The sequence below is a fragment of the Eumetopias jubatus genome, unplaced genomic scaffold (genome assembly GCF_037043125.1).
Source record: "Eumetopias jubatus isolate StellerSeaLion01/CBP00866 unplaced genomic scaffold, mEumJub1_p1.0 scaffold_10, whole genome shotgun sequence".
NCBI lineage: Eukaryota > Metazoa > Chordata > Mammalia > Carnivora > Otariidae > Eumetopias > Eumetopias jubatus.
In genome coordinates, this window is record NW_028274816.1 from 99527067 (window position 1) to 99667765 (window position 140699).

Here is a 140699-nt window from a genome sequence, read left to right on the forward strand (position 1 = left end):
GTCTTTTGCCTACATTATTATTGAATTTGGAGAGTTCTTTATATATTCTGGAAAGAAGTCCTCTATCAAATATGTAATTTACTAAGTATTTCCTCCCATTTTGTAGCTCGTATTTTCATTCTCTTAAGGGTGTCTTTGGCAAGATAGAAATTCTTAATTTTGATGGTGTCCAATTTATCCATCTTTTTTTGTAGGCTATGCTTATGGTGTCATATCTAAGAAATCTTGCCCAACACAAGGTCTCCTGTGTTTTCTTTGAGACGTTTATAGTTTTCGGTTTTATATTTAGATCTTTGAACCAATTTGAGTTCATTTCTATATATGGTTTGGATTGATGTTTGCTTTTTTGCATATGGATATCCAGTAGTTCCAGCACCATTTGTTGGAAAGACTATCCTTTCTCCACTCAACTGCCTTGGAACCTGAAAATAAGTTATCCATATCTCTTTCCTTCTGGACTTTCTATTCTGTTTCTTTGATCTGTTTGTCTAAATTTATACTAATATCACAAAGTCTTGAAAGTGTAGCTTCATAAGTCTTGTAATCTGGTAGCGTTAGTCCTCCAATTTTGTCTTCTTTTTCAAAGTTGTTTTGGCTATTCTAGGAGCTTTACATTTCCATATGAATTTTAGCATTAGCTTGCCAATTTCTACAGACAAGTCTGGTGGGATTTTTATCTGTAAATCAATTTGGGGAGAATTGACATGTTAACAATACTGAATCTTCTGATCCATGAACACTTTATGTCTCTTCATTTATTTAGGTCTTCTTTAATTTTTCCCCGGAATATTTTATAGTTTTCAGTGTGTAAGCCTTTTACATCTTTTCAGACTTTTCTAAGTATTTTATACTTTGGATGCTATTTTTTAATGATGAAATTTTTTAAAATTTCAATTTCTAATTGTTTATTGCTAGGTATTAGAGATAAATTAATTTTTTGTATATTGATCTTTTATCCTACAAACTTGATAAATTCATTTATTAGTTCTAGTATCCTTTTTATAGAGTCCATCAGGTTTTCCCCATAGATAATCATTTTATCTGCCCATAAAGATAGTTTTGCTTCTTCCTTTCCATTTTGAATACCTTTTATTTCTTTTTCTTGCTGTATTGCACTGACTGGAACCTTCAGTGTACTATCAAATAGAAGTCATGAGAGAAGACTTCCTTGCCTTTGTCCTGATCTTGGAGAGAAAGCATTTGTCTTTCACTATTAAATATGATGTTCGGGTTTTTTCTGTAGAAGTCTCTTATCAAGATGAAGTTTCCTTCCATTCCTAGTTTGCCAAGGGCTTTTTTTTTTAATTTGTAATCACGAATGGATGTTAGATTTGTCAGATACTTTTTCTCCATCTATTACAATGATTGTATAATTTTTTTAGCTTATTAACTTGGGTAAATTACATTGATTTTCAAATATTAAACCAATCTTGCAATCCTGAGATAAACCCCACTTCGTAATGTAGCATCTTTTCATATATTGTTGGATGTGATATAGTAAAATTTTGTTTAGAATTTTGTATCTGTGCTCATGAGAGATATTGGTCTGTTGTTTTCTTTTCTTGTAATATCTTTGTCTAGTTTTGATAAAACAAAAGTTGGCCTTAAAAATGAGTTGGGAAGTTTTCCCTTCTCTTCAATTCTCTGGTAGAGTTTGTGTAGAATTGGCATTATTTCTTCCTTAAATGTTTGGTAGAATTCACCAGTGAAGCATGTGGGTTTGAAGCTTCTATGTGAGAAGGTTGTAAAGTACACATTCTATTTCTTTAGTAGTGCTATTTAACTTACATCTTTATTTTTGAGTAGTTTATGTCTTTAAGGACTCTCTCCATTTCATTTTGAATTTATTGATATGAATTAGTTTATAATATTCCCTTATTATCCTTTTAATATATATAGAATTTGTATTGATGTCACCCCTCTCGTTTCTGTTGTTGAAAATTTGTGTCTTCTCTTGTCTTTTCTTGATCAATATGGCTAGAGGTATATCAGTTTTATTTATCTTCTCCAAAAACTGTCTTTTCATTTCACTGACCTCTCCATTTTTCTGTTTTCCATTTTATTTCTGCCTTGATCTTTATTATGCTATTTCTTCTCCTTACTCAGTGATTAATTTTCTTTTTCTAGTTTCTTAAAAGTGGACGCTGAGGAAGCTGAACACTGTGTTAGCAACATCCCACATGTTGACATGTTTTCAGTTTCAGTCAGTAAAAAGAAATAGTTCTTAATTTCCCTTTTGCTTTCTTTTACCCACAGGGTTACTGAGAAATGTATTGTTTAGTTTCCAAATATTTGGAGATTTTTCAAATCTGTTAATTTCTAATTTAATTCTATTGTGGTCACAGAACATATGTTGAGTAACTGAAATCCTTTTAAATTTATTGAGTCTTGTTTTATATCCATGTATTCTGGTAATAGATGAGAATATGGTCTATTTTGGTAAATATTATGTGTCTACTTGAAAAAAATGTGTATTCTGATGTTGGGTGGAGTGATCTATAAATGTCAATTAGATCAAGTAGGTTGATAGTGTTCAAGTCTGCTATATCTTTACTGATTTTTTATATTTTTTTCTGTCAATTATTGAGAGAGGGGTATTGAAATCTCCAACTATAATTGTGTATTTATTTGTTTCTCTTTGCCATTCTCCTTAATATATTTTGAAGTTCTTTTATCAGATGCATAAATATTTAGGTTATGTCTTTTTTATTAGTTGCCATTTCTATCATGATGGAATAACCTCCTTTATCCTGGTAATATTCTTTGCTGAAATTGACTTTGTCTTATAGTAATATAACCACTCAAGGTTTCTTTTGATTTGTGTTAGCATAGCATAATTTTTTCCGTACTTTTAACCTACTTGTATCTTTCTATTGAAGATCATTCTTGTAGACAGCATGTAGTTTTGGCTTGCGCTTTTTTTATCTGGTGTGACAACTCTATCTTTTAATTAGGGTGATTATACCATTTATATTTAATGTAATTATTTATATGATTACATTTAAAGCTACTGTCGAATATTTCCTATGTGTCCCACCTGTTCTTTGTTTCATTTTGTTTCTCTTTTTCTTCCTGCTTTTGCATTGACCGAGTACATTTTTTTATTTTATTTGTTGACTAATTAGCTACAACTCAGGTTTTGTTATTTTAGTAGTTGCTTAATGGTTTGTAGTGTTCATCTTTAACTTACCACAGTCTATCTTCAAATGATATTATATGATTTTGTGATTGGTATAAGAACCTTACAATACATAGCATACTTCCATTTTTCCCCTCCTGGCCTTTGTGCTATTGTTTTCATACATTTTACTTTTACATCACACCATATTATTTTTTTTGTTTAACCAATAAGTTAACTCTTTTATTGAAGTATAGTTGATGTAATATTAAATTAGTTTCAGATGTACAACATAGTGGTTCAACAATTATATACATTATGAAATGCTCACCACAATAAGTGTATTACAGTATTATTGACTGTATTCCCTACATTGTACTTTTCATCCAGTGACTTATTTATTTTATAACTGGAAGTTTGTACCTCTTAATCCTTTTCACCTATTTTGACCTTATCCCCACCCTCTCTACTTTAGCAACCAGTTTGTTCTCCATATTTTAGAGTGTGTTTCTCTATTTTTTTGTTGTTTGTTCATTTGTTGTTTTTTTTAATTCTACATATAAGTGAAATCACATTGTATTTGGATATTTAAATAGTAAGAAAAGCCTTATATATTTACCTATGTAGTTACCAGTTCTAATGTTCCTCATTCTTTTGTGTGGATCCACGTTTCCATCTGGTATCATTTTCCTTCCACTTAAAAATATTTCCTTTAGCACTTCTACAGTGTAAGTCTACTAGCGATGAATTCTTTCAGTTTTTGCATGTCTCAGATAGTCTTTGTTTTGCTTTTGTTTTTGAAAGATCTGAATATAGAATATTAGCTTGATAGTTGTTGGGTCCCCTCTCTTCACTGCTTTAAAGACATTGCTCTACTGAGTTCCATTATTTCCAACAAGAAATATGTTGTCATTATTATCTTTGTTTCTCTATACGTTGTGTGTGTGTTTTCTTCCTTTGGCTGCTTTTAAGATGTTCTCTTTATTGATGGTTTTGAGTAGTTTGATTATGATGTGCCTTCATGTAGTTTTGTCCATGTTTCTTGTGCTTAGAGTTTATTGACCTTCTCGGATTTGTGGGTTTATTGGGTTTGCCTGTTTGGAAAATTTTAGGCTATTATTTTTTCAAAATTTCTTATATTTCCTCTCCTTCATTCACTCTAAGTACACATATATTAGGCCACTTGAAGTTGTTGCACAACTCACTGAGTTCAGTAGAGGCATGGGTTTTTTAGTCTGGGTTTTTTTAACATATGAAACACAGTTATAACTTTTTTAAAAAAATTCATTTATTTGAGAGAGAGAGAGCATGAGTGGGTGGGGCAGAGGGAGAGGGAGAGATAATCTCAAGCAGACTTCACGCTGAGCTAGGAGCCCAATGTGGGGCTTGATCTCATGACCCTGAGATCGTGACCTGAGCTGAAACCAAGAGTCAGATGTTTAACTGACCGCACCACCCACGCACCCCAGTTACAACAACTTTTTAAATGTCGTTGTCTGCTAATTGTAACATCTGTGTAGATTATGGGTTAGTTTTGATTGATTGCTTTCTATCTTCAGTATGGGTCATATTTTAGACTTATTCAGACTCTTGTTAGAAATCTACCCTCTTCCTGTGTGCTCTCAAGCCAAAGGGAGACTTTTGGGTTGGAAGGAGATACTTCTGAATTCAACTACAGATCAGTGCCACCCAGTTCTCATCTCTATCTTATTCTAGGCATACCATACCCCCTACCATCCTTACCTTTCTGTGGACACCTCTGTCCTTCTATTTATTTACAATATTCAAGAGCAGCAATGGGCCAACTGGTCCCTACCCAAACATCCAGGCCACATGCCTCAAGAATTCCTTTTTGCACAGCCTGTGATGCCCTTGGCCTGCCTACTCAAGTAACTCCTTTACCACTAATTTAATTCTCTGTGTTTCCATGTATAGGATTTTACCTAGCCGTATGGCCTGCTGTCTCTGCCAATTCAAAAATAATATTGAGGTTGTCTTCAAGACAGTCAAGCTGCATTGTGACAGTGAATGTCTGACAAATGCCACACATTGTGGTGAGTCTGAATTGCCTCATGGTAAATTTTTAAATTTTTATTTTATTTATGTTTTTTTTATTTTTAATCAACCATGATAAAATTTTTAACTAATGATGTCATTGCATTATTTTTATTCATTCAGAGTCAAATCCCTAAATCTCTCTTTTGTTAAGAAAGATTTATTTATTTATTTGAGAGAGAGAGAGCACGCGAGTCGAGGGAGGGGCAGAGGGAGAGAATCTCAAGCAGACTCCCCGCTGAGTGCGGAGCCCAGCGCGGGGCTCGATCCCATGACCTTGAGATCATGACCTGAGCCAAAACCAATAGTCGTATGCTTGAGCCACCCAAGCACACCTCAAATCTCTAAATTTCTAAGAACTATTCCTTTGTTAAAAGTCAGATTCTCAGTTATGTTATTAAATTAATTACCCCCAACTGAAAAGTTGTTGATAGAGTGCCTCACAGTTTGTAAACTGATTTTATATGCATTAGATCTCAGGTGCCCTTTGTCTTATAGGACAGGTGAAGATACATTTTTATTTTGTTTATTTTTACAAGTAATATACTATAAGAGTAAAAGTGGTGCTGATTTATAAAAAAGTGTTATTCAGAGCCTGAGACTTTCTGTTCCCTAACCAGAAGCTGCTACCTTCTAATGGATAGAGAGGGCTCATCAAAAGGAATGAGATCTTGCCATTTGCAACGATGTGGATGGAACTGGAGGGTGTTATGCTGAGTGAAATAAGTCAATCAGAGAAAGACATGTATCATATGACCTCACTGATATGAGGAATTCTTAATCTCAGGAACAAACTGAGGGTTGCTGGAGTGGTGGGGGGTGGGAGGGAGGGGGTGGCTGGGTGATAGACGTTGGGGAGGGTATGTGCTATGGTGAGCGCAGTGAATTGTACAAGACTGTTGAATCACAGATCTGTACCTCTGAAAGAAATTATGCAATATATGTTAAGAAAAAAAAAAAAAAAAGAAAGGGCGCCTGGGTGGCTCAGTTGGTTAGGCAACTGCCTTCGGCTCAGGTCATGATCCCGGAGTCCTGGGATCGAGTCCCACATCGGGCTCCTGGCTCAGCGGGGAGCCTGCTTCTCCCTCTGACCCTCTCCCCTCTCATGCTGTCTTTCTCTCTCTCTCTCTCTCTCTCAAATAAATAAATAAAAAAATCAAAAAAAAAAAAAAAAAAAAAAAAAGAAAAAAAAAAGAAGAAGAAGATAGCAGGAGGGGAAGAATGAAGGGGAGTAAGTTGGAGGGGGAGACGAACCATGAGAGACGATGAACTCGAAAAAACAAACTGAGGGTTCTAGAGGGGAGGGGAGTGGGGGGATGGGTTAGCCTGGTGATGGGTATTAAAGAGGGCACATTCTGCCTGGAGCACTGGGTGTTATGCACAAACAATGAATCATGGAACACTACATCAAAAGCTAATGATGTAATGTATGGTGATTAACATAACAATGAAAATTTAAAAAAAAGATAGAGAGGGCTCTTCTATTCTTGGATTGTCCAACTCTGAACTTGTTCTGAATCTTAAGCTTTTCTGTCTAAAAACACTCAGGTGCTTTTAAGTGTTTTTCTGTATACTATGTTTTATTGGCACTAACTTGATGACTTCCAAAATGTGCTTTTGCACTTGGATAGCTGGAATACAGGTCCTTATCAATGATCTAGGGTACATCAGAAATAATACTAAAAAAAAAAAAAAGAAATAATACTTTGCTACTTCTGTAAGTAAGTACAGTGTTGCTTATTTTTCAAAACAATTTTTTTACCAATTATATTACTCCCTTCTCCCTTAGAGGTGGGTAGAATAGGCATGTTTAATCTCCGTTTACAGGTGAGGAAAACTGTGATCAGAGGTGTTAAGTGCTGTAGCCTAGCACTCAAGTGTCTCATTTTGCACTCTCGGCAAGCCTGTTGCTCCTCCTTTCTCGTGACCCTTATTACCTCCTCCTCTGACCCTCACCACCACCACTAAAAATACTTCCAGAGCTTCTGGAAAAGAAACCCAGCAGCACAATGCTGTGCCGTCTATACAAGCTGTGCACCTGACCTTCAGATAGTTGGAAGCTCTGAACAGTTCCCTAAATAAAGCAAGAAATATTAGAAATGAGAGTGAAGTAGGCATCTGGCAAAAGATTCTTTATCCCTTCTGCATGTTAAAACCTCAAGTATCATTCCATTGATTTATTGAACATTCCACATTGACATATTTCTCACACCTGGGAAATATCTTAACCTAGACCCCAGATCCCTGCCCAAATTTAAGCAAAGAGCCAGGGTGGACATAGTGGGTTTTTTTCTGTTTAGAGCTTATGTTATGTGAGCTGCAATATATGGGAGCAGAGACCAAGCAAAGGAATTGGTGGGTAGGTAGAGAGGGCATGTCCAGATGAGGACCTGCTAACAGTGGGTGTTGTCATGGGCATCTGTGATGGCAGCAAGAACACAAGCATGCTGAAGAGTGGAAGGAGGAAGCATCTGAAGCAGAACAGGATGGGGTATATGAATGCCAGGAGTCACATTAGATCTGCACACAGTTTAGCTGAGTGTCTTCCAGCCTTGACTTTTTTTGAGTACTGCACAATCGAGCCTTTGGGGACCCATGGAATAATCCCAAATACAGTTATTCACACTATGGATGGTTCTGAGTAAATAGCTGCTTTTTCAAAAAATACCCTTTTCTCCTTTTGTTGTTGCCAATCAGAGATTCAAGTTTGAGTTTGTCTCCTCTCTAAATGGTACTCAAATATTTGTCGATTCTTAATTTATTTGGGATGTATGACTGTGGACTGACAAAAAGCTATACTATCAGTCTTTCATTATCAAAACTAGTCTCTTCTTTGTTGACAGATGAAGAATTATCTGTAAGGAACGCAGAAGGATCATTCATGAAGGTATTGAAATCCCGGAAGAAGAGCACCAGTACTGAGCTGACGATTGAGCCAGAGAAGGCATCCTCAGACAAAAATGGCGTCAGTTTAGCCTTTCTGAATGAGCAGCTAGACTTTAATGATGAAAGTGATGTTATTAGTGCGCTGAATTACATATTGCCTTATTTCTCAGAGGGAAATCTAGAAGATGTAGAATCAACGTTATTACCATGCATTAAACTTCTGTTTTCAAATGTGCAAGATGGAGACAAGCCCATGGGTCCCTTGACAAACAACACAGGGAACACTTCTCTTAAACCTGGACCCAACAATTCAACTTACAAAAATAAACTGAGGAAACTCTATTCTCTAGAAAATTTGTTAGATGCAGAAATTCAAGAAAAAATTGATGAGGTGAAAAAGAAAGAAAAAACTGCCATGCTTATACATTCTGGCCTTTTCGGTCCCAAATTCAAATGCCAAATCTTTCCAAAGAAATTGGAAACTACCCAAGCACAGGAAAAGAGCCTCGCCAAGGCTGAGAGTGTAGGGAAAAAGATGCTGAGAGTAAAAAAGGTTATCAAGGGCCCAAAGGGCCTAAAGAGAAGGCACTTCAAACAAGTGGGCAATCAGAGAAACTGGCGGCAACAGAATGCCCAGCCATTTGTGGAGAATAGGGCCAAAGAAAGAAGGGTCAGTAGACCGTCCCCAAGGGAGCTGGAGCAGCTTCACATGGCGCAGAGGCCCAGGAAATTAGTGGGAGACTCCTTCAATACGGAGCCTTCATTCATAAAGGAGCACAATGCAGCAGTCTCTTCTTTCGTGAAACAATACTCCTTGGGCAGGCCTTCTGCCTCCACTGCTCCAAAATCCCTACCTGAGGTGAAAAACAAATCAAAAGACTTAACCTACACCATTTTTGTTTTAGAGGATGCAAATGCTAGAGTTAGGAATATGAAGGCTTCTAAACCAGTCTCACATTCCAGAAAAAAGTACCTCTTTCATAAAACTCGCTCACGTGTGGTCCACAGAGCACCCAAGGCCAAGCTGAGTCGAAAATTCAGAAAGAAAAGTCCTCTCAGTAATAGGCTGATGCTTGCAAAGAGGCCTCCATTCTCTGCCATCAGGAGCCTCATAAATTCCCCTTCACGGGAGGCTTTTTCATCTTCAGGAGAACTAAGTTCTCAGGAAAATCCCTTTCCAGAATTATTTACTCCTTCAGAGCCTTTTAGACAAAACACTACTGTAGAAAACAGTACTGCACAGAATGTTTTTGAGAACCCTATTTCTACAAGAAACATGACTGTGCCAGAACAAACCCTCTTTGAATTCAGGAACCATAAGAATCTTTCCAGTGCATATTCTGCAGCCACCACAGACAACTTTATGCCAACTGTTAAACAAACCAATGAAACACGATGGATATACCACAGCACGGGCACTGAATTGCCCCCGAAGCCCACAGGCTTCACTGTGTTGAAGCTTTCAGCCCCAGGTGACCTATTTGAAATTCAGCTAAACCAGCAGCTACGGTCCCTCATCCCGAACAACAACGTGAGAAGGCTCATTTCTCACGTTATCCGGACTTTGAAAATGGACTGCTCGGAGACCCATGTGCAACTGGCCTGTGCCAAGCTCATCTCCAGAACAGGCCTCCTGATGAAGCTTCTCAGTGAGCAGCAAGAAGTAAAGGTGTCCAAGGCAGAGTGGGATACGGACCAATGGAAGACTGAGAACTACATCAATGAGAGCACAGAAGTCCAGAGCAAACGGAAAGGGCAGGAGTCCAGTGAGGTAAGGAAAACTCCTACAACATGGGATCTGGACTTTGAGTCAGTTTAGGACATGCCATGAAAACGCCCAAGGACAAAGGCCAGGGGGCTCCTAGTCTGGGTCTTGTCTTAGCCAGGTCACATTGGCTAAGACAGTGATCTGCCACTCTGCTCATTTAGACAAGAGTGCCACTATCCCCAGGGTAGACGAGAAGGGACCTAACATACCAGATAAACGAAATTTTGAAGAAAAGGCTAATGATAAGATTACATAACACATTAGATTTGGTGTGTTCCTTAAGAACCTGTAAGCCACTCATCTGAAAGAATGGGGTCTATTTTAGAGGAGCTGAAGAATAGTTAGCTTTCATCTTGTGCCTTTGTTTTCTAAAAAAATGATTATTTTTTTAGCTCACAAAAGAAGTTCCAGGTTATGGCTATAACAACAAACTCATCTTGGCAATATCTGTGACTGTAGTAGTGATGATTTTGATTATAGTTTTCTGTCTCATTGAGGTAAGGACAACTGTTAATTCAGATTTTATCTTTATAATAGATTCAGAACCCACAAACTGAAAATCAAAGCCACTTTCCCACCTACTACTACTTGATGTTCCTCTTCAGTCTGGAGGACTGAGATATGCTTTGTTCTCTTTTGCAAAGTATATTCCAGGGAATTTTAAAGGAACCCCACTGACAGGAGATCTGTGGATTGTAACCAACGCGACAAGCCATCAGACTGTTCTGAGACATTAAGTTTAAGCAGGCCAGAGTTGACATGATAGTAACATTTCTTCAACTCCAAATTATGTTGATTAGATGTACTCACCAGTCACTCTCAGACTACCACTGATTTCTTTCCTTGGCTGAAATGATGAGAGAGATAGTCTCCACCCTCCTGGAGCTATCGGTCATCCTAGAAAAAAGGACATGGCTTACAGATAAAAATGTCATCTTGTTGATTAATTAGATTACTTAGCAGCTTTCTCCTCCACCGTGTAAGGTGTTATGTAACTAGGTTCAGTTAAAATACTGCAGCTAAAATCCTGCATCAGACTCTTCCAAAGCATGTCCTATTTATAGTCGCCTGTTGCTGGAGCTTGCCTGTTTACCTTTTCTCCAATCCTATAATGACTCCTTACTTTTCCCAACAGGCAGGTGCTAAGGTTTTTAAAAGAATGATTTAACAAGTTGACAGTCTTGACTCTATCCTACCAATCCAACCTAATTTACCTTATCTACATTTTCTACTGTTGTGGCAGGCCTCCATTCCAACCAAAGCAGCCCCTCACCACACCCCAGTCACCCCATGCCCATTCCTGTTTCTGTCGGTGACTTTGCCCATCTGAAATTCCCTTAATTTGCTCTGCCTGTGGAAGTACCGTGAATCTCTCAAAAGCCAACTGAAGTTCATCTTTCTCCATAAAGCCTTCCCTGAATACTCCGGCGCTCCTGGTCCTAGTCCTTCTGTGAGATTTGTCACCATTTCTGAGGGCCTACAGTGATGCATTCCCCTCCCCTGATAACAAAAATAAGGTAAACAATTTTTTAAAAGGCAGCTCCCCAAGAGAGAAACACCAAGGTCAACACATGGAGCAGAGCAGAGCAGAGATATGTAAGGATCAAGTGGCTTCCTGGTTTATCAGACCTGCGTAAAACCTGACTGGATATATTAACTGCTAAAGAGAAACGTGTCTGTCTTCAGGAAGGTTGGTCGGTAGTAAAAACATAGAAATGGTGAAGAAGAGCCCAACATGGGCAGTGCCCATCCTAGGCTTGCCCAAGAGTAGGGACGGCACCTCAGGCAGCAGATGAAAGTCAGGCCCACTAGTGAGGCTGTGCCTGGCGGGGAGACGGATGGATCTGGCTACTTCAGTCCTTTCTGTTAAACACTGGATTCAGCTGGTTACTTTCCTTCTAATTCTCTTCTCACCAAATAGCCTTCTGATTGTGCTTCAGTGTGCCACGGAGGCCTGTGTCCATGGGAGGTAATTCCCAACCATGTAGACACAGATGCCCTATCTGTGGAACAGATATGTTTCTCATTGTCAAGTCCTAACCTGGCATTCTGATTTTGATCAATCCTGGGGCATTGATAAAGTGAGATTGCCTCTATAGGAAGAAGTGAGTTCGCTTTTGATGAGGACAGAGTCTGATTTCTGAGCCCAGGAGGCTAGGAACTGGCGTGGAGTCAGCTTACCAAGGTCTCTGGGAAGATAAAGCATTGGCCATTGTCCAGATAGTACCCTCTGCATCTCCAGGTGGCACGTGGCCTTTGGTTTTTAGGGAAGTTCTATAAATTCCTATTGCTGTTTTTAATTTCTTAACCTTGTGTTTGTATTTATGTGGTTTCATCATTTTGCCTCCCTACTTTGATGATAAGCTTTTCGACGACAGAGACCATGCAGTGTTTTTCGTTTAAGACAATAGTAGTGTTCATAGGAAGAGAGATGAGACATTATGTCAACTTCACAACGAGGAATAAGGCAGCCTAATATTTATTTGAAGTAGCATACAGAGTCCAGCAATAGACAGACCCATGTATTACTAGGACTTCTGAAATGTTACCTTTTAGTATTCAAACCAGCGGAAGAAAATAAATAAATGGTAATAGAACAACTGCTTCATTATTGGGGAGGAAAATAACAGCAGATACCCATTCCTCACCTTAAAACAAACATATTTCAGTAAATGTAAAAAAAAGAACACAACCCATAAAACCATTAGAAGAAAACAGAAGCAATATTTTTATCATCTGGTGGTGGAAAAGAGCTTTCTGACCCAACACCACAGGCAGAAACCTTTGATAGATTTGATCATCCTGTCTGTGACACCATTAGCAAACGTGGCACTGGTTTATGTCAAGCCTAGGAAGAAGAATTTTCCATATCTGATTTAATCCCCACAATCCTGTGATGACAATATTACCATCCCTCTTTGATAACTGAAAGAGGATGAGCTTAAGGGATGGCAAAACCCAAAGCAGAACCCCGTTCCGCCTGACTGCAGACCCCGTGCTCCGGTTCCACGTGTTCTGTCTCCTTAAAGATGAAAACACTGGCAAATATTTGAAACATTGAAATTCAATGAAAGCTCCCGAAAAGATTAATATATTTACTATAAAGAGAGTTTTATAAATCAATAGGAAGACCAGCAATCCAGGGAGGGTGAAGGGGGCAAGGACTATGAATGATGGGCAAGGACCTATCTGCCAGTCCTCTCCTCACGCCTTCTGGGATGTGGGTCTTGTTAACGAGGCCTCTGTTGCCTCTATGCTGGTTTCTTCTATGCTCTCCTAACATTTGTTGTCATTTATATTTTTTAATATGGATAGAATCCGTTTTGTTTTTTGGTATGGTTGAGGTGAGGGATCTAACTTTTTTCTTCTCCCTACCTAAAGATCCAGTCACTTTAAAATCTTTTATTGAATGGTTCATTCATTCTTCACTGATCTAAAATACTATTTTTATCTGGACTCTTATCAATCCAGTTTTCTTTCCCTGTACCAGTATCACACTATGTACTTAATTCCGGTTGCCTTATAATAACATATTTTGATGTCTGCTACGGTAAGCTCCTGCTCTTTGGTCTTCTTTTTCATACATTTCATACCTAGGCTTGCATATTTTCTCCACCAAATGTCAGCTGGCCAGTTTTTGTTAAAAAACAAAACAACTATCTTGAGATTTGAATAGGATTGTTTTGAATTTGTAGGTTAATTCGAGAACTGCCATCTTTGCAACATTCTAGGAACATGGTATCTCACATCATGTACTCATTTCTTCTTAATGTCCTTCAGAAGAGTTTTAATATTTTCATCTCATAAGCCTTACCCATTCTTTGCTATAAGTTCATTCCTAGGTACTTTATGCCTTTTATTGATATTGTAAACGAGATCATTCTTCCATTTGTTGACTAGTTATTTGTGGGATGTAGGAGAGCTATTGTGGTTTGCATGTTGAGCTCTTGACTTTGTATCTAGCCATCTTAGTGACTTCTCATACTTCAGTAAAATTGTAGTTGATTCTCTTGGGCCTTTTAGGTTGTCCATAATTTCATATGCAAATATGTTTTGTTTCTTCCTTTCCAATACTTCATTTTTCCTATTGCATTGATTAGGACCTCGTCAACAATGATGAATAGTAGCAGGAATAATAGGCATCCCACTCTTGTCTTTGACTTTGAAACAATGCTGCTGCTTAGCTTTCTGGTAGATGCTTTTCTTTTCTTTTCCTACCTCTAAGAGTTTTTATTAGAAATTACTTGTTGAATGTCATCTAAAACCGTCAATAAGACGTATTGCCAGCTACACACAAGATCCCAAGTTAGGTACAGTGGAAGAGTCATAGGACTATTAAGCAAACCGAATTCCTGTCCTCAAAAAAGTTACCATCTCACTGGCTAGGTAAGACTTAAAATACAAAGGAATGAATAAAGATTTGGAGGCAGTGGTCATCAAGATGGGTAACTGTGATCACGTTTCCTTCCAAAACAGATTTATTCTCACAGAGCAGCATCCGAGGAAGGTAAAGAAGGAAGGTCAAGGTAAATATGAGTCTGGCAATTGTTAAAGTAGAATTTTAGAACTAGATTTTAGAACTCTTCTCTATTTCAATCCCCTTGTTTTACGCCCAGGACACCACCAAAGGCAGAAAGAATACTTATTTGGCCTAATGCTTTGCCTGGATCCAGCAAAATTAGCTCCCCAGCCAAACCTGAGTTAGAATGAGACTGGCAGAGAGCATCTGCTGTCACCAGTCCTGTAAAGAAAGAGGGTGGAGGTGGGGAGGTGTTGGTTCCTGCTGGTAGTGAGCATCAGGCCTGGCCGGAGGCCTTCTCGGAGGCTCTGGGGAAAGGATAGGGAGGGCCACAAAGTCTTAGGCTAAGAGGGCTAGTCTTCAAGGCTGATGGAAGGCAAGATATATGGCTCCTTCCTGTAAAGTGGCAGGAAAACTTTTTCTTCCTCCTCCTCCTGGTTTTCGAGCCCCCACTCTCCATTCCCTTTGTGCAGACCCCATAGAATTGTAACGGGGAGAGGCCTTAGATAATAGTTTGTCTCTTCCTTTTATAATAAGGAAATGGAGAAGAAGAAAAGGAAGGTAAATTGCCCCGTGGTCATACAGCTAGTGAGTGTCAGAAGATGGTTGCTTTCCAGTTGGGCACTCCTCCTCTGATTACGCTGTTCTTGGGCTGCAAGCTACATTTTATGTCACAATTCAGTACACACATACCGTAGAGACGTAAGCAGTTTCTAAGACAAACTTACTATACACTCTTTCTCTATAATGTTTGTATTCAAAAAGAATATTTTGTGTTTTAGTGGTAGTTGTGACCTTTAAGCTGATTTCACGACATACTCACCAGTGACAGCCTGCAGTGTGAAAGTCAGGGAGCTAGGTATCTTTGCTGGTTGGACTCAGGCATTTTCTTGGTGCGATTCAACTTGCAGGATAAAGCAGCTAGGGAAATAGAAGCACCTCTCCTGCCCCCTCCCCAGGAAATGATGTCTATGAGACTAAGTGCATAGGAGACCAATGTAAAATACCTCCGGAGAGTAAGGTGCTTCTGCCGTGCGACTGCACGGTTTGTTCACTGCACGAGGGCACTTGGCCAAGGGCCCAGGTGAGCGGGATGAAACTCCTGCCTATACTCCATGCCGAGCCACATACAAACATCTCCGACATTGTGGGGCCATTACAGACAGACATGGGAAAATTCTGGAAGCCCAGCATGCATGGGATTATTTTCAAGATCCCAGGCCTGTGGTGATTTTGCTTCCTGTGATTATGGACAGAGGTGTCCTAATAAGACCAGAGATGCACATTGTGAGAGGCATGGGAAATGGTATGAATCACTAATTGTCTGCGTGTGTGTTTCCTCCAAGGGGCTTCTTTCAATCCCTGCTGCGGAAGAGATGCTCAACAGAAAGTGAGAGTCAGGTAAATCTGAGCAGGGTAAAGTCCTGTGGCTGGAGAGTGCAGGGGAAATGCAGAATTAACATCGTCCTTTCTGTTTTCTAGGAGGGCTTTTTCTGGAGAAGGCGGCCACTTTGGCTTTGGGACATGTACAGACCTCTTAATGCCACACGCAAGAAAAACATGGCACAGAAGCTGCATGACAGGGATTCTTCTGATGAGGATGAGATTTTCAACAAGGAACCGGGGTACCTGATTTGCAATTCTTACCTCAAATGAGTAAATTATGAAAAGTTGAATTGTTCCTCTGCAGAGTAAAAGCCTTTGGTATTCTTTTCGCAGAGAGAAAAGTGAAGCCCCAGCAGAGAAGGCTCAGGCCACAGATTCCACCACTGAAGAGCTGGGTGACGAGAGCGAGACCCTCACCGAGATTGTCATCGAGTGAGCCCGTCCTGCCTCAGGTCGCCTACAAAGCTTATGTTCTGATATTGGCTTCTCAGCATTGCTTGTAAAATACTTATTTTTCTCCTATTAAAATGTATGAATTCATAACCAATTCTAGCCATGTGGTAAGGAATTAAAATGGAACTAGTTAAACATGTCCATCCAGGGAACAGCGGCCACAGGCGTGAGGAGCAGGACTGAAGCTAGAATCCGTCATGGGAGCCAGTGTACTTCCACAAGAGCAGTGCGGGCAAAGGAGGATGAGTAGGGGCGTCGTTCCCTCGTTTCCCTGATCAAATCAGTCTCTGGAAACTGGAAAACATATATTCAGGGAATGTAGACTCTTAAATCAGTTAGCAGTTTATTCTGGTGCTCTCTCCCCTGGCTATTCACAACACGCTTGACCTCCTGCCCAGAGAGGACCATCTATTTCTGGCCCCTCTCATAAGGTCTTCGGCGTTGCCAGAATATTTGGATCACTGAGACTAGCTCCACTGCAGGGCTAAGCCCTGTCTTTCTTCCCAAGTACTCAAACTCATGCACCAAATGTGTGCCCTGTCTTGGCAAGTAGAGGGTTCTTCAGCCTTACAAGCCTGTGGATAATTCACATTGGGGTGTTTGGGGTTTGTTTTCTTAAAAAGAAAAAAAAAGAAGAAGAAGAATGTGTGAGAGCATTAATTACCCAATCTGCGGAAAAGGCAAAAATTCCTCCACTCCTGCGCACCCGGGTGGTTCAGTTGGTGAAAACATTAAACTCTTGGTTTCAGCTCAGGTCATTATGGATGTCCATACACGTAATTGGTGCTCATCACTGGGGGGCTAGTGGTGGTGAACATTGGGGGCCGGGGGAATCGCATCACTAGCTTTCAGGTTACAGCTGCTTTCCATAGATTCAAAGCTGCTGCTGCCACTCAACAGACTGCTGAGGTCACCACAACCCGCACAGTCCCAAGCCCGGTGACGAGTGGGGGAATATGGAGTCCAACGTGCACCCTGCACGTCTGCTACTGCAGAGGAGGAGACAGTGGCTTCCACCTTTTCACCTTCCAGATTTCACACAGGTACATTTTATTGGCAGAACCCTGCTGTCAAGGGAATCTGTGAAATGTGGTTTGTGGGCTTCCAGCACCTGCAAAGAAAGGGATAGAAGTGGGTGTCAAGAGCCAACCAACACAATCCAACAAATGGGAGTGTGTTCAAGTCTTTCTAAAAGGGAGGTGGAGTCTACAAGGAGTAAGACGGTGGAGAGCTAGCTATGTCAGAAACCTAGAAAGGTGTCATTCTAGCTAGGCAACAGGTGAGGTACCAGATACTAGATACTGATACATGCAGTCATCCCCAGAGCTGACTGGAGAAGCACCTGGAGTGGATGATTAGTTTGGTCTCTGGAATGTTCTCATTGGAATGAGAGCTGGAAAGACTATAGGCAATGAGGTATCTGAGGAAACACAGTCCTCAATCAAAAAGGCTGCCAGAGAAAAGGTATCCATAGGGAAACACAAATTCTCAAAATATAGTCTTTAAACATCTAACTCAAACATCCTTGAGATGCTTCTTTAAAAGACTGATCCTGAAAAATTAACAGATTAATTAAATTTAAAGGCTGATCCTGTGCATCTCCCCTGTTGGAAATAAACCAAACCAGAAACTACTTAATTAGTCCAGACAGATCTCAATTAGTAATATAATACTGCAGCAGTAGAGGGAATATAGGACTGTTGTAGTACAGGGGATATGGGACTGTAATAGTACAGGGAATATGGGACTGCTGTAGCACAGGGAATATGGGACTGTTGTAGTACAGGGAATATGGGACTGCTGTAGTACAGGGAATATGGGACTGCTGCAGTACAGGGAATATGGGACTGCTGTAGTACAGGGAATATGGGACTGCTGTAGCACAGGGAATATGGGACTGTTGTAGTACAGGGAATATGGGACTGCTGTAGCACAGGGAATATGGGACTGTTGTAGTACAGGGAATATGGGACTGCTGTAGCACAGGGAATATGGGACTGTTGTAGTACAGGGAATATGGGACTGCTGTAGTACAGGGAATATGGGACTGTTGTAGTACAGGGAATATGGGACTGCTGTAGCACAGGGAATATGGGACTGCTGTAGTACAGGGAATATGGGACTGCTGTAGCACAGGGAATATGGGACTGCTGTAGTACAGGGAATATGGGACTGTTGTAGTACAGGGAATATGGGACTGCTGTAGTACAGGGAATATGGGACTGCTGTAGCACAGGGAATATGGGACTGCTGTAGTACAGGGAATATGGGACTGCTGTAGTACAGGGAATATGGGACTGCTGTAGTACAGGGAATATGGGACTGCTGTAGTACAGGGAATATGGGACTGCTGTAGCACAGGGAATATGGGACTGTTGTAGTACAGGGAATATGGGACTGCTGTAGTACAGGGAATATGGGACTGCTGTAGTACAGGGAATATGGGACTGCTGTAGTACAGGGAATATGGGACTGCTGTAGCACAGGGAATATGGGACTGCTGCAGTAGAGGGAATATGGGACTGCTGTAGTACAGGGAATATGGGACTGCTGTAGTACAGGGAATATGGGACTGCTGTAGTACAGGGAATATGGGACTGCTGTAGTACAGGGAATATGGGACTGCTGTAGTACAGGGAATATGGGACTGCTGTAGCACAGGGAATATGGGACTGTTGTAGTACAGGGAATATGGGACTGCTGTAGTACAGGGAATATGGGACTGCTGTAGTACAGGGAATATGGGACTGCTGTAGTACAGGGAATATGGGACTGCTGTAGCACAGGGAATATGGGACTGCTGTAGTACAGGGAATATGGGACTGCTGTAGCACAGGGAATATGGGACTGCTGCAGTAGAGGGAATATGGGACTGTTGTAGTACAGGGAATATGGGACTGCTGTAGTACAGGGAATATGGGACTGCTGTAGTACAGGGAATATGGGACTGCTGTAGTACAGGGAATATGGGACTGCTGTAGCACAGGGAATATGGGACTGTTGTAGTACAGGGAATATGGGACTGCTGTAGTACAGGGAATATGGGACTGCTGTAGTACAGGGAATATGGGACTGCTGTAGTACAGGGAATATGGGACTGCTGTAGCACAGGGAATATGGGACTGCTGTAGTACAGGGAATATGGGACTGCTGTAGTACAGGGAATATGGGACTGCTGTAGTACAGGGAATATGGGACTGCTGTAGTACAGGGAATATGGGACTGCTGTAGTACAGGGAATATGGGACTGCTGTAGTACAGGGAATATGGGACTGCTGTAGCACAGGGAATATGGGACTGTTGTAGTACAGGGAATATGGGACTGCTGTAGTACAGGGAATATGGGACTGCTGTAGTACAGGGAATATGGGACTGCTGTAGTACAGGGAATATGGGACTGCTGTAGTACAGGGAATATGGGACTGCTGTAGTACAGGGAATATGGGACTGCTGTAGTACAGGGAATATGGGACTGCTGTAGTACAGGGAATATGGGACTGCTGTAGTACAGGGAATATGGGACTGCTGTAGCACAGGGAATATGGGACTGCTGTAGTACAGGGAATATGGGACTGCTGTAGCACAGGGAATATGGGACTGCTGTAGTAGAGGGAATATGGCTCATTGTGACCGGAACTCAATTGGGGCTAGTACAGAGGTGACGGGGTTTTTCACAGCGAGACTGAGGGAAATGGGAAGGGAATGATTGGGAACTTTGTTGTCACAAGTGAAAAACTATAAAAAGAGTAAGCTGTGTCAGCCAATATGAACCAAATGGGCTTGGTAACTGGCGCTTATCCAAGTTAGGACCTAACCTCTCCCAGAAGCTGGGATACAAGGGCCCTCTCAGGTGTTGGCTGGAATAAGCAGCAAATTCTTCAGACAGCCTTGAGCTTTCGAAGGCAGGCACTTTAAGGGAGGTTTCAGTTCTACTAGGGATGCATGCATGAGCTGTTCGAAACTATGTTAGTGTTTGTTCCAGTCTTCAAGGGCCAAGCAAGGTGAATGAAGAAGAGGGCTCAGAGGAGACTGGCTAGCATTTAGAGAAAGAGAGAATCTGTCGCCCTGGAAACCCACATGCCCACCCCTCATGAGCTGGTCTCTGAAACAGAGGGACCATTCTAACAACGCTTTTTTTTTTTTTAGCATTATTTGTTTGTTTGTTTGTTTGTTTGAGAGAGAGAGAGCATGAGAAGGGGGGAGGGTCAGAGGGAGAAGCAGACTCCCTGCCGAGCAGGGAGCCAGATGCGGGACTCGATCCTGGGACTCCAGGATCATGACCTGAGCCAAAGGCAGTCGCTTAACCAACTGTGCCACCCAGGCACCCCTCTAACAAGCCTTTTTATGCTCACCAAACTACTACAAAGTAGGGCAAAGAGAGCCGGGAGGCGGCGGGAGCAGAGGTTCTCTGGCTTCAACAGGGATTGGAGGGTGGGAGAGGCATTGCAGAGCCGACTGAAGATGACCAGAAGGCACCACTGGATTCTTACCCCTGGAGTCCTGAAGGCTCACGCCGGCTGGCTGCCACCCCCATGGAAGTCAGGGCCTCTCAGTCCTGGGGAGCGCCAGGCACAACCAGCTCTGGCTCCTGAGGTCCTAGTGGGGGGGAGATGTTGTTGAGACCTGGGGGGTGGGGGGGGAGCACACCCATTCAAGAGTTAAAGTCCTAGAGGCCTGAAGCAGAAGCAAGAATGGCGCTTCAAGGTGAAGCTTTCTGTGTTCAAGGGTAGTGTTGGAGAGGGTTTGGCGCCATGCTGTGGAGGGTTCCAGCTTGCAGGGCCAAGGGAAATTAAGACCTGAATCTGTGAACAGCATAAAGACCTCACGTGGATGAGGGCGACACCCCAGAATGGTGGAACCGTCAAATAGAACGCCTTCTGGCTCCCTGACACGTGAACCACCAAACCAGCCCTGGACTACAGTCCTTAACCAGATGACTGTATCAGAGATCAATAAGCTTCTTTTTTATCTACCACACTGTTGTGTTGGGTCTCTACTGCGGCCGAACCTATAGCCTAATGAAGGAGTAACATGCACTGGTTATCCTTCGCTACAACAATGCTAACTGATAAACCATCCCCAAACTCAGCGGACTGGAACACCACTTCTTGCAGGATGGCCGGTACAGCTGTACTCAAAGGCTCTGCCGGCTGGGTCAGCGCCGCTTCTCACTGCTGGTCTGCAGATTGGTGGGGCTAGCTCTTTTCTACCTGTGTTGGTACTGGGGCCCCGGCTGAAGAGGCTACCAGAAGGAAGTGTAATAAGAGGCCAAGCAGAAACTTCATCGGGCCTCTTCAAGCCCAGACACAGAACGATGACACTTTCATTTCTGCCCGTTCCTTGGGCCAAAGCAAGTCACATGGCCAAGCCCCAAGCCAGGGGACAGGAAGTACACTCTGCCCATAGGGAGACATAGCAAGAGTGTGGATGCAGGGAGAGCCAATAATCCTCTCTATCCCGGGATGGGACCGAGCCCTGGTTTAGAGGTTATGTACAAGGCCCCACTCTTTTAGGTGTCCCCTGTAAATGGAGCAGAGGGAAAGATAGTCCATCAATGTGAAAGCCCCACCACAGTTCTCTGTTAGGGCAGGAACCCTGACAAGGAAGAATCACATCTCCTTCCTCTCCCCAATGCCTAGTACCAGACCCTGCCCACAGCGATGACTCAGGAATCTTATTGGGTGGATTTTAAACCATTTCTTCATTCTCCACATAGGATTTCATTTTGAAATACAGACTGACCTCCTAAAGGTCAGCATATAGTGCTATGAGTTTGCCCCCGAAGCTGCAAAGGGACTATGCCATTAGGAGCTGGGATTTGTACCTAGATCTGTCTACACTGAATCCTGTATCCACTGCGTCCCATAGGAACCTCCAGAAGAAAGGGCTTCTACAAGTTAAACATCAAACCAGGGTAGTGAGGGGCGCCTGGGTGGCTCAGCTGGTTGCGTGACCCACTCTTGGTTTTGGCTCAGGTCATGATCTCAAGGTCCTGGGATCAGCCTGTGTGGGGTTCCACACTCAGCGGGGAATCTGCTTGAGGATTCTCTCTCTCCCTCTGCCCCTGCCCTGCCCAAATAAATAAATGAATCTTAAAAAAAAAAAAAAAAAAAGGTAGTGAAATTTCTTTCTCTTGAGGCCTTTTGAAACTAGAAAGATTCTCATCGCCTGAAATGTCCTAAGAGGGAGGCTGTCTAAAGGCACGACCCTAGTCAGGGATCTGCCTGGACTTTGGACCATTTGAAGAACAGTGAGATTCACCATCAGAGCCCCCAATGCTCCACAAGGCCTCCGGCGCCTGTCATCATCTCTTTTGCCAGCTCTCAGGGCAAAAGCAGAACTGGCCCCAGATGCTCTACCTTAATTGCTGCCTTTCCCCACATACTTTGCACTCCAAAGGAGTACCACTTGAAGAGAGCCAGGATTAACCCTAGAGAATGCCACCATCACCACCGAATTCCAGGCACGGGGCATGTGGGTGGAAAGTATATTTTAGGGCAGTGACTCATGGTAATTGCTTCCTCCAGTCCCTAAATGGGACTATTCAATGTCAAGCTATCTCAGGCTCGGGCTGACAAAAGCAGAGGGATAGGGAATCTAGTGTTGCTGTAAGCTGTTGGTCAGGATACATGAATATATACACTGCTTGAATAACTTGACCAAGGTCACAAAGACAAATATATCAGTCGCTGTTCTTTATGCTCCAAGTGAAAGAAATCCAACTAAAATATGCTTGAACCAAAAATGTCATACAGTGGATCAGCTCATATACCCGGGAAGCCTAAGTGCTTAAAGCTGGCTGCATCTAGGGCTCAAAAAGCGTCATCCTTTCCCCATCTGTTCCTCAACTGTGCTTTCCTCTGGCTTCAGGCTCTGAAGGATGCAAGCCCCAGGGCTGCAAAGATAGTCTTTAGTAATTCTAACTCTACACCCATGTAGAGGAAAACCCATCCTCAAAATGCCTCTGGTTGGTCTGCTTGGACGCTACCTCTGGGAAGAGATTTCTGATTGGCCAGCCATGGTCACGTGCACATGCAAGGTCGGGTCTTACACCAGTACTTAAGTTCGGTTAAAGCACAGGGACTGAGTTGAAAGTTAAGAGGGAGGTTGTCTTACCGCAAGATAAGGACGTGAGGTAGCAAATAGAGGATGAAAGATTGAAGCTAGATTGAACAAACCCTTAAGCCTAAACTTGGAACAGGCTTTCACACATTCATAGATGCTATTGTGGTTAAGTAAAACACAAACTCACTTAGGAGCAGGAGTGCCTTCATGATAATTTTGGGTCCTTGTGTATTTTTTTTTCCCAATTCGTAGCTACTAAAGGTATAACCACTATCATGAGCCGATCCAAAGACCGTTCTGTTCTTTGATATTCGATAGGGATTCTTAACTGCAGATGAGCTCCAGCAGAGAGAGAGAGTAAAGAAAGCAGGAAGAGAAGGGAGCCAAGAAAAGGCCAACCCAGGAAGCAGTGAGGGAAGGTTCCAGGGTGGCAGCTGTGGGACAGGTGGATGAGGTAGCTGGAGGGTACGGGAAGGCTAAGTACCGGCCACGAGAGCACTGGAGGGGACCAGAGGAGCGCTAACGGCAGGTAGCACAGGAGGAGGAGAAGAACGAAAACATTCCGGGGTCAGGGATGGAAACAATCACAGAGTACATGAGGAAGCTCGGCAGTGAACAGTCACAATTCTGTAAACACTATCAGTTATCTTGAAAGAGTGACCTAACTAAACCCCAAGAATGGACTGGGTTGTTAAAGAATTAACTCCTTGGCTGTGGTACTAGGAAGTCCTTAGACAGTGTCTAAAATGGATAAATCAAGAGCTAGAAGCGCAAGATAGGTGGAGACAAGCATGAGAAGATTCAGCTATTCAGCTAGAAGTAACCAGCCCCAGTGAGCTGGCTCAGGAGGGTGGGGATGGGGGGGGGGCGGCAAGAAACTGCTGTGATCATTAGGTTTCCTCACCACTTCATTTCATACTATTTAAACTGTAAACTATGTGTATAACAACATTTGGGGGTTTTAAAAATTCATTATTTTGTCAAAGCTTTATTTTTGCCCAGCTTTATTGAGGTATAATTGACAAATCAATAATTAAAAACCCTTTAAATCCATTTTTTAAAAAGAGAGTGGGGAGAACCAGCGTTCCTATAACAGAACCCAGGAGAACATTAGCTATTCCAGTTTTGAGAAAGGGTTGCATTAGTATTAGTTTGATGATTTCAGTCAGCTGCCAATTAGGGATACATCTGGGGTTCAAACAAGAAAGGCTCTCAAAAAAAAAAAAAGAAAAGAAAAAGGAAAGGCCCTCACTCCAGTGCTCAGAGAGAAGTTAAAAACGGGGATCTGACTGGATTGGAAGGGGAGAATTAGCCCAAACTATAATAATAATATAGCCAGTCATCTTTTTTTTCCTTTTTTTTTTTTTTAAAGATTTTATTCATCCAGGGGCGCCTGGGTGGCTCAGTCAGTTAAGCACCTGCCCTTTGGCTCAGGTCATGATCTCAGGGTCCTGGAATCAAGCCCTGAATCCACCCCCTGTTCAGCGGGGAGCCTGCTTCTCCCTCTCCCTCTGCCCCTCCCCCTGCTCATGCTCTCTCTCTCTAAAATAAATAAATAAAATCTTTTAAATAAACAAATAAAATTTTTTAAAAAGAAGGGAAAAAAGATTTTATTCATCCCTTTGAGAGAGGAGCAAGAGCATGAGCTAGGGGAAGGGACAGAGGGAGGGGCCAAGCTGATGCACCGCTGAGCAGGGAGCCCATTGTGGGCTGGACCCCAGGAACCTGGGATCATGACCTGAACCGAAGGCAGACGCTTAACCAACTGAGCCACCCAGGTGCCCTATAGCTAGTCATTTTCAAGTGCTTACTGCAGCCAGAAACCATCCTAAGGATATTATCTTATTTAATCCTCACATTAACTGATATTTTCCCCAATCTACAGATGAGGAACTGAGGCTCAGATAGTTTTGGGAACTTACCTGAAGTCACACACCCTGGCCCCTCTGCCTGGGGCTAATGGGCCTTAGGGTGTTCTGACTTCTCTTTTTTTCTAATCATCAATCAAACTTAGAAGATTCTATCTTCAGTACTATCTCAAGGGGCCTGTGAAAACCACTGACTGTGGCAGTGGTCTTAGCCCCACACTTGCTGGGTTGTCTTGGGCCCCCACACAATTGTAGGGAAGGCCCAGTAACAGTATGAGCTGGTGTTCAAACCTAAGGATTCCTGGCTCCAAACCCCACTTGCTCCACCACCGAACTATGCCAGCCCTCCAACTAGAATGAGTGCTGGGTGAGAGTCCTCCCTCTACCATTTATTAGTTGTGTGGCCAAGTTACTCAACTTCTCTCTTAAGCCTCTTTTCTTATCTGTGCTTTGGAGATAACAATGGCAACCTACCTTCCCAATGGTTGATTAAGGACAAATCACAATTCCTACCTGGCAAACAGCAGAAGCATTTGCACAAATGTTACCCCTCAGCTCCTAGGTTAAGACAGAGATTCTTACATTTTCTTATGCTTCAGATCCACTGGCGGTGAGAGCAGGGCTGAGGAGAGGTGGTCAAGCCGAAATTCTTGGACCCCATCCCAAAGTGACTCTCCAGGGTAGGGGTGGGGTTCAGGAATCTACACGCTGGACGTGTCCCCAGGGAATTCAGACACCCACAGTTCTCCTACCTGACTTTTTGCATAACTCTGCATAGTGCTTGAAATCTAAGCTGACAGACCAGTGGCCTGTGAGGGGTCTTTGGGAATGTTTCAGCCCTTCCTGCACTGGCCTCCAACTGTGTCTGTGCATCCTCCCTTTTCCCCTCACCCTATCTGTCTTTATCACCCCTCCCATCCCAACCCCCCCCCTCTGTTCTTGCCTCCTAGCTTCCTCTCCACCTCTCGCTGCACCCTCCCCTGAGCTCAGCCTGCATTCCTACTCACCAGCCATTTCTCTTCAGTCTCTTCACCTGCAATGCTCTTTCCTCTATCCACCTAGAAGGCTCAGATACAAGTTGCCTCCTCCAGGATAACCTTCAAGCCCTCTTCTCTGGCACCATGGCACTTGGCATGTGCCTTTATTACTGTTCAAATGACATGGTAGTGTGAGATTTTTTTTCTGCCTGGAGACTACCTGGTGGACTCACGGCCCATGAATGGTGGAAGTGTGCACCAGAGCAAGATGAAGAGAGGAAGACAAGCCCATAGACTTTGCAGAGGGGCCAAGAGGCATGGGAAGGAAGAGAAGATCAGGAGATGGGACCTCCTGAAAAGGCAGACAAGAGATTACTATGTGGGGGTTCCCACAGCTTTTGCAGATAGAGGCTGTGCAAAACTTCATTGGAAGAACTGAGGAATGTTGCTTGCTCCATTTAAGGGAGGGCATGCTTGTGTCAAGACACTGATGCTCTTGCTGTGCTAATTATAACGAGAAACACTATCCTTTTGCCCAAGAAATGGGATTTCCCTAATATAGCCCTTACTTTCCACCTTGTTTAACACCAAGAGAATACTTTGCCTCTATGTCTTTATTTCTAACTTCCTCCTCAATGATTAACCATACTGAATGCATTCAGGCTCATCTAGTCTAAAACCAGGAAGAGGTGGTTCTCACTCCTGGAGAGAGAATTACTGAAGGGGCAGCCCCCAGGCACTCAAGTGCCACATCTCCAACAGCTGGTTTTATAAATGGAAATAGGCACTGGGACCTGGACCTTCCCAGAAAGGCCAATGAAGCCCCTGACCCAGATCAGTGGAGCTTGCTTCCAAGAACTGTTCCTAGACCAGCCCTGTAGATACTCCCTAAGTTCCCCTGGACCTGCAGGCAGCAGTACCTCTCCACTCCAGCACTCACCCCACACTCAGGCCCTAAGCTCCCATTTGACCAAAGCCTTCAGGTGTGAAATATCGGAAGCAAAGACATCCCCCTCAAACACACACTTCTGACCTTTTGTTCTGGGTTCATCTGAAAGAGAAATATCAACTCTACCAAGGAAAGCAAACAAACAACTACCTGGCTGGATGAGAATAACCGGACCCTTGATCTTCGCGCCTCCAGGCTGATGGGCAGGTTACGGGAGAAAGGCCAGGGGACCTAAAGGCGCTCCCCTGGTGTAAGGTGTGGTCAAAACACGTATGCTTTTCCCCAAAGCCGCAAGGCGGGAAGCACCACCTGCGCTGATGCCCTCAGGGAGGCAAAAATAGGGTAGGCTATTGGTCCGATTTTACAAGTGGGAGCCTTCCCCGCAGGAGGCCAAGAGACGGTCCCAATGTTACACAGGCGGTGCTGTGGCCAGGCGAGGTCATGAACCCAAACGCCAGGATCTAGTCTGACACAGACACCGCTAGAGGCGGACAGGACATGTTCCGCCCGACGCTGATGGCCTTGCCTAGTGACCTCACCTCTTCGCGCTCATCTCGGGGGGTGGAGTCGGGAGCCTGCCAGTTCACTCACCTGTTAACGGTTTGGCAGTTTGGGCGTGCGGAAGCGTTGGCCCCGCCCCACGGCTCCTCCAGCCCTGCGAGTGGCTCCGGGGACCGGGGGCGGGGCCGGGCGCCGAACCGACGTGATGGCGTCAGACGCCGCTAGCGCCGTTTCCTGTTGTCAGTGGCTGAGAGGTCGCAGCGTCGGGTCGGAGTATTAGAGGCTGCCGCGGCCAGGAGTGTCCCCCGCCCCGGCCCCGCTCCCTCTGGTGAGTTAGGGGTCGGGGGCGAGGAGGGCGAGAAGGGGCGGCGGGGCCGAGACGCGAACGGGCGGTGGGCCACCAGCCCTGTCCGTGCTCCCAAACCCCTGGTTGCCTTGACACTGTCCTGCTTTAGAGCCCTTTCCCTTCCCCACCTAAGCCCCGCACCCCACCCCACCCGGACCCGGGCCTTCAGCCCGCACAGCCACTGCTGACCCGTCCCCTCCATCTTCTCCCGCCCGGGACCCGAGCCAAGCCCCTACCCCCCACCCCCTCACCACTGGTGTTGCGTAAATGCAGCCACAATTTTGACCCCAGGGGTAGCCCAGTTCCATCCCCCAGCGCAGCCACATCCCTCCGCCTCCCTCTAACGCATCTCCTCCTCACCCCTCAATCCCTTTGGCAACTCCAATGTTCCACGCCAAACTCCTCTGATCCCCACCATTCTGGTTTTCCCCTATTCTGGCTCAACTTTCTTATCCTAGCCCCCCAGCCCTCACGGTCTGCCCAGCCGTAACACCCCACCTCCACCCAGCCTCATTTAATACCTACCACCAAAGCAGACGCTCTGTTGCGCTCACCCCCTCTTCTTAATAACTCTGATCTCAGCCCTATCCTAAGTCTTATATGTATCTTCTTGTCCTCACAGACTCAACCCCTAACTTCTGAGCCCACCACATACTTTCTTATCACCTCCAGCCATCCCGAGGACACTTCATCCCTAAGTCTTTGCTAAACTGCCCCCAACTCTTGCTGCCCCAGTTCCTACCACCCCTCCCCGGTCTTATTAAAATGAGGTCTCCACATCCCCATTTCTTCACCCCAACTCTGCACCCATTCTTCCCTTGACGTCCCCATTTGATCTGAGAACTTAGTGCAGTCCCCCACCAACCCCACCTGCTTCCCCTCAACAGCCAAGTCAAGGTGCTTCCTCAGAGCCAGGCAGTTCCTGAGCAGCTCGATGGGTGCAGGGCCTCAGATGGTAAATAAGTGTGGAGGAGTACAGCTCCACCTCCTGTGGTTCAAGGGCTTTTCCTGGATGTCTGGTCCCCTGTACCTGTTGTCCTCAAGGATTGTTTCTAGCATTCCTATTACATTACTTGTGTTGACTGCTGGAATGGTAGGTATCATCCAAATACCTGGACCTGGGACAGTGGAAACTTATCACTTCCTTTTGGATGGTAATCTGTAGAAGCTCAGAGGGTCCTACCATGTGGGGTTGGCTGTGGTCACAGAGCCATGTCCAAAAGTGTTGTCCTGGCACTTAGAAAGGACCCTCACCCAGTGCTCCCCCCAGCCAGAGCTGATTGCAGATTAGTCCCAATACTGAACACAGGGAAACACAGTACCAGAGGTGATGTTACATGTTGTGAAGAGTATAGGTGAGTGGTCCTGGGGAAGCTGAGGCCTAGGTGGATTCAGAGGCTGTTGAATTGCTTCCTCTTTTTGCAGGTACTGGATCATTGAGTTTTGACCATTTTGATGACCCATGAACTCAGAGAGCCAAGTTATCTCAGAGTAGCTAGACCTTCTTGAGGCACCTAGGCCCCATTGTTAATATTTATAATCTCCTGGGTGTTTTGGGTGCACATCCCCTCTTAGTTCTGGTGACCAGGCTCCAAAGGATTGGCCATTTCACAGCAATTGTAAAGGGCCCCAAAGAGGACCCATTGTTTTTGCTTGCCATTTATAGTCTCACTTCTTTGAAAATTGAATGCTCTTCTACCTTCAGTATTCCCCTCTCCCCCCCACCCCACTAAGTTGTGATATATCTAAAGGGTTTTCAGCCCGTTGGCAGCTTGGTGTAATGGAAGGAATTCCACAGTGACCCTGCCACTGAAAAGTTGTATACCTCAAGTTCTCCCTGAGCCTTTTTATTTTACTCATCTGTTCATTCAGCAAGTATATTTTGAGCACCATCGTGTGCCATGCAGTGTTCTAGGCCCTAGAAATGCAATGGTGAATGAATTGGGCAAAGTTTCTGCTTTCATTCCTTCAGAGTTTGGTCCTTGCTGGAATCCTAAGGGATGTGGGACAAGAGTGTGGGGGAGATGCAGGGCACCTGGGTGGCTCAGTCAGTTGAGTGTCTGACTCTTGGTTTCAGCTCAGGACATGATCTCATGGGTTGTGAGATCGAGCCCCGCGTTGGGCTCCATGCTGGCCATGGAGCCTGCTTAAGATTCTCTCTCTCTCTCTCTCTCTCTCTCCTGCCCCTCCTCCCACTCATGTGCATTCTCTCTCTCTCAAAAATAAATAAATCTTAAAAAAAAAATGTGGGGGAGATGTGTTGTTGGGTAGGAGGAGGGAGGGAGTAAAGAAAGATACCCAATGTTCATAGACTTCACATTTCTGGCCTCACCCACTAGCCTTTAGACTGAGAATCACAAGCTAGAAGTTTCTTGCCCTCCAGCTGGGATTCAGTTGCTTCAAAGGCCTAGTTGCCTTCACCCCCATACACACACACACAGCCATCCCACCCTTCACAGGACCCTTGTCCAGAACTCCAACTTTCTTCAGGTAGAAGGAGGTGCTGTTTACTCACTCAGCACTCACATGTCTGAAGGATCAGCTGCCTTTCTGAATCAGAAGATAACTTTGTCATTTGTTTCCAACTGAAAACCCTGACTCATCACCTGGTACAGCAGCTGGAGGGCTTAAACACCGGCCTGTTGTTCTGTGTAGCCAGGTGCAGGATCGAATTCAGGCTGAGGAGACTGAGGCTGTCACGGATGGCGGGGAAGTCTCCAAGAAGAGAAGGTTGCTGTTTACTGATGAATGGAGTGTTTCGAAAGCGGTGAAGCCAGGTCATCCATTTCTTCTTTTAATGTAAGTCTCATCGGGGCCTTTCTCCTCTCTTCATTCTTCCTTAGTCTCTGGAGGAAGTATATAGAAGGGCGTATAATAAAGAAAATCAACCAGAATGTTTCCTTCCTGTGTGTAGGAACATTTAAGAAAGGACAGTTCTGAAACCTAGCTACCATGGAAAGAATCTGTGCTCCAGGGGGACTTTGGGAGTATCTACAGGGCTAGCCTGGGAACAGGACAGTTCTTGAAAGCAAGCTCCACTGATCTGGGCCAGGGGCTCCATTGGCCTTCCTGGGAAGGTCGGGGTCCCAGTGCCTGTTTCCATTTATAAAACCAGCTGTTGGAGATGGGGCACCTGAGTGTGTGGGGCCTGCCCCTTTGTTATGCTACAGATCTGATGGGCAAGATTGTTTCTTGTTGGTTTTAGGCCTTCTTTGATAAAATGAAGCTTCTGAGCTTCTGCCCCTAAACAGTCTCTGAGTAATAAGTTTGCCTGCAGCTCTTTGAACCAAGGACCTGAGACAGTTTGATCTGGTGAAAGGCACAGGACTTGGAATGAGGAAACCAGAGCATTCTGTCCCTTACCTGAGGCCTGTTTCTACTGAGCCTCAGTTTTCTCCTCTCTGAAATGGGAGATAATCATCCTCCTTTCACAGGATTGTTTTAAGAATTAAATGAGATTAGAGAATGAGATCCTGTGCCAGGGTGAATCAATACTGAGGGACAGAAGTAGACTTAGGATGGGTTGGAGTTTCCTAAAGGCAGACGCCACTCACCTTTTCTGCTCAACTGCGCTTGTGATGTTTGAAGCTCTCTATTGGCTCTCCTCAGCCCGGGTCTCCCGAAGAGACACCCCTCTTTGGTTTGGTTCTTGGTGTCAGTGAAGACTGTTCTGAGGATAGGGAGTGAAGCCAGTCCCATAGGACGGTAGATTGGGGGTCTGGGCCCCCCAGGAGCCCTGCTGACCTAGCAGTCAGGAGACCCAGACCCCAGAGATCTCATAGACTCTTACGTTCCTGCCTCTGAGCCGGTTCTTGCCTCCCTGAGGTGTTAGGGAGCAGACAGGCCTCGGTAGGGTGCTCTGGCTTCTTGCAAAGAAAGGTGTTCCCTTAACTTTGGCCTGACCCCAAAGTCTCATCATTTTGTGAATTGTCAAGTAGCTCTTCTGGATTTCTCTGCACTGTTGTCATTTTGTGGCTTTTCTGACGCTTCACTTTGTTTTAGGCCACAGTTGTCTCCTCCCTGGCCCTGCTCTGATCTCTCAGTGTCCGTTGACTTTGTTTTTTTAGCAGACCCTGACTTGGCCAGGGCACCCACTCACTGATAAGCCTCCCTCCCTCCAGTGAATACTCTATTATTTTCGGTTAATTAATTAATGAGACCTTAATGGACCTACTATTCAAATTGTTGAGGTCCAAGTCATAAGGCTGCCTGAGGGAAGGGCAGTTTTGGAGCTCGAGGTCTGTCGAGAAGGACAGGCCTGAAGGGAGGCCTTAGGCCTCTGGAACTGCTGAAAGGGATTGGATGCCAGGGTCCTGGAGCCAGAGAACCTGGACCTGACCTGCAGGGCTGTATAGGGTAACCTTGAAGGAACCTCGCTTTCAGGATCAGGCACAATTTCAGGAGGGACTCTCACTGCAGCCTTTTCCAGTCACCCTGGTGGCCAGAGCATGGAGTTGGTCTGCAGAGGAGGGTCCTGAGAACTCCAGGCAGGTAGGAGCCAGGAACATGGTGAGGGAGAGGCAGTCAGACAGGGGCTGTAGCCAGGGGCCGGCGCTCTTCCTGCCAGTCTGTCATGGGCTGACCAGAGCTGGTGCTGCAGGGGCCATTCCCCACACACACCTACCTCCCTCTGCATGCCCTTCCTTAGGAAGGTTGGCTCTGGGTCCTGTTTACCCTTGGCCAGCTCCAGAGGCCAGGGCTTGAATCAGAGCATCTAACGTCATTTAGGGCCACCCTGCTGTTCTCCATGCTCCACTGTTCTCTGTAAATCTTTCCCACCAGACTGACCTTGATGTTCCCTTGCACCCCCTCACCTGGGTCCCCAGCTGAAGAGCCCTCCTCCTAGACCCCCCTACTCCCTCCCTACCCACCCCTTAGCCCTAGCTCACATTCGCCTCTTCCAGAAGGGTTGACATCGTCCTAGAGGGAGGTAGTGGAGTCTGCCACTTATCAGCCCTGGAATCTTGGGAAGTTCCTTGACCTGGGTCAGCTTCTATTTCTTATCTGTTAAATCAGGATAATAAAACAGCCCTCCTAGGGTGACTGGGAGGAATGCAAGAAGCAATATATGTAAAGAGTACAAAATCCATTTAGCATGCCTTGGCTTTATTAACTTCTTTGGACAATGACCTATTTTTTGGTATCTCCTCCTGCTTAGGCTATGTGGTCACTAGAAATCTGTTTAGTTGGGAAGGTGCCTGCCCCATCCTGTCCATCCAAGTGGCTGGGGTGGGGCCAGGCCAGCCAGCAGCCCCCACTCAGGCTCAGGTTGAAGCCCTCCCACCTCAGCCACCCCCCAGGAGGAAGCCAGTGCCCTGAGGGAGTTACTTCAGCTGCTTGTGCATGTGCTTTCATGCCCTGGCAATCTTTGCCTATAGGTTTGGATGGCCACAAACACTAGGGTTGTAGGTGCCATTTCTCCTTAGTACCTTCAGGCCCTGTGCTAGGCATTTTCCACATTGATGTCTCCATCTGAGAGGTCTGATAAGGTGCCCCAGCATGCGTAGCTGGTTAGTGGCAAATCAAGAGTCGGACCCGTTTCCCTTTAGACATGTCCCTGTGCTGCTCCAGCTTAGACCGTCGCGCCTGAAGGAGAAGCAGATGTGTGGCCAGAGAGCCCTCCCTTTGGAAGCTGTTGCAGTTGTCCCTGTCACCGCTGAGCTGGCAGACACCAGACTGGGACAGGAGTCAGAGGGGGTAGTTGCAGGGCCCAGGCCCGAATGTGAATTATGAGCCCCTGCTTCCTGGTCCATGTGGGCCCTTGGCACCTTCAGCTGCAGCATCCCCCTTGCACCCTTAGCTCCGTGTCTAAATCAGCCTTCACGCCCTGCTTTTTGTGCCCGCACTGGGTGTGGAATCCAGAGCTCTTTCCAAGCACTGCTTGGGCTGGACCCACCCATGGCGCACAGGACTCCTCACCTCCTGAGATCAGAGCCCTCAGATTTGTTTTCCTTCCTCAGCTTCCTTCCTTAAAATCCACTCTTAGCTTTTACTTTTGTATTCAAACGCCCTTCCATTGCAGTTTAAGGAAGATGGGCTGACCTCCTGCTGCCTGTGGGGGAGTGGGAGGGGGAGGGGGAGAATTGGCTGGGGATGGTGAGCTGGAACTTGCTCATCTGGCCACCATCTGTCTCTGCAGGTGTCATGTGATTCTCCGAGGGCGCTGCTGTGTGAGTGGAAATGCTCTCAGTGGCGGAGAATGGACTGGACCCCCGGGCTGCCATCCCGGTAGGCAGCAAGGGAGGCTCAAGGGTGGGGAAGGGTGCACAGGACAGCCATTTCATTGATTTTTCTTGCTTTGAAATGAATGAGGACTGTCCGGAAAGTGAGGCCTCTGGTTGAGAAAAAGTTATAGCAGAGCAGGCTCTAAGGAGATCCTGCCCTTTCTAGAACATCTTATTGGTGATTAAATGGGAATTTGCAAAAAATGGTGGTGATCTAATATAGGCTACCTGAGGACCAAGGATTTCTCCAAAGAAGTCATACATATGACCCATAAGTACATGAAGAGATGCCTAACATCATCAGACATTAGGCAAATGCATTCAAAACCACAAGAGGCTTCTTCACACCTCTGGGATGGCTAGAATCAGAATGACGTAAGAGTAAGTGGTGGCCTTGTAGAGAAATTCAAACCCTCGTGCATTGCTGGTGGGAATGTCAAATGGTGCAGCTGTCGTGGAAAACAGTTTGGCAGTTCCTCAAAAAGTTAAACCCAGAGTTACACATGACCCAGCAGTTCCACCCCTAGATATATACCCAGGAGAACTGAAAGCACATGTGCATGAATGTTCATAGCAGCATTATAGCCAAAAAGTAGGAACAACCCAGACGTCCAGTAATGGGTGAATGGATAAATAAGATGTGGGGTGTCCACACAGTGGAATATTATTTGGCAATAAAAAGGAATGAAGTCCTGATACCCGGCGACAGCATAGACAGACCTTGGAAATAGGCCCAGTGAAAGAAGCCAGACATGGAAGGCTGCACCCTGTATGACTCCGTGTTTACACAATGACGAGAATTGGTAAATCCATCAAGGCAGAAGGTAGATGAGCGGTTGCCAGGGATTGGGAGAGAAGCAGATAGGGAGTGACTGCTTATGGGCACAGTGTTTCTTTCTGAGACAATGAACATGTTCTGAAATGAGGTAGCGGCTATAGTTTTACAATTCTGTGAATATACCCAAAACCATTGAACTGTATACTTTAAATGAGTGAATTTTATGCTATGTAAATTAGGTCTCATTAAAGCTGTTGTAAAAAAAAAAGAAGAAGAAAGAACATTAGACTTAAGAGAACCTTAACATGAACTGTTTGGGCTAAAATAAAAATAAAACAGTAAAATATTTATCCGTAATCCTGTCAGCTAACAATTCAAACCAGTTTTTCTGCATTCCCTTCTAGTCTTTTTCCAAACACTTAGGTAATTTTGACACGCTTATAGTATGACCGAACTGTCCTTACATTTCCGGAGGATTCTATGTGTATGTATTTTATAATTTACTTACAGAACCAACATTAACTGAGTACGTCTATGTGCCAGGCACCATGCCAAGCGTCAAGGACCCAAGGATGAATAAAAGACCAGTCTTGCCCTCGGGGTAATCAGGCGTTCAGGAAGTACGCTTTCTGTTTAACAGATGAGGGCATTAAGATCAGCAAGGTTAAGTGAAATGTCTGCGGTGACCCAGCTGGTGGCCGACAGAGCTAACACTAACCTGGGCCTCTGACTGCCCAGTGTAGGATCTTTCTCAGTGTAGACCTTGCTCCTGTTTTCTTGTTCTAAAGCAGCACTTGTTGCCTCTTGGTGGGATCGTAGTCCCATGAATAAGGTAGACCGCTTCCCCGCTGTCCTAGGTGGGTTCCCCGAGCCCCCAAAACTGTAAGTGTGATGGAGCCGGTATTTAAACACAAGATTTATATGGCTATCAATTCACTGAAGTTCAGTTTCTTTTGTTGCTGCTGTTGTTTTCGTTTGAGGTTCAGTTTAAAAAACAAAACAAAACAAAAATATACAAATGTCTTTGCAAAAAAATATATATATCAGTACCCCTGGGTGGTGTAAGTATGTGATTTTCCTTTTCTTCTCTAGGCTTTGTCTTTGTTTTCTATAATTAGCTTGTGTGAGTTTTGCTAGATAGACGCACACATGGGTGCACGTGTGTGGGTGCTTGTGTACATGGCAATGAGCAGGTACATTGCAGGATCTCCTAAAGGCTGTGTTATGTCTGGCACTGACTAGGTCATCAAGAAGAAGCTAGTGGGATCCGTGAAGGCATTGCAGAAGCAGTACGTGTCCTCGGACATGGTGGTCACTAGTGAAGACGGAGATGCCAACGCCATGTGCAGTGCCCTGGAGGCTGTATTTATCCACGGCCTGCACTCCAAGCACATCCGCGCCGAGGCCGGAGGGAAAAGGAAGAAAAGCGCCCACCAGAAGCCTCTTCCTCAGCCTGTCTTCTGGCCCCTCCTGAAAGCCATCACCCACAAGTGAGATCAGCTGGGGAGGTTTTGCTGTGGGGAGGAGCTTCAGAGTGGGGGACACGGGGCTCTCCCTCGCCAGCTGTATGGGAAAGCAACAGAGACACTCTGTTCTAGAACAGAGATGGGTGAGGTAGGGGTTATTGTTATACCAAGCCTCAAGGGCCCCTCAGCCCTCAGGCAATGGCTGGGGGCTGCTTCAAGCGCCCGGCTGGTCACCTTTAGCCACGGCCACCGTTACCACACCGCAGCAAACCGAGGTGGTTGCAACAGAGAATGGGCGGCCTGCAAAGCCTAAAATCTTTACTATGTGGCCTTTTACAAAAGAAGTTTGCCGACCCTGCCTTAGAATGTTTGAACATCTGTGTTGTTAAATATTATACTCGTAACAGGGGATGGCATTCTTTAAACAAAAGTGGAATCCAGATCATCTGATTATTCACCCTGGGATGGTTGTCTCCGTGGCCCTGCCGCTGACCGCCTGGGCTGTGGAGCAAGCGGCTGGCCCTGGGCCTCAAAGGGCTACCTGATGCCACCTTCGGCCTGAGGTGCCTCGTCGGTCTCTATCTTCCTTTTCCTGCTGCCGGCCGCTGCCCTGTCTCAGGTTCTTACCCCACTCCTGGGTGACAGTGGCTTCCTGATTGTCCTCCTTAGCTCATTCTCTCTCTTTAGCCCAGTCAGTGGGGCAGCACTGACTGAGCTGAAGCTGACCAGAGCTCACTCACAGAGCCCCATGGAGCTTGGTCTGCACTCCCACGGGTGAGACATGCACAGGGCACCGTGGTAGTCAGAGGTGGGGCATTTGCATCCGATCAAGGATTCAGGAACTCAGTTTGGTACGTGTGGGATCTGATCTTATCCAGAGCGGCCCACCAAGACGCCTGCGTAACTGTGGTCAAGTCACTTTGCTGTGTAAAAACCCTCAGGCTCTCAAATGCTAGCCTGGAGTCTGATTCACTAGCGGGGGCCCCAGAATCTGTATCCTGACCAAGTTCCCAGGTGATTCTGATGCACAGCCAGGCGTGGGGACCGCTGCCCCGCTTTGCCTCACCAGTTGCATCCTCAAGACCCTGCATTACCTGACTTTGCAACCCAATCACTCACTCCTCCTCCCCATGTTGTAATCGGAATGTACTCGCCACTCCTGTTACAGAGCTGTCGCTTTCCTTCCCTTGGTGCCTTTTTTCTGTCAGTCCTTTGTGCCTAGAAGGTTCTCCTTCCGTTTTCGCCTCTTGAAATCCCTTGCGGCCCAACTCAGATACTGCCTTGTGGCATTTTTCTTACTATGACCCAGAAATGATTGCCTACTCCCACCCCAGCTCTGCTGACAACAGGGTTCACCTCAGTGTGCCTGTGAAAGGTGGTTACCTGGATTGAGGACAGGACCATGTCTTTACCCTGTATCTTAACAGCTCCAAAGACCTTGCCCTTAGGGGCTCATCAGATGTGTTCTGGATGAGTACATGATGTCAGGGGTACCCCGGGTAGTTGTAATGAAAATGGTGATTATCCTTTGTGACAGCAACCTCAAAAAGTTGGGGGTTATAGCTTAATATTTCTAAATTCCCCATAGAGTACTATTATCCAAGATTTTTTCAAGCCTGTATAGATGGGCAGTCGTTATTATGGGCTCTTGCTAACCAGTGGATAAAACAAGACCTTCAGTAATTGGAAATCATTTCTTGAAACAAGCCTGTCCTCCCCATCCTCAGACACATCATCTCGGAATTGGAGCACCTGATCTTTGTGAGCACGGACGTGGGCCGCTGCCGGGCCTGGCTGAGGCTGGCCCTCAACGACGGCCTGATGGAGTGCTACCTGAAGCTGCTCCTCCAGGAGCCGGCCCACCTGAGCGAGTACTATCAGCCCACAGCCCTGCTTCGAGATGCTGAGGAGGGGGAGTTCCTCCTCAGCTTCCTGCAGGGACTAACTTCCTTATCCTTCGAGCTCTCCTACAAGTCCGCCATCTTAAACGAGTGGACGCTTACCCCGCTGGCTCTCGCTGGGCTTTGCCCGCTCTCTGAGCTCAACCCCCTCACTACCTCCAGGACAGAACTACAGCGGAAGGAGTCTCTGGATTCAATTTCCCATTCCTCAGGCTCGGAGGACATCGAAGTCCAGCACTCAGGCCACAAGATCCGACGGAACAGGAAGCTCACGGCCTCCTCCCTCAGCCTGGACACAGCCAGTTCGTCCCAGCTGTCTTGCAGCCTAAACTCTGATAGCTGCCTACTCCAAGAGAATGGCTGCAAGAGTCCAGACCGTTCTGAGGAGCCCATGTCCTATGACTCAGACCTGGGGACAGCAAATGCTGAGGATTCGGACCCGTCTCTGCAAGAGTGAGTGCTCCTCCCCCACTCTCTTCCTTCCTGCCTCCTTCTCTTCCTCTTTCCAGTCTCCCTTCCTATAGCATGTGATTGCCTGTCACTGAGCACTGACCTCTATAAGGGCATAAAGAGACAGAGGGGACATCGTCTCTCTTCCTCAGGGACTGGAGGTGCTGGGACCTGTAACTGGAGGCCACATGGGGCCGTGAGGAGGATGGATTTAGGTAGGGCTCAGAGCTGGATCAGGCTCCATCCAGTGCTGCCCCTGGGTGAACTTCAGCAAGTTACCTCGTTTCTCTGAGGCGCAGTGTAAAATATTATTATTGCCTCTAGAGGGAAAGAAACCAACAGTTCAGGGTGATAGTTACAATTCCAAAAAATGCAATGAAGCATAACAGATAAGGGTGCTCCTCTGTGACCTCCCAGAAGGCCTCGGAAGGACACAGACCCTGAACAATGACTGGAGGATATGGCAGACAAAAGGGGCGAAGCAGGTGTATGGAGGAAGAGTCCATGGAACAATGAACTTGACTAGAGGAGGGAGCCTGGACAGAGCCTTCTCTTTAAAAAATTTTTTTTAATTTGAATATAGTCGATACACAATGCTGTATTAGTCTCAAGTGTACAACATAGTGATTCATCATGTCCGTGTTACGCCATGCTCACCACAAGCAGAGCCTTCTTTATCCAGGCTTTTTAACAGTAATTTTTGAATAGATGACCTATTTTTATGGTTAGAAAAAGGCTAAAATGTATATGGTGAAAAGCCTTTCACACGCCTGTCACCACAATTATTAATTCCTTACATTTTCTTCTGATGTTTCTAAATGCATCTAACAAATATGAATACAGATTTTTAAGATATTTTTTATTTCTTATCCCTGCCCCCTTTCCCCGCAAAAGCTATTATAAATACACTGTTTGACATCTTGTTTTGGAAGAGATCATATCAGAGTTTTTGTTTTGGAGTGTCCTATCAGAGCTTCTTTATTTTTTTTTTAATTGCCTATTTTTCCATCGCTGGTTAATTTATTTAACCAGCCCTGTATTTAATGGGCATTGGAGTTCACTATTTTTATAAATAACCTTGTGTATGTGGTCTTTTAATTCTATGCAAGTAACTCTGTTCAGTAAATTCCCAAAAACAGAATTGCTGAGCCACAGGATACATTAATGTGTGATTTTCACAGATACTGCCTAGTTACCCTCTGTCAGGGATGGGCCTTTGTCCTCTCAGCCTTGTCAGCAGAATGTATTATCAAACTTTTGGATATTTGCTCATCTAATAGGTAGAAAATGGTAAATTTTATTAAGTACTTCCTTCAGCCATGCTCCCCCAGCCTGTGTTTAGGACCTTCTTATCTACTCCTGGGTGCTCCCCACCCTCTTGGTTCAGGCCTTTACAGGGTTCCCAGCTGGTGTAGGAATAACACCAGGTTGGGGGCTGGTGTGGACTGGCTTGCAGTGGATCTAGTTTCAAGCTCTAATCTACCACTTACAAGTTCAGTAACGGCTGCCAAACTGCTGACTCTTTGAAGTTGTTTCTTCATCTTTAAAATGGGGACTCCCACGGGACGCCTGGGTGGCTCAGTCGTCAAGCTTCTGCCTTCGGCTCAGGTCATGATCCCAGGGTCCTGGGATTGGGTCCCTCACTGGGCTCCTTGCTCAGCGGGGAGCCTGCTTCTCCCTCTGCCTGTAGCTCCCTCTGCTTGTGCTCTCGCTCGCTCGCTCTGTCTGACAAAGAAATAAATCTTAAAATGGAGACTCCCTCATATGGCTGTCTACAAATCAGATCAGATGCCTGGGAGTGAGCTGCACACATAACAGCGTCTGGTAGACCCGTGAAGTGGCTTCTGAGCACTGAGCACATTAGCTAGAACTTTCAAATGTCAAACGGAAGAATTTAGATAGAACATGCTGGAAAGGAGCAATCCCCACCTATGCACTGGGCGGGTGGTGTGACTCGGGTTCGTTCACCTATCTGAGCCCTTTATTCTCTCCCTCCTCCCACAGGCCAGCCATGTGTCTTTGTCATGTGTCTTGCTTTTATATTTCATGGGTCTTGTGATTGGAAAATTTCCAGCTTCAGGTCATTGAATCAGTGACCGTCCACCCTGTGTGGGAAGTGTTGTCCTGGACGTTATGAGACAACTCGAGGGAAGAGGGTCAGGACGTACAGAGCAGCACTGGGCAGTGGTGTGAGGAACCAGCACCCACTGGGAGCACACAGATGCATAAACACACATCCAGCACCAGCTCTTCTTAGGGGGTATGTCTTAAGAGTAAAGATTCTCATCGATGTTTAAGAGTTCACTTATTTTTATTATATTACTTAAATATTTGTAACTTAAAATTAGGCATAAATACCATGGGTTTATAACTCCTTCAACTGTAAAATCAAAACATTGACAGATTAAACAGAAAGTACAAAACATAACATTCCAAATGAAATGTATTAATTTAATCTTTTCCGGAAACCAAATTGCAGTTTGCTTTGTGAACAGAGGATTGATGCCCTGAATAGCTTCTTTTGTGTTGGTTGGGTCTGAATTACAGTGATCGCTGAGAAGCATGACTGCAGTCTAGTGGTTAGGAATGTGGAGTCAGGAGTCAGACCGCTGGAGTCTTCCATTAACTAGCTTCGCGACCTTGGGCAAGTTATTCAACCTTTCTGACCTTGATGTCCTCATCTGCAAAATGGGGTTAAGAATGCTAGGAAGAATTAATGAGTTGAGGCATGTAAAGTGCTTAGAGCAGTGCTAGACACAGGGTGAGTGCTCGGTAGGTGGTGTCATTGTCATTTTACTACTGGCATCCCTGTGATGTCAGTTCTCCCACGACTTGCCTTGATACACACAGCTGCAAAACTGTGGTTAGTGATCTTTGTCAAATGTCGTTGTCATAAGGCCTTCTCTTGGAGGAAAGGATTCTTCGCATATGCAGCCCTCCTCCGTGCTTTTAATAGTGTCCCCCGACTGCCAGACGGCGCCATGGACCACCACACGCCAGTCCACGTGCTCAGGAGAAGCGCAGGCTCAGAATTTCTTGGCAGGGGTACTTTATGAGGTGGTCATCCAGATCCTCCGGCCCATGCTTTTTATTTGTTTCGCACCTATACCTCTACGTACACATATATATGTATGTATACAATACATCTTTTTTCCCCAGTGTCTTCTAAATGAAAGCACAAAGTTCTAGAATTTTTGAATAGACAGTTTTTGAAAAACAGTGCCCTGAGCTGGACAGAACAAAAGTGGACAGACTGGAGTGGTTTCAGTCCAATGTTGCATTTTCTTCAAAGGTTTTGAAAATTTTCTTTTACCTTTCCTTGAAAATCTCATCTCTTAAAAAAAAAAAAATTTCTGGCACTTTTCTACACTTGATGTGTATGTCTCTCTTATTCTCTTTGGGTCCTGACGGCCAGCACTGATTCTGGTGAGGCTCTGTGAACTTAATTTCACCTTGACCTTGGTGTTGATTTGGCAGAAGCTCTGTTTTATCACACAGGCTTCTTGCTGTTGGGTGGCATTTCTTTATTCCAACACCCAGTCTACGCTGTCATTTAAAATTTGTCTCACAGATTAGGATTCATTGATAATTGATAACTGTTTTGGTAATGCTAGTGAATATAATTCTCCTTTCCTTACATTTTTATATTCGGGTCCATGGAGGCTAAGCAGTCTTACCAGGGATGATAAGAACAGGCACAGTAACAAATTGAGGTTAATGTTTATTGAGTACTTGTTTTGTGCTAGACACACTACCAAGCATTTTACCCATGTTATCACACATAGCCTTTAACACAGTCCTAACAGGTGGGTGCTGTTACCATGCATGTTTTACAGGGAAGGGAATGAAGTCTGTGAACTTTAGGAACCTATTGTGGGGCCCAGCAGTGTGCCAACCAAAGGTAGGATGCTGGAGCCCTGCTCTTAATCGATCACCACCCCACCTCTCAGGACTCTACGTGGAGCTGGGACCTCACGGGGGCCATCTGTCAAAAATCTGTCTCCCTAGCTCATCTCAGAAAGTGGCCCCATTCTGTCACAATGTTTTGGACACAAGCAATTGGTTAGCAAATGTCCCTTCCTTCTCTGCCTGTGGAAACTACCCCTTTGTGTCCAGGACCCATGAGCCTCAGTGTCTGCTCACAGCAAAGCTGTACTTTTGGATTCTCATTGGTCTGTTTTCAGAGAGAGGCTGAGAGCAAGAACCAGCAGCCCCCTGACTCCCTCCATAACTATTCCACCAACATATTTACACCTTCTTCTGATAGGTCACCTCCTTATTTGTTGAGATATGATTCACCTACCATAAAAGTCACCATTTTAAAGTGTCCAATTCAGTGGGTTTTAGTATATTCATAAGTTTGTGCAACATCATTGTGATATAATTGAAGAACACTTTCATCACTCTGGAAGGAAACCCCTTACCTTTTAGCTATGCTTTACCTATTCTGGACATTGAATGTAAATGGAATCATACCATATGTGACTTTTTGTGACCGCCTTCCTTCATTTAGTATGTTTTCAAGGTTCGACCATGTTATAGCATGGGTCACGGCTGAATAATATTCCATTGTGTGGATATACAGTTTGTTTATCTGTTCATCAGTGGACATTTGTTTTATTCCTACTTTTTGGCTATTATGAATATTGCTGTGAACATTCATGTACGACTTTTCTGTGGACATTGTCTTTTAATTCTCTTGGGTATATACCCATGAGTTGAATTGCTGAGTCATATGGTAACTCTATATTTAACTTTTTGAGGAACTACCAAACTGTTCTCCACAGAAGCTACACCATTTCACATTTCCACCAGCAGTGTGTAAGAGTTCCATTTCCTCTACCTCTTTGCCAACACTTGTTATTCTCTGTCTTTTTTTATTATAGGCATCCTGGTGGGCATAAAGTAGTGTCTTATGGCTTCAATTTTTATTTCAGTACTATCTAATGATATTGAGCATCTTTTCATATACTTGCTGTCCATTTGTATACCTTTAGAGAAATGTCTCTGCAAATCCTTTGCCCATTTTTCTTTTTTAAATAAAAAAATATTTATTTGAAGAGAGAGAGCAAGAGCACGAGAGAGAGCAGGGAGGTGGGAGGAGGCAGAGGGAGGGGCAGAAGCAGACTTCCCACTGAGCAGGGATCCCGATGCGGGGGCTGGATCTCAGGACCCCAAGATCATGACCTGAGCTGAAGGCAGATGCTTAACTGACTGAGCCACCCAGGCACCCCTCCTTTGCCCATTTTTCAATTGGATTATTTGTTCTAGTACTATTGAATTGTTAAGAGCTCTGTATATTCTGGATACTAGACCTTTATCAGACATATGATAATACTTGCATATAAGATATGCAGATTTTTTTCCCTATTCTGTGGGTTGTCTTTTTACTTTCCTGATAGTGTCCTTTTGAAGCACAAAAGCTTTTAGTTTTGATGAAGTCCAACTTACCTATTTTTTATTGGATGCTTATCCATTGAATGTCATATAAGAAAACATTGCCTGATCCAAAGATTTATACCTATTTCCTTCTAAGAGTTTTATAGTTTTAGCTCTTAACCTTTAGGTCTTTGATCCATTTTGAGTTCATTTTTTATATCGTGTGAGATAGGAGTCCAACTTCATTCTTTTGCATGGGACTATTCACTTATCCCAGCACCATTTGTTGAAAAGACTATTCTTCCCCCACTGAAATGTCTTGGGTTGAAAATCAGTTGCCCATAAATGCACGGGATGGTCACCAATGCTTGACTAGCTAGCATGTCTTAAAATGTTGTTTGGGGTTTTGATGTTGTAAATAAGAGCAGAGCTCAGCCAGAAGACATTAAGGTAAAAACCTGTGTTCTAAAATCCTCATTTCCATAAGCCAACATTAAGGGAAGTTTGACATATCTTCTGACCCAGTCTAAGCTATTAGGGCAGATACGTGCAGTCTTTTGGGCCCAGCTAGCTTTGTTGCCATATGAACCTGCATTTGCCCATGACGTACTCTACTGGGTTCGTAAGCAGAGGAGGAGACAGCTATCGGTTTACTTCAGAAACAGAACTTGGATTCTCAGAAGCCTCAGGAGAAGGGGGAGCAGCCGCTATAGCCAGTGCACGTTTTAGATGGCCCAGGAGTGTGTTTCCATGTGCACATGCATGAGTGTACCTGCACACAAAGGCAGTAACACTGGCTCCCTGCATTCCCTGTGCACCCCTGAGGGGCAGGAAGAACCAGTGCCACTGGAGGCGTGAGCAGGTGCACACCCCATGCATACTTGGCGCACACACTCACGCACCTTGTGTACACTGATCCAGTAGCAGTTCTTGGGAACGGCGGGCTTCTCTGAGTCCGCCCACAATCCGGCTCTGAGGCAGACCAGCCCTCGCACCTCACCCCGACCCTGCTGTCCACTTACTCTTCCAGGAACAGAGTGGGTCCTCACTTCCCCTAAGTCCATGTCCCGGGGAGTGGGTTCTTGGTGCCTCAGCTGCTTGTGCTGTTGGGGAGCCCTGCTCTGAGACACTGTTCCCTGGGGCTCTGCCACAACAGCTTGAGGAAATTGTTGCTCACACAGCTGTTGGTGTGGCTGAGCAAGCTCTCCAGGCCCGCAGTAGCCTGTTCAGAAAGCAAAAGCAAAGGGCAGCCAGTTTCCGTTCACATCAGTCCTTTCCTCAGCTTTGTGAGCTTTTTCACTGGAGATCCTGGCACCCTGGCTCACTTGGCCACCCACTCTGCCAAAGTCCCAGCGGGGAGGAAGTTTCGTGAGGCGTGTCAGAGGAGGACTGTGTGGAAGCAAGGAGCAATGGATGATGAGAGCCTTGCTTGTTTTTGAAATCACAAAGCAGCAGTGTTCCATTCTTACCACTGCCCCAGTAGCCTTGGGCATTCTCACTGACAACCTGTCACACAGGTTTCTTTGTTTAAAAACTTCTAGGGTGTTGTCGGAATTCAGCAAAGCCCAAGTAAACTCTGTGCCAACCAGCGGACTGAGCGGACTCAGCAGAGAAGCGGAGATTCCTACAGGGCGGGCCTCACCCTCCCTCCCCGGCCCAGAGGCCAGCATCCCGTGTGATGTGCCCGCAGAGCCCCTCCCGGCCCAGGCATCCCCTGCCACTCAAGACGGGCACCGCAAGCAGGAGCAGCCTGCCCAGGCACATGGCGCCCTCGGCCTGCAGCAGTCGGGCACTGCCCAAGCTGTCCCTTCGGGAAGCGCTTCGGGCCAGCAGCCTGCCATTCCCGTGAGAGAGGTGGCCAGAGCGATGGCCCGGGGGAGTGGCCAGCAGAAGCCCCCGGAGGATGACAGAGCTGTGTGGAGCCTTGGGGTGTCCTCACCCACCAGTCCGGTGAGTGGTGCAAGCTTTTCAGGGGGTGGGCTTGGGGAAATGTCTCAGAGCTGGTGCACGGTATCTCCGGCTTGTGACCCCAAGTGGTCTCTGCCTTCTCCCCGCTAGCCCCTCATGTCTCTTGGCGGATATGAGCCAGGCACTGTGCCAGTCCCTTCCCATGGGTGTCTCTTGTCATCTCGCATTGACCCCACAGAGAAGATAATTCTCATCTGACCGTGGATTCTGCCCTTAACCACTGCCACTTAACCAACGTAAGGCCTCAGGCCAGCCACTTCACCTCACTGAGCCTTGGTTTCTTCCTTCGTGCTTGTTATTTTTAAATTCATATTTTCTAAAATAGCAGGCTTTGAGAATACTCATCTTGCAACATGAACCAGACTTAGAATTGCGCTGTCCAGTATGGCAGCCACAAGCCACACACGTGGCTGCTGAATGAGCACCTAAAATGTGGCCAGTGCAACCTGAGATAAGCTGTACAAAATAAACACTGGATTTTGAAGTCAGTATGAGAAAAAGAATGTGAAATGTCTCAATAAATTTTTATTGATTACATGTTAAAATGAAAATATTTTTGATATGTTGGGTTAAATATATTATCAAAATTAATTTCACCTGTTTCTTTTTACATTTTAAAAATGTGGCTAATAGAACATTTAAAATGACACACGTGACTGGAATTCTATTTCTGTTAGGCAGTGCTGTTCTAGGATAAGCCAGTCTACTTTGCTGATAACCCGAGGGAAGCCAGCCCCGGGAATCTTCTAGACAGAGCCATGGGTCAGAGGCTTGAGAACTATCATCAAAGCTGTGGACCCAAGCTCTTTTGCCATTTCACATTTGTTCTTGTGTCTTGAACAGCCCGGATCGGAAGTTGTATGCCAGTGTGCATATGGACACACAAAGCCCCGAGTTTATCCCAGCTGCTGTCTGGGGTTCATGCTAGGAGGTGGTCTTGCTTTTTCAGCTGCATCCATGTGTATCTCTCATCTGGACTGTAGCTTCCAGATCCTATAACTCAGGATGGCACCAAGGCCACGAAATAGACTAGGAGACAAATGCACACACACACCCTTGTTTTTAACAGCTGTTTTGAGCTATAACTCATACACCATGTAATTCACCTAATCAAAATGTATAATTCAGCTTTTTTCATATATTCACAAGGCTGGGCAACTATCACTACAATCTAATTTGAAAACATTTTCATCCCCCATCAAAGAAACCCCTTGCCATTAGCACTGACTCCCCATCCGCCTCTCCTGCCCCCCACCCCCCGGCCTCACTCCTCTCATCCCCTGGCAACAGCTAATCTCCTTTGTCTATAGATTTGCTATTCTGGACATTTCATGTAAATGGAATTGTGTAATACGTAATCTTTTGTGACTGACTGCTTCCAGTTAACATGTTTTTAGGATTCATCCCCGTTGTAGCCTGACCTGTACTTCAAAGAGTAATAACTCATTGTAGATTCCATTGTATGAACACATTACATTTTATTTTGTCCTTCATCAGTTGATAGACATTTGGTTTTTGCCCCATATTTTGGCTATTACAAATAATACTGCAGTGAACGTTCATGTACAAGTTTTTGTGTGGATATATATTTTTAATTGTCTTGGGTGCATACCTAGCAGTAGAATTTCTGGGTCACGTGGTAATTCTATATTTAACCTTTTGAGGAACTGCCAAAATGTTTTCCAGAGCAGCTGCCCCATTTTATATTCCCACCAGCAGTGTATTCTTCTACATCCTGACCAACAGATCTTATTGTCTCTGTAAAAATTGTTATGATAGCTGTCCTGTGGGGTGAGGAGTAGCATCTCATTATGGTTTTGATTTGCTTTTCTTTAATGACTGATGATGTCAAGTATCATCTTTCTTTGTGCCTTTGGGCCATTTGTATATCTGCTTTGGAGAAATGTCTATTCAAGACCTTGGCCCATTTTTAAATTGGATTTTTTGTCTTTTTATTCTTGAGTCATAATAGTTCTTTATATATTCTGGATTCTATACCCTCATTAGATACATAATTAGCAACTATTTTCTCCCATCCCGTGAGTTGTCTTTTCACTTTCTTGGTGGTATCACTTACAGCATGAATTTTTTTGGTTTTGATATCGTCCAATTTATCTGTCTTTTTCTTTCGTCATTTAGGCTTCTGGAGTCATATCTATACCCATTTCCTAATTCAAGGTCACAGAGATTTACTCTTATGTGTTCTTCTGAAAATTTTATATTTTCAGCTCTTCTATTTAGATCTAGGATCCATTTTGAGTTGATTTTTATACATGGTATAAGGATGGGGTCCAGCTTGATTCTTTTGTGTATGGATAGCCAGTTGTACCAGCACCATTTGTTAAAAACACCATAATTTCCCCCTTTAGAAGGCCCTTGGGTCCTGCGATCGAGCCCCACGTCAGGCTCCCTGCTCAGTGGGGAGCCTGCTTCTCCCTCTCCCTCTGCCTGCCACTCCGTCTGCTTGTGCTCATGCTCTTTCTCTCTCTCTCAAATAAATAAAATCTTAAAAAAAAAAGAACATTTAAAAAAATAATAAATAAAATATAGACCCTTTCCTGCCCACCAGAAGGCTCTCATGCCTTCTCCCATTGTTTCCCTCCAAAGGAAGGCTCCATTCTGACTTCTAGCACCATAGGTTCAGTTTTTCCTGTTGTTGAACTTCATTCATATAAATGGAATCCTACAATATGTACTCCTGCTTCTTTCACTGAGCATTTATCTGTGAGATTCACCTGTGCATTTAGCACGAGGTTCTAGTTCGTTCTTTTCCATTGTTCTGTAGTATTCCATCGTAAAAATATATCCCAGTGCATCTGTCCATTCTCCTGCTAAGAGACATTTGGGTTGTCTCCAGGTTTGGGCTATTAGGACGAGAGCTGTTGCCTCATTGTTGTTGTCTCTCGCACTTGCCTTTCAGTGAACCTCTGCACTCATTTCTGTGGGTATATATCTAGGAATGGAATTGCCAGGTCATTGGAGAGGTGTATGTTTACCTTTAGTAGATACTGCCAAGCATCTTCTAACAGTGCTTGTACTGACTTGTACTCACACTAGCAATACGTGAGCATTTTCATTGCTCTTTATCCTAGCCAGTGATGTCATCAGTCTTTTTACTAGCCACTTTAAAAGGTGTGTAGTGGTGTCTCACCTTGGTTTTTTTTTTTTTTTTAAGGCTTTGTTTGAGAGAGAGTACGTGCACATGTGCGAGCAGGTTTAGGGGAGCAGAGGGAGAGGGAGAGAGTCTGAAGCAGACGCCTTGCTGAGCACAGAGCCAGATGTGGGGCTCGATCCCAGGACCCTGAGATCACGACCTGGGCTAAAACCGAGAGTCAGATGCTTAACTCACTGCAACACCCAGGTGCCCCTCACTGTGGTTTTAATTTGCATTTCCCTGATGACCAAAGATTTTGATACCTTTTCATTTCCTTACTGGCCAGTCCTTTTTTGGAAGTGTTTAAGTCCTTGTTTCATTCTTAAATTGAGTTGTGTGTATTTTCCTTATTTATTTGTAGGGGCTCTTTATGGATTATGGATAGGTCTTTTATTGCAGAAAAAATATATAGCATATATACATATAGCAGATGTCTTCTTTGAGTCTATCTTGCCTTTTAAATCTCTTAATGGTATCTTTTATGGAACAGATGTTCTTGGTTTTAATGATATTCAGTTTATCGATCACTCTGTGGTTAATATGTTTTGTGTCTATTTTTAAACTCTTTGTCTACCCAAGGCTGTGAGGCTCTGAAAACCCCTGTATTTTCATCTAGAAGCTTTACTGTTTTACCTTTTGCAGTCAGGTTTATGATCCGTCTGGGATTAATTTTTGTGTATGGTGTGAGGTAGGAGTCAAAAGTCATGTTTTTCCATAGGGATATCTGATGGACTAGCACCACTTACTGACTATGACTATTTAAATCATGTCACTGTATAAGTGAGGGTCACACTCTCCATTTTTACTATCCTAAAGATTACTTCAGAGCCCAGAATGTCACAGGACCCCGAAGGTTATGAGCAGAAAACTGTCACCACGCTCTGAAGGGTGAAGAAGAAAGGCTCCACAGCCCCTGGCTTGAGCTGGCAGCAGAGGGCTGTCGCGAGGGTTTGTGGCTGTGTGCCCCAGCAGGGCTCCACAGAGTGGCACTGACCAAATTGAGTTCACTCCTGTCCAGGATGTGACTTGTCTTGTGTTGGCTCAGACATCCTGTCTTGCCAGGGTCCCAGAGCTGATGGGACAGGGCAGCTTGTTACCCAAGCTCTTCCTCTGCTTACTGAGTGTTGACCCTCGGGCCTCCTTGCAGCTCCTGACAAAACAAGCTCCTTCCAGCCCTAGGCTTGCCCATTTGCTGTTCCATCTGCCGGGACCCTTTCCCAGCTTGTTCCTTTCCCTCGCCTTTGTCTCTGCCTTTCCTGAGTACCTTGTCTCAAAAGCACCATCCCCAGAGACTCTGTTTCCCATTTGCCTGCTTTACTTTGTTTATAACACTCATCACTGTGTGAAATCATATTGTCTCTTGATCTGTCTACTTGTTTATTTTCTGCCTCTGGACTCGCATGTCAGCTCTATGATATGAAAGAACGTGTCTGCTCCCTTCTGTAATGTCAGCTCTGAGCACTGTACCTGGGAGAGTATAGGCATAATTAATAGTTCTCGAACTCTCAGAGATTCTCGAGATGCTAACTTGTAAGTTTACATTGAGAAGTATACCATCAAGTGCATGGGGTGGGCAGGTTGGTCTGACCAGGGCAGGCTCTGCCTCCCTGCAGGTGTCAGGGCTGAGAGTCACAGGACCCACTCATCCCTGAACTCAGTAGACAGCCTCTGGGTCCCACTGTGCAGCCCGCCAGCTCACACTGGCCCGAGGGACCCCCAGCCTTTGGACAAGGTAGCACCCTGCCCTGTGTGTCGCCTCTGTACTTCTCATCTTTCTGTGCTTTGGGCACTTAGTCACTGCTATTTATTTAACACTTGGGTGGCGTGGGGTGGACAGTGCGGGGAGTAGAGGGGTGTCACTGTCAAGTTGTATAACCATGAGAGCCATTCAGTCTTTCTTTAAAAAAAAAAACAACATTATTTTAAATTCACTCAACACAAAGGCCCTGCTCTGGGCCAAGCACCATGCTTGGTACAGTGTTGGACAGGACGACACAGGCCCTGCTCCCTGGGGACAGACACCAGATTAGACAAGTCATTACCCACATCATAATTATGCTGGTGACAAGTGCTGGGAAGGAAAGGAGCAGGGAGTGGAGGAGCTAAGGGGACTTTTATTTGTGGAGTCTGGGGGCTTGTGAATTGATTTCTCAGTGTGACTCCAGAGGACAGTCTGAATTCTAAAACTTCATCCTAATCACTTCCCTCATGTGGTCCCTTCATCACCGCCTATGGCATGCGGTCCCCTCCCCCAGACAGGAGTACAGGCAAAATCTCTTTGCCTGGTGTAATGAGGCTGGACTGGACAAAAAGCGCTTTTTCTAAAAACAGTCCAGACACCTAGCACCTCCCTCCTCAGCCAGACCCCCCTCTGAGACTTAGCTGTTGTTTACAGCATCCTGCACCTTTACCAGCTCAAGTGGCGCTGCTCTGGCTTAGACCCTTGGTCGGTGGTGGTTTCCCCCACTGTTAAAGGGGCAGGGAACTGGCCAGATGTGGGGCCTGGGTGAGCAGAAGGTAGGAAGGTGGTAGGAAAGGAGGGGGAGAAGGACAACAGTGGTGTGCTCCCCCCCACACACACTTCATGGTGGGGGGGCTGGCTGGGGTACAGCTGCAGGCCTGTATGCAAAAGCTTCAAGGACCCATGTTCCCACTGTTTTTTCTCTATTGCCTAAGAGAACAAAAGATTCTCCCTGGAGTATCATTTCCTGGTGGCTGACCTTGGCCACTGGCCCATGTCTGAATATTTCCTAGTAGTCTCCCTTGCCTTTCAGAGAGAGAAGCCCTCACCAATGAACATACATCAGCTCACAATTCACATTTGTCTCCTTCCTTCCAGTCCCCTCACTCCATCCTTCCTACTTCATACTAAAGATGTTTGGATAGTCAAGATTTATTCCCTCATCTGTTATAACTCTGTGCCAGGCATAAAGAGAAATGAAAAATTGCAAACAGCCTTAGAGGTGCTAGGCTAGGGGTAAGCAAAGAATGCCATGGGGGCCCAGAGGGATCCCTGACCCAGCCGGGAGGTGGGAGGAGTGTAGACTAGGGAATAGTAAGGAAAGCTTCCGGGAGGAGGTGATGGACGACCCCTAAGCTGAGACTTAAGGAATAGTGGTTTCTCCCATTGGAGCCATTAGCTGGGGCTGGGAAGCCACAGGACTTCCCAGGTATGTACACCAGGCTCTGTGAGGCTCCTCCTGTCCATTTTCCTCAGCGAGCTCCCCTGGGTCTCTATGGCCTAGGCAGGCTTTGTTCAGAATCCTGTGTTACAGGTAGTCCTCAAGTAGCCACTCTCATTGACACATTGTCCTCTCATTGGCAGAAGGAAGCACCTGCTAATTCTGAGGGTTTTTGGAGGAAGCCCTGGAGGCCCAGCATTGTGAGGCCCCCACACTCCTGACTCAGAGCTCTCTACTCTTGGCTTAAGGAGCCATCTAGCATCTGAATGGATTAAACCATCCAAACCAATTCTTCGAGGGCAGTCCCAGCCCTGCTCCCCTTCCTTGTCTCTGGGAGCAGGGAGGGCAGTCTGAGTTAGGGGTTGGAAATATAGCAACTTCAGGGTGAGGTTGGTGACACTTAACAAAATAGCTGGGCTGGGCTCACCCCTTGTGTGAGTCATTTCCTCTGTATAGACAGTACTTAGGGCAGTCCAACCAGCTTCTTGCCTCTGTTCATCCATGCTTAGGCACAGAAAGGCAAGGAGCACTTGAAATAGTGGGGCGGGGGGGGGAAGAAAAGAAGAAGCTAAAATCCATTCCCACAATCCCCTGACCCCAGACCCAACCCACTTCTCCCAGCCAGCAAGCAACTTCAGGCCCAGACCGCAACAGAAGAGAAGGGGCAGGGCCTAGCTGCCTGGGGCCTCAGGGGCCTGCTCAGAAGTGAGGAGTCCCAGCAGAGGTGGCCAGTGAGGACTCTGGGTCCTGCTCACCCATGCCTCCCTCATCTCAAACTCTGTAAGCAGGGTTGAAAAATTCTACAAGCCCTTCAACAATCGGTGCTGGGATAACGGGATATGCACATGCAAAAGAATAAAGGTGGACCCCTTCCTCACACCATACACACCAGTTAATTCAAAATAGATTGTAGACCTAGGGCGCCTGGGTGGCTCAGTTGGTTAAGCGACTGCCTTCAGCTCAGGTCATGATCCTGGAGTCCCGGGATCGAGTCCCGCATCGGGCTCCCTGCTCAGCAGAGGGTCTGCTTCTCCTTCTCACCCTCCTCCCTCTCATGCTCTCTGTCTCTCATTCTCTCTCTCAAATAAATAAATAAAATCTTAAAAAAAAAAAAAAAAAAGATTGTAGACCTAAATGTAAGAGCTAAAACTATAAAGCTTTTAGCAGAAAACATAGGAGCAAATCTTTGTAACCTTGGCTTAGACAGTGGCGTCTTACATATAACACCAAAGGCAGAGACAAAAGAAAAAATAGATACATTGGACTTCAGCAAAATTTTAAAATTTTGTGCCTCAAAAGGCACCAGCAAGAAAGTGAAAAGACAACCCCCAGAACTGAAGAAATTATTTGCAAACCATGCATATGGTATGGGCCTAGTATCCCATATATCCTAGAATATATAAAGAACCCTTACAACTTGAATGTTTCCTAAGGCCTTTGTAATGAAGTACCATAAACTTGATAACTCAAAACAATAGAAATGCGTTCTCTGATAGTTCTGGAAGCTAGAAGTCCAAAATCCAGATGTTGGCAGGAATGTTCTGGAGGTCCTGAGAAAGAATCTGTTCTGCACCCTTCTCTCAGCTTGGGGTTGCCAGCAATCCTTGTTGTTCCTTGGCTCAAAGACCCATCACTCCCAGCTCTGCTGCTGTCATCACACGACTTTCTCGCTCCGTGTCTGTCTTCACTTGGGATTCTCCTCTGTGTGTGTGTGTCTTTTCTCTTATAAGAACACCAATCACATTGAAGGGCTCACCTTCCCCTAGCATGACCTCATCCTAACTAATTACATCTGCAACAACCCTACTTCCAAAGGTCAGGTTCTGAGATACTGGGGGTTAAGGTTTTAACATATCTCTGTGAGGGACACAATTCAACCTATAACACAGGAACAAAAAGACAAACCAACTTAAGAATGGGCAAAGGATTTGAATAGACATTTCTCCAAAGAAGATATACCAATGTCCACGAAGCACAAGAAAGGTTGCTGTGTCCTTAGACACTGGGGAGATTGCAAACCCAAACCACAAGACGGTACTTCACACCCATCGGGATGGCTCTAAGCAAACAGATAACAAAAAATGGTGGAGAGGTTGTGGAGAAATTGGAATCCTCATACACGGCTGGTGGGAATGTAAAATGGTGCAGCCGCTGTGGAAAACAGTTTGGAAATTCCTCGGAAAGTTAGGCATAGTTACCATATGACCCATCCGTTCCACTCATAGGTATGTGCCCAAGGAAATGGAAAACAAACATCCACACAAAATTTTGGATATGAATGTTCACAGCAGCATTACTCATAACTGCCGAGAGGGGGAAACAGCCCTGATGCCCATCAGCTAGTGAGCAGACAGTGTGGTATGGGTACCATTGTGGAATACCATTTAGTAATGAAGAGGAATAAAGTACTCACAGCTGCTGTAATGTGGACAGACCCTGAAACCATGGTGCTAAGGGGAAGAAGGCAGACACAGAGACCACGTGTTGCTAGAAGATTCCATTTATATGAAATGTCCAGAGTGGACAGATCTGTGGAAACAGAAAGTAGATTATTGCTTGCCTAGAACTGGAGCAGTTGAGGGGAAATGTGGGGAGTGACTACTCATGGGCATGGGCTTTCTTTTTGGAGTAATGAAAACGTTCTAAACTTAGATTGTGGTGATGGTTGCACAACTCTGTGAACACACAAACTATTAAACTGTACACTTGAAATGGGTTAATTTAATGATAGGTGAATTGTGTCTCAATAAAGATGTTCATAAAAAGTTTCAAAAACAACCTCTGGGGGTGCCTGGGTGGCTCAGTCGGTTAGGCGTCTGCCTTCAGCTCAGGTCATGATCCCGGGGTCCTGGGATCGAGCCCCACGTCAGGCTCCCTGCTCAGCGGAGAGCCAGCTTCCCGCTCTCCCTCTGTCCCTCCTCCCCTGCTCATGATCTCTCTCAAATAAATAAAATCTTTAAAAAAATAAAAATAAAAATAAAAAATCTTTAAAAAAGAAAGAAACAAACCTGTCTTCACTCCTTTCCCACTAGAAAAGCAAGAGCTGGATCTCAGAGGATGACTTCTACCGGCCTACCCAGGAGCCGCCCCCAGAGAGCCCCTCAGAACGTTCCGTGGCTCCTTCTGGAGGGACGCCAGAGTCGAGGCCCGGTTTCCTCCGGCATTTTTCTCAAGGACCAAGAAAAAGCTTCTCCATGGAGGCCTTAGACAAAGCTTTTGTGCCTTCCCCAGGAGGCAGGAAAAGTCAGGCAGCCGCGGCGCCGGAGCATAAGAACTTCAGGGTGGTGCACCGCCGGCAGATGGGTAGGTGGCTGTGGGCTTCCAGTGGCCTCGCTGTGCAGGGCAGTGCCTTCCAGAGTGCAGTGCTGATGGCCTCTGGGCCATGTCTTCTCCCAAACAACACCTCTTCCCCCAGTGTAATAAGGAGCACCCTTGCTGAGTAATTCAGGAAAGCATTTCAGGAAAGGCACTATATTGTCTCATAAAATCTCAACAAGTTAATGTTCAAAAGCCTATTTCATATATTGAAATATTGAAACTTTTTCCCTGAAGTCATATGATTATACAAAACCCTGGGTTCTGCCTGGAGCCCAGAGCAAACCCTGCCCCTCGAAGGCATTTCAGTGTCCCCTCCCAAGGCCTTTACCTTAGATGGTTTGTTTAACAGCGCTGGTGGGGTGTATCAGCTCTGCTATCTGATTAGTGTCCTCTCTGTGCTGTTTACAGTGAGGCCAGCTCCATTTCCATGCCCTGTGAAATTCTAGAAAGCGGTCAATAACCATAACCTAACTTATCTACCACCCCCATAAACAAAAAAGTATGCCCTGGCGTGTCTCCTTCCCACTTCGTTTGGTGTCCGCAATGAGCCAGCAGACAATTCTGGCCAGGTTCCTAGCTTGGGGAGTATGGGTAGAGCTTTGGTCTCCAAGCTGGCTTCATTTAGGTTTTTCTTTAGGTCCACAGGGTGATTGTAACCATGCCAGAGGAGGTGTGCTTCCATGCCTAGGCCATCAGGTTCCCTGAGGGTAGGAAGACCCTGTACAATTGTTTGAAATCTCCAAGGCTAGTCCAGGCTGGGAGAGAGAGAACTGTGTGTCCTTTGGACCCCCGGTTGGTGGCAGACCCCCACGAAACAGGGAGCCCTGAGCAGTGTGTGGTAGTTAGGCAGGCGCTCATTTAGCAGATAGTTATCTGCGATGTGCCAGGCTGTTCTAGGTGCTGGGGACACAGCAGGAAGCAAAACAAAGTCTCTGTCTTCACAGACTTATATCCTAGGCAGGAAATAAGATGATTCACAAGTAAATGTATAGTCTGGGCCAGTGATAATCACTGCTATGGAGAACAGTAAATTGGGGAGTACCAAGGTGGGGAGTGTACTATTTCACATGGCCAAGGAAGCCCTCACAAATAAGGTGACCCCTGAGGAGACGTGGAGGGAGGGAGGGAGGGAAGGAGGCAGGCAGGTGCGGGGCAACCTTCGTGTCTCAAGCAGGGGAACAGATGCAAAGCCCCTGCACTGGGCACATGTTCGGGAAACTGAGGAGATGGGGAGGGCATGGTTAGAGATGAGGGCAGAGTGAGCGAGGGCCTCGAGGGCCGCAGAAGGGGCGTTAGCTTTCGTTCTGAGGGAGATGGCAGCCATTGCAGGGTTTGGGGCAGAGGGACGTGATCTGACTTCCTTTAAATGGGGAGTCATCCTGGCTCATATGTTGAAGGACCTCAGGGAGAGAGACCAGCCAGGAGGCGCTCGCCATCAGCCAGGCTGGGGGTGACAGCCGACTGAGCCCACGTGGTAGCAGTGGAGGTGGTGAGAAGTGGGGTGTTCTGGCTACGCCAGCAGGATTTGCAGAAGGACTGCAGATGGGGTGTGGAAGAACGGAAATCAAGGATAACTCCAAGGTTTTTACCCCAAGCAGCTGGGAGGATACAGTGTAGCATTTACAGAGATGAGGAATGTTGGGGGAGAGGCCAGTTTGCAGTGGGAGGGTCAGCAATTCATTTTCACGCATGTCCACTTTGAGGTGGTTATTAGGTATTAGACATACGTGGAGCAAGGTGGAGACCTGAATCTGAGATTCAGGGGCAGGGTTCAGGCTGGAGATAAAAACCGGGGCCTTGTTGGCATAAAGCCCTGCAAGTGGGCAAGACCAGGTAGGAGGTGGGTGTTGGAGGAGAGGACCCAGGACTGAGCTCTGGGGTGCCCCCGTGTTGAGATGTCAGGGAGAGAAGGAGGAACAAGCCCAGGGGACAGAAGAGTGGCCCGTTAGGCGGAGTAGGACCCAGAGTGGCACGTCAGCAGCCGAGGGAGGGGAGGGGGCTCAGCTGCATCCAGGGATGCTGATGAGTCAGGCCAGATGGGGACCAAGGGTTAGCCTTTGGATTTGGTGACAAGGAGGACATGGGGCTTCCCTTCCAGTGGAAGGAGGGGACGGAAGACTGACTGGAGCAGATTCAAGACGGAATGGACGCCGGGGCGCTAGAGACAGTTTTGACACCTCCTCAGGGGGTTCTCTGTAAAGGGGGACGGAGGAACAGGGTGGTAATTAGAGATGTGAGTGCCATCAGGAAAGCTATTTTTAAAGATGGCAGAAATAACAGCATGTTTGTATGCTGGCGGGAATGATGCGGGAGGGAAGGGAGAAAGCAGTGACACGGGAGAGGGAGGGTTGTTGGAGAGATGTTCTTGTCCTTGAGTAGGCGGGGGTGGGGGGGGGGGCGTCCCCTGTGCAAACAGAGGAGTTGGCCTCGTCCCTGGTGACAAGGGGGAGGTGAGACTGTGGGTACCGATGCCAGAGTGAGGAGTCTGTGGAGGTTGTCTTTTGAGTGCTTTTTTGGCTCAGTAAAATTCAGGAACAAGGTCAACAGTAGATGGTGAGGATAGGACTCAAAAACTGTTCTGGTGGCAGTCAGTGTCCACACCTGCCGCAGGGCCTCGGGAGGTGGAGGGGTGACCCACCGTCTAAAGTGCCTCTTTCTGCCCCCAGGACTGTCCAACCCATTCCGGGGCCTCATGAAGCTGGGCACCGTGGAGCGGCGGGGGGCCATGGGCATTTGGAAGGAACTCTTCTGCGAGCTCTCCCCCCTGGAGTTCCGCCTCTACCTGAACACCGAGGAGCGCACCTGCGTGGAGACCTGCTCACTACTGCGCTGCGAATCTGTGGGGCCGGCGCACAGTGATGGCCGCTTTGAGCTGGTCTTCTCTGGCAGGAAGCTGGCCCTGCGGGCCTCCTCCCAGGATGAAGCCGAGGACTGGCTGGACCGCGTGCGGGAGGCCCTGCAGAAGTGCCGGCCACAGCAGGAGGATGAGTGGGTGAACATCCAGTACCCTGAGCAGCCTGACGACCCCCCGGATGCCCCTCAGGGTGGCCTCCCCTCCCACCCAGACCTGCTCCCCGAGCCTGACACCCTCCAGGGCACACAGTTCTGCTGGTCCTCTGCCCAAGTTCCCGAGCCAGATGCTATTAAAGAATCCCTTCTGTACCTGTACACAGATGGGACCTGGATGCCCTATATTTTTTCCCTCTCCTTGGAGTCTCTGAAATGCTTCCGAGTGAGAAACAATGAGAAGATGTTAAGTGACAGCCATGGAATTGAGACCATCCGAGACATCCTGCCAGACACAAGCCTCGGGGGCCCCTCCTTCTTCAAAATCATCACGGCCAAGGCCGTCCTGAAGCTGCAGGCCGGGAGCGCCGAGGAAGCCACCCTGTGGAGGGATCTGGTGCGCAAGGTCCTGGCGTCCTACTTGGAGATGGCCGAGGAGGCCGTGACCCTGGGCGGGAGTCTGGACGAAAACTGTCAGGAGGTGCTGAGGTTCGCCACGCGGGAGAACGGCTTCCTACTGCAGTACCTGGTGGCCATCCCCACGGAGAAAGGCCTGGACTCCCAGGGCTGCTTCTGTGCAGGTGCCCACCCACTGTCCCACCACCCCCAGCATGCCCACCTCCCTCTGCTTCCGATGGGGTTCCGGACGTAGGCTCTCTGCCCTTGCCTGGCTCTCCGCACGTGCCCCCGCACCACCCCTGCGATGTGGCAGTACACAGCTCCTGCTTCTCCCCAGCACCCACGGAGGCCAGCACCCCTGCCGAGGGTCGGCACCTGTGGGCGGCAGCTCTGCTAGGCGCTCTGCTGTCTGCTCGGAGTTCAATCCAGGGAGCTCTGTTCTCCACCCCCTCCGTTATCACATTACCATATTGCACCATCCTTTTGGAGCAGGGGTATGGCACCCTCCCAAAGATTTCTGCATGCTCTTGCAAGTGCACAGTCTTTTTCAGTTACAAAAATGGGCTTGTACAGCTCAGGGCTGTGCAGTAGAACTTTCTCTGATGATGAAAATGTTCTAGATCTCTGCTGTCCAGTCTGGTAACTCCAAGCCACATGGGGCTCCCGAGTACTCCCGACGGAGCTAGTGTGACTGAAGGGACTGACTTTTCGATCTAACCCACAGGTACTTAAATTGGCCCGCGGCTCGCGGCCGCGGTTTGAGACCCAGCATGGTGGTACCCATACTGTTCTACAACCTGGGGTTTCCTACTTAAGAATGTGTTGTGGATATTATTCCGAGTTAGTACACCTGCTCTATCATTACTGTCATCAAATCTGATTCTTTTGCGGGGGCCACTGGGCCAGCTGCTTTTTGCGGATTATTTCATTTATTCCTCACAGTACCTATCCCAAGCTGGAGCCAGATGAGGACCTTGACGGTCCTAGAAACTTGCTCCAGCCAGGTCCCCATAGGCCCTCTCCGCTCCCTTGCTTTTCAAGGCCATGAGATATTCCACGGCTCACGTTCCATTGTCAGCTCTTCTCCCCGATCCAGACACCCATTTCCAACCCCGTGGGTGCTCCGGGCAAACCGGGAGAACTTTGCCCTGCTGCAGAGCGCCACAGCAGGAGACCTGGCAGCAAATGGCTTGAGGGCTGTCCTGTCAGCTGGAGCCTGTGGGACTAGAGGGGAAAGTCCGCTTCGGGCATCTGGAAGGAAGTGGTCTGCGGTTTTCTTCCTGCAGAAAACATGTTCAGGTCCCTGCTCACCCCCTCCCTCCGCCAATGCCCAACAGTCACGCTTTACACCTCCTGCCTGTGGGTGTTGGGCTCAGGGAGGAGGCCAGGCCCCCAAGGCCTGTGAGGAGGGTCCCCCAGTGGGTGTAAGTGCTGGCCGGGGGAGCTCTCCCCGCGCCTGTCACCTGCCAGCCCGTGGGCCGAGACCGAATCTGGGGAGCTTGGGCTTCCTTCCTGCCACAGTCACAGCTCTGTGACCAGGCTCCTACCCACCGCTGACATTTGGCTGTATTCATAGTGTGCAGGGCACTTTCAAAATTTTCTCTCGTTTAAACTTTGTAATCACCCCACAGAAGAGCAAGTAACAGCTCCATTTTATAGACACCGCAATGGAACCTTGCAGAAATCCAGTGAAGGTTAGGATGAGGCAGCTAGGAAGCAGAAGAGTCAGTCCTTCTAGTCCCAAGGCCAGAGGGACCCTTTGCCCCTGGCCCCGTGGGAGGCAGGCCTTTGCTTTGCCTACCGCATTCCACTTCTCACTGCCCGCCGCTGCGGAGGGACCTCCCGCAGAGGGGCTGAAGCTGGACACTGCCCCGCTGTCCCGAGGTATCGGGCGTCTCTGACTCCGAGCTGGCACTGGGCGATGTCCAGATGCCCCTGCCTCCGGCTGGCTTCCCCACTCACTCCCTGTGGCCTGCCCCAGGCCCCCAGCTCCTACCCTGCTTACTGTGGCCCAGACTTGGTCACTTCCATTTCTGGGCCCCAGGGGAGGGGGTAGACCTACAGGGGGTTGGCATGAGGTGAGTAAGCAGTGGGAACATTGAACAGGCAGCTAGGCAGAAGAGGATGTGGGCTCTAGCAGCAACCCAAGCCCAGTCCAATGCCCAGCCGTGCCGCGTCATCGTCCTGTGACAGGGCAGGTCTCCTCACCTCTCTCTGCACCGATTTCTTCAGCTGTAAAATGGCAACAACAATTGTTAACAGGGTTCTGTTGTAAACGCTCGTGAATGGGGTTGTTTCTGAGCGGTGTGCATATTGTTTTATCTTTCTGTCCTTTTTAATCTATCCCTTAAAGAGCAGGTCCTTCTGCTCAGTAACTTCTGCATTGATCTCAGACTCTGGCCTCACCACCACTCACTCTCCCGCCGTCCTTCTCCCCAGGCTGCTCCCGACAGATTGGCTTCTCGTTTGTACGACCCAAGCTTTGTGCCTTCTCTGGCCTCTATTACTGTGACATCTGCCACCAAGATGATGCCTCGGTGATTCCGGCCAGGATCATCCACAACTGGGACCTCACCAAGCGCCCGGTAAGCCTCGAGCCCAGCCTGTCGGTGGCCACACAGGGCTGCTGAATGACAGAGGAATGGTCGCTCTTCTTTGCATGGAGGAGTTTGGCTCTAGGGAAGCCCGGGTCGCTGGTTCAGGCCCCATGATGCGGGGGAACTGACCAAGAAAAAAAACGTGGTGCTGGTATATAGTCCCTGGGCAGAGCTCTGTCAGTGCCTGCCTTGGTCCTCATCTGGAGGTCTGAGGATGGTTCTCTGCAGCTCCCCGTGGCTACAGACTAAACTGTGTAGGGCACCAGCAACCAGGTAGGTAGGTAGGTAGGTAGGTAGGTAGGTAGGTAGGTAGGTAGAAAGAAAGATAAATATAGGGATAGGTGGATAAGAAAGGATCATTAGGCTACAGATTAGATACGTAGATGGATGTAGCTAGGTGGGTGGGTAGATGGGTGGGTGAGTAGGTAGGTGGGTGGGTGGGTGGTTGATGGTTGATGGATGGGTAGGTGGGTGGGTGGGTGGATGGATGGTTGATGGATGTGTAGGTGGGTGGGTGGGTGGATGGATGGTTGAGTGGGTGGGTGGGTGGATGGATGGGCTGGCCAACCAGCTGTACTTCTCCCTGGAGCTTCCGCCTTCTCTGTGGATCTGTTTACATACATTTGTAAAGTTGGGATCATACTGGACTCATACTTCTTTATAACCTGCTTTGTCCACTGAGTATCACTTAGTCTTGGGTACTTTTATAAGTTCGCCTAATGCCTTTGAATTAGATGTATTCCAAGATCTTTCACATTTCCTCTTCTCCACCTGAGCTTACCCACTCACCTAGCTATGTTACCATTAGCCAATTATTTGACTTCCGTTTCCTTGTCTATAAATAGGGATTAATAAGTGTGTGCCTCAGGACTGCGTGAGGACTAACAGGGACAGGGCCTGCCATGTCTTAGAGCCCTACATTAGTGCCATTTCTTTCTGAGGCCTGCCACCCTTCGGCCCCTCATTCACTTGGTCAGGGCCTGCCTCGAGGAGCACAAACTTGGCTTTACCCCAGAGGCACAGATTTCTGCGTAAGACAGACACAAAAGCATAAAGAAGAAGTTATTACTTCTCTCAAGACCCGGGCCTGCTGGCCACGGATGTGTCATCAGAGCCCAGGGAACGTGACTCTCAGATTCTGTGCCACTCCAGCCTCCCCCTTGCTGGGGACCGGAACCCCAAGGACGTTAGCGTCACTTTGGCTTTTTGGTCGGTTGCCTTGTCCCCACTCCTGCCCCCAGGGGTAAGTATTTAACTAACTACATGTAGAATATTAAACCTCAGAACCACCACACATGCAAATAATTCTTTGGCCATAAAACACACTCACTATTTACAACATCCAGAGACTTGTTAAGCCATCTTCTTATTCATTGCTGTAATCCTTGTGCCACTTCCTTTTCCCCAACTAGAAAATGACAGTACTTTTCCTGGCATATCTGAGATCAGGAAATATCCTGCTCTTGGTCTCTCAGAGATCCCTGGCCTGGGAAAGGCAGGAACGCTCAAAATAGAGAGTGGCTGGCTCGTGGGGTAGGGGCCTTACTGCTCCCTGTTACCGCTGGCTGCCACTAGGCAGGATGTCAGCCCAGGCCTGGGGTTTCTTCCTTGCCTGTCTCCTGCAAGCCCACAGGCCAGGAACAGTCCCGGGGGAACAGGAGGCTCCTACCTGTCCACGCACTTGGCAGTTTTCAGCGCACATTCCTGTGTGTGGTTTCATCTGAGCCTCACCCAAGGCCTGAAGCCGAGTCGTGGGAAGGGCTGGGCCGGGGATAGAGACGAGCCATCTGAACACAGTCCCCAGGCCTTTGTTGTTTGGCTGCCCACCGGCCGGAGGGCTGGTACTTCGGGGCTCTGGGAAATGGGAAAAGGAATTGTCCATTGTTGGGGGAAGCAAGAGATGGTGGTGGAGCTGGATGACCGGAGGCCAGAGGCTCCCAAGCCCCCAGTGTGACCATCTTCCGAGGGCCCTGTTCCATCCCCCACGCTTAAGGGACAGCGGGGTTGCACAGGCACTCAGAGTCTGAAGGCAGCTCCCATTCCTGAGGATATACTACTTTTTTTTTTTTAATCTAAACTCAAAATAATCCCATAAGGGAGGTGCTTTTATTTTCCCCATTTTACAGACAAGGAAACTGAGTCACAGAGAGGTTAAATAAGTGTCACAAGGTCACACTGCTAGAAAGTGGCAGAGCCAAGATTCAAATTCAATTCTGACTTGGAAGCCCGACTCCTAACCACTGTACCGTAGCTGATGGTGAAGAACGTCTCAGCTCCTCCATCCTTCTTGTCACAGCGAGGAGAAGACTGAAGCGGGGGGAGGCTTCTCATTAGTTAGTGAGGCAGCCAAGTGTGCAGAGACCACACCTCAGTTTAGACCTGGGCTCCACTTTCTGCAGGTAGATGAGATAAGCCACTTTAGCTTCTGTGAGCCTCAGTTTCTTCATCTATAAAATGGGGATGCTGGCCCCTTCCCCATTGGCTTGTCATAAGCCTGAGGAAAGGATGTGGCTGAGATCCTCAGCCCACTGTCTGGCACATCGTAGGTGCTCAGTAAGCTTTGGCATGAGGGTCAGGGCTGAGGGAGGAACCTGCAGCCCCCTCTGAGGTGGGAGAGACTGGGGTTGAACGCTCACCTCCACGCAGGGACTTGGGGGAGCCCTGGTTGGTGCTGCTGGCAAGAGCTGGGGGGCTTGGGAAACCTCGTTAAGCTGTGTCTGATCTGTGGCTTCCTGTGGCTGGAACCTGACTCAGACAGTCGCCTGGTTCCTGAGTCGGCCCCGGGCCAATGCCTGTTTCCATTAGGCAGGAAAATGGGGGCTGGGAGGACAGGAAACAGTGGGAAGGGTCTGTGGGCCCAGGGGGAGAGGGGCCGCAGCTGATGCCATGGAGGGGGAGTGGGTTTGGGCATTAGGTTACCTGGGTTCAGATCTTGACTTTTATGAGCTATGGACCTAGGCCCGGTCACCTCACCCCTGAGCCTCAGTTCCCTCATCTATAAGATGAGGATGGTACCCTTGGACGGGGGTGGCCGGGGAGTGAGTAGGTAAGACCGTGTCTGTCCCATTGGCGCTCACCAAATGGTCATCTCTGTCCCAACCCCACGATCTGGTGGCACTCCAGATCTGCCGGCAGGCCCTGAAGTTCCTGACGCAGATCCGGGCCCAGCCCCTCATCAACCTGCAGCTGGTGAACGCCTCGCTGTACGAGCACGTGGAGCAGATGCACCTCATCCGGAGATGCCGGGAGCAGCTGAAGCTTCTGGGGGATTACCTGGGCCTGTGCCGAAGTGGGGCCCTGAAGGAGCTGAGCAAGAGGTGAGCATCCTGGTCACACACCGACACACATCAACACACATACAGCCAGCACCCGCACAAGATGCCCTCTTGGGAGAAATGCCAGAGCTGGGCAGAAATCAGCTTCCCACTAGGTTTGGGAAATGACCACATGCTTTGAGAGTGGCTTTTATTTGTTCACGTATTCATTCTTTCCACAAATATTTACTGAGAACCTTCTAAGTGCCCAGGTTTGTGGGCCACAGAAGTGGGCCGGTTAAGAGGATTGGAGGAGGGCAGAGCAGGGAAGACGTCCTGAAGGAACGGACAAATAAGGTGAGACCTGAAGAATGAGTAGGAGTTTAGAAGGGAGAAGAGATTCAGGAGAGAGTGATCCAGACAGAAGGAAGAGTGTGCACAGGCCATGAACGAAGTCCCCATACATGGAAAGAACAGAGAGAAGTCGGGGGTGGGGGAGAGGAGGCTGGGAGGCAAGGGCCATGTTGCCCTGGCCCCTCCCTACCCAGTCCTCCCTGCATGGCTGCTTTGCTGCTGTCCAGCACAGCATCCCTCGCAAAATCCTCAGAAGAGGGCAAGATGAGGGTGGGACCCTCAGGATGCCCTTGGAGAAGCTTCTCGGCCCCCAGAGCCTGGGGGCCTGCTCAGGGTTGGGAGGCGATGTTGTGCTACAGCATGGACTTAGGGTCCTTCTGGGCCTGTCGTAAGTGCCTCCTCGCCCAGGCTACGGTCTCGGGGTTGGGCTCTCCTCAGGCCCTCAGGATGGCAGACCCCAGGTGGGGGAGCTGGTGCCTACTGTCCAGTGGGGCTTTGTGGCTGGGTGTCTGGGGACTTGGGGCAGCCCAGCAGCCCCTCCACATTCGCCCCTGCCCCCAGCCACTTCTCCACACAGGCCTGGCACAGAGACCAGCCCTCTGACGGGCTGTAGCTCTAGGCTCCTGGCTCGTGTTCTCCGGGGGTTGTGTCTGCATGGCTGTGTGGGGCCCAGGCAGTGCCCAGTACAGGCCCCCCGGGACTCTCAAGGAAGGGGCTGCTGCAGGGAGCTCTCTCTGAGGCATAGGGTTCTCCCCTGGCTCCTCACAGGCTCCCAGAGCAGCCAGCTGGGCCCTGGTCTGCACAGGGCCTGAAAGGACAGAAAGCCCTCTGGTGGCCACCATGAGGGACCCTCTCAGGCTGCTTCCCGGGGAGGCCCTGCCTGTTGTGATCATCAGCTGGGTGCCTGGGTCTTCCCTCACTGCCCTCCTTTCTGAGATTCTAGGACACAGGGCTCCAGAGAGTCTGTCCTCCAGCCCCCCTAACCAGGGTGGTGAGATCTCACTGTCATCACATTCCAGTCAAGGGGATCTTTTGCACACCTGAGCAGGCCAGGTACCTGCAGGGTGGGTCCTGGGTGCTGGCCTCGCTTCCCTGGCCCCACCCTGCTCAGATTGTTTGGTCTTCGGCCTTACTGACCTGTCTGGGCTGACCTGCGGGACAGCCCTGCCTCATTCTCCCTGACCCTGCGGTTCCCATCCTTGGGTAGCAGCACTGCATACCTACTGTGCAACCTACCAGCCTTTGAGAGAGCAAGGCTAGGCCAGGGGAGGTCCCATTTTGGAATTAACATGGGGCAAGTGAAAGAGATCAGGAGCAGCCTCTGCCCGACCTCAGATTTGCTGTGTGACTCAGAGAGGTTGGTTCACTCACCTGAGCCTCAGCTTTCTTGTCTATAAAATGGGCCAGTAATCCCTGTGCTCATGCGGCCTTTCAGAGTTGTGAGAGCCCCATGAGGGGCTCAGAGTCTGGGGAAGGACACAGACAGACAGACAGATGGCCCTGGGTCAGCATGACTCGTGCCGTGAGGGAAAGCATCTGACCCAGCCTTATCAGGGCTGGAGGGCCAAGAAAGCTCCCAGAGGAGATGGTGTCTGAGCTGAGGGTTTGCAGCGTTTTCTTTTATTCTTCTCTTTTCTTTAAAAAAGAAATGTGTTTCTTCTTTACAAAGATAGTTAGTATTCAAACAGTGTAAAAGAATCAGGCAGGAAGTTCTGATCACCCCTCCTCCAATCCCACCACCATCAGTACTGTTAGAGCATGCTTCCAGAACTCTGTCCTTACCCATGTACATAGTGAACTGGGATTTTGCAGAAGAACCAGGAGAAGAAAGGGTAAGGGAGGGCCCAGCTTTCCTGGCTCAAGGGGACCGGTGATGTGGAAGGGGACGGGAGTTTGGCTCACCAGGACCCTTGAGGGGTCCGGTGCAGCTGGATCGTGGGTGCGGGTGCCAGACCTCGAAGGTCCTAGGTACCACACTAAAGGTGTTTGGATTTATCCTGCCAACAGTGGGGAGCCCTTCAAAGGGTTTTGAGCACGGGACTGTCAACCTTCTCCAGAGTTTAAAAAAGGCCAGTTTAGGGGGTGCCCTCCTGGCTCAGTTGGTAGAGCATGCAACTCTTGATCTTGGGGTTGTGAGTTCGAGTTCCACATTGGGTGTAACGATTACTTAAACATAAAATATTTTTTTTTTAAAAAGTAAGCAAGCAAGAAAATGAAAAGCCCAGTTTGGCAGCAGTGGGGCATGGGGGCTGGTGTAGTAATTAGCCCAGGGAAGTGAGGAGGCCTGGCCTGAGTCGGCCAGGGTGGAGGCTGAGGACCAAAATGATTGAGTGTGAGTGGTGAAGTCAGGGAGGAGTTCCCCTTTCCTAGTGGCAGCCCTCTGGCTGGGCCCTCTGAGAGAAAGGGGATCATTGGACAGGCCTGGACATGTCTCCAGGGGCCAGAGAAGCCCCAGAACACCCTCTCGGCCCTTGGGAAGGAGCCATTCTAGGAACACCCTGGAGGGGTGGCTAGAGGAGGCACCTGAGTTCAAAGGCGTCACACAGCCTGGGCCTGGAATGCAGATCTGCCAGCCCTGCCAGCACCCTTTCCCACCCCATCACTGGCTGCAGGAGTGAAGGGGCAACCTCCCCTGTCTTCCACTCTCTTCCAGAGTGCCCTACAGATCTCTCGGGCCCCTTCCTCCTGGCAGTCAGCCTCACACCGAGGAGGACAGAGAGGGGTCTCCTGATTGCAGGGTGGAGAACAGAGTCCCGGAGCCCTGGGGTGTGGATTTCTCCCCTGACGGCAGGATGAGAAGTGGCATCTCACCCCGGGGCCCATGCTCTGTCCCCTCCAGCTTGGACTGAGTCCTGTGGAGAAAGCACCTGCAAGGCCTCACTGAGCGTGTGACAGGCCCAAGGGACAGTGGCTCGCAGGGAGGGTCTCGGGCCTGGCTGCGCCCCAGGGCTTCCATGACTGTTGGCAGAGAGCAGATGACAGAGATGACTCTCCATCCAGATCAACCCCACCCTTCCTGCCCGTTCAGGGACAGCGTGTGCGCCCCCCCACCCACCCGTGTTTTCCTGGTGATAAATGGCGGCTTCCCGTTCCCAGAAAGCTGGAAGTTTACTGGGGAAACTAGCATGGTGACCCGAGCAGCCGGTCAGCAGTGTCCTCAGCCCTCGTGGCACAATGTGGCCTGCCGGGCTGCTTGGTGGAGCTGGTCCTCTCCACTCCGGGTTGGGTTCCCCAAGACCATGACGGAGGCCCATTCCAGATGCCCCGGGGCCTCCTCAGGCATTCTCCCCAGCCCCAGTTACCCACGCGGGCACACACAGCAAGGCGAGGCAGGTGTTGTCACAGGGTGTTTACTCTCCTTCCCTCAGGATGGAACCCCTCGGATTGCTGCCCTTGCCGAGGTGGAAAGTAGAGCCACCCTCAGCCCCTGTCTGCCCCGTGCCCCCCGCCCTCTGTGAAACGGGATCTGGCGTACTTGGGCCACGTCTCCATGCTTCTCGCATAGCACCGACACTGGATGCTTGACTGTCCCTCAGCTAGCCCAGGGGTGACAGGAGGGCAGAGGCTACTTCCTATGCATTTCTGTCCCCAAGCGCTGTCCCTGGTATGTAACGGTGGCAGGAATGACAACAGTTCACACCTCCAGGTGTTACTGGGTGGGTAAGGGTAAGGGCTCCGGAGCCAGGCCCCTGCGTTCAAACTCCAGCTCTACCACTCACTAGCTGTGTGACCGCGGGCAGGTTATTTAACCTCTCTGGGCCTCTGTTCCGTCTTTTTCTCAAAGTGGGGCTTATAAGAGTACCGAGCTCACGGGACCGTGGAATGAGTTAATGGGTAAAGCTCTGAGCCCAGTTCTCCGTACAAATGTTAGCTTTGGTCATCCCCCTCCTCGCTGGTATTTTTTTATAGACGTTTTATTTTTTATACCTTTAAATTTGTTTGCAATTTTTTCAGCCTTATTGACGTATAACTGACAAAATTGTGAGGTGTTTAAAGTGGACATCGTGATGATTTGATGCCTATATATGCACTTGTGAAAGGGTCCCTCCCATCTGGCTCATTCACACATCCATCCCTCACTACTTACATACAGACGTTTGGCGAGAGCATTTAAGTTCTACTCCCTCAGCAAATTTCAGGTCTACAATACAGTGTTGTCAACTGTAGCTGATAATCACTCGTTGTTTACTGTGTGCTGAGCACAGTGCCAAATGCTTTGAATAAATTATTTAATCCTCAAAACAGCTCCATTTCTCAGTTGAGGAAGCTTGAGGCACAGAGAGGCTGAGTAATTTGCCCCAGGTCACCTGGAAGACCAGGTCCCCAACCCAGGCAGCCCACCGTGCTCTTTAGGGACTGCCCTGGCCAGGTGCTCATACCCTGTTAGCAGCTGAAGGAATGAAAACAAACACAGGTTGGCCCGGATCATGGAAAGCCTTATAAGGAGCCTCTTATGTTTTGTTTGAAGGCTCAACCACAGGAATTACCTCTTGGGGTCTCCCCACAAGTACAGTGTTGCCGACCTCCAGCAGGTGAGAGTGCCCTCCCCGACCCCCAGACCTCTCTTAGAGGGGCCTCATTCCTGGAGAAATCAGAGAGGGGGACGCGGGGGGTGGGTGCTGCAGCTTTTCAGGCCCATCCCCAGCAGGAGGGCAGGGGGGCAGGGAGGCCCCCCCCGGGGGTGAGAGCTGGGGACATTCCTTTCCTGGCAGGAGGGCGCTGTGGATTTGGGTTTCCTCTGGCAAGCCAGTCATCCCCAGGGACCTCTGCATGCAGGAGCTGGACACCCACATCCTTCGGCCTGGTCCGGGGAGCTTTTCTTGCCCAAATGCAGAGAGCCTTCTTTGGGGGTAGGACCTTGTTCAGGCAGAGTGCCAGGAACAGCAGCAGGCCACACTGTCTGGACGGCCTGGGCCTCAGCGCAGCTGCCTGAAAGGCCTGGCGGCCCCCGCCCTTGCCCTCCACAGATCGCAGATGGGGTGTACGCTGGGTTCCTCAATGCCCTCATCGGATTCGCCTCCCAGCACGTCTACCACTGCGACCTGTGCACCCAGCGTGGCTTCATCTGCCAGATCTGCCACCACCACGACATCATCTTCCCCTTCGAGTTTGACACCACGGTCAGGTATGCGGGACGCCCTCCCCACGGCTGGCCCCAGCGTTCCGGGGGTGCAGGCGCACAGGGGACGCCGTGTGTGTGCTGGTGCCGCGGGCTGGTGAGGTCATCTACAGCAGCCGATGTCCTGGGCATTCACAGCGGCTCTGGGCCAGCTCAGGGGACAAGAGAGCCCTCCGAGGACCCTTCCCCAGGCCAAGGGAGCTGTCTGTCTCCCTGGAGAAGAGGTAGCTTGCCGCGTCTTTGAGCAGGGGCCTCAGTTCTGTCATCTACAGACGGGTTGAGGAGGGACCGAAGGAGCGGCCGCCCTGGAGTGTTGGCACGGGCTAGGCACAAAGTGGGCCCCCAGGGGCTGGCACCCGCCTGGTTCGCCCCGGCAGTGATGATGGTTCTGAGCTGGTTAGCACTCCTTATCAGAAGCCTCTTAGTGGAAAAATTCATCCACCAAACCTGCATTCCAGCCCAGGCAGGAACATTCATTCGTTTTCAGGAGGTGTCTCATGGCCTAGATTCAGCCCCTGGGCTCCGTTTTTTAAACGGCAGAGTGTTTTCAACATAGGCCAGGAGTCATCTCATGAGTCTCCAGCAGCATGTGGGAAAAATGAATTAGAATCGAGTGTCAGTGCCTGGGGGCGGGGGGGCGGGGGGGCGGTCGGGTGTCTGGCAGTGGGAAGGCAGTGCACGCTGGGGTGGGGGGCGGGCAGGGGCGGAACTCGGGCCCCATCCCCCCCCCCCAGGGCTCTGGTCAGACACTGGCTGCCCTCCTCCAGGTGTGGCGAGTGCAAGACAGTCTTCCACCAGAGCTGCCAGGCCGTGGTGAAGAAGGGCTGCCCCCGCTGCGCCCGCCGGCGCAGGTACCAGGAGCAGAGCACGCTCAGCTAAGCCAGCGTGCCGTCCCCACCCAAGTCCTCGGACGGCGGCACCCTGCCCAGCTGGGCCGTCCCAGCTGGGTTCGGCATCAGCCTGGATCCTCTCGAGGTGTCAGGAAGACTCAGATGGGGCCAGTGCACGAGCCCACCAGACGAGGCCCTCGATGATGTCCCCCAGTCCCTCTCCCACCCGTCTGCTCCAAGAGGTGGGGACACCATCAGATGCCCCCTCGGCCCAGGGGAGACGGGCAGGGCAGCTTTGCACTAATCAGGCCCCAGCTCGCCTCACAGACGCGGCATCTCCATCAGGGCTGTTCAAACACTGTGGACACAAACTTGGGCGCATTCTCAATTCCACATTCCTGATTAAAAGGTCTAGTTTTTTAAGGCAGGTTTTTTTTTTCCCCTTCATATTTCAACAGAAAATATTTTTTTATTCTTGACCCTACACAAGTCACCCAAGAAATCCAGGCATTCTCACGCGGAGCAAACGTGTGGGAACATTTGGCCTGCAGGCCGGCGGGTGGCAGGGTGGGCAGGCCACCGTTGGGCCAGAGCCTGTCGGCTGGACCGGGTGCCTTTCCGTCACCCGCACCGGGCCCTCGCTGCCCACAGCTCAAGTACGACGTGCCAAACTGCCCCAGGGGCTGGTGGGACCGGTCCTGATGACCACCCTCTCCCTCTCCGCCCTGCCCTGTCCTCCTCACCTTTCTCCGGGTCAGAGCCCCCTGGCTCCCCTACAGCCTGGGATCTCGGTCACCACGGGAGAAGGGAGTGACTCAGAACCAGCACTGTCAGCACTTTGCGCCTTCCTTGGTCCAGGCCAGGGCTGTCATCTTCCCTACCCCTCAGCCCCCTGCCCTCCACACCTCCCGCAGCCATGCAGCCAGATGGGCCGGGGGCTGCTGGAGACACGCTCTCAGGGGGACACTCCCCCCTGCCCCACTGCCTGACTGACCCCTGCTGGGACAGAGGTAGGCTGGGCCCCCAGAGAAGGCAGTGAGCTGGGGCCAGGGGCCAGCCTTGGGCATCGTGACTGCCAGGCCCCACACCGTGGAGTGGCAACCCCCAGCCTTCCACGAAGAGGGCCAGGCGTGCTGCGATGTACGGAGACACGCGGGAGCAGCCACCTTGTGGAAGGATGCTTAGCCTCAGTTTACAAAGCCATGAATCCCCAAAGCTTTGCTGGCCTGGCCCAGGAGGGGCGCTGCCGGAGACTGGAAAATGTCACTGGAGCGTGATTGCCTTTTCAAGGGGTCTTGGGGTAGAGTGGGAGCCTGGAATTGTTTTCAAAGTGACATTTAGACCCTGTGGTTCGGGGGTGATTGCTGCCTTCCCCCATCTCTCCTGGACCCACAGCCGCCCACCTCCCACCCTGGGTCCTCTGGCCATCCTGTCTGCTCTCAGCTTGGATTGGGGGCCTCAGGTGGAGATTGCCCGTCACTGTCAAGAGATGAATCTACTCCCACCTCTCCCTTGGGGTGATTCGGCTGCTGAGTCACCTGCCCAGCCCTGTGGAGCTGGATAAATTGTGCAATAGAACAGAGGAGGTGGTGGGCAGGGGTGGGGGAGGGGAGGGCTGCCACACAGCTTCTCTGTCCCCATCACGGAAGATGGTGCATACCTTTGCCCAGCACACCAAAGCCTCCTAAATGGGAAAGTGGATCCTTATCCCGGTCCCGCAGCCCCACAGCCAGCGTTAATGCTCCCCCACAAACCCAGCCCGAGCACAGCCGCGGGGGCCCCAATCCCCACGCGGACAGGGACTGGCCTGGGATGGGCAGTGCCACCCCCGGGGCCAGCCCTGGAGGGCTGGCTTAGGTTGGGTAGGGCCTGTCCACCCCACGGCCGCCTCCCAGGGACTAGTAGCATTAGAACTGACCCTCTGCCCGGTACCAGAAAGCTGCTAATGCTTCCAGATGAGTTGACTTTTACCCTCTCACCTTCAATGGAAAGCTGATGTGAAACTCAGTGGTGCCCACACTATTTTTAAAATGCCATTTTATGCAATAAACTTTCTAGTGAGGGGTGCTGGCCCTGAGTAGCGCTTTGCGATGTGTGGAAGGAACTGCTGCTGTGTGATTTTTGAATGATTTTGCAGTAAAGACCTGATTTTTCTCACCTCTGGTCTCGCTTCTGAATCCTGATGCTGCCGCTGGTTGGGGGAGGCCACCAGCCATCCTGTCTGGGAGAGGGGGGCTTGTGCACCAGGCCTGGGCATGCAGGGGAGGAGAGGTGACAGTGTTCGGTCTGTCCTCTCCCCACCATGAGCTAGACGAAGGGGGTTTGGAGGGATAGCATTTCAGGGCCTTGGTGGAGGTTTCCTCACATACACTCATATGTAACAACTGAAGCTGATGCCTGACATCCCACCACAGGGGCTTCTTCCCCGTGCCTGTCGAAGCACAGACCCCTAACACCGGAACAGGAGAGATGTCGGGACTGTTTTCCCGCTGGGTTTTCCAAAGCAAGAGAGGGGGCTCGAGGCCGGAATCAGGGCTCATGGTTTCAGGGCTCCACGTGGCATTTACTTGGCTGCTACTTTCCCCTGAAGTTCCAGGAGGAGCCCACCACTGCCCATGGTAAGGACAGAAGGAAACAGACGTTCCAGGGAAAGTGGGCCGCAGGAAAATGGGATTGAAACATTCAGCTTTGCAGTTCCTTGTCCTTGAAGATGCCTTTCAGCCCATAGAGAAGCATCGTCTGAGCCCCAGCTTCCCTCAAGGGCCTCAAGTCCCTCCAGGGTCAGTAGGGGGTGGACTCTGAGAAGACCAAAGGAACTGGGTTTGAAGCCTGGGGACAGGGAGTTCAGGGCCATGAGACCTGGGTGCCTCCCTGCCTTTTTTCTCAGTGCCTCCATCCTCAGTAAGATGCCTCTGACTACATGCCTCTCTCCCTTTCCCCCTCCTGCCTAAAGGAGAATGGGGGGCTTGGAGACCTCAACCCAAGACCAAAGAGGAAGACAGCTCATCTTACAATAAAAATTTAATAACGAATATGTGTTCTTACAATAATGTGATAATACTATACCGTGCTTAGTGCAGCTCATTCTCATTCATTCTTGCCAACTATCCTGTGAAGGAGGCGTCACTGTCCCCAGTCTACAGCAGAGAAAATTGAAGTGCTAAGAGTCCAGTTCCAGCAGGCTGCTCTGGGCTTACCCTATGGACAGCCTGGAGGGTGGCCGTCTTCCAGAGAAGGATGGGGGTGGGGGGGGGGAGACAGAGGGATGGAATCAAACAGTGGGAGGGAAATCTGGCCAGAAGTAGTCGAGGAGACACCCCCCCAGCCCCCAAGCCATCATCCAGGCCCTGCTGTTTCCACCTCCCAGAAGACAGCCAGGTGTGGCCCAGGATCCCAGGAGGTGCAGGGGGAGGGCGGCGTCTGTGCTCCCAGGGCGCTGGCCCGGCCCAGGGGGGGACAGGAAGCCAGGACACCGGGGATTGTCTCTAGCAGCCGCAGCCCTGCCTCAGCCCGGGAGGAAGTTCTGCCGGGCGCTCTCCGCTGGTGCCTCCCTCGCTGTATTGTTGAACAGGAAACCGGGCTGCGCGGGAGCTGGGCGGTGGAGCAGGGAGCGTCGGACGCCGAAACCACGCGCGCCTGCCGGGACCAGTGGAGGCGAAGCCAGTGAGCGGACACCCCGAGGTGCCGAGGCCGGGCCGGGCGGGGGGGCGCTGAGCCGAGGGCGGGAGGGGGGGTACCGTGCCGCAGGTGGCGGGTCTTCTCACCCGGGAGCGCCGCGCGCCTGCTCCCCTTCAGCCGGCGCTGGGGCGGGAGCTGCGCGGACCCGGGAGCAGGGCCGCGCGGGTCGGATCCCACGCGAGCAGCGGAGATAAGAAGGGCTGCCCTCCGTCCAGGGACAGGAGGGGCCCATGTCCAGGCCCCCGGCTCCGATCCAGGCGTTGACGCCGCTGTGGCTCGCGTCGCCCGGGGCAGTGGACCCAAAGCACCTCCTGGCGACGGGTCAGACCCCGAGTTCCTGGGATCCTCCCCGCTCCCCTTATCCCTCCGCACCTCTTCGCTCCCCCTGAGATGGGGAAGGAGCCGAGTCCCGGGTCCCCTCCCCACCCAGCCCGAGACCCTGCGCTCGAGTGGGCATCCCTGCTGCGGGAACTCCGCTCGGAGTTTTTCCAGGCCCCGCCAAGTTGCGCCCGGAAAGGGCCTGGGGAGGGCGGAGGTGGGTACGAATGGAGTAGTGCCGGCTGGAAAGGGCCCGGTAGTCAGTGATTCGGAGTGCAGATGGCTTCGCTTGGTGTGGGAACGCCCGGACGAGGCAACGAACCGAGGTCGAGCAGTCCCAGAGCAGCGCGCCCGCGGGACGCAGAGCCTCGAGGACAACAAATCCCGCGGCGGGGGGGGGGGGGGACACCAAAGGGGTGGGACCCTACCCACCTCGGGCTCTGCTCGCCGCCCGGCAGCACCCCTTCAGTCGCAGCCCTTCCAGTTCCCGCCCCCTCTTGCCCTGGGCCCCACTGCCACCCAACGTCCCCACGGGCCCAGACACACTCGTTCAAGCTCCTCCTCGCCCCTCCCGGATACAGCCGCGATGGGGATTGGGGGCAGCCCTCCTGAGCGTCCCTCTCCCTCTTTGCTCCCCTTGCCAGCTCCTGCGCCCCGAGGTCTCCCCGGCCCAGCCGTTGCAAGCCCCGCCCAAGGAGATGGCCGGGGCCTAACCTGCATCCATCCGCTGGCTCCGCCCGTCCAGCCCATGGGCCCGCAGAGACCTGCCCTGCCAACGTGAGTGAGCGGCGGGGGTGCGGGCGAAGGTGACGAGAAGGGGTATCCTCCCAGGGGCCTGTCGGCTTAGCTCCGGGCAGCTCACTGACTACACCTCCAGGGCCCAGTGTGCCCCCCTCTCCCCGTCGAGGCAAGCTTAAGAAAGTAGTGAAGGAGCGCTGTGAGCCCCCGGCCAGACCCTGTTCCTTGGGTTCCTCAGCCTCAGCAAGCAACCGAACCCCCAGCTGCTGCTCCCGGGACACCTTTACTGGGCAGGAGATGGGGTCGGTGCAAAGGCTTGGAGGGACCAGCCCCTTAGGGAAGGAGCCTCATTAATTTCTGTGGTGGGGAGACACAGGCGGACTTAGAGTTAGTCCCCGACCCCGCCACACCAAGAGCCAGGCTAAGCTGGCATGCCGAGGGGTGGGTTGGGGCGATCACTCCGGGAGAGCTTGGGGGAGGACACCGCATGGGTAGTCACTCACAAAGTGCATTCTCTAGGGTCCGCTCCCGGGGGGCGATGCGGAGATCACAGGGCAGGTGGGCAGGCCGCGAGGGCGGAGCCGCGCTCGGGAGGCAGAGGTGGGAGCCGGAGAACCGGGGGCGGCGCGGGCTGGTCTGGGCGGGCCAAGCTCCGGGTTCACGTCCGCGGCAAAGCCGCCGGGGAAGGAAAGAGAAACCGAGAGAACCGGTTCCCCGGCCTTAGCAGTCCCGGTCTCTTAGGCCAAGGCCCTTGGACTACGGGAAGCAGGGATACTCCCGGCGTAGAGCGGCGCCGGGGCGGCACCTAGAGCCCCGCGCCTCAACTCTGACCCGGCAGGCCCGGGGCGCAGAAGCCTGGAGAAGGGAAGAGGCTCTGCGGGCCCGGATTTCCTGAGGGCTGGTGGCGTCTGGGCGGGGCGGGGCGGGGCGGGGGGCGGAGGGAATGGGCTGTTTTCCGCACGTCGCAGACCGGGAAACTGAGGCCCAGTCAACTTTTTAGGCAAATGTGGTGTCGACTTATCTCTCGCATCTCTTTGAGGCAAGGCTTACTTGGCTGTAAAGTTGGAGTAGTATTACCCACGATCTCCCCACCAAGGGATTGAATCGAGGCTCAAAGCATAACCAATGCCACAGAATGAAAGTGTCATAATTCCATTAGCGAGTGTAAGAATGGGAACCTTAGAGATTATTTTATCCAAGTCCCCCGTTTTTGAGATAGGAAAACTGAGGCCCTAACGCACACGAGGAATGCAGCATCGGGACTCGAACTCAATCAAGTCTTTGTCCTCCTCGTGCGGCGCGCCTCCCGGCTCGGTGGCCCTGACCTCCGCGCCCCTCCTCCTTGTCGCCCACAGAGAAACGCCACGGCCACGATGGCGGCGGACGTCGAGGGGGACGTGTACGTGCTGGTGGAGCATCCCTTCGAGTACACGGGCAAGGACGGGCGCCGCGTCGCCATCCAGCCCAACGAGCGCTACCGGCTGCTGCGCCGCAGCACGGAGCACTGGTGGCACGTCCGGCGCGAGCCGGGCGGCCGCCCCTTCTACCTGCCCGCGCAGTATGTGCGCGAGCTGCCGGCGCTCGGGGACCCCGCCACCGCCTCGCCGCCACCCGCGCTCCGCCCGGGCCCGGCAGCCCCCGAGCCGCTGGCCTACGACTACCGCTTCGTGAGCGCGCCGGCGCCCGCGGGCCCCGACGGCACGCCCGCCAAGCCCCGGGGCCGTGTGAGCTCCCTGTGCTGCCCCGCGCGGCGCGGCGCGGAGACCCAGCGCAGCAGCCTGGCGCCGGGCCTGCCCGCCTGCCTGTACACGCGGCCCGCGGCGCCCGTGCGGCCCGCGCAGTCCCTGGACGACCTGGCGCGCGCCGCCGTCGCGCCCCCCGCCGGCCTCCTCGGGAGCGCGGGCAGCTTCAAGGCCTGCAGCGTGGCGGGCTCCTGGGTGTGCCCGCGACCCCTGGCGCGCAGCGACTCCGAGAACGTCTATGAGGCCATCCAGGACGTGCGCGGCCCGCCGCGGGAGGAGCGCCCGCAGCAGGTACGGGGAGCCGGGGAGCCGGGGAGCAGGGAGGCGGACGGGGAGCAGGGGCGCGAGGAGACCGCCCCCTCCTCGGCTTAGCGTCCGGCTCGACGCTGAGCAGCAGTGTCCGCCGGCTGTGGACGAGCCCCTTCACACCGCGCCTCTCTTTCCTCACCGGCGAAACCCGAGGGGCGCAGGCTCCCAATCGCTTATCTGCAATTACGGAATGCTGAAGCTCCCTGGGGCCCGAATGTGTTCCCTAACTCAGTTGGTGGCAAAATTTGACTTGAGCCCGTGGGAAGCCGTTGGTGGTCTTTATTTATGACATTTAGTTCTCCGGCAGAAATGCAGATGAACTTGATCACGGTGTGATGCCCCAAGCCTTGCTGGCAGGTGTGTGCGCCGTATTACCTAACAGCCGCACCATTCCGAAACGCTTGGGGATATGGAGTGGTGGACCTGCAGGCAGCCCTGGGAGCCCTTCTCCTAGAAGCTTGGGGGTCAAATGAGATAATGTGTGAAAGTCAAGGGTCTGCTTCCCTTTTTGGCTTCTCCCAACATTTCAGTTCCCCCTTTATTAAAAAAATTTTTTTTTTGTTTCAGGAAGAGGTCTAGTTATAGTGAGGATGTTTTTTTTTCGTTTCAGAATCCAGTTGTGTTATTTTGGGAAATTGAAAATAGAGCACGTTTTAAAAAACACTTGTACGTCCTCAGAATCCTTCGCATGGCCCTGACATCTTGAACTTTAGGAACTTGGGGCGGGGGGAGCCGTGGAGGGAGGATGCACAGACCCCCTTTTGACATCTGCCACCAGCTGGGTAATTAGGGGCAATTCATTTCCTCTCTCGGGGTCTCAATATGTCCTTTGGCCCAAAGAGGGGTGGAAAAGGTGGAGGGATGAGCCCCCAAACCTTGTGAGTCTCTGATTTCTTTCTTTGTACTGCATGTAAACATTGACGCCTGGCACATGCCAGGACTGAGTCTGGGATGCCCAGCGGAAGGAGACACCGTCCCAGTCTGTGACCTCCTGGGTCTTCCCACCACCCAGTCTGGTTACAGTGCAAAGAGCTCAGGATCTGAAGCTGGGGAGACTCGAATTTGGCCCTGCTGGGTCAAATGCCAGCTGCTGAGGCGTCACTTAATTCCCCCAGCCCCAGTGTCCTCCTGTATGAAGGAGTAGCGTTGTGAGCCTTCAACGAGGTGAGGCATGGAAGCGCTTGGTACGTAGTACGCGCTCCACCAAGGCTGGCTGGGGTCCCATTTGGTATCCTCGTGGGCGCCGCCTTCGTTTTGGTTTTTGCAAGGAGCAGCCCGCCCCTTGTGGCCATGGCAGGGAACAGCATCCCGCGGGTGAGGACCGGGACCCGGACTCCGCCCAGAGGGAACGGGAGCGGTGCAGTGGGGGGATCTTGGGCCCGGCGTCCCTGAAGACCAGTTGGCCAGCTTCTCTGGGACAGATGGCTGGATGCCAGCGCTCCTCACCCCGGCGTCCGTCCGTTTCCCAGGCAGGCTCTCGGAGGCGCATTCCGGGGCCTCTCCAGCTTCTCGGTCCTGCTTGCCCCTCCTTCTTTCGGAGCAGTTACAGCGTTGCGATGCGGGTGGGGCACACAGGGGATGGCGGGGGTGGTGCTTGCGCCCGGAGCTGCTGGGGCGTCTGCCCCGGAGACCCGGGTATTGGCAGAGAGGCTCAGCCTCGTCTTGCTTCTGGCCCTAATTCACAGTGGGACCTCAACAAGAGGCTTAGTGTCTCTGGTCCTGTCTCCTCCCTGGGTCATGGGTATAATCTCGCACTCTCTGTGACCCCGCTTTATTCCAGTGTCAGCTGTGGGTCTCCCCGACACCCCATCCCCTACACACTCCAGGGGTAGGGAGCTGGTTCTCTCCTGGGAGGGAAACCCCTTTCTGCTCTTAGTTGTTCAAGGCAGCATTTAGAGAAGGAATCTCCTGAAAGCTGAGCCTACCTGTTTTCTTTTTGGAGGCAGGAGAGGCTGCTCACTCACCCATTGACTAAGCAGGAACTGGCCTCCCACCTGCCAAGCACCTGGTGAGGCACAGCCCTCCCCCAGCCCTGGAGAGTTACCATCTGGGTCAGGAGCCTGGCAAGAGGGGACAGATGCCTCAGACCAGGCACAGGCCATCTGGGGTAGAACAACACCCAGTGTGCTGTGGCACCTAGGCATGGGTGCCGGTGTGGGCTGTGGCACCCTTGGGGCCTTGCAGCCCCGCCCCCACCCTGCACTGCTGGGGCGCTGTGCGGAGAGGGTGGTGCCTGGCCAAGCAGGGCCTCATGGGTTCTCACCAGGGATGTGGACTTCATTCTGCGGCTGCTGGAAGACTCTCAGCACAGCAGGGAGTGGGGTTCAGAAAAGATCCCCGTGGCTGGGACTTTGAGAAGGGCAGAGGACCTTTGTGGTCTCCCAGGCATGCAGTGAGGACAGGAGATTTGGGAAGCCGATGCCGAGGGATCTGGGGGCCGATGGAGGGTGGGAGAGAAGTCAGGATGAGTCCCAGTCTCCCAGTTGCACACCCGGCAGATGGTGGTCTGTTTATTCGGCGGTGACAGGTCCAGGCAGCAGCCAGAGGCCGGGCCTACTGCCCCGCAGTTGGCCCTCAGCACGTGGTGGTGGAGATGGGGGTGCGGAGAGCGTGTGGAGAGGAAGAAATAGTCAGGGAACAAGGAGGAAAAGCAGGAGAGTGCTGGTCCAGACACTGAGAAGTGGCCAGAAGAAAGGAGAAGTTAGATAAAGGCCATTAGACATTTATCGGAAATGGTGACCCCAAGGTCAACAGCCACCTTATCAGGAGCTGGTCAAGGGGTTACTGAAGGCAGGAGGCAGAGGTCAGCAGGATGAAGGTGACACAGACCGCGTGCAGACAACTCAGAAGCTTGGCAGGGAAGGGACAGATGCTGTGTGGCCAGAGGCAGGTGGAGGTCAAGAGGGGAGGTTCCCCAAAGTTAAGTGAATGGTGAGGGGCCAGGAGAGCGGGAGGCTGAGGATGGTGAGGAGGTGGTTGGTGAGACAGGATTCGGGGAGAGAGGCTGAGGGGGCGCCAGGGCCGAGTGGGAGGGACCTGCTTCCTCTGAGGCAAGGGGCAAGGATGTGAGGATGGAAGGTCAGGGTCGTCGAAGAGGGTGGACCAATGGCCAAGGGGAGAGGGTGGTATGGGGGTGGGACCGTCGGCAGAGGCAGGGCCCCCCCCCCCAGAAGAGAGGAGCCTCCACACTGTGTGGCATTTTACAACCTCGTCATTCACCCTTCACTCAACTAGCACCTAATGAGCACCTGGTGTGTCCTGATCAGAGTGCGGGACCCTGGGGACACAGAACGGGTTACACATGACTTGATCCTGTCCCGAAGGGGCTCATGGTCCTGTGGGCTCTCACCCAAAGGCTCAGAAGGCAGGCATGGGCCCCCCCCTCTGCCAGAGTGCAGAGGTGCAGAGGGGTTTAGCGGCTGGCTGAAGGTCACCCAGGCAGGAGGTGGCTGAGTGCAAGTCACTTCCATGCCTCCTGACCCCCAACCCCATGCCGGTCAGCAGGTTCAGTCTCCGCCGGGTGGCCTGCAGGCTTGGCCGTTCCCCTCAGCAGGGACAGTACAAGCCGGAGGCAAACGAGTATTCCCTTTCTATTTTTTTTTTTTTTAAGATTTTATTTATTTGACAGAGAGAGACAGAGAGAGACACAGCGAGAGAGGGAACACAAGCAGGGGGAGCGGGAGAGGGAGAAGCAGGCTTCCCGCCCGAGCAGGGAGCCCGATGCGGGGCTCGATCCCAGGACCCCGGGACCACCACCTGAGCCGAAGGCAGCCGCTTAACGGCTTTGCCCCCCAGGCGCCCCAAGTATTCCCTTTCTAAGTGTCCGTATGTGCCCAGCCCTGGGCACAGGCCAGAGGGAAGGACGCAGGAATTCCAAACCCTCATCTTCCCTCCTGCCACTGAGGGCCTAGGAGGAGAATAAGCTGTCCCAGGAGAGGGCAGCGGCTCACCTTCGGAGGAGGGCTAGAGGGAGGTGGGGTTTGTGAGCTGGAGCACTCTACCCCCACCCCCTCTAAGGAGGGGCTCCCCAGGAGCCTGGAAGTCGGGTGAGGAGGGGCCTCCGAGACTCCGCCCCTGGGGCTGCGGCGGGGTGGGGGAGGGGGGACCTGCTGACTCGGGGATTTCAGGGTGCGGTCACCGTCCCCGCCCCAGGGCCTCGGAGGTGGAAAGGCCCAGGCCGCCTGTCTGGCCTGGAGCCCGCCCCTGCTGCCCAGGCATTGGCCACAGGGAGGAAAGAGGTACAGCCTCGGGCCGCTGCAGCTTCCTATGCAGCGGGCCCAGGAGGCGCCTCACCTGAGTAGGCGGCCTGGATTAGAAGGAGCCCCAGGGCCCTGGTTCCCTGTCCTCTCCTGAGAACTGTGAGTGACCCCTCAACCTCGAATGGGGCACAGGGGGGCTCTCTCCCCTCCTTCCCTGACCTCCGCCTGCTCTTTTCCTGTACCCAGGCTGAAACCCACCTCCTCTCTGAATCCCAGGCCTGGCGCCCGCTCCTTGGGACAGGTTCCAAGAGCCACCCCAGGCAGCTGTGATTGGGACAAAGGACCTGGCCTTGGACAGACCCACCTGGATCCCCCTTTGGGACCAGCCAGGGGGCCCTCTGGAAAGGGGGGGTCGGTAAGAGCAGGGGAACTGAGGTCGAGGGGAAGGTCCAGTGAGTCCCCTTGTCTGTATGCTCTCCTCCCAGCAACAGCCTTTCTCCCCCTCACCCCCTACCCAGAGAGGTCAGCTGCCCTGGGGTGGCCCAGCAGGTTTCTTCACACCTGGCCTGACCTTTCCTCCCCCGTGACTCACCGGCAGCCCAGGCTGACCCTGGAGCGCCACTGCCCAGCCTGTGGCCTGACCCATGGAACAGCAGATTCTTGGGCAGCCCTCTCCCAACCTCAGCCCACATTCCTGGCCACCAGTGGTCCTCCCCACCCGCCGCTCCCCAGGCAGAAAGGAGCAAACCCCCCCCGGGGCGTGGCAGCCCCCGTGGCTCGGTGGGGTCCCCTGGGTGATCTCCCCTGAGCCTGGGCCTTATTACTCACCTCTCAGTCTCTGGTTCCCCATAACCCCCCGGGCCTCCTGAGCCCGGTCCACTTGCCTCCCCACTTCCTTCCTGAGCCCCAGCAGCCTGCTTCTCTCTTGATCTGTTTTCTCTGCCTTTCCTGGAACTGTGTCCAGTAGTGGGGAGGACCAGGCACTTGGCAATGAATGCCAACCCCGATGACGAGTCAGTGCCCGGCCCTCGGCATGGGAAAGCCCATCATCATGACTGGGGTCAGCTGATCAGAACGTGGTCAGGGTTCCAGACCAGAGCGTCAGGGGACAGTTGATGTTGGTTGGCACTGAGGGAAAGGGGCTGCCAGGGTCCGAGGGACATTGGGGTCCTTGCTGAAGTTCAGGAGGCTCTGTTGCCAAACTGAGGAAGGACTGTGGTGTTGAGGGGACTTCCAGAGCAGCTGCTGAGGTACAGCAAGGCCTGCAGGACCCTTCTGCAGCCCAGGCTCTGGGCTCCTATGGGGGCCGCCCTGCATCCTCTCCTTCCCTTGGGTGGAGGTCCAGCGTGAGGCATCAGGTGAGCAGGGCCAGGGCCCCTGTCAAGGCTTCCGTGTCTGCCCCAGGGACTGGGTCAACTTGGCCAGGGAGAGGAAGCCAGAGGAACCAAGAAAGGTGCCAGAAGGGGCCCCACCTCCAGATCCCCCCAGCCACCTTCCCGCCCGGTCTACGCAACTGGAGTGTTCTTGGAATCATCTGAATTTGTAAATTACTCTTCCCCCTGTAAAAATAGTTCCACGCCATTGCAAATATTTGGCTAATGGAGGGAAATCTCAATCTAATGACTATTATTAGCATTTTGGTTTCTCTCCATCCATCTTGCTTCGCTCTGTGTGGGAGAGTTTTACAGATGGCAGGGGGCCGGGGGGGGGGGGTCCGTCCCAGGGCGCTGACAACAGCACTGTGATTTTTCACTTACAGAGTCATTGATTCAGTACAGGGCAGGGGCCGGACTGGGCACCGGGAGGCAATGAAACACAAGGCGTGGTCCCTGCCCCCAGACAGTTGACTCTCCAGGAGAGCTGGGCAGGCAAACCCACAGTTCCAACCTGCTGTGGCCGGGGGAGGGGGGGGGCTCGCTGGAGGGGTCCTCCCCAGAATCCTGCTAGCCAGAGAGAAACCTAGGATTGCCTCCCCGCCAAAGAAGGGGGACAGCAGGGGAATCCAAAAGGTTTCTACCATTCAGCCTCTTCCATGAACCCCTCTGGACCTGGTGCTTTGTCAGGGGCAGAATCTTTTTTCTCATCAACGGTAATTTGGTCTTTTCAAGTTTTCCATTCATTCTTGTTCATTTTTGGCCATTTTGTTTTTTTACTAGGAAAGCATTCATTTTTCCTAGATTTGCAAAATCTCCACTTCTAAATTTATGTATGGATTTCTTTGTGACTGAGGAAACGATTTTTCTAAGTTTTTCATAGCCATGGAAAAGCTGTATATTTTGTATTTAAAGGACATCAGGTCCTGTATAGATCAAGCCAAGCTGATCGATTCTATTATTGAAACCTGGGTTCATTTGTAGACCTCTTTTTGGTTTTGTCTTTCCCTCCAGGTCCGATGAGGTTTATTAAGTCTCCCACTCAAATTTTCTCAATAAAGTTCCTCTTGCACTTTTAGTAGGTTTCGCTTTTTATGTTTAGCTAGAACGCTGCTGGGAGCGCACCGATTTTGACAGACTGTGCCTTCATACCATTACCTGGTGTCCCTCTTTATCCCGCGGGGCGCTTTCAGCCCGAAACTCCACCTTGCCATTATGAACCTGGCCACTCTTTCTATTTTATTCGATTTTATTTTACACTCGCCGGTATCTGTCAGTATCCTTTTAGTTTCAACATTATCACGTTTTTTTGAAACCCAAGACGACTCTGTCTTCTGATGGGATAATGCACTCTTTTCCGATTTTGTTTAATGATGGGTACAGCGTACTTGATTTTGTTCCTAATGGTTTACTTTACATTTATTGGTTTTCCTGCGGTTTGCCTTCCCCTCCTATCAGGCTGCTACTGATTCTCTCCTTCGCCTGTCACTCCATTGTCCTGCGACACTTTGCATTTCATTCATGGTTTCTGCTTGTCCCTGGAGTTCCTAGTCAAACATGCCCTGGGATGTGCAGAGACAGGGATTCTTCTTCTCAGCCCACCCCCCTCCCGGAACTCACAGAACCCCATCAGTCTCTAGATAGCCTTGGGTTGTTTGTTTGTTTGTTTTTCAGCTTAGAGAAATCTGTGTGTTGCATGATTATTGTGTCTTTGACTTTTTCTTTCATTTACACGTTGGCTCTCTTGACAGGCTTCTCCAGTTTTGTAGCTTTGCCCCCTTTATTTCTTATCTCTGTGCGTTTGTTCTGAGAGATTTCTCTTGCTTTATCTTCCAGGCCACAAATTTGAGTCTGGAGAGTGACTATCCATCCTCACCTTCAATGAGTAGTGCAATGATATATTTTAAGTTCTAAAGTAGTCTTTTTTTTTCTTTTGTGCTTTACTTGAATCTCCTTAATTCTTTTTTGTTGTTGTTTGAGTTGTCACTGTGTTTTCCAGCCCCTCTATCTTGCTAATATCAAGGGTTTTTTTTTTTTTTTTTTTTTTTTTAATGAGATAATGTGGCAGTGCCTGGGTGGCTCAGTCCGTTAAGCATCTGCCTTCGGCTCAGGTCATGATCCCAGGATCCTGGGGTAGAGTCCCGCATCGCATCGGGCTCCCTGCTCAGCGGGAAGCCTGCTGCTCCCCCCTGCCTGTTCGTGCACGTGCATGCTCTCTCGCTCTCTGACAAATAAATAAAGGAAATCTATTTAAAAAATTAGATAATGTACTTTCATGGTTTTTAAAAACCAAAGCAACATTAAAAAGTATATAGTAAAATTCCCACACATAGCCCTGCTTCTGTGCCCTGTCAGAAAGTCACCACTTTCATTCATTCTTTCTCTATTCTTCCAGAGTTTCTTTGTTTTTGTTTTTGTTTTTTTTAAGATTTTATTTATTTATTTGACAGAAAGAGACAGCGAAAGAGGGAACACAAGCAGGGGGAGTGGGAGAGGGAGAACAGCCTTGTATGAAGACACACTTGATTACTTGATTTTCTGTCTCTCTTACATAAAGGTAGGATGCAGTACACACAATCCTCTCTCTTGCCTATTTTTTGCCTTTTTGATTTAACAATGTATCTTGGAGATTGTGCATAGAGAGTATCAGTCTCCTTCCTTATCACTACATGGGTTTTCATTGTAGGGATGTATCATAAATTCTTCAACCAGTCTGCTGTTGATGTGCCCTTGGACTGTTTCCCGACTTTTGCTATTACAAACAATGCTATAATAAATAATCTTTCACGCATATGCAGGTAAATCAAGGATAGATCCCGGAAGTAAAATCGCTGGGTGGAAGGGTAAACAATAGGTATTTGTTAGATTTTACCAAATTGCTGTCCCTGTCCATGGGGCTCACACTGATTTAAATTCCCACCAACACAGATGTGAGTGTGTGACTCCCCGCGGCCTTGCCAACCAAGTGTCGGCAAGATGTTGTTTTCTGCCAATCCAATGGTATATGCTCTTAAGATAGCTTGAATTTGTATTTCTCTTTTCAGTGAGAGTGGGCACCTTTTCATAGATTTAAGGACTGTTTGTTTTCCTTTTTTTGTGAACAGTCTATTCATAGCCTGTGTTCATTTTTCTATTGAGTTATTGGTCTTTTACTTACCGGTTATCAGAAGGTTTTGCCATTCGAGGGAAAATAGCCTTCTATCTCCTGCGTGAGTTGTAATCTCCCCAAGTTTGTCTTCTGACTTTGCTAATGTCATGTTTTGGCCACACAAATCACTTAAGATACATTTATGTGGTCAAGTGTAGAAATCATGTATGTTATGGCTTTTAGATTTTGAGTCTCTGTTACCAAGGTCTTTTTTATTTTTTTTTAATTTTTTATTGTTATGTTAATCACCATACATTACATCATTAGTTTTGGATGTAGTGTTCCATGATTCATTGTTTGTGCATAACACCCAGTGCTCCACGCAGAAAGTGCCCTCTTTAATACCCATCACCAGGCTAACCCATCCCCCCACCCCCCTCCCCTCTAGAACCCTCAGTTTGTTTTTCAGAGTCCATCGTCTCTCATGTTTGGTCTCCCCCTCCGATTTCCCCCCCCTTCATTCTTCCCCTCCTGCTATCTTCTTCTTTTTTTTCTTAACATATATTGCATTATTTGTTTCAGAGGTACAGAACTGTGATTCAACAGTCTTGCACAATTCACAGCACTCGCCATAGCACATACCCTCCCCAATGTCTATCACCCAGCCACCCCATCCCTCCCACCCCCCACCACTCCAGCAACCCTCAGTTTGTTTCCTGAGATTAAGAATTCCTCATATCAGTGAGGTCATATGATACATGTCTTTCTCTGATTGACTTATTTCACTCCGCATAACACCCTCCAGTTCCATCCACGTCATTGCAAATGGCAAGATCTCATTCCTTTTGATGGCTGCATAATATTCCATTGTGTATATATACCACATCTTCTTTATCCATTCATCTATTGCTGGACATCTTGGCTCTTTCCACAGTTTGGCTATTGTGGACATTGCTCCTATAAACATTGGGGTGCACGTACCCCTTCGGATCCCTACATCTGTATCTTTGGGGTAAATACCCAGTAGTGCAATTGCTGGATCGTATGGTAGCTCTATTTTCAACTGTTTGAGGAACGTCCATACTGTTTTCCAGAGGGGTTGCACCAGCTTGCATTCCCACCAACAGTGTAGGAGGGTTCCCCTTTCTCCACATCCCCGCCAACATCTGTCGTTCCCTGACTTGTTAATTTTAGCCATTCTGACGGGTGTGAGGTGGTATCTCATTGAGGTTTTGATTTGGATTTCCCTGATGCCGAGTGATGTTGAGCACTTTTTCATGTGTCTGTTGGCCATTTGGATGTCTTCTTTGGAAAAATGTCTGTTCATGTCTTCTCCCCATTTCTTGATTGGTTTATTTGTTCTTTGGGTGTTGAGTTTGATAAGTTCTTTATAGATTTTGGATACTAGCCCTTTATCTGATATGTCATTTGCAAATATTTTCTCCCATTCCGTCGGTTGTCTTTTGGTTTTGTGGACTGTTTCTTTTGCTGTGCAAAAGCTTTTTATCTTGATGAAATCCCAATAGTTCATTTTTGCCCTGGCTTCCCTTGCCGTTGGCGATGTTTCTAGGAAGAAGTTGCTGCGGCTGAGGTCGAAGAGGTTGCTGCCTGTGTTCTCCTTTAGGATTTGGATGGACTCCTGTCTCACGTTTAGGTCTTTCAACCATTTGGAGTCTATTTTTGTGTGTGGTGTAAGGAAATGGTACAGTTTCATTCTTCTGCATGTGGCTGTCCAATTTTCCCAACACCATTTGTTGAAGTGACTGTCTTTTTTCCATTGGACATTCTTTCCTGCTCTGTCAAAGATGAGTTGACCATAGAGTTGAGGGTCCATTTCTGGGCTCTCGATTCTGTTCCATTGATCGATGTGTCTGTTTTTGTGCCAGTACCATACTGTCTTGATGATGACAGCTTTGTAATAGAGCTGGAAGTCCGGAATTGTGATGCCGCCAGCTTTGCTTTTCTTTTTCGACATTGCTCTGGCTATTCGGGGTCTCTTCTGGTTCCATACAAATTTTAGGATTATTTGTTCCATTTCTTTGAAAAAAGTGGATGGTATTTTGATGGGGATTGCATTGAATGTGTAAATTGCTCTAGGTAGCATTGACATCTTCACAATGTTGGTTCTTCCAATCCATGAGCATGGAACGTTTTTCCATTTCTTTGTGTCTTCCTCAATTTCTTTCATGAGTATTTTATAGTTTTCTGAGTACAGATCCTTTGCCTCTTTGGTTAGATTTATTCCTAGGTATCTTATGGTTTTGGGTGCAGTTGTAAATGGGATCGACTCCTTAATTTCTCTCTCTTCTGTCTTGTTGTTGGTGTATAGGAATGCCACTGATTTCTGTGCATTGATTTTATATCCTGCCACTTTACTGAATTCCTGTATGAGTTCTAGCAGTTTTGCGGGGGAGTCTTTTGGGTTTCCACATAAAGTATCATATCATCTGCAAAGAGTGAGAGTTTGACTTCCTCTTTGCCGATTTGGATGCCTTTGATTTCTTTTTGTTGTCTGATTGCTGTGGCTAAGACTTCTAATACTATGTTGAATAGCAGTGGTGAGAGTGGACATCCCTGCCGCGTTCCTGACCTTAGGGGGAAAGCTCTCAGCTTTTCCCCATTGAGAATGATATTCGCTGTGGGTTTTTCATAGATGGCTTTTATGATATTGAGGTATGTACCCTCTGTCCCTATACTCTGAAGAGTTTTGATCAAGAAAGGATGCTGTACTTTGTCAAATGCTTTTTCTGCATCTATTGAGAGGATCATATGATTCTTGTTCTTTCTTTTGTTAATGTATTGTATCACGTTGATTGATTTGCGGATGTTGAACCAACCTTGCAGCCCAGGGATAAATCCCACTTGGTCGTGGTGAATAATCCTTTCAATGTACTGTTGGATCCTATTGGCTAGTATTTTGGTGAGAATTTTTGCATCCATGTTCATCAAGGATATTGGTCTGTAATTCTCCTTTTTGATGGAGTCTTTGTCTGGTTTTGGGATCAAGGTAATGGTGGCCTCATAAAATGAGTTTGGAAATTTTCCTTCCATTTCTATTTTTTGGAACAGTTTCAGGAGAATAGGTATTAATTCTTCTTTAAATGTTTGGTAGAATTCCCCTGGGAAGCCATCTGGCCCTGGGCTTTTGTTTGTTGGGAGATTTTTGATGACTGCTTCAATTTCCTTAGTGGTTATAGGTCTGTTTAGGTTTTCCAGCTCTCTCCAGCCACTGGCTTGTCAGAGGAGCAGGGTGTAAGTGTCTTTGCTCACTGGGGCGGGGACTGAGCTGTTGGAGTACCCCCACTTGATGGGGCCCTGGAGCAGAGGAATGGTGGTCTCTGCCAATGGGTCTGTGGGGCTTGCTGGGCAGACCCCTGTGAAGACACCATCAGGAATTCTCCCTGCTCCCTGCCTTAGGGGCAGAGAGTGGTAAGCCCACCTGTTTGGCTCCCTGTCGGCTCCTCGGGGTCACCCTGCCTTCCTCCTAGGGTCCTATGGTGGTCCTGGTCTGCGCGGGGATCCCCCTGGGTTCCAGCTTCTGTCTCAGGCAGTCTGCCCTGCCCACCGGCTGGCACAGCCCCTTCATAGAGGGTAGCAGTGGGGAGAAGAGAAGAAGCAGGACATGTTTAAGCTGCAGTATTTCCAGAATTCCTAGCGCCAGAGCCACATCATAAAGGGAGAGAAATTACTACCGGGGATAGGGGAGAGAGCAGGAAGGGCCAGTCTTTCTGGATAAGAAACAATGAACACCTCATAGAGTAGTAACACAGAGAATGCAGAATAGTAAGAAAGTTTAAGGGAGGTTTTTTCCCTTTTTATTATGAAGATTTTCAAACATACAAAGAAGCAAAAAGAATATTAAAATGAATATAATTATACCTATTACTTAGATTTAACAATTACTGCTTGCCAAGTTTGTTCTTTTTTTTTTGCCAAGAGATAATAAATTCCAGACTTTATCATTTCTCATCCCTAAAAAATTCAGCATATATGTCTTAAAAATGTTTTTCTCCATAATCAGAATACTATAACCATTATTATATCTAAAAAAATTCACCTTAGTTCCTTAATATCTTCTCAGACCCAGGCCATCGTCAAATGTCCCTCATTGTCCTAAAACAGATCTCTCCCAACCAGTTGGTTTGAACCAAGATCAACTCAAGAACCATACATTCCATTTGACTGTCTCCTCAATCTCTCTTGATGGTCCCCGCCCTCTCGTCCTGCCCTGACAGAGACCAGACCAGTTGCCCCATAGGACGTCTCTTCTGGATTTGACTGTTTGCTTCCTTGTGGTGGTGTTCCCATGTTCCCCTAATACCTGTGTCACCTGCAGACTGACAGGTCTGAAAGGCTGAGGCAGGTCAGGTCACCGGGCTCGGTGACTCTAGGTCTCTGCTTGAACAGCCGAAACGATGCAAGACGGAGAGGAGGGGGGAGGTGCACGTGATTTGGGATATGCAGCTTTGGAGGCGTACCAAGGACACCCAGGGTGACAGCTGGGTGCGTGCTCCTGGAGATGGACTGGCGGGTCGTTAACCTAACAGAGCTGGTTGCGCTTCCCCAGGACAGATGAGTGAGAAGCAAAGGTGAGGCCAGGCGTCAAGGACACAGGCCGAGGAAGAGGAGCATGGGCCCAAAGCCAAGCAGGTACCAGAGGATGAGGAGGGAGAGGGTTGGAAGGACTAAGTGCCAGAGGGGAGTCAAACCCGACAAAAACCGCAGTTGTCATCAAGGAAGTCATAGGACACGCGAGCTGTGGGCTGGACGTCGGGGTGAGTGGACAGCAGGATGGTGGGTATGCGCCCGCCTTCCAGAAGTGGGCTCTGAAAAGGAGGCAGGCAGAGCTGGGTCCAGGGGCCCACTTTTGGTTTTTAAGTTGGAGAGACCTCGGGGCGCCCGGGTGGCTCAGTCGGCTAAGAGTCTGCCTTTGGCTCAGGTCACGGTCCCAGGGTCCTGGGATCGAGGCCTGCGTCAGGCTCCCTGCTCAGCGGGGAGCCTGCATCCCCCTCTCCCTCTGCCTGCCACTCCCCCTGCTTGTGCTCGCGCTCTCTCTCTCTCTGTCAAATAAATAAACAAAATCTTTTTTTTTTAAAAAGTAAAATAAGATGGAGAGACCTCAAGTTTGTTGAAATGCCAAAGGGCCGAAGACAGTCAGGTGGGAGGGGTTAGAGATTTGAAGAGAGGCAGCCTCTGAGCAAGCCGGAGGCATGAGATCCCCAGGGGCCCAGCCTGGGGAGGTCACCTTGGACAGGGGAACCTGGCCCCTCCACTGGGGAAGGAAGGAGGAATGGTGGGTGCAGGTACATTTGACGGGATGGGCCCCTGTCACATTTTCCTCCCTCGGTTGGCTCACGATACAGCCTGACCAGAAGCTTCCTTGGCAGACCGTTTCTGATTCCTCCTGTCCCAGCAGCCTGTGACCTCCTGGGTGGCTGCCATTCGTATCCAGAGCACAGGGCGTGGGAGTGGCAAAGGCGCTCGGCCCCAGACCCCACCTGCCCTGGTGGAACAGGCCAAGCACACAGTCCCATTAGGTCACCAAGAGGCTAGGGGCAGAGTCCAAAGCCAAGGGCACTCAATCGAAACCCAGAAGCAGAAAAGCAGAAGTGCAGCCCTCCCTTCCTCCCCATGTCCCCTGGTGCGGGGCCGAGAACTCAGGGCTGTGCTTGACCTTTCACAGGAGCCAGCCCTGTGAGCGGGGACAAAATGACAGCCCATTCTATAGATAAAGAAACAGAGGCCCAGAGATTCAGGGGGCTGCCCAGAGAGAAGCTAAGGCATAATCTGCACGAGACGCCATGTCTCTGAATCCTGCTTCGTTCTTTTTCTCCTTTTAACCCAATGATGCTGCTTCTGCTCCAAACCCCAGAGAAGAACCTCCCCTCGGGCTATTGTGTTGGGACTCTCAGGCTGCAGGGCAAGCAGTAGGGTTACTCGGAGCCTCACCTTAGTACAACATGTCTGAGCCCCAGCCCAAACCAGTTACACCAGACTCTCGGGGTGGGGGGGGCAGCTCCAGGCATGGTTCCCCACCATTCTGAGGCTTGCGGACCCTGCAGGGTGACCTCCAGCTTCCCCACTGCACACCGGTGGACTCGTCGCTCAGGGCTAGGGGTGAATACAGTGAGGCCCGGACTTTGTTCTGGAGAGGGTGTGCTCAGGGGAGGGAAGGACGCCACTGCTGTGCACTGCGCTAAGCTCCCTGAGGCAAAGATCACAATTTATTCTCCACTCTCCCTCCACCCAGCCCGGCTGGCATGGAGTCAGCAAAGGAGGTCTCGCCCCCTCTGCAGCCCCCTGAGCCCATGTCTGGGCTCCAGTCACTGGTTTGAAGGCATTTCTTTTGCCTCTGGCCCCAGACAGCTGATAGGATTTTCTGGTTGCACCTGCTTGTGACGGTTTTGAGGAGAAGGGGTGAGGACAGAGGGCTGGAGAGGCGGCCCATGTGCAGCTGGCTTGTTCTGTCTCCTCCTCCACCATGTGCCTCCAAAGGCCAGGCGAGGCGGGAGGGTGTGGCTGGCGGAGGAGGACCCCACTGGGGAGCTGCTGTGCTTACACCTCCTCTCCCCGGGGAGGGGAGGCCTAGACTGGAGGCCTGAGGAGCCAGCCTCCTTGATGAAGAAGAGCAGGCCAGAGCTGTGTGGGTTTTGCTCCGTCCCCAGAGTGTGGGGCCAGAGCCCTCCGGGAGCCCCCGGGCATGGGAGCCAGGCTTCTTCCTGGGGGAAAAGCAGCCTGTGGGTTGCCTTTTCTGTGGGCCCGGTCTCCCGTACTGTCACTCTTGGTTCCTGACACGGGAAGACCCTGCTTCCTAATTCTACAGCAGGGCAGTGCTAAGGGCTTGGGTTCCCACACTTGCCTCCTCTCTCCCCTTCCCTGCCCCGGCTCCTCCCTGCTGCCGGCATTCACAGAGGCTCTGCCCATCTCCTGGGCCTGACTTCGTCTCTCCTGGCGACCTATCGTGTGTGTTGCCCATGTCCCTCAGGGCGGGGCAGTGGGATGCGTCGTGTGTGTGACACGTGGGAGGACTGCCCGCCTCTCTGCCCCTGGTGTTCCGGGCTTCTACGCCCCACAGGGGATGGCAGGCTACTAGAGCTTTGAGGCAGAGTAGGGCCTAAGTCCCTGGCTTGCGCTGGATGTGACCTGCCCGAATGTCCCACGCTCCTAGTCCAAACCCGCTTACACCAGGGGTCCCTGTCCTGAGGCCACAGTGGGTGCAGGGAAGGAGTGGCCTGGGGGACATGGGCAGGGGAGAAAGTCGGGCCAGGGCTGGGGACAGGAGGGTTACTGAAACGGAAGAGCAGGAGACGAGGGGTCTGGGATCCGGGGTAGAAAGTGGGGGTCAGAGCCTGAAGGAGGAGCTGGGCAGCCTTTGTGGGAGAGCCGTGGGCGGTGGGTGGGTGGGTGGGTGGCATGGTGCTGCCTGGCCTTTGGAGCTGGGGAGGAAGCACCTGTGAGGGTGTTAGTAAGACAGGGTGGCCCCCAAGGGCTTGGAGGGGGGGCAGCAGCGTCTCACCCAGGACGCGCTGTGCCCGTTGTGCCTGGCTGGGGTTTGAACCCCCACCTGATGAGAGGGTGAAGAGAGGGGAGGCCAGGGGAAGCTTTCGGTTGTAGGGCTGTGGAGGAGCTAGTCGCTGTCCCCTGAGAGTGGGGGCATGTAAGTGGACAAGCAGGCGGAGTGCATGCATGCATCTCGGTGACCCAGGCCGGAGGAGGTGGGCTCAGGCAGTCAGGCGAGTAGACTGTGGCCTGGTCAAAATCCCTCCTGTCGTCTGTGTGGCTGGAGGACTCCAGACACTGGCTTCCTCTGATCACAGCTGCCCAGGCCCCTTCCTTTTTGAGACATTCCCCCCTGCAACACACACACCAGCTTCCTCTTCCCCATCACATCCTCTCCGGGGCTTTGGGGGAATTGAGGGCCACTCCGTGTCCTGTCTAGGCGAGCCCAGGCCCCCGCACCCAGCACCCCCGCCGCCCCCTCCCATGGCCTCCCCTCCCCCACCCACGGTCCCAGTGCCGTCCTGTCATGCTCCCCGGCTATGGCTGGACCCTGGACTCAGAACTTGCCGGGGATCAGGCCAGTGCTTCCCGCGACACATAAAAATACCCCTGACCTGAGACACCCCCACTTCACCCCACCCCACTCTATATCAGGCAGCCTGTCTCAGGCAGCACTTCCGCAGCCCCGACAGGAAATGGGCTGGAGGCTCAGCCTCCCGCCATCTCAAAGCAACTTCTTGTTCCCCGGTTGCCTTGTGCCAGCCCTGGGGTTGTGCCCCTTGGCTCCACCCCTGAAACCTTCCCAGGGCTTCGTCCCAGCAGCTCTGAGGGAACAGGATGGTGGACATGATTGCCAAGCTGACCAAGAGGCGGAGTCGGGCCCTGCAGGCACAGGTAGGGGACCCTCGCATTTGGGGGCAAGCTCAGCCTCTGATGGGGATGGCTGAGGGCCTCTGCGTCAAGGGGCCTCCAGCGGTTCTCCATCCTCTGGCCCTCTCAGGAGCTGGGTGAGCTGGGTTTTGGAGCAGGACATCTCCCAAACTTGGGGGACCCCTCCCTTCTTTCCTCCTTCCTTTTCCAAGGCCAGATAGGCATATCTGTCGGGGGCTGCAGAGGGACTCTGAGAGATGGTGATCAGCTTGGGGGAAGAGAGGCAGGCCGGCCACCTGCTTGTGGGCAAGGGGAGGGAACTGGAGATGAGGGGAGTGCTGGGGGGCCGGGCAGCTGGGTGTGGTGAGAGCCAGAGCCCCTCTAGGCTCTGTCCTCGGGCCTGAGGTGGGGGACCACTTCCCCTTTCCTACTGGTGTCCCCCGTGTCACTGTTGTGATTGGGGTCTGGGCCTCAAGAGCTACTGGTGCCCTCACCAGGGCCCTGTTGACAGGCTGTGACGGGGTGTTGTCTGGGCGCCCAGGAGTTGTGGGCCGGGGTGGCGGGCCCTGCTCTAACCTGGGCGAGCTTCCCCTTGAAGGCCAAAGGGCACGGAGGGACTGGCCCCACCTGGCTTCCAGTCTGATCCTGACTCTGCTAGGACAGGAAAGCGCCTCTCTCTTAGCACTGTGGGGGCCCTACAGAGGGTTCTAGAGTTTGAAGGGGCCTCAGGGCTGCTGTGGTCCAGCTCCCCACCCAGGGCTGCAATGTCGCTAACAGGGGCTGGACCCTGCCTGCTCACCCCCAGGGAAAGCCCCTGACTACTTCCCGAAGCAGCCTGTGTCTCTAGGGCAGCCCCAATCCTTAGAATGTGCTTCCTTCCAGGGGGCCCTGTCCTGCCCCCATTTGGCCTCTAATCTGCAGTCTGGAGCCCCACAGTGCGATCCTGCATCTTCCCTTCCTCACCACAGCCCTACCATGCCAGGGGCCTTAGCATCTACCTCCTAGATCTGCTCTGTATCTGCAAGGGGTGTTCTTTGTGCAAGATCCCCCTCAGCATGACCAGGCCGGGACTCCCCGTGGACTCCTAGCCAAGACCAGCAGTCTGCAGGTGGAAATTCCCGCTCCAAACAGCCTGGCTCCTTCCTTAGCTCATCCCCCGCCCTGTATGGCCTTCCAGCCCCTGGTGCAGGGATGGGAAGGCCACTGCCTCAGTGGGTCTAGCTGGGGTGGGCAGGAGGTGTGTCTGGTCATCCACCTTCCTCTGCCCACTGCCTCCATCCCATCCTCCCAAGGAGTCTCCTGTGCTGAACCTCATTCCCAGGAAGCCCTTGTTCAAAGCTAACTTCACTCTCTCCTGTAGTGGGTGTGCGTGTGTTGGTTGTTGCTGAAGTGTGGCCTGGCGTTGGCTCGCGTACTCAGGCAATAAGTCCCTTTGGTGGACCAGCTGCCTGCTTTAGGGCATTGGGCCACCTGCTGGAGGGCAACTGGGGTCAATTACATCATCCTGGGTCCTGCTCTCAAAAAACCCCTGCCTTTGGGATCAGAGGAGGTAGGCAGAGGGGCGGACGACGAACAAGCCAGCAGGGCAGAACGCTGCCCGGCCCTCGCAGGGGATGAAGAGTGACAGCGGACTAGGCCTCTCTCCTGAGGGAGAAGTTCTCTCCCAGGAGCCCTGGAGTGGAGCTGCAGAGGAGCGGGGTCTGGGTAGGCAGGTGATGAGAGCGGGAGGGGGGGTTCCAGGCTGAGGGACCCCTGGAGCAAAGGTCCAGAGATGGGAAGACGGCTTTTGTGTTTGGGTGAGGGTCCGCGGGCTGGAGTGGGTGGGATCCGGGATGCTTAGGGGGGCTGCAGCCGGCAGAGAGAAAGAAGTGGGGTGGAGGGTCCTGCCTCAGCCACACAAGAGCTTGTGGGGGGAGGGAGGTGAGTGAGGAACTGGTGTACCCAGCTCTTCCTGGTTCCCCCAGGCCTGGGACCTGCGCCGCCCCCCCCCGTTGGTCTAGAACCCGCTGCTTGTTTGAGAGTTTGTCTCCTTGCTAGCAGTAATTATCATGGACGTGCGTGCATTTCACTCATCCCCCTGCTCGGCTCCCGGCCGGCTCCCCGACTGTTTACACAGGCTGCCCAGTGGGGATTTGGGTCCCTTTGTTCACTAACTGCGTTCCCAGTGCCTAGAACAGAGCCTGCACTGGACAGGTGAATCTTTGTGGGACACATGAATGTGGTTTTGGGCGCCTACCTAAGGCCGGGGAGAGGCCACCTTGACAGGATTTGCTTCCCCTCTTGGGGGGCTTACAGCTTAGCGAAGGCATTACAGTCACAGAGGGACTTCTGTGATTTAAAAAGGGGGAGGTGGGGGTGGTTATTATACAAAATTTTGAGAAAGGTTTAAAGAAAAAAATAAAAACAAACCCAATCCCTATAATCACACTGCCGAGAGATAACCTCCGTTAGCATTTTGGAGGGTTTCTAAAAACACATAATTGGAACTATATGCTGTTCACTGTGTTGAAATCTGCATTTCCCGTGTAGCATTATATATTCTTAGAAACAGTATTGGGGCGCCAGGGTGGCTTAGTCAGTTAAGCGTCTGCCTGTTTAAGCATCTGCCTTCGCCTCAGGTCATGATCCCAAGGTTGGGTCGGGCTCTCTGCTCAGCGGGGAGCCTGCTTCTCCTTCTCCCTCCGCCTGTCCCTCCCCCTGCTTATGCTCTCTCTCTCCCTGTGTCAAATAAATAAATCTTAAAAAAAAAAATTAAAAAAAAAAAGAAACAATTTATCTGGGGCGCCTGGGTAGCTCAGTCCGTTAAGCATCTGCCTTTGGCTCAGGTCGTGATCCTGGGGTCCTGGGATCAAGGCCCTCCCCCCGCATTGCATCAGGCTCCCTGCTCAGCGGAGAGTCTGCTTCTCCCTCTGCCCCTCACCCCGTGCTCTCTCTCACTTGCTTGCTCTCTCTCTCAAATAAATAAATAAAGTCTTTAAAAAAAAAAAGAAACAATATATTTTTTTAAGATTTTATTTATTTGAGAGAGAGAGCGCGCACACATGAGGGGGGGAGGGCCAGAGGGAGAAGCAGACTCCCTGCTGAGCGGGGAGCCCGATGCGGGACTCGATCCCGGGACTCCAGGATCATGACCTGAGCCGAAGGCAGTCGCTTAACCAACTGAGCCACCCAGGCGTCCCGAAAAGAAACAGTATTAATCTTCTGGTGCTGTTCTGCTGGCTGGGGTTTGATAATGTCGTTATCTATCCCTCTGGCAGGCTGAGGGTGGTAGGCCGTGGTGGGCACACTAGAGGAATCTCAGGAAAGGTCTTGAACCTGACACCTGAGCTGACTCCTAAAGAAGGAACTGGAGTTGGCCAGGTGAGAAAGGGGTGGGGTTGGGCCTAGGCGGGCTGTGAATGGGCTGAGGCCGAAGACACAGCCCATAGGGTGGGGCCCCCAGCAATTCCCTGCTACTAGAGCTTAAAGTTCAAGGCAAGGGACCAGGAATGGCCGGAAATAAGGTGGAAGACAGGCAGGTGACAGACGCCTCTGGTGCCCTGGTGCCCTGTAGACTTTGCCCGGCAGGCGGCAGGGAGCAGTGGGGTGTTAACTATGACCAGACTCATGTTCTGTGTGACTGAACCCTCCAGCCCACCTTGCTTTCCTTTGGACGGCAAGAGGGGCTCATCTTTCCTTGCTCCTCCTTCCTTGCTCCATCTGGCTCTCCTCTCTCCCTTCTCTGCAGTTGATTCTCAGGCCTGCAAAACCCACATTCAGGAAGTTTCAGTCCCAGATCCAGAAGTAGTACTGATTCCAGTCCCAGAGCTTTCAGGGCCAGGAAGGAAGGAGGGGTGGGGCTGTAGAGTGCCGCAGGGCCCTGCCCCCCGTGTGACCTGAACGGGGAGGAAAAGGAATGGGGCCCAGGCCATTTCTCTATTCCCGCCCAGCCTCTGATTCGCCCCCTGGAGTGCAGAGTGAGTGCACAGCTGGGAGAACTCAGTTATCCGTATTTTATTATTGTTAATAAATAATTAATGTAACTGCCCTATGCATCTGGGTCATTTCATACTTTGCAATGCACTTTCAACATTTCCTCATTCTCTCTTCACTACAATTTCTGGAGCGGGCAGGGCAGCCATTGTGCAGCCGGCGGAACTGAAGCCGGGGTACCCTAACTTGCCAAAGGTCACCCAGAAGGCAAGTGGCCGAGCCCGGACTGTGTGACCCCGGAGCTGCCCTGAAGGTCACGTGTCCTTCCTCCTCCCGCAGGTGGACGACCCCCCGGAGGAGCCCGTGTATGAGAACGTAGAGAGGCAGCCTTCGGTCCCTTCGTTGGGCGCCACCGCGCCCCCCCGGCCCCCGGCGTGGGAGACGCACACGGACGCGGGCAGCGGGCGCCCCTACTACTACAACCCAGACACGGGCGTGACCACCTGGGAGTCGCCCTTCGAGGCAGCTGAGGGCGCCGCCAGCCCGGCCACCTCCCCGGCCTCGGTGGGCAGCCGCGAGAGCCTCGAGACCGACTGGGGTCAGTATTGGGATGAGGAGAGCCGCAGGGTGTTCTTCTACAACCCGCTGACGGGCGAGACCGTCTGGGAGGACGAGACGGAGGACGAGCCCGAGGACGAGCTGGAGATGCAGCCGGGCCTGAGCCCGCTCAGCCCCAGGGACCAGAGGGTGAGGGGGCGGGGCCTGGCCCGGGGGGGTGGCCCCGAGGGTCTCAGACCCCGCCTCCTGCCCCCCGCAACCCCCGGGAAGGAGGGAGAGGGGCGGGGCCTGGCCGGGGGGGCGGGGCGGCTCTGAGGCCTCAGACCCCGCCTCCTGTTCACCACAGCCCCCAGACTGCTCGTGGGGGGCGAGGCCTGGTCTAAAAGGGCGGGGCCAAGGGTGCGTACTGGCTCTGAGACCCTCTGACTCAGTCTTCTGCTCCCTGCAGCCCCCTACCCCTGAGACGGATTACCCCGAGTCGCTGACCAGTTACCCGGAGGAGGACTATTCCCCCGTGGGCTCTTTCAGTGAGCCTCGGTCCACCTCGCCTTTGGCCACGCCCCCCGGCTGGTCTTGCCAAGTGAGCCCCGACGGGCAGACGCTCTACACCAACCACTTCACCCAACAGCAGGTACGGGCAGCGGGGCAGATGTGACCAGACAGCCCCCCCCCCCCCCGGGTCATTCCTCCAACTCGTCCTCACTAGTAGCTCACCTTCACACCATAAACTGCAGCTCCTGGGTGGGCTCCAAGACACCCCCTTGCCGCTCCTGACCCTGCAAACTCCTTGGGGGTATATTGGGTTCTGATCAAAGGGGAACTTTGCCTGCCCTCCATTGAGGTGGGCTGGGAGCCCTGACCATCCCTCTCCCCACAGTGGGTGAGGTTGGAGGACCAACACGGGAAGCCCTACTTCTACAACCCAGATGACGCCTCAGTTCAGTGGGAGCTGCCCCAGGTAACCAACTGGGAAAGGGAGAGCCTTGGGGAGAGGGGACGGGATTATGTATGACAGTGTCTTTCTCCTCAGGTTCCTGTCCCTGCCCCTCGAAGCATCCACAAATCCGGCCAGGACAGTGAGACCCCAGCCCAGGCCAGCCCACCTGAGGAGAAGGTAAAGGAAGGAGCATGTAGGCCCTGGCAGGGCCCCCACAGAAGAAATAGGGGCTTCCTGAAGGTTGAGGCTAGGTTGGGGCTAGGCGAGGGCCGGGCATGTCTCCCCCACAGGCCCCAGCACGAGCCTGGGCTGAATGAACCTGGGTCTGGGTCATCCCCGGCCCAGGGCTGGGTGAGGTTGGGAGCTGGGAGGAGATCTCTCTTGCTGGCTGGCGTGAGGGCAGGCACCCCACCAGCACCAGCAGCAAAGGCAGTTCAGTGGTGACTCAGGCCCAGCCTGTAAGGAGTTGCTGGCTGTGGAGGAGACTAGCCTCTGCCCCCTGTGGCCCACCCCGTTAACTGCCTCCTCTTTCCCCTCGGCTTCCTCAGACCAAGACCCTGGAGAAGGCTGGTGTGCTCCATCGTACCAAGACGGTGGACAAGGGAAGGCGGCTCCGGTGAGAGCCCGGCTGCACCCAGACCAGGGCGGGCTGGGCCTTCACGATGACATTTACTGAGCACGTTCTGTATGCCAGGCTCTTGTTAATCCTCATGGCAACTTTCTAAGAGGTCCCATGAGGACCCTGAGGCACCGAGAGATAGGGACTTGCCCAGGGTCCCTTGGCTACCAAGTATTAGAAATGGGAGTCCAGTGCTCACCATTGGATGCCCCAAGCCGAGCTGTGTTCTTCAGCTCTGTGCCCTGCTCCTGGCGCTGGCAGGGGCCCTCAGCCCAGGGCCAGATGCAAGCCTGGTCACCCCCCACTTCCCCACCCCCACCTAGGAAGAAGCACTGGAGCGCCTCCTGGACGGTGCTGGAGGGTGGTGTGCTGACATTCTTCAAGGACTCAAAGGCCTCGGCTGCAGGCGGCCTGGTGAGGGCCAGACTCCCAGGACAGAAACCCCCCCCAATCTGCTCCTGACTCCTATGGCTCTTTACCTGATCTGGCTTGTCAAGGGCTAGGTCTGCGACAGTGGAACATGAGTGCCAGGGGAGCTGGGCCTTGGCAGGGGGTGACGACAGCAGATTCAGCCCACGACAAGCACTTCCAGCCACCCTGGACATGGGGAGCTGTCCTTGAGGGTGGCCACTCCAGCCTGGTGGGCAGGCAGACTAGGGACTGGGCACGCCTGCTCCCGGGCATGAGGGCTGTTCTTCTTTCTCCTTTCCTCTCTTTGGTGGGCAGGCAGCAGAGGACCAGCCAGCCCAGGACCTCTGGGTTCCAGGAACCCTTCCCCATTCTGTTCCTGGAGCCAGGGGAGCCTGGTGGATTGGAGCCAGGAGCCGTGGCAGGCCTGTCTGAGCTGAGGGCTCCCTCTAACTGTGCCCCCCCAACCCTTCTCCCCTCTCCCACAGAGGCAGCCTCCCAAGCTCTCCACCCCTGAGTACACAGTGGAGCTGAGAGGAGCCTCTCTGTCCTGGGCCCCCAAGGACAAATCTAGCAGGAAGAATGTGCTGGAGGTGAGTGGTGGGGGTTGGGAGAAGGAGAGGGGGCTCACTGATGGCTTGAGACCCTCAGTAGGCAATCCCCAAGAAAGGGAGAGTGGAACTGGAATTCTCAGGGCTCAAAGCCAAAGTTGTGTCCACCTTGGGGATCCGTCCATGGTGTTTCTGGCATCGTCCATGGTGTTTCTGGCATCACGGATTCTGCAGTTCCCTTTTACTAGTCCTTGGCCCTGGAGTGTGGTAAGGAGTAAGGGGTCTCTGGGGGATGAAACCCATGCCTGGAAGGACAGCCCTCATCCCAGACAGGAGACTCCCTGTCCCCGGCTACTCACTTTGACAGGGTGGAAACCTGCTCTGGCCGGTCAGAGCCCAGCTTCCAACTGAACTGGGTCCTCCGTGAATAAACTGGGTCCCCAGTTTCCCAGGCTCCCCTAGCAGGAAGACTGGGACCATGTGGGGCCCAGGCAACGACCCTCACGATGCTACACCCTCCACTGTCCACGTGTTGTCTTGCTTTTAAACTACCTTTACCCTCACTTCAGTCCCCAGAAGTTCTGAGGAAGCTCACAACAACAACAAAACACATGGGGAGCTGGTGAAATCCACTGAAAAGCCAGACCAGGCACAAGTTAGAGCAAGGGGTCCATGTGGAGAGGCATTGGGGGCAGATGATGTACAGGGGCTATGTTGTTGCTGAAAAAAATTAGCTCAGGTTTCCTGGTAGCCAAAGTGAAAAGAGAAGGAGGATCAGTTACGTGGTTCTTCTTATGGTGGTGGTGGTGTGGGGGGGGGGGCTTTCCCCAATTTGTTGAAGCCATTTTTAGTGCACAGCTCCAGCCTAGGTTAGTAAGGGACCCTTGGAGCTGCTTCAGGTAACGTGAGAAAAGCCAAAAGCATAACCTCACAGTTCAGCTCAGAAAAAGCAGTTCTGCCAGGCCCTTGAGAGTTTTCTGAAGATCCACCAAGCTTCATTCAGTTCTAGAAGCAGCATATCCACAGAGCAGGGTTGGAAAACCAGATTGATCTCCTGAGCTGCTCTGGTCAGTAGGTCTGGAGCCTTTCTCCAGGCTCAGCAGGGTCGAGTGCAGTGACTAATTAGCAATGTCTGTCGTGGGTGTCCAACTGAAGAAGGACATCGCTTTTGCTGGGCAGGTTCCTTCCCCGACCTAGAGGGACATCCTTCAGCCAGTGCTCTATAAATGTCGCCTCTCTGTCTTGCCTTTGGAGAATGCTGCTGAGTAAACGCTTCCCAGTTGTCTTTTCTGACAAGAACCGGAAGGCAGATGGGACTCTTGAAAGCTACTCAAGCTGTTGGAAAAGCTGACAGTCTTGAATGGAACTGGAGGAGCCCCCGCCCCCACTTCCTGGCTGGCAGGTGGCCATCCTCCCTCCACTCAGGGGGTGGGCTGCAGGCATCTCTAGAATTTTTCTCAAGAGACAGCCCCACATTCTAGATCGTGGCCAGGTTATTTGGGCCTGGCACATTTTCACAGCGGGTCTTCCTCGTCACTCCAGAGTCACAGAAAACTTCAGTGATAGTCCTTCCGAAACAGCTGGTTTGGGCAGCTCAGCTTGCCTGTGCATCCAGCAGCATGAATGTTCTGGGAGATATATTGCCGGGTAACCATATAGCTTTTCCTTCTGTATGAAACTTTCAGAAAGGAACAGATTGTGTTTTGAGAGGGCCTGGGTTTGCCCATCTGTAACAGAGAGACTGTCACTTACTGCTTTGAATGAGGCGGAATGCCTTGGCCTGGGGTGAAGCCCTTGCTCTACTGTGCTCTCAGTTCCTGGGGACAAGGACAGATCATCTCCACCGTTTCTGTATCTCCCCTCCCCACACCCCCTACCACTGAGGCCTGGCCCCAGAGCCGACCCGGGGAGCCAGAGATGACTGAGTGACTCCTGTCTCTCCAGCTGCGGAGCCGAGATGGCTCAGAGTACCTGATCCAGCATGACTCTGAGGCCATCATCAGCACCTGGCACAAGGCCATTGGCGAGGGCATCCAGGAGCTGGTAAGCAGAGCCTGGGGCCTCCGGGGCGGTGGGGATGGGGTGGCCAGCCATTATGCGGAGGAGAGGGTGGGTGAGTGCCCCTCCCTGCAGATGCAGGCCCCACTTAGGGCTGTGTGGCAGATGGGCTGCTGAAGAAATAGTCTTTCTTAAGTATGCAAATCCAGCCTGTGGGGTTGGCCCTGCAGGAGATCTCTCCAGGTCCGGGCGGGGCGGGGCGGGGGGGGGGGGGGCACATCCTAGAGGAATGTTCCACTTCAAGGGAGGCAGGCAGAAAAGGAAATCTGAGAAAGAGCCTCAGGCTGGAATGACAGGCTAAAACCAGAAGGGAAAATTTTAAAGGATTGGATTGAAGAGTCTGCTGTTGTTTAGGTTCAAAATATTCATTGCATAACTAGAGATGGAACAGGCCCCCTCTGACAGCTCTTCACCTGGAAGCAACCTGGGGCTTTTTGACCCTCAGTTCCCTAGGAGCCAACACTGAGTACAGAGTTTGGCTGTATTACTAGAGGTAGGAATCCAGGTCTAGGGGGGGTGATGCAGTTGTTGGCAGTGCTGAGGCCTCAGCTGGAACTGTAAGTTCAGAACTCGGGAGCCACATAATTGAGGAATGCTGACCTAGTGGGTTGTGTGCAGAGGATCTAGGAAAATATGGGCAAGGGGGGTGAGGATAAGAAAGAGTGGGAGAGAGCAGGATGACTGTCTCCAACACCTGAAGGGCTCCATGCAGCCAAGGGAGGTGAACGTTCTGAGGTTCCGCGGTGGTCAGGGGAGTGACCTGGAGAAGGGAAGCGTGCATTCTGCTTGGGAGTCATCGGGCCGGCTGGGAGGGCTCTCGGGGCCCCTCACGCCGTCCCAGAAGCCTGGCCCCAGGACCTGCCTCTCTGACCGCGTGATTCCAGTCCGCAGACCTGCCTCCGGAGGAGGAAAGCGAGAGCAGCAGCGCGGACGTCGGGTTCAGCGAGCGCCTGGGAAGCTGGCGGGAGGACGAGGCGCGGCCGGGTGCAGGTGCGCGCGGGGTGGGGCGGTGGAGGGCATCTCCTGGGGGCCGGCGTCGCGGGGGAGGCGGGGCGGTGACGACCCGGCTGGGGCCAGCCCGGCCAGTCCCGGCGCCACCGAGTGACCCGGCCCCGCACTCCCAGGCCCAGGCGCAGCCACCCCGGAGAGCGACCTGAGCAGGGTCCGGCACCGGCTCCGCAAGTTGCTGCTGAAGCGGCCCACGCTGCAGTCGCTGCGGGAGAAGGGCTACATCAAAGGTACCCGAGGGAGCCGTAGCACGCGCTGGGGGGGGGGGGAGGGGAGGGACGGGGGCGGGGGGAGGGGCCGGGCGGCGCTGACGAGCCTCTCCCCCAGACCAGGTGTTCGGCTGTGCGCTCGCCGCGCTGTGTGAGCGCGAGAGGAGCTCCGTGCCGCGCTTCGTGCAGCAGTGCATCCGCACCGTCGAGGCCCGGGGTAGGCGCGGCGCCCGGAGGCCTCCCTCCCGGACCCCAAGACGGAGACCCCTGGGGGGGGCGCGGGCGGGGGAACGGGAGCCCCTGAGTGGGAATCCGAGCAGGAGCTTTAGACCTGTCCCACCCAGCCCGAGGTCAGCGCCTCCCTCTGCCCCAGGGCTGGACATCGACGGCCTGTACCGCATCAGTGGAAACCTGGCCACCATCCAGAAGCTGCGCTATAAGGTGGACCACGGTGAGACCCGGCTCCCGTCCCTAACCCCAGGGCCTGAAGGCACCAAGGGGTGCTCACTGCCTCTTCCGCTCCCCTTGCCGCAGATGAGCGCCTGGACCTGGACGACGGGCGCTGGGAGGACGTCCACGTGATCACCGGGGCCCTGAAGCTCTTCTTTCGAGAGCTGCCGGAGCCCCTCTTCCCCTTCTCGCACTTCCGCCAGTTCATCGCGGCCATCAGTGAGCGCCTGGGGGAGACCCGGCGGGTGGGGTAGGGATGGGGCCGGCCTGCCGCCCCCGCACCCCCTCGGCCGAACTCCTCCCCCTTTCCCCCCCCACCGGGACTCAGCCCCTCCGTTCCCCTAGCCGAGCCGACCCTCCCTTCCCTTCCGCAGAGCTGCAGGACCAGGCCCAGCGCAGCCGCTGTGTGCGAGACCTGGTGCGCTCGCTGCCCGCCCCCAACCACGATACGCTGCGGCTGCTCTTCCAGCACCTGTGCAGGTGAGCGGGCGAGCCGCGCGGTAATGGGGAGGCGGGTGCGGACGGACCCCCCACGCCCCCTCCAGCTCTGGGCCCTGATTCCCCCCTCCCCACCCCGCTCCCCGCTGCAGGGTGATCGAGCACGGCGATCAGAACCGCATGTCCGTGCAGAGCGTGGCCATAGTGTTCGGGCCCACGCTGCTGCGGCCCGAGACCGAGGAGACTAGCATGCCCATGACCATGGTGTTCCAGAACCAGGTGGTGGAGCTCATCCTGCAGCGCTGCTCAGACATCTTCCCGCCGCACTGACCGCGGGCCCCTGCTCACCCCTCGCGGCTGGCGCTGCGGACCCGGGACCGGGGGTGGCGACAGTGGTCCTGCCTTGGAAGCTGGACGGTTGGAGGCCGCTTGGCTGGACTCATCTGTGAGACCCTCCGCCTCCCAGCGGTCCCCAGGCCGAAGTGAAATCTGCACCCCTTGGTGCAGTATGGTGTCCCCTGGTGGGCAGTTTGCAAAATGTGATTTTTTTTTTTTTCCCCCTCTCTGGCCTGTCCTGTTTGGGGCTTACTTGGGTTCTGTTCTTTATTACAGCGACACCTGCTGGGTGTGAGAGAGGGAGAATGCGCTGGGGTGAGAGTTGCTTTTCCAGGACGGCTGGCCCTGGGAGGAGGAGTGTGGGTGAGGGGCTTCTCGGCTTCTTCAGGCCTGCACCTGGTGGGGCCTTCAAGGACAGCCCGTGGGGACCGGGCCCCGTGTCAGCCCCGGAGCAGTCGCCTACAGCGCCCCTGCTGCCCAGCCTTGCCTTGGGCCTCACTCCCGCCTAACACTCTCCGCCGCTGCCGGGGGGCCATTTCCATCGGCTTTCCGGTCCCGGCCGCCGCCCTCCCTGATCCCCGGGTGCTGTGTGCGCGGGTTCTTCACCCTCAGTGTGTACCCTGCCCTGGCCGCCTCCCCGGCACCGTCTCCACACACGATCCCATTTGACAAACGAAGAGAGGCAGGTGGCGGTGTGGGCAAAGTGACCCGTCCAGGGTCCGGTTCAGGCTGCTCTCACACCACGCCTCCTGGGAGGGCGCCGTCGGTCCTTCCAGCTACCCCTCCCCTCCAGGCCCCCTGCACACCCGACCATGGGCTCACTGGCAAAGCATAAGAAACTGCGGCAGGAGGGTTTTGTCTGGGCCTGGGGAGATCCTGAAGGCAAACAGGAATCCTGCCGCAGCTGTGCTTCTGGCGGGGAGGGGAGATAGCACTGGCAGGATCCCCGCCCCCAGCCCCTCTCAGCGCCCTGGCTGTCTGGCGGCCTGCCTGGTGCCCACCTTGTCCTAAGGACCTAGGAGAGGCCTGCAGGGCTGGGGGAGGCGGGTGCAGCCTCTGGAAAAGGAAGCGTGAACCCTGGGGCCAGCCATGCCCTTTCCCTCCTCACACACAAACCACCTCAGTTTCTGGGTCTGGGCCCCCCGCCCCACCCACTGTTCGTCTGTTCGGCAAACAATAATAGCTACTATTTATTGACATTTGCACCCTGCCAAGCGTTTCACTTGGATCATCTCATTTGTCTCTCACAGCCAATATTTATTATCTGCTCTTCTGTGCCAGGCACGGTGCTCGGGGGCAGGGGTACTGTGCATGCGGCCTCTCGGGTGGGGCTTGTGCCCGGCGGCGGACCCACGCCCACCCCACATGCCAACAGGGCCGGGATAAAAGTACAGAAGGAGGCCTCACACCATACGTGGAAATACTGTAAAGTTACAAATCAAGTTATAACTGTTCAATAAAATATGTTCTATTCTCCTACTTTGACAAATATACTTTCGTGATGACCTAGAAGACGAGATTCCAGCCCACACTTCCTTGACCCTTCTGAATTCTGTGCCCAGGCACGTTGGCGTGAGAAGAGCTGGCTCTGCTATCAGCCTGCCCCTCGTATCTGCCCTCAGAGCCATCCTGCCCCAAGGGGAAGGCCGTGTGCTCACATGGGGACGGTCCGGCCCACTAGCACAAACTGCCATGTGTCCCCTCCCCCCTGCTGCCCTTCGGCCACCCCGCATGGCCCACCCTTCAGGGAATGAACCTTTTGGGCAGGGACTTCTGGGGTCTTGCATATCGGGAGCATGGTCCAGAGGGAAGGGCCTGGGCTCCAAGAGGCCCCAGATTCCTCATCCTGTAGGGAGAGAGCACAGACTGAGAAGGTCAAGAGTAGAGCCTTCTAAAGCGGGGGACCCGCAGCAGGGCAAGTGTTCTTCACCCCCAAGTCTTAAGGACAGAATGGGACAGATGTTAAACAACTGATTACTTGGTTACATTCCTGTGTACAAATGTAAGAAAGTGCAGGGTGCTCTGAAGGTGGGTCGCTCGGATGTCACTGTCCCTCAGGAACCTGAGATGCTTCTGCAGAAGCCCCATCTGGGCCCAGCACTAAAAAATGAAGAGGAGTCAACAAGGTGAGGAATTAAGGGAAGCGTGTCCAGTCAGAGGGGACAGCATGTGCAAAGGCTCTGTGGCAGAAAGGCTCGTAGAGAACAAAATCTGCAAAGAGCCCACACAACTGGAGAGCATGGGGGCGAGGTGGGGCTGGAGAGGCTGACGGGGGACAGGGTGTGCAGGGCCTTGTAGGCCACAACGAACGGGGGTCTGTGGCAGGACAGCAGGCGGGAGGCCTTGGGAAGTGTCAGCCCCCCTGCCCCCCGTCTGATCCTCACTCCGCCCCAGGCTTCTGATGCTGCCAAGGCCTTGGTGAGCAAACCATGTAGCAGCAGGCAAAGAAGTCCCAGATCCATCATATTTTGCCACCAGGAAGAGCTGCAGAAATCACCCACTGCCAGTGAGGAAACTCCTAGAGAGACAATGTCATAACTCACGGGAGGTCATAGGGCAGACGGCGGCAGAGCCTGCCCAGAGCTTCGTTTGCAGCCTGAGGGCCACCAGACGTGTGGCCTCAGCCATGACTTCTCAACACCACGCACAGTACTCGCACTGTGGGTGCTCACTGAAAATGTTTGGAATGAATTGGATTTTGTGTGAGACACAAAGATACATAAAAATAGTATCTGCCCTCTTGAAGCACCAGCTGGTTGGGGGACAGAGCGAAAAATAAGTGCACAGTGGATAAGGGCTGTCCCAGAAGGCCCTGTCCCCAAGCCTGCCCCCTCTCAGCAGATGCTCCAAACCCTCCTACAGCCTGGCATCTGCCCCCGAAGCTGCCCCAGAAAAGGCCACCAGTGCCTGCCTGGTTGCCAAGTCTGGCGGGAGCGCTCGATCCTCATGCGAGTGGACACGTGAACTGCCTGTTGTCCCCCCATGAAGCTCGCTGTCCCTTTGCCTGCAGCATCATGGGTCTTTGCCCACCCTGTAAATAGTGATGCCTGCTGGGTTGTGGCCTCAGCCCATGGCCCTCTCCCCTCCACCCACCCTAAGGGCCCTCAGCCATTCCATCCGGGGGACTCAGGCACCAGGCCTGCACATGGGTCACCCAAATCTCTCACCAGCCAGGACCACTCTCTCCTGAGTTCCAAGTGCAAATGGCCACCTGCTTACAGGACATCTCTGCATGGATGGCTGTCGGACACCCTGAGCGCAACCTGCCTGCAATGAAACTCCGGGACCAGCCCTTCTCCCTGTTGTAAGGCATGGCCCCTCCATTGACCAGAGTCTCCTCCCCCCTCCCCCAGAGCCAGTCAGCGGCGCCCCCCACCCCCGTCCTTATCTTCTGCCTGTAACTCTTCCTGGGGTCTGCCTCCCGTCCCCCTCAGTCTCTCGCCTTTGTGGCCCAGTGCTCTCTGAATGGGCTCCTCTCTTCCAGGTTTCATCCTCCACCCAGCAGCCGCCTGACCTTGTCACTTCAGCCAGTGGCCTCCAAGGCCATTCCCAGCCCATCTCCCACCTCTTTGCACATGAGCTGTGCCCCTGCTTATAGCTCCCAGCCAGGCGGTCCCAGCCTCAATGCCAAGGGCTGCCAGTCACCCTGCCTTCCTCCCTTTCACCTGCCTGACTCCTTCCCCTCCCCCTCCTCCCCCTCCTCCCCGCAGCTCACCACAACCACCACCACCACCACCACCCACCTCCCCCAGCTCTCAGCACCCTGGCCTCGCTGCCCTGTAAGTGTGCTTCCATTTCGGGCCCTTCCCTACTAGGCTCTGGGCCAGCATGTCTTCACAGCTCTCTTTACGGCCAAGTAAATGCCATTGTACGGAGACACCGCATTTCTTTCTTCATTCATTCATTGATGAACATTTGGGTTGTTTCTACTTTTCCGCTATTAGGAATAAGGCTGACTATTTCATGTACGAGGTTTTATGTGGACACACAGTCTGAGCTTGGGCTGCCATCACAAAATGCCATAGATCGGGTGGCCTAAACAACATAAATGATTTCTCACGGTCCTGGGGCTGGAAGCATCAGATCAGGCCACTGGCATGGAGGGGTTCCGGCAAAGGCTGAATATGTTGGAGGGGTTCCTGGCTTGCAGACGGCTGCCTTCTTACTGTGTGCTGACATGGCAGAGAAAGAGCTCACCACTGTCTCTTCTTAAAAAAAAAAAAAAAAAGATTTATTTATTTTAGAGAGAGAGCGCACACAAATGCGGGGGCGAGCAGAGGGAGAGGGAGAAGCAGGCTCCCCACTGAGCAGGGAGCCCATCAAGGGCCTCGATCCCACGACCCTGTGATCATGACCCGAGCCACCCAGGCGCACCTCTTCTTATACACGAATATCATGGGGGCCCCATCCTCATGGGCTCTACCTCCCAGCATCACCATATCGGGAGTTAGGGCTTCACATATGAATCTGGAGGGACACAAACATTCAGTCCATCCATTTGCGTTTTAATCCCCCTGGGCACACACCTGGGAGTGGAACCGCTCGGCCAAACGGTCACTCTGTGTCGAACTTTGTGAGGAACTGCCAAACTAGCGTTTTCCACGGAGGCCGCACCATTTTACATTCTCACGGGCAACCGGAGAGGGTTTCTATTCTCTCCCACTTTCTGCAGCAGCTGCTTCGGGGATTCATTCTCCTCAAACCTCCGGCCCTCCCTGCCTCCTCTGCTCCCTCTCCGCTCTCTCTCCAGAGGACCTCACTTCTACCTCACAGAAATAATGGAAACGATTCACATCCCACCAGCAAAGCTCACAGCTCCCTCACCACATCCTCCCTTGCCTCCCTGCCCCTGGTACCTCAGAGCAGACATCTCTCCAGGGCACAGCTAACTTCCTCCCTTTTCCAGAAAGTATCCACCACCATGGCCACCTTGCTCTGCTCCTCGTTGAACTGCTGTCTCAGGCGGAGCTCCCAAGAAGTGGAGAGAAGCATGTAGAAAGTCACTGGGGAGTGCCCTGGGGACCACACCTGGCGTGGGGGGATGAAGGCTGCAGGATCAGGCTAAGGGGAAACTGAGCCGTGACGCAGGCCCATCCAGGCCTCCGCTGACCCCACCCCGGGGGCAGCTCTGGAGTTGGGATGGCCTCAGCGCCTCGGCGGGGTCCCACATTGTGGCTGGGGGGGGCAGACCCTCAAACCGCCTTATCATCCAGCCACTGGACGAGGCCTGCCTTGGTGGGGTGGGGGGGGGTCCCATGAATTTGGGCAAAGACACTCTCCTCAGCCCGAGGCATGTCCTAGAGAGCGGCTCAGACGGGACCTGTCAACGGCCACGACCCCCCTACAGCTGCAGAAATAAGTGTACTCACTACAACACCCAGCAAGCTCTTTCCTCTCCGTTCCTTCACGCCCACACACCACCAGACTCCTGAATTTCACTCAGGCTCACCAGTGATCCCACATCGATACCAGCTGGACATACCAGTGGTCCCCTCGGGAGCATCCTGTCTCTGCTGACCACCCCCTCCTCTCCCTCTGCCCTCCCCCCCTGGGTGATCCTATCCACACCGAGGGCATCGGTGGCTCACTCCTCCGTAGCCCTAGGCATGACTGCTCCTAGAAGCTTCGGACCCGTGTCTCCCTGACAACCTGACACCTGCCGGGGACAGTCCTCAGACTGCATTCATGATCTTCTCCAAACCTAGCTGTCCTCCAGGGTTTTACCTGTCCCAGGAAATGGCTGCCTTATCCTCCAAGCTGGGCAAGTCAGAAACCTAGGAGTATGGCCTTCTCCCCGCTCTCCCGCTCTCTCCGCCCTCCACACCCGACCTGTTTCCACATCCTGTCAGTTCTGCCTCTCACGTCCACCCACTTCTCTCCAACGGTGGCCCACCTGGTCTCAGAGGCTCATATCTCCTGCCTGGACCACTGCAGTACCTTCCAGCCCCTCCCCGCCCCACACCCTCTTTCCCCCCACCCCACCCACACTCATTTAAAAATACAAAACTAAGTAAATAGTTAAGTAATTAAAAAATAAAAAATAAATAAGAAAACAAACCTGACTATATCATCACCCTGCTCAAAAAGCACTGCTCAAAAAGCATTCTGTGAAACGCAGAGTGGGCGCTTACTGTGTGCGGCACCTGCTGACCCCGGGACCCGGGAAGCTTTTTTTTTTTTTTTTTTTTAAGATCCTATTTATTTATTTGACAGAGAGAGCGAGAGAGTACAAGCAGGGGGAACAGTAGAGGGAGAGGGAGAAGCGGACTCCCTGCAGGGAGCCCGATGCAGGGCTCCATCCCAGGACCTTGGGATCATGACCTGAGCCGAAGGCAGACGCTTAACCATCTGAGGCACCCAGGTGCCCCAGGAAAGGACAAGCTTACCATGGCCTCTGGGGCCCTGCCTGGTTTGTCCCCTGCGTACTCCTCAGCTTCCCTTTGTGGAGCAGTATAGCTTAGTGGTTCACAGCATGGGCTCTGGAGCCAGACTGTCTGGATTCAAATCTAAGCTCCACAACGCCTCGGCTAGATGCTTCGGAGTAATTAACTCATTCCTCTGTGTCCTTGTCTTCTCATCTGGAAAATGGGGATGCTGATAGCAGTAGCAACCTCATAGCATAATTGTGATGATCACAGAAGGTACTACTTTTGAGGTTCTGAGAACAGAGTGTCCCAGAATAAACACTCAGTAAACACTTCCTGGGCCTGGGTCTTACTTGCTTTCCTGGTTTCTGCACTGCAACTACGCTAACCTCCCATTGGTTGCTGAAATGTTTCATGACCCCTCCTGCCCCAGGACCTTTGCATGTGCTGTACCCGCTCTGCAGTTCTCTTCGCCCCTTTGCTTTAATCATCCTTTTGCATTCTGCTCAGGTAACTTTCCTCAGGCATCTCCTCTGAATACCCAGCTAGGTCAGCTTTCTTTGTTATGCATTGAGACCCACATGCTTCTCTTATCTTAGCTTATCATTTTATAAGCACATACCCTGATTATTTATTGCTGTCTGCCCTCTGTGATACTATAAACCTCAGTATCATCTTCCTATGCTCACCTTTGTAAGCCTAGCACCTAGCAGAGTGCCTGGTACCTGACAAGCGTTCAATAAATGCCTGCTGATGAGGCATTATGTGAAAAGGCAGACAGCCAAGAATTCAAACCCCAGCTCTGCCATTTTCTATCAAGTGATCTTGGGCAACTTGTTCACCTCCGTGCGCTTATCTGTAAACTTAGGACATTCGTGCTTACCTCAGAGACTTCTTACAATTATAAAATGAGACATGTGCAAGATGCACGCCCCAGAACCTGGTATAGGAACATTTGTGAAGCCCTGCTAGTCTTCATTCCTCAGGCCTGAGGATGGTCCTCGGTCCTGCGGTAAGAGAGCCCCTGTGGTGGGGCCAGGGGAGCCAGAAGCAGACGTGTCCTGAGATGCCTCCAGGTGCAGCCAGAATATCTGGGGGGGGGGGGGGGGGCAGGACAGCACATGGGACTGGGACCCTTTGGTTTCCCAGAGCTCCAGAGCAGTGTTTCTTCATGACTTCGGCCTGAGTCCCAGCAGTGCCAAGGGAAGCCTCCTTTGTCCGTTTTGGAGCCAAAGCATCAGACGAAGAAGAGCGCCCCCCTCAGGCCAGTACAGGAGGCGACCCATTGGGATTAACAAGTGCCGCGGGCCGGGCGGAATCCCGGCTGTGAGGTCCGCGCCTATACCTTCCTCAGAGAGGATATTCTTCCTCCCCAGCCTCAGAGGAGGGCTTGGCTCATTACAAGAGTTGACAGATTTCCTTTCATGGACTTCATCCTCCACGGGCCACCAGCTGCCCCCGAGTCAACGAGCAGGTGGATGATAAGGCCAAGTATGTTTTTTCTTCTCATAAACTTTTTATTTTGAAAGAATTCTTGACGGACAAGAAGTTGCACAAATAGTACAGAGAGGTCCCATGTGCCCATCCCGTAGCTTTCCCGGGCGCCTCACCCCGTCCCCACCGGCCGCGGGGGGGGGGGGGGCAACACGCATAACCTTAGTGCACCGTAGTGCACCGTGGAAACCAGGAAAGTAATTAGCACCATAGGATTAACTAGACTTACTCGATTTCACCATTTCTTACCTGCACTCCTTTTTTTTTTTTTGTATGTCTTTGTGTATAATTCCATGACATTTTATCACATGTATGGACTCATATAACCACCACCACAATCAAGAATTGTTCCATCACCTTAAAGATATCCCTCATGCTGCCCCTTCACAGGCACATCCTCCTTCCCCTTCCCTAATGCCTGGCAATCTTGTCAGCTCTCCATCTCTATAATTATGCCGTTCCCAGAATGTGATATAGATGGAATCATAAATTATGCAACCTTTCGAGATTGGCTTTTTGGGCCTGGTGTAATGTCTTTGAGATCCATTCGAGTCCTCCTGAGTATCAACGGTTCACTGCTTGTGATTGCTAAGTAGTATTCCACAGATCGAATTTTAAAGAGGTCCTCCCAGATGGAGGGAGGAAGACCAATTAGGAAGCTGCTGGGGTCCAGGTAAATATCACAAGTCAGACTTGCATCCCTGCGGGGCTCCCGGCCTCTGGAAATGGCCCTAGATGTGTCCAGGCCCTATGGGTCAGGGTCGACCAGCAGGGACGAGGGATTGGGGTTGTTGGAGCGCAGCTGACAATAGGGGGCGCCAGAGGTCTTTTGTCCGAGGGGTGATTCCCCGCGCTGGCCGCCAGGAAGGGTTCCAGAGCATTTGGGGCTGCTGTGAGCGCCAACCCAGAGGACTCTGGGGTCTTGTCCCCCTCCGGGCCCCAGCTCCAACTTTCAGGGCAGCCCCCAGCTCCAAGACTCGGGGATGAGGCTGATGAGGTGTAGTGGAGGAGCTGCTGAGGAGAGGCCAGGACTGGAGGGAGAGGGCAGGTCTGGCGCCGAGGGAGAGGCTCTGGCCCTCCACCAGCCCGGGGTTCCCCGTCAGAGGGTGGCTCTGAGCTCAGGCCTCTGGGCTGGGCCTTGGCAGCTCTGTCCCATCCACCTTTCCCCACCCAGGACTATTGTCCTCTTCTCAGAGAACTCTCCCAGAACATGTGCTACCCCCTCTGTCCCCTACTCTATCCCTCACTTGCATGTCTCCCCGCCAGCTGCCTCCGGCCATTTGCTCGTTGTCCCCCAACAGCAAGCTGATGGAGCGCGCTGGGCTGTATAGGGCCCGCCTTTGTGGAACGCAGAGTGGGCGCTTACTGTGTGCGGTACCTGCTAACCCTGGGAGCCGGGAAGAGAAGCAGCATTCCCAGGGACTCCGGGCCCTGTCTGACGGCGGAACAGAGCCCAGTTGCGGGCACTCTCCTCAAAACCTGCGCTGGCCCGTTGCCTTCTGAATTCAACCCACTTTTCATGATCTTAACCCGGTCCCGGGCCCCTCGTCCTCTGGCGTGCTCCACCCCTCGCGTGCTCGCGGCTGCCCAGATGCCAGCACGCCCCGCAGCCTCCCACCTGCACACCCTTGCTCAAGGCATCCCCTCTCCGACAACGGCCCTGCGCCCATTCTCTAGCTCCATGCCCACTCCTCCGGGAAGTTCTCCCGGTGCCCAATACCCAGGGGGTTCCAAAAGCGTGAATTCCCAGCCTCTGTGCGCCCACAACCTATGTCACATGTACTTCCACGACAGAATGTTCCGCGCGCAGCCTTGCCTAATAATTTGTCCTTTACACATCTGCGTCCCCCAGAGACTTCTCGTTCATCTCTGATTCCTGTGAGCCTGGCGCTGGGAAGGAGCCAAGTAAAGTCTGATTGAGTAAGTGAGTGAATGCATCAGTGGACAGATCTTTGAAACCCTCTTCTTGTGACCTCTTCTTGTGACCTGCTTCCAACCTTGTTCCCCTCTGATTACTGCAGACCGGTGTTATGGGGAGTGCTCTCTCCCTGCCATCTCTAACTGCTCGCATTCCACCCCCCACCCCACCCCCGCCACTGTTCCCCTCCCTAGCAAGCTCACCTATACAGGCCCCAAGTTCACCCTTGCATACCTTGCTTGTCCTTATCTGTTTTCGGCCCAACACCCCAAGCCCCTTGCATACCTTGCTTGTCCTTATCTCTTTTCCCCACTATCTTTCCCATGAACGGTGAGCTCCATCAGAGCAGGAATCTTGTCTGACTGATGGCTCTGACCTCTGACAAGGGCGCATGCTCAGTAACTATTTGTGGAATGAATGAATGAAGACTTCCGCGGTGGGGTGCTGGAACCCTTCAAACTCAACATATCTCAGACTGGTCTCATCATCTCCTCCCTCCCCACAATTTGCTTCTCCAGTCTTTGCTACCTCTCCTCTCCCAATCCTCCAACTTAGAAATCCGAGTCACGCAGACATCTTTTCCCCTCTGAACACATCCATCAGCCACTGTGGTGCCCAGATTCTACCTCCTGTCTTTCCAGTCTTCGCACCCACACCCCAGGCCCTGGTACTTACACCTGAGCCTCCTCAGCTGCTCCTAATTTGGGTTCCTCACCTCTACTTTTACTGTTATCTGCATTGCCGCCTGAACAATTTTTCGAAAACATCCATCTCATTATGGCAACCCTTACTTAAGATCCTTACTGCATTCCTATCCCCTACAGTTGTGTTTCCCAAAGCTTAGACCTCACACAGCGGGTGGCAGATGACATAATTACAGGAGGTTCAAGGACAGAGGGTGATAATTAATATGGAGTTGCAAAATGAAGGAGTTATTTCTTTACTAATTCCTTCCGGCCTCAGTGTCTTTAACACTTCTTTTTGACTTGCTAATCACTTACCAGGGATCAGGACCCTAGCCATGCTGCCCGCAGATATTAATGACATTGTCTTTTTTTTATTTTACGTATTCTATAGTCACCTACGATCTATGACATGTGATACTGGTTTTTTTGTTATGCTAATAATGATCCATAAAATAATTTATTTGGGAAAAGATATTGCAAACCATATGGCTATCAAAGGACTAACATCCAGAATATATAAAGAACTCTTACTTATCAAAAAGGAAAATTGGGGCACCTGGGTGGTTCAGGCGGTTAAGTGCCTGACTCTTGATTTCGGCTCAGGTCATGATCTCAGGGTTGTGAGATCAAGCCCCAGGTTGCACTCGCCGCACTGGGCGTGGAGCTTGCTTAAGATTCTCTCTTTTCCTCTTCTTTCTGCCCTCCCCCTTCCCTTTCTAAAAAAAAAAAAGAAAGAAAGAAAGAAAGAGAAAAAAAAGAAAAATCAATAGAAATTAAAAATCAAACAGAGGGGCGCCTGGGTGGCTCAGTGTTTAAGCGTCCGCCTTCGGCTCAGGTCATGATCCCAGGGACCTGGGTTCGAGCCCCACATCGGGCTCCCTGCTCCGCGGGAAGCCTGCTTCTCCCTCTCCCTCTCCCCCTGCTTGTGTTCCCTCTCTCGCTGTGTATCTCTCTGTCAAATAAATAAATAAAATATTTTTAAAAAGTCAAATAGAAAAATGAGCAAAGACTTAACTACTTCATAGAAAGAAGATATATAAGTGGTCAATAAACAGATGAAAGAGCTCAACCACATTAGTCATGAGGGAGATGTGAATTAAAACTACAATCTGATATCCCCGTACACCCACTAGGACTCAAGTGAATTAAAACTACAATCTGATATCCCCGTACACCCACTAGGACTCAAATGAAAAGACTCCCAGTATCAAATGTTGGCAAGGATGTGGAACGATTAGCGCTCTGATTCTCTGGTAGTGTAGGCTGTAAACTGTTAACTACTTTGGGCCACTGGCCAGGTCTACTGATGCAGAGCGTACCCATACTCCTCTCTGACCCGGGAGCTCAAGCCCCCAGGGTATAATTCCAACAGAAATGAGTGCTTGCGTTCACCAAGAGTCATGTACCGGAAAGTTCATAGCAGCTCCATTCAAAACAGCCCCCAAATTGAAAACAATCGATATGTCAGCAGTAGAATGGATTAATACATTCTGGTACATGCGGATAATGGAATACTGTATAGAAGTGAGAATGAATAAATTACACAAATGTTGAGCCAAACACACAAAAAGGAACAGTCTTTATGGTTCCATTTAAGTGAGGTTCAAAAGCAAACAAAACTAATTGCTGTTACGACGGGAAGAGGGGTTGCCCGTGGGGTTGTTCCTGGGAGGAGGCACAAGGCTGGCTGCTGAGGGGCTTGGAATTTTCTGGTTTTGACCTGGGTGAAAAAAACGACTGTTTTTAACATGACTGAAAATTAATTGAGCTGTGTACTCCTTCATATGTATGTTATACATCAAGAAAAATTACTTAACTTTTTTAAAAAGTAAAACATTTGAAGGCAAGCCTTAAGGAAATGAAAGTCTGAGACGTAACCAGCTCTCTCGAAAATGGAGTGCAAATGGCAGGCGTTCCGGAGACTCTGCCTTCTAGAATCAAGTCCCAAATGGCCACCCTTGGCTCCTCAGGTCCCACATCATGTTATGGGGCAATTTGGTATGGTGGTAAGGAGCACAGGTCTGGGGATCTGATGAATCTGAGTTTGAACCTGAGCTCTGCCACTGGCTATGGGACTTGAGACAAGTTACATAACCTCCATAAGCACCAGCTCCTTCCTCTACAAAAGTCACCTTAGAGGGCGATGGGCTTGATCAGTGGGAAGAAGTGGTCCAGCCCTGGGCACACGAGGGGGACTTGCTAAATGGAGCCACATCTAGCGGCCTGCTGCTCCCTGAACAAGCCGTACCGTTTCACACCAAGTTCCGTGCATGCTCTTCCCTCTCCCGGAACGCCCTTCCACCTGGTCATCACACCTCCCATCCTTCGATGCCCGGCTTAAGCACCTCCTCCTGAGACTCACCCTGCTTCCACTTCACCATCCCTCCCACGAGCACATAGAGTTTATACGGTTTGCTATTCCTGGCAACTGCTTATACAAGAGGGTGGAAATACATACTTGCTGCACACAAAAAAGTGAACAGTTCTCGAAATGGTTCTAATTTCTCTGCGGGTTCCTTTTGCGTGCTCATGAGAATATCAGCCACGTAGCCCTGCATTAGGGACCTCAACCACCTCTGTGGAGAACTGGCACCACGAGATGTGTTGTGGGTGAGTGGTTATCACCGTGACGTCAGCCTCAAAGGTTAGGGATGTCCCCAAGTCATCCCAGTTCCCTTTACCACCCTATATGGATAGGTCACCCATGACAGTGCCTCCAACTGCTACTTAACCTCTTGGTCACCCAACAGGTTCCCCGAGCCAGGCACTTGCCGTGTGAAGCAGAGACACTTAGTTTTAAACTATTACAAGTCTTCAGCCGGGCAGTAGGAAAAGTGGGACAACCTGGTCAGATGTGACTTCACATGTGACCAAGTTCGTGGCTTCCTTGGTGGTTTCGTAAATCAGGACATAGCCCCTAGCAAGACAAGTGCTACAGGACTCCATTTGAAACCTATCCGGCCGTCCAAGATGTGGCACCAACCCGCATGCCACTTCACCCCACCGTCCTGCACCCCACACTCTCCCCAAACACGCAGGCCCTCACCCGGCGTCGCGGCTTTGCCCACCATGGCCCTCGGCAGGGAACACTGCCCCTCCCCTTGGGCGCTGGAATGCAACCCAAAGATACAGTTGACACCAAGACCCATGCCCATCAGGATAATAGACGCAAAAGACAAGAATCTGGGTCCTCCTGTCTTCTAAGTGGAGACAGATCCCCACGGAAATTCACAGCCCGTGGTGGGGAGTGTAGTGGGGGAGGGGAACAGGGACCTGAGGGTGGTCTGAGAAGAGGCACCAGATTTGGGGAGGAGAATTAGAGAAGGCTTCCTGGAAGGAGGTTACTGTTTTGATCGCTGATCAGTCCACAGAACGTAAGCTCCACGGAGGCAGGGACCTCACGCTTGTCCTCAGCTGTTCCCAAGGCCTGAATGTGAAAGTATCGGGGAATCCCTGAGCCACGTTGTGAGGGGTCAGTGGAAGCTGGCCCTTCTGGAGGCATTCTAGGAGGGAGGGCTGGAGGCAGGAGCGGCAGGACAGGGGAGGGGTGAGGTGGGCTGGGCAGGCAGGGCAGCAGAGCCTTCCCCCTGCTTCTCTAACGAGGGCCCCTCCCTCAACACCTTGTCCACACTTCTTTCACACCCTAAATCCCACCTTGTGGCATATGAGTTCATTCACCAGCACGTATCAATATGTGCATGCCGAGTGTCGTGCCAGAGCAAAACACCTACCATGTGCCGCACAAGCCAGTTTCCAGAGCTATCTCCCACCCCCTCTCACAGCTCATCCTCACAGCAACCCTGAGAGGAAAGAACCCCTCCCCATTCCTTCCTTCCTTCGTTCATTTCTACATTTAACAAGTACGTATTGAGCACTTAGTATGCACCAGGTGCCGGAACATAAAGCAAGCAGGACCCATGAGGCCCCCCTCACCAGGGGGTGTGGAAGAATAAACTCAAACCAACTCACAAGGTGGCCTTAGATTATGATACATTCTTTTTTTTTAAAGATTTTATTTATTTATTTGACAGAGAGAGACACAGAGAGAGAGGGAACACAAGCAAGGGGAGTGGGGGAGGGAGAGGCAGGCCTCCCGCGGAGCAGGGAGCCGATGCGGGGCTCGATCCCAGGACCCTGGGATCATGACCTGAGCCGAAGGCAGACGCTTAAAGACTGAGCCACCCAGGCGCCCTGGATTATGATACATTCTGTACGGGAGACAACAAACACGGTGATGCAACAGGAGCGACACGGGGTGCCTGGTGGGTCTGCGCAGGCTGTGTGGTCCAGGAAGGCCCTCCAAGGAGGTGACATCTGGGAAGTCACCAGCCATGAGCCTGGCAGGCCGTGAGCACAGCACATGCAAAGGGCCTGGGGTGAGACAGTGCCTGGGGCATTGGAGAAGCGGAGGGAGGTGCTCAGGACAGCGGGAGAACTGGCATGTTCGATGGGGGTAGAGTCGAGAGTGGAAGGGATGGAGGTAGAAGAGGAAGCCAGCAGCCAGATTCTGAAAAGGGCTTGGAGACTTCGGACTCATTCTGTAGCGAGTGTGAATGCACCAGAAGGGTTTAAGGAGGGGAGCTGGTGCATTCTGACTGCTTACTTTAACAAGACCACGGGGCCGAGCTGGATGCAGCAAAGGTGGGAGACCTTCACTGGCTTAAGATCTACCTGGGAGGCCAGACTCTCAGCACCAACTGCGAGGAGGCTTGGTTTCTCTTCCAAACCTGTTTCTGCCCATCTTCCCCATCTCAGAAAACGGGCCCCACCACGCACCCTACTGCTCCAGCCAGAAATCTCTAAGTCCTCCCTGTATCCCTTCTCTGCCCCACCAACACCCAACCAGTTCTGTCCATGTTCCCACCAGGAAAACGGAGCAGTTTCCAGGCCAAGGGCCCATCTGAGGTTAAGGTGCGTCCAGGCGGCCTGGCTGTGGGCTTGTCCCAGGAACTCCCTGCTTCTCTGGGGCCGGTGGGGAGAAAGGGGAGAGCTGACTTCGGCCACCGCCACCGTGAGGCTCTGCCAAGCAAAAATGACAAAGGGAGCAGGGAACAAGAGTCGCGTTTGTTGCACTAGAATAATCAAAATGGGAGACCATGGACCTCAAGGCAAGGGGAGGGGTGATGGCCAGTGAGCAAATGGGAGGGTCACCGGGTGGGGGGTTGTAGAAGGAGCCTGCCTGAGAGAAGGGGAGCTGGAGGGAGGAGAGGACAAGGTCTAGAGGGTGACCCTGGGAGCAGGCAGCTGGGCAGCGTGGAGGAAGTGATGTCGGGAGGCGAGGAGGTCAGGGTGCGGACAGGGCGTCGCGTGAGTACTGGAGTCACTGAGAACGAGGCCGAAAGGCAGGCAGTGAGCGCCCCCAGAACACAGGGGCGTGGCCAGGTGGACGCCGGCACTGGCAGGCAGGGGCCTGGAGGACAGAGCTGCTTCGTGTGTATTCAACGGAGCCAGGGGGGTGAGGGAGGAAGGAAGAGGAGGAATGGTTTGTAAGAGGCATGGGGGAAACCAGAAAGATGCCCACCTCCACCTCCCAGCCCTGAGGTGCCTCCTTTTGGGGTTGCTGGGAAGTCTCCCCCAGGGCCAGGAGGGGGGTATCCTAGAATCCCAAGGCCCCCAGAAAGGGCTGCAAAAGGGTTGAGAGAGAGGCCTGGACAGGGAGGTGGGCCAAGCTGACATTTGGCAGACTTCCCAACTAGCAGAACGAGCCGGCTGGGCAGCAAGGGGAGGGGACGAGAAGGGTGTGGAAACCTCGCCTTGTGGTGGCAGAGGGCACTGTGGAGGGAGGGAGGGTCCCCCAGGAGGGTCAGAAGTTACCTACCTTTTAGCAAGGGTTAAAACTAGCCTTTCTAGAACTGCAGAACCATCTCCCCACCCCCACCCCCCCACTTCTCCCGCTCTGAGGGGAGGGAGTCCCCTCCCAGCCCGGCCCGAGGCCGCACAGACCCAGGTGCAAGTACCCGAAGGGCCCGGGGAGGGCAGGCCCCCTGTCTCCTTACCCCTGCGCCTTTGCAGATAATCTCCGTGGGCACCAGAGAGGTGCAGATTCTGCGCACATTCTAACGGCACAGAATCGCTCTTCAACCACGAGGAGGGTTGGTGGGGAGCCTGGGGCACCAGATTAGCCACCAGGCCTCCCCCAGTCTCCCCGCTGTGTTTGCTGTGGAGAAACAGGTGCCCCCCAGAGGGCCAGGGCTACCTTAACCGTATGTGCAGGTGGGACCTGGTTAACACTACTGTCGCCTTCCTCTTGACACACTCCCATGGCATTTCCGGCTTGGGGAGGAAACTGAGAAGAAACTGGCCCTGTGATCCACCATCTTGTTGTCACAGAACAACAATCCTTACAGTGTCATGGAGGGAAGCTCTGGTGTTTCAGGTCAAAATCTGAAGAATGCGAAGGTATGAAGCAATCTCAGGGGAAGCTCTGACCAACCCAATCCCCTCACTGTCCATTTCCCAGCACTCACCGGGCAGGAGTGGGGCTAGACGCTGGAATACAGGGGCTGAGGCCTGCTCCTCAAACCCTGAGATTTCCCAGACTGAGAAGCGATCAGTGTGCCAGAGCTAGGGTTGGGGAACACATGGTTGGGAGGGATGGGGCTGTGGGAGCCACAAGGAGGTGCCTCATCTGCTTGGAGGGTCAGAAGCCCAAATATGCTCATGGGTTGGAAATCTTCATGGAGCCTGGGCCAAGGGCCAGCAGGAAGGCTGGATTTGTCTTCCTGATCAGAGGAGACTCAACCTGTGGCAGCCAATAATGCTAACGATCCCTATAATCCCCACTTCAGCTTTAGCAACACACTAGGCATGAGCACTAGTCCATCTCCGCAAGTCACCACCAACACCCCTGATGGATAGGCCCCACCATGGCACTCACTTCACAGAGGAGCAAGCAATGCCTGGGCTACAACTAGTCTGGCTTCTCAGTAACAGACACACCATCCATCCATTTACTTACCTAGTGAATGTTTACTAAGCACCTACCATGTGCCAGACACTGCTGTAAGTACTGGAGATGCAGCAGAATTCAACACAGATAAACTTCTGTGAGCTCCTGTCTTCATGGAGCTCAAACTCTACTGGGGAATGAGTTAAGTAATAAAGAAATAAAAGAAACATAGATTAGAGGGTGGATGTGCTTTAACAGGCCAGTCACTGGTCCCTTCTAACCCAGTGACCATGAGAGCACTCTGCCTGGGGGCTGGGGCCCATAGGAAGGGAGGGTGCTGGCTCAAGAGGTGGGGGCAGCCCCCAGAGCCAAGGTGTCTCACTACTCTGAGCTCAGACGTGGGGGGGCTCTGGCCCTCTGAGCCCATCCCTCTCTCTGAAGACCCTGATAAAATTGAGTTTCTGGGCCTGCTAGCCACTTGGGGCCAGTCAAGTTTCCACTGCTCAGTGGGCCCTGATTGAGAAGCTTCCAGAATCCTGGCAGGCACCCCGCCCCCATACCCATCCCCTTCTAAGCGCAGCTGTCCTCGCTGTCTACAGCTGATGCTCACTGGCAGCACAGGCCTTGGCCAGACGCTACACGTGGTCTTCCTTACAATATGGTAGACTTTGTACTGTTCACATGGCGGCTCAGAGCTCCGAAGATGAATGTCCCTGGAGAACCTGAAGGAAGCTGAACCATCTATAAGACTTAGCCTTGGAAGCCATATCACAGCACTTCGGAGGTACCCTATTGTCACCATACTCTCTATCAGGTTGGCTCAGTTTCAAGGCCAGAAGACAGAGCCCATTTCTCCACGGCCACAGTGCCAAAGAATTTGTGGACAGGTTTTAGAACTGCCACATGGAGCTAGGAGTGGTGGCACCAGGTGAACTGGGGATGTCTGATGGCAGGACTTCCCATGATCCCAGAATGCCAGGAAAGAGACGGAGGGGTCTTCACTAAGGTAGCGGATGTGGCCCTGGAGAGGGGACAAAGAGAACATGAATGAGGTGAAAACTGCCCTGCCCCTCATGGACATCCCAGCCTGGGCGCACAGGGGACTGGGGACCGCTGGGCTGCGTGGGTGGTTCCGGGGGGTGGGGCTGGGGGAGGGGACTGGATCAGTCCTTAGCCCCCGGGGAGAAGGGAGCAGGAGATCCCTGCCCTCAGTGAGCCTGGACAGGTCACGAGTCAAGCTCCTCAGGGTTTTGGAGAGGAACGGGTGAGAGAGCATTAGGGATGTCAGATCCCTGCCCCAGAGCGTAGCCACCACAGTGAAATTTGGGAAGTGAAACTTTTTCAAGGCCAAATTTCTCATTTGTTGTTTGAGGTTGGCTTTCAGTGGCCGCCCTGCTCAGAGCTGCAGACAGAGGCCCAGGGCCTGAACTGCCCAGAAACTTGCTTGGGGGATGTGGGAGAGGGGAGGCCATGGGCTCCCAGGTGACCCCTCCTTGGGGATTCCCAGTGGGGAGAAGGGTGGTGAACTCACGGGGCCTTCTCCTTTAACACCACGGGGGCTGCGGCCGAGAGGGGGCAGGGCAAGGGCTCTGGCCAGGAGTCAGCCTGGGTTCTGGTGGCAGCTCCAGCAGGAAAGATCTGCGTGACCTTCAGAAGGCACTTCCCTCTCAAGTGCTCAGTATCCTCATCCACCAAATGTCAAGCCAGTTGATCTTTAAAGGTGCTCCCCTCCACGGACATTACCAGCTGACTGCCCTCTGCAGAGACATGGTTCACCCCAAACCCCTTCCCTTCGCCCCCACCCAGAGCCTGCCAACCAGACAAACACACAGGACGTGTTCCGAAAGATGAAGTCTCGGATTCAGCCCAGACCCACCTTGGTCTCAGGCAGAGTCTCTCCCCCGCTGGACCCAACCCCTCCCACCTCACCTCATTCCCAGGGAGGATGGGGAGAGTGTGGATGGCTTGCCGGGAGGTGGGGGGGGGGTGGTCAGCCCCACTGTGGGAACCACCGCGCACACTGACCCTCCTTCCCAGGGATCAGGAACATCTTCCCAAGCATCTCTCCTTGCTCCTCAGCACAGCGTCCAGCCACCCACCAGGCAAGCAAACTAAGGGCAGGAGTGCGAGGGAGGAGATGGAAAAATCCCAGGCTCAGGTGCCCACCCAGCCTGACCTTACTGCTAGGACATCTAGGGGCTTGTCACAATGCTTATTAATCATGTAGGGTAATTCATGCTTAATATTCATCTTCCTTGCCAGACTGGGAGCTCCATGAGGGTAGGGACTAGTTCTGACTCACTGTTCTATCCCCAAAGCTTGGGACTGTGACTTGCATATAGGAGATGCCCAATAAATAATTGTTAAGTGAACGAATGAATGAATGAATGAATGCTTTTAAAATGCTTTTAATCTACTGGGGAAAGATTAGGTACATACAAATACTATGATAAAAAGCTTTTCATATCATTCAACATTTATTATTACCATACCAGCTAATCAGGGCGCCTGGGTGGCTCAGTCAGTTAAGGAGCTGACTCTTGGTTTTGGTTCAGGTCACGATCTCAGGGTCCTGGGAATCGAGCCCCGAATTGGTCTCTGTGCTCAGAGAAGAATCTGCTTTACATTCTCTCTCCCTCTCCCTACAGCTCATGAGCGCGTGCTCTCTCTCTCTCTCTCTCTCTTTTAAATAAATAAATAAATAAATAAATAAATAAATAAATAAATAAAATCTTAAAAAAAAGAAAAGTACTAGCTAACATACACTGGGGACTAAAATTGCCAGATTTAGCAAATAAAAGTACAAGACACCCAGTTAAATTTGAATTTCAGGTAAACAAGAAATAATTTTTTTAGCATAGCTGTGTCCCATGCAAAATGCGTGTCTCTCATTTTATCTATGCCGGGCCACATCCTCTAATCCCCACACCAACCCTATGGGAGGGTTATTACTGTTATGCCCCTTTACAGATGAGGGAACTGAGGCACAAGAGGGATGAGTAATCTGTCAGAGGTCACACCGCTGCCCAGTGGCCAAGTCAAGGCTAGGTCCTGAGTAGTTGGAGCCTCTGGTCAGCCTGCTCATCACCATGTTCTCTTTCTCCCAAGTGCCCATATGTGGTGGGCACTGGGCTGGTCTCTGAGACCCAACAGGGAAAGGTCAGCTTTGGCTCGGGTGGACAAGAAAAGTTTCCCAGAGGAGGGACAGGAGAGGAGGTGGGGCACAGGACTGGCAGAGTCTTGGGGGAGACAGGTCAGGGAGAGACTGCAACTCAGACTCAGACCCAGCAGCCCATTCCCAGCTATGACCCACCTCTCTGAGCCTTGACTCTGGTGCTCAGGAAAATGGACACAACACAGACCCACAGTCTCTTATCTAAATTCCTGGCAGCCAGATGGGTTTTGGAATTCAGAATTTTTCAGGTTTTCAAAAGGGAATTCAGCGCATCCATTGTATATTATGTAGCTCCTCCAGGGGACGTGGGGCAATATCTTGTACTCAGAGAGGTACATTTCCGCAGCAAAATCTGGAAGCATCCACACTCGGCGGAATAAATACAGACTGCAACTTAGTCCCATGTCCCTTCAGGTCAGGTTTTGCCACCCTGTAAATCTGGCTTTCAGGCATTTGGAGATTCTTGAACTGGGGACAAGGGAGAACGCACCCATCCTCTCTCTCTAAGGCCTGTGGGTCTCCCGCCCCCCGTCCTGCAGAAAAGGCGCTTGTCCCCAGGCTTCCCCTACCCTCCTTCCCAGCCGCCTACGGGGCAACCAGGGAGGAGACCGGCTGGTTGGCGCGGAGGCGGCTAAAGAGTTTCCAAATAGGAAAACCAGCGGCTGCGGGCCCAGGACGAGGCCGGGCGTTCCCGGGCTGCCTGGGCCGTGAGTCACCGGGTCGGCAGCAGGCAGCGCGCAGGAATGCGGCGGGGGCCGGCGCCCCGCGGGGGGTGGGCGGCGGGCAGGCGAGGGCACGGCCGGCGGCGCGGAGCCTCCGGGGACTAAGCAAGACCCTCCGTGCGGACCCCCGGGGAGGACGCGCGCCCCTGTCCCCGCGCCGCGCCCCCCACCCTCCTCGGCCAACGCTCCCCCTTGGAGGGCCTCGGAAGGGGATGTGGGAAGAAATAGTACAACTCCCGTGTCTGTTTCTTTGTATTTCATCCCTTTACATTTTATTTTTTTTCAAATATGTAGCGTATCCATACGCCTGAGAAAGGTAGATACAAGGGTCTCGAAGAGGTATCTGTACACCCACGTGGGGAGCAACATTATTCACAATAACCAAAAGGTGAAAGCACAGGTGTCCATGGAGAGATGAACAGATAAACGAGGTGTGGTCCACGCGTGCGGTGGAAGCAAATTCTGACCCCCCGCTGCAAGATGGATTGAGGTGAAAGTATTCCATGACAAAGAGGCAAATATTGTAGGATTGCACTTCTAGAAAGTGCCTAGAGTTGGGGGGGGGGGACCGGAGAGTGGGTGTTGAATGGGCACAGAGCTCCGGGGTAGAAACTTGGGCCATTCCTGGAGGGGGCGGGTGGGGATGGCTGCGCAGCAGTGCGAATGTGCAGGATGCCCCCGAGCTGGATACCTCAGAATGGCTATGATGGTAAACTTTATGGTATGTGTATTGTACCACAATTTTTTTCAGAAAAGAATAATGTAAAGACACAAAATCAGTCTTCCACTTCTGTCTAGCACCCATGCAGCTCCTGCACCTCAAGCCCCTACCGTCACCACAGCCAGACAGAGGCTGTCCATACCACATGTTTATGTCTAAATACAAACATGAGTAAAACATAACTACACACACCTTTTCTTTTTTAAAAAAGTGCAAACGGCAGTCGCACCTTGCTTTTTCCACTTCACCCATTTTGGAGACATTTCTATACCGATGCTTAAAGAGGTTCCTCATTTTTTTCTAAAGATTTTATCTACTTATTTGAGAGAGAGAGAGAGCATTCACGCAAACAGGGAGGAAGGGCAGCAGAGAGGGAGAAGCAGGCTCCCCACTGAGCAGGGAGCCCCATGTGGGGCTCGATCCCAGGACCCCAGGATCATGACCTGAGCCGAAGGCAGACGCTTAATGACTGAGCCACCTAGGCGCCCTAATAAAATCTTTTCTAAAAAAAACGGCTTTACTGTGCTCTCTTTGGGAGCACATATACTAAAAATAGCTTTACTGATAAAGTCTGCACAAAACTCGTCCACTGTAAGTATACTATACAATGATTTTTAGTAAATTCACAGAGTTGTGCAGCTTTGAGTACACTCAGTTTTAGAATCCTTCCATCATCTCTAAAGCTCCTTCGAGTGGCTTAGGGTTTAATCCTCACCCCCACCCCGCCCACCCCACTAACCACCAAGCTGCTTCCCGTCACTATGGCTTGCCGTCTCTGGAAATTTCATACAAATGGAATCATACAATATGTGGTCATTTATGTCTGGCTTCTCTTACTGAGCATCATGTCTTTGAGGTTTATCCGTGTTGTAGCATGTTTAATTAGTTTGCTCCTGAGTAGTATTCCACTGTATGGGTACTTCACATTTTGTTTATCCATTCACAACTCAGTAGACAGTAGGACGTCGACAGGTTTTTATAGTGTGAATAATGCCGCGATGAGCGCTCGCATCCACGTCTTTGTGGTGCCCGTGTTTTTATTCCTGCTGGGTAGACAGATACCTAGGAGAATTGCTGGGTCATGTGGTCAGGTTTTGTTTCACTTTTTAAGAAACTGTGAAACTGCTTTCCAAAGTGGTGGCACCATGTTACATTCTCGCCAGCAATGTCTGAGCATTCCAATTTCCCCACATCCTCGACGACACTTGTTATGATCTATCTTTTTGATTATAGCCATGCTAGAGTGTATGGAGGGGTCTCTCATGTGGTTTTAATGTGTATTTCCCTGATGGTCAGTGAAATGGAGCATTTTCATGTGCTTATTGGCCATTCATGTATCTTCTCTGATAAATAGCCGAAGGCAGATGCTTAACCGACTGAGGCACTCAGGTGCCCCAAGACTTCATTTTTTTTTTTTATAGCTCGGTAGTTGGTCTGTTGTATGGATAGGCCACAATTTGTTTCTTATTGAAATCTCTTTAAAACTTTCATTTTATGTATAATTTTATCAAAATATATATACTTTTATAGTGGGCATACTATATTAGTGTAATAGGTATATGTTCCTGACATAAATAAGTAAAGAAACACATTTGGGGGGATATATTCTCAAGTTATTTTCCTGAGAGGGTATCACGAAAGCTTGGTGACCCCTAGCTTGAGCCTTTATCCTCCTGCCAGCCAGCCTCACCCCATCCTTCAGGCCTGTTTCAGCCACCCTGAGCTTCATAGAAATCCTCTTAAAAGCCTAATCCTCGGGCAGCTTGGGGCCCCCAAAGAGCCTGATCATTGTCCCCATCAGTTAGGGGACAATGGGAATCTGAGACTCAGAGCGCCCCCCCCCCCGGACATTTGGCACAGTCTGACTTTCCAGGGTCCTGTGGCATGACGCCTGCCTTAATTTGGGGAGTTACAGAATGGATAACTTGATGAAGTGTTCCTGTGGGGGTTCCTGAGGCCAGCAAGGCAAGGAGAGCTCAAAGTCCTGGAGCTTGCTTTGGGGTCGATGCTGCCGGTCAGTCCTGGTGCTCTGTCCTGACCCCCCCCCCCCCCCCGCCAGGCCTGTGTCTGCCCAGCCTGACAACATGGGCTCACTCACAGGCGAAGCTCAGAGTGTTCCTCCCTCCCTGGTTTGTTCCTTCATCTTCTTCATCATCTTCACCATCATCGTTGCCACCATTTATTGCAGAAGTACCTTGTGCCCGGATAAAACATTTCATCCTCTCACCAAGCTCCTGAGGTAGAGCTTAGTCGTTCCATTTTGCTGAAAAAGAAACAGAGGGCCAGGCAGGTGATGCATCTTGTCCTTAAGGGATAGCGGTGGAATTCACGCACAGGTTGACTAACTCCAAAGCTCATACCTTTGGTCCATGACCCTATGCTGGAGGGGTTTCTGCTGATTTTCCTGTGATTCCTGGCAGACATCTCGGAGATATCTCTGATGAGGGCAGTGTCAGGGGAGGAATTGAGAGGTGAGAATTGAGGGTAAGTCCCTTGTCCTGGGTCAGGGCAGCTGCCGAGCAAGTACTATTCAGGGCAGGACAGGGATAAGATGGGAAGTGAACACTGGAGAGCCCGAGGGTCCCAGAGCGTGGCCACCTCTGCCTTTTCCCCACCCTAGCCTCAGGCTCAGCCCACAGGGCGGGAGAGAGGAGGTTAAGCCCAGAGTAGGTACTCAGGCTTTCTGTACTTTGGGAGGTGAAAGCTAAGCTCTGTAACCACATTCGGGTTTCCACTTTCCCTTTTTCTCAGTGAGCATTTCTACTGGAAAACTCCAGCCTTGTCTGAGCTGAACCAAAGAAGAAGGGATCTGTGGCACCCAGGGCACCTGGGGGGATGGGGAAGAACAGGCGGTCAGGGCCCCTCTGGCAGATAGTATCAGTCCTCGGGAGCTCAGATCTGAGGACCTATCCATTGCTCCAGAACCAGCACGAATGCCTCCCAAATCCAAGCCGTATCCCCTTGACCAGGCATTCAAGGCCTTTCCCTCATTTGGCTTCAGGCTTTGCCACTCTCTGTGCTTACCTCCAGGTTTTTGCTCACATCGTTCCCTTTGCCCCAAATGTTCTTTCCTCCCCAACTCCCTAGCTCTAACATCCAAACCGCAATCATCCTTCAAATCCCAGCCCAGAGGCAACCTCCTTCATGAAGCCTTCCTTGATCTCCTTAACTAGAAATGACATCTCCCACCTCTGAACTCCCACAGCCCCTGGTTCACGCTTTTATGAGGGCACATTTCACTGTCTTACCAGCAGTAGGCACTGACTGTTACCCCACTCGGCATTCATCTTCCTTCTGATCATAACACGCCCGTCTTCCCCCACCTTCAGTCATGTGATCCAGAAGAAGCTGACTGTACCCCAGGATCCAGAGAGGGGGCCTGTGACCCAGGCAGTCAAAGCATCACATCTTCTCTTCAACCACCCCCACCTCCATCCCCAACCACTCTAGAAATTGGTTCATGGTCAGGCCCAGGACCCGGAGTCCATTAAATCAGGGCTTTTCTGGTGTGATTAGGAGATGGGCCCAACCTTTTAGGTGAGACTGATAAACACAGAATGTAGTCCTGGGAGTATGAGCTTCAAGAATGAAGCCAAAACAAAGAAAAAGCAGAGTCAAGCAGATTGCATACAAGGGCTTGGAATCAACCAAGCCTGGAGTTGGAATTTTTTCAGACATTGGGACAAAATATTCCTTTTTTGAGGTGCTTCGGTTGGAAAACTCAGAGCAGGACTTAAGGTAACAGCTAACCTAGAGGACCAACAAAAAGAGAAAAGAAAAGATTTCAGCTTTGATAAACTTAACTTGGAATTTTGCAGCCAGAAAGTCTGAAGAGTCAATGTGAATTTTGGCATGCACACGCATCACACACAGCGTTTCAAAAAATAGTGTTTAAGAAAAATAGTGTTCCAGGGGCGCCTGCGTGGTTCAGTCAGTGGAGCGACAGACTCTTGGTTTCAGTTTCAGGTCCTGATCTCATCGCTCGTGGGATCGAGCCCTGCGTCGGGCTCCACGCTCAGCAGGAGTCTGCTTGGATATTCTCTCTTTCTGCACCCCCCCACCCCTCTTTCTCTCTCTCTCTCAAACAAATAAAGAGGGCACCTGGGAGGCTCAGTCAGTTAAGCATCTGCCTTAAGTTCAGGTCATGATCCCAGGGTCCTGGGATGGAGCCCCGCATTGGGGTCCCTCCTGAGCGAGGAGCCTGCTTCTCCCTCTCCTTTTTCCCCTACCCTCTGCTCGTGCTCTCTCTTTCATGCTGTCTCTCTGTCTCAAATAAATAAATAAAATCTTTAATTAAAAAAATAATAAATAAATAAATCTTGAAAAATAAATAGTGTTTCAGAAAATAACATTTGAATCTGAATTACTTTCAGAAGGGAGACGCACACTACCTTTTCTCTCTGGATGTCCAGTTACTTGTAACTGAAAAAATCCCTGACTGATACTCTCCCCTGTGTTGTGTTTTTCTGTAGCTACCGTTCTACTTGAGCCTACAGGATAGAAGCTCCTCGAAGGCAGGGGCCACAACCTCTTGCCTTTGTGCTCCCCCAGCACCACACACAGGGCCAGCCCCACACAGATGCTCTGGGACGAGTGTTTGAGAACTGTCTGGGTGGGGAGTGAACACTCTCGCTGTCCAGGCCCAGGCAAGAGCCAGCCCAGGGTCCCGAGACCCCCACCCTCTCCCCAGGCCTGACCTGACAATGGGCAGCCCTACCCTGGGCTTCCTGCCTGCCACACCCAGCCAGTGGCTCCCCAGAGTCAATGGGGGCCAGAAAGCGGTGATTGCCCAGATTGCAAGAGCTCTGCGTCCACAGGGATACATCTCAAAGACAATGTGAGGCTCAGAGAGACTTCCAGGCACTCGGGCCAGCATCTGGAGAGGAGCCAGTGGTATCCGGGCCTTAGCTTCTGGAAGCTGTGTTAGGGGAGGAGACAGAGGGGCTGTGCCAAAAACGAGCAGCTTGGGAAAGCAGCAACAGGGAGAAGCCTGATGCCGGGGGGAGGAGGACCCGGAATGAGAGGCCAGGCCCAGGGAGGCCCTGCTGCCCAGGGGCTCAGGAAGACCTTCGGTGCTCTCCCATCTGCTTCTGGGGACGTGTCTCGGGGCCATCACCTCAGCCCCATGCTTACTCTGGGACTCTCCAAACAAAGTGTCTGAGGGACTCTACTGCCGCAGCCAGGCAGGTGATGTGTTGGGTGTCCTGTTCTGGTGTATTAGTCAGGAGCAGCCATGGTGCGCTTCGGTAACAAGTTAACCTCCCAATCTCAGGGCTGTAGCACAGCAGAGGCGTATGTCTCATCCACACGAAGCTCCTGCAGGTCGGACAGCTCTCCAGGTCAGCTGTCCTTTCTACGATGGCCCGCTTCCTTCTAGTGGTTCCTCCGTTTCAAGCCACGGCCTCTGTCATCACACGAGTGGGAAAGAGAGAACAGGAGGGTCGGACACCAGCACTTAAATGCTTTGCTCCCGAAATGACACGTGTCCCTTCCATTCACAGCCCACTGATCAGAGTTGGTCACACGACTGCAAGGAACGCCAGGAAATGTGAAGAAGCACAAGGCTATCCAGTGAGCACTGGGTGCCTCTGCCACACGGGGGTCCCAGGGAGTAGGGACACAGAGGCACAGAGGAATTAGCAGACTTTGAAGTTGGATATGTGGGTTGAAACCCAGCCTCCACCAACCATTAGCTCTGTGACCCTGGGAAAGTTCATTTCTCTGAGCCTTGTTTTTCTCGTCTGCAAAACGGGGATAAAATAAAGTCCCTGCCTCATTAGACTGTTGAGAAGATTAATCAGATAGTGCTCATAAAAAGTACCTAGCAATGCCTGGCATATGGTAAGCAATAACAAATACACGCTATTTAATTCGTCTCAAGTTGCTTAGAAAAAGTTGAAGATGCTCAACATGTGATTGACAGATCTAGCTGAGACACCAGCAAAGCAAGAGACATCAGGCCTGCAGCTGGCCATGCCCTAAACTCAAAGTGCCCTTGCCTCTTTCCCTCCCTTCTAGAAGGATCTATACGGACCCTCAGTATGAAAGAATTCTGCCCTCTCTCCCAAGGCACACGTGTCTGAAGCCTTGGTGTCAGTTGTGGGGAGAAAGCCTTGGTCCTCAGTTGAGAGAATTCCAAACACTGTGAGTGTATGAGGAAGGGGGGAATCTAGCCCCAAATGTTGCTCTTGCTCAGAGAATGGGAGACCTCAGTGTAGATATTAAGATCCCTGAAAAGCTTCTTAGAAGGGTCAGATTTAGGTAAGTGTCTGGAAGGAGGGGAACCTGGGGAGGTCGTGGTGGCTGAGTGAGGTGGAAAGCAACTTCGGAGACAGAGGAAAACCATGAAACACCCAGGCTGGGAATGGGACTTGTCACGTCCAAACAGCCCTCTACGGTTTATAGAGCAAGTTCACAGGGCTCGGTGGCGGGGATAGCAAAATCCAAACTCTTCTTGCCAGTGTCAAGTTGTCGCTGGGAAAGAGCTGCTGGGCCAGGGGCCACATCTTCCAGGCTCCCTTGCATCCAGCTGTTGCCCCATGACAGGTCCTTGCCAATGGAAAGTGAGCAAAAGTAAAGGGCGTCACCTCTGTGCCAAGGTTTTTGCCAAGTGCTTATGCCTTCCACGGGGTTTCTCTCCCCTCCGACTAGGTGGGTGCCAAGGATGACAGTCAGACCAGGGGATGGTAGAGCCTCAAAACGCAAAAAGCCTGGTCTCTAAATCACGGCATTGAAGGAAAGCCACCTGCAATCCAGGAAGAGCTGCTGGGAACTGGTACACGAGTGAGAAAAAAACACAATATATTTTGGGGTTTCATTGTTACAGCAACTGGCAGTGTTGTAAAGCATGGTAGGTACACCTTTCCTTGAAGGGGTTTCGGGGGCATCGTGGGGAGTACAGAGGGGTGACAGCCCCCCTTGGCACAGCCACTGCCCCCCAACATTCCTTTTGCCCAACCACGGGGCAGCCCCTGTGGCTTGGTCCCCTCCTCTCCTCGCACACCCTTCCTAATGGAACGGGGTCAGGATCCAGGATGGGTGGAGTTTTGGTTTGTTCAGTTTCTGCTTCTTGAGAATCTTTCCGTAGAGCATGACGTGGAAGTTTTGGCCCTTGTGAGAGGTGTGGGCAGCTGACTCTATAACTGGGTGGGGTGACGTGAAGAAATGGGGCTGGAGAAACCATTGAGGGTGGCAGGAGGTAGGGGACAGCTGACAGCCAGCCCAGGAGTGTGGCTGTGATATTTTGAGCAAAGTAAATCGCAGGTGCTTCTGCTTCCATCTCCTCCCTACAGGCTGAGCCAGTGAGGACCCCGAGGCCATATGGCCTCTCACAGAGAGGGCAGAATGTGCCCCCGGGGCCAGCTTAACTGTCCACAGAGGCTCCTCCCAGTCCAGGGTGGCAGCCCCCACAGAGGGCTGGTGGATGAAGCAGCTCAGCAGCTCAGAGGGTTGGGGAAGGGGGCACAGGAGCACTTTTCCAAGGCCCCAGTTTTGGCAGCGGCCTCTCCTAGGAGGGGGTTGAGGACGGACTTCCTTGCTTAGGAACGGGAGAGAGAAAGGAAGCTGGCCTTCCCTGCCATATGGTGCATCAGCCCTCCCTCCCATCACATAAGCCACATGTTTGTCACCCCCTCCGCCCCTCTGCAGTTGCCTGCAAACAAATGGCACCCCACCCCGTCCCCGTTTCCCCACACCTAGGACCTCCTGAAGGTCTGTCCTTTCTGTCACAGTCTGGCTTTCAGCGTTGTTGCCCCTGCTAGAAAATGAAATCTGAAAAATTTCATTTAACAGCAGCATGAAAAAAAACCATGAAATACTTTGGAATAAGTTTCACAAAAGATGTGCAAGACCTGTGCGCTGAGGACTATAAAATATTGCTGAAAGAAATTCGAAGTTCAAGAAGACCTAAAGAAGTGGAGAAATATGGGGCGCCTGGGTGGCTTAGATGGTTAGGCGTCTGCCTTCGGCTCAGGTCATGATCCCAGAGTCCTGGGATCGAGTCCCGCATCGGGCTCCCTGCTCCTTGGGAGCCTGCTTCTCCCTCTGCCTCTCTCTCTCTCTCTCACTCATGAATAAATAAATAAAAAAAATCTTTATAAAAAAAAGAAGTGGCGAAATATGTTCATGGACTGGCAAGACTCAATATCAAGCGTCAATACTGAGATGTCTGTTCTCTCCAAAATGATCTTTAGATGCAACCCAATTTCAATCATAATTCCAGTAGATTCTTTTGCAGAAAGTCACATGTCTGAAAATTTTTATGGAAATGCAAAGGACCTGGAATATTCAAAGCTTCTTGAAAAAGAACAAAATTAGAGAATTTACCCTACCTGACTTTATGATTTATTATAAAGCTATAGTAATCGAAGCATTGTGGCATGATCACAATGACAAACAAATAGATCAATGGAATAGAAAAGAGAACCCAGAAATAGACCAACAATTAAACAGTCATTTGATTTTTTTTTTTTTATACAATGACCAAAGAGTTTCAATGGGAAGCAGAAAGTTTTTTCAACAAATGGTGCTGGAACCGGCTATCCATATGAAAAAAAATAAATAAATAAACCTCAACTCCTCCTTTACACCATTCACAAAAACTGATTTTAAATGAATGATAGGCCTCAATCAAAAGCTAAAATCATAAAGCTTCTGGAAGAAAACATAGAAGAATATCTTTAAGACTTAGCAGTAGGCGAAGGTGCCTTAAAATAGATCACAGAAAACAGTAACTATTTTTTAAAAGATTTATTTTTTATTTATTTGACACAGAGAGAGAGCGCGCAAGCAGGCGGAGTAGCAGGTAAAGGGAGAGGGAGATCAGACTCCCCACCGAGCAGGGAGCCTGATGTGGGGTTCGATCCCAGGACCCCGGGATCATGACTTGAGCCGAAGACAGTTGCTTAACCAACTGAGCCACCCAGGCGCCCCAAACAATAATTATTTTTAAAAGATTGATATCTTATACTTCATCAAAATTAAAAAAAAACTTTCTGTTCATCAAAATATACCATTAAGAAAATGATAGCAAGCTTCAGTCTGGAAGAAAATATTTGCAAAATATATCTGACAAAAGACATGTATATGGAATATATAAAGAACCCCTACAACTCAATAATAGAGAGATAGAGAACCCAATTTTTAAAATAGACAAAAGATTTGAATAAAAACTTCACAAAGGGAAATATACAGATGGCCAAGAAACACAGGAAACAGTGCTTAACATCATTAGTCATTAAGAAAATGCATATAAAACCACAATGAGACACCAGCATACACCTACGAAAATAGCCAAAATTAAAGACTGACAGCATCAGACGTTGGCACTGGAGTAATCAGAACTCTCACGCATTGCTGGAAGGAATGTAAAATGGTACAACCACTTTGGATAAAGATCTGGTAGTTTCTTAAAACAAAACCTATCTCAGCAATTCTACTTCTACCTAAGAATAATGAAAGCATATGTCCACAAAAAAAAAAAATATGACCACAGGAATGTTCATAGCTGCTTTATTCATAATGGCTAAAAACCAGAAACAGCTCTGATGACTAGCAGAAGAATAAATAATTTCTTCTGGCATAATCACATAAAGGGATTTACTTAGCAATGAGAAGAATTAATTATCTATACATGCAACATCATGAATGACTCTCCCATTGTGCTGAGAGAACGAAGCTAGACACATGAAGGTACATATGATACAGTTTGACTTATTTGAAGTCCTAGAATAGGTAATACTAATCTCTGGTTTAAAAAAAAAAAAACGAGAATAATGGTTACCTGGGTAGGGGGAGGAAGGGACTAGGAAGAAGCATGGGGGATTTTCCGGGGTGATGATGATGTACTATCTCTTGATAGGGGTTTGAGTTATACAGGTGTGAGCATTTGTCCAAATTCACCCATCCTTGAGATTCATGTATAATTAAGATCTGGGCATTTCTCATACATAAGTTTTACCCCCAAAAAGATAAACAAATACTGAACTCTTGTTAATTATACACATCCTGAAGTGTTTCCGGATAAAAGATACTGATGTCCACAACTTTCTTTGAAATGATTCAAAAAAATAAAAAGATGGAAGGACAGGTGGATAGGTGGATGGATAGAGAGAGATGTACAGATATACGATTAAGCAAATAGAGCAAAGTGTTAACTGTAGAGTCTAGTTGGTTTATGAGCACTCACATAAAATTCTTTTAAATTTTCTGTATGTTTGAAATTTTTCTTAATAAACTGTTTTGGGGGAAGAAAGCAAAACAAATTGCTCACTGCTGTAACCTCAGCACCTAGAACAGTGCCAGAGCATGCAGTAGGTGCTCAATAAATGCTGAAAGAAAAGAGAGAAAGAAAGAAAGAAAGAAAGAAAGGAAGGAAGGAACGAACGAACGAACGAACGAACGAACGAACAAGGAAGAAAGGAAGGAAGGAAGAAAAAGAAAGAAAGAAAGAAAGAAAGAAAGAAAGAAAGAAAGAAAGAAAGAAAGAAAGAAAGAAAGAAAGAAAGAAAGAAAGAAGGAAAGAAAGAAAGAAAGAAGGAAAGAAAGAAAAAGAGGCGAGGAGACAATTTCAATTAGAATATAAAAGCAGTCCCTCAAGAGTACCTTCACCTTCCCACCTCCCAATCTGTACCAAATTCTCTTTCTCCTTATGACAATTGAAGAGTGTCACTGCTCCTCTGCAAGACCACTGGCTCCCTATGTTGCAGATACCATCTCCTCTCACCTTATCAAGAACTGGACTCCTGAGAGGTTCTACCCTATCTGTCACCAGCAATTCTTCCTCTGAATAAGATCATTTCATTTGCCTCTATTGTCTCCTGTTGTTTCAAACTCCTCCTTGACCCCATGTGCACATCCAACTACTGTGCCATTTCTTTGTTCCAGTGGTTTTGTTGATGTGCTGTATTACATTCATTGATTTTTGGATGTTAAACCAACCTCACATGCCTGGGATAAATCCCACTTGATCATGGTGTATAACCCTTCTGATATGTTGCTGGGTTTGGTTTGCTAGTATTTTGTTGAGGATTTTTACAGCTCTAGTCATTATTTTTATTGGACTCTAGTTTTCTCTTTCTTTTTGTGCTGAATTTTGCTTGGTTTTGTTATCAGGGTAGCGCTGGCCCCATAGAATGAGTTGGGAAGTGTGTAGTTTCTTTCTGACTAATCTTTTTGCTCGAGCTTATCTCTTGATCTTTACAATACTCTGAGAAAAAGCCAAGGCCAGGGAAGGTTTAGCTGGGGTTCTCGACATAAGCACATATCACAATTAACTGGGAACTTGTTCAAAGCAGATTCTTGGGTCTTGGCTCCAGAGATTCTGACTCAGAAAGTCTGCAGCAGGGCAGGGGATTCTGTATTTCCAACAAGCACCCCCAAGAGATTCTGGGATGAGTGCCCTCCCATTTCACTTTAAGAAACATTGACACAGCTAAGCAGCCACAGAGGATGGGCTAGAAAGGTAATGTTTCTTCATCCAGGAATCTCAGAGTCTTCAGTATGTTCAAGGTCTAAGGGGGAAGCTAAAGTATGCACTGTTTCCCCAATTTTTTTTTAAGATTTTATTTATTTGAAAGAGAGAGTGAGCACGAGCAGGGAGAGGGGCAGAGGGAGAAGGAGTAGCAGACTCCTCACTAAGCAGAGAGCCGAAGCAACGTGGAGCTCCATCGCGGCATGCCGAGACCGTGACATGAACCAAAGGCAGATGCTTAACCGACTGAGCCACCCAGGTGCCCCTCCCAAACTTATTTGTCCACAAAATCTTTTAGTTTTGGAGGAGCACCTCACAGGATTGATGTTCCTCAGAGTAGGCTTTGGAAACACTGCCCCCAGAATTATTCAAATGTCCCTCTGGGCTCTCATGGGGCTTTGTTCTAAGCACTCAACCCTTTGGCCTGCAGCTGCTTGTATACGCACGGCCGTCAGTCAGAGGTCTGTCTGGGCCTCAACTGGGGTTACATGAGTTAGGCATTTGCCTCAATAACAACACTTCAGGAGGTACCAACAAACCCAGTAATCAAGATGTGTTACTATTTGGCTAGCCCAGCTAGCCCGTCAGGCAGCCAGTGGAATACAGGAGGGCATAATAGTGCACGGGGGTAGGGTGACCACTGCGAGTGGGGCCAAGAGCCAGGGTCTGCCCAGGTGGAGTCCAGCCCCA

The 140699-nt window shown here is 51.0% G+C and overlaps 3 protein-coding genes and 1 long non-coding RNA gene across 13 annotated transcripts in view; 3 read left to right on the top strand and 1 right to left on the bottom strand.

Moving 5' to 3' along the window:
- Positions 1 to 17130, top strand: part of LOC148163446 (leucine-rich repeat-containing protein 37A3-like) — a 21642-nt gene extending 4512 nt beyond the window's left edge. The window contains exons 3-10 of one of the 2 annotated variants that reach the window (XM_088028224.1): positions 5054 to 5172; positions 8017 to 9830; positions 10220 to 10324; positions 14304 to 14353; positions 15693 to 15747; positions 15829 to 15971; positions 16066 to 16184; positions 17086 to 17130. In XM_088028224.1, coding sequence (XP_087884350.1) covers positions 5054 to 5172; positions 8017 to 9830; positions 10220 to 10324; positions 14304 to 14353; positions 15693 to 15747; positions 15829 to 15971; positions 16066 to 16168 — 2389 coding nt within the window. In that variant the 3' untranslated portion in view covers positions 16169 to 16184; positions 17086 to 17130. Of the gene's footprint in view, positions 1 to 5053; positions 5173 to 8016; positions 9831 to 10219; positions 10325 to 14303; positions 14354 to 15692; positions 15748 to 15828; positions 15972 to 16065; positions 16185 to 17085 lie in introns of those variants that run through there. The other variant, XM_088028225.1, reaches the window with a different exon arrangement.
- A 10651-nt stretch (positions 17131 to 27781) lies between these two features.
- On the top strand, positions 27782 to 73427 carry PLEKHM1 (pleckstrin homology and RUN domain containing M1). 6 transcript variants are annotated; one of them, XM_028092772.2, is made up of 13 exons: positions 27782 to 27873; positions 30547 to 30690; positions 34031 to 34119; positions 36136 to 36383; positions 38087 to 38713; positions 45631 to 46039; positions 55426 to 55696; positions 58378 to 59298; positions 61556 to 61701; positions 64837 to 65030; positions 69790 to 69853; positions 70289 to 70446; positions 71208 to 73427. In XM_028092772.2, exons 3-13 carry the CDS (start codon positions 34072 to 34074, stop codon positions 71317 to 71319), a joined length of 3198 nt encoding a protein of 1065 aa, XP_027948573.2. In that variant the 5' UTR covers positions 27782 to 27873; positions 30547 to 30690; positions 34031 to 34071; the 3' UTR covers positions 71320 to 73427. The 6 variants fall into 6 exon arrangements, with proteins under 6 accessions (XP_027948573.2, XP_027948572.2, XP_087884349.1 ...); XM_028092771.2 differs by lacking the exon at positions 34031 to 34119; XM_088028223.1 differs by lacking the exon at positions 71208 to 73427 and having other exon boundaries at positions 70289 to 71072.
- An 849-nt stretch (positions 73428 to 74276) lies between these two features.
- On the bottom strand, positions 74277 to 76877 carry LOC148163447 (uncharacterized). Of its 2 annotated transcripts, none has more exons than XR_015769324.1 (2): positions 76508 to 76877; positions 74277 to 74906 (listed from the first exon to the last, which is right to left on the bottom strand). It is a non-coding gene; the product is annotated as an uncharacterized LOC148163447 (long non-coding RNA). The 2 variants fall into 2 exon arrangements; XR_015769323.1 differs by lacking the exon at positions 76508 to 76877 and adding an exon at positions 75035 to 75648.
- Positions 74784 to 108058, top strand: ARHGAP27 (Rho GTPase activating protein 27). Of its 3 annotated transcripts, none has more exons than XM_028092775.2 (18): positions 74784 to 74933; positions 75911 to 76043; positions 77360 to 78037; positions 99337 to 99744; positions 100004 to 100186; positions 100433 to 100513; positions 100586 to 100669; positions 101041 to 101108; positions 101435 to 101525; positions 102008 to 102112; positions 104015 to 104113; positions 105013 to 105118; positions 105253 to 105366; positions 105464 to 105562; positions 105719 to 105796; positions 105880 to 106014; positions 106170 to 106275; positions 106386 to 108058. In XM_028092775.2, the coding sequence occupies exons 3-18, from the start codon at positions 77378 to 77380 to the stop codon at positions 106561 to 106563; spliced, it is 2595 nt and encodes an 864-aa protein (XP_027948576.2). In that variant the 5' UTR covers positions 74784 to 74933; positions 75911 to 76043; positions 77360 to 77377; the 3' UTR covers positions 106564 to 108058. The 3 variants fall into 3 exon arrangements, with proteins under 3 accessions (XP_027948576.2, XP_027948577.1, XP_027948578.1); XM_028092776.2 differs by having other exon boundaries at positions 74841 to 74951; XM_028092777.2 differs by lacking the exons at positions 74784 to 74933; positions 75911 to 76043; positions 77360 to 78037 and adding an exon at positions 94925 to 95109.
- The last annotated feature ends 32641 nt before the right edge of the window (positions 108059 to 140699 follow it).

Coding starts and splice junctions, on each gene's coding strand:
- PLEKHM1 (XM_028092770.2), top strand. CDS start 30,640: ATGGAGTGTTTCGAAAGCGGTGAAGCCAGGTCATCCATTTCTTCTTTT. Junction 36,384..38,086: donor CTGAAAGCCATCACCCACAA/GTGAGATCAGCT, acceptor CCCCATCCTCAG/ACACATCATCTCGGAATTGG. Junction 61,702..64,836: donor GGGACCTCACCAAGCGCCCG/GTAAGCCTCGAG, acceptor GTGGCACTCCAG/ATCTGCCGGCAGGCCCTGAA.
- ARHGAP27 (XM_028092775.2), top strand. CDS start 77,378: ATGGCGGCGGACGTCGAGGGGGACGTGTACGTGCTGGTGGAGCATCCC. Junction 100,187..100,432: donor ACCACTTCACCCAACAGCAG/GTACGGGCAGCG, acceptor CTCTCCCCACAG/TGGGTGAGGTTGGAGGACCA. Junction 101,109..101,434: donor GACAAGGGAAGGCGGCTCCG/GTGAGAGCCCGG, acceptor ACCCCCACCTAG/GAAGAAGCACTGGAGCGCCT.